This window comes from Schistocerca cancellata, chromosome 2 (genome assembly GCF_023864275.1).
Source record: "Schistocerca cancellata isolate TAMUIC-IGC-003103 chromosome 2, iqSchCanc2.1, whole genome shotgun sequence".
NCBI classification, from domain to species: Eukaryota; Metazoa; Arthropoda; class Insecta; order Orthoptera; family Acrididae; genus Schistocerca; species Schistocerca cancellata.
In genome coordinates this window covers 328,690,004-328,806,411 of record NC_064627.1, presented here as the reverse complement: position 1 = coordinate 328,806,411, position 116,408 = coordinate 328,690,004, and the positions used below count along the sequence as shown (strand labels likewise).

Below are 116,408 nucleotides of genomic sequence, written 5' to 3'. Positions count from 1 at the left end.
TGACTGTTAAGAGACTGATTTTAGCTGCAGTTTATAACCGGAAGGTCATTCGTTCGATATGGACGCGGGCTCTTAGTGAAAGGGACAGTTGGAGTGAATTGAATAGAAAAATAAATTAATAAGTGTTCACATTTCTATCCTCAACAAAGTGTTCCAAACGGGTAACACGAGCTTTTGTGCAGTATTTGTGGCCTCCCACTATGAAAAACCAGCACAATAATTTTTCAAATAGCTTACCTCATTTAGTAGCAAAACTAGACCTGATGTGTAGAAAAAAATTTACAGCAGACTGACATTATGCAGCTTAGGGATACACCCAGTGCAGTTAAGTTTTTACAGGCTTTCTTGACTAATGTACATTGTTCGTCGTACTAGACCACGAAGAGAATTTCTGAAACTTACTGGAATAAGTGAGGACATAATGAGCACAATCGGCTCAACAGTTCTATCAGTGTAATATCTTAATATATGATAAAGACAATTGAAAGGTGTCTTGGGGCTCAATGAACAGAACGCGTTTCAGATAAATAACTTTTTTGAGCTTAATAATGAAATTGTACCGGAAGACATGCTGTGATCGGGTGTAAGATGCCGCTGCGATGGCATTAGCCTTCTGGGAAGAAGATGGAGTCACCGGTTCTGAACCTTGAATGACTTTGTGTTTTGCCGAAGTGCTGGGATAAATAATCTTATTCTACGAGCAAGGTATAAAATTCGGTAACTTAATTTTAAGATTATCTTCAAATATAATTTGAAATTTGTGTACTGTTTGTCATTTTTATCTATATAGCTGTTATTTTTCTTAGAGAATGACTTCACCTTCATGTACGATTCAAAGAGGCCAGCATCTACAAATTCCTTCATAATGTGTATTTGTCTATAAATCGCTACACTATCATTCATTGTGCCTTGGCGTTTCATGGATGTTGTACACCATGTCTGTAAGTGACCAGTAGTTCTGCATCTACTACCGGATTATGTGCATTACTGGCATTCTTTTTTTCTTATTCGTTATTTGACTTTTTCCCACATTACCCCCTGCCCACTTTCGTTTTTATAATCCACTGCTCACTTGACCATAAGTCCTGTTCATCCCGCCACCGAACTTCTCTTATTCTCCTTGTATTTACTTTCAGCTTACTCATTTATCTTTTCAGTCCTGTAATCCGGCGGCTCTCTAAGTTCTTTGGGGACGGAATCCTATTAAAATGCTAAATATTCTCCCAAACCCTGAAATATGCAAAACCTGGTTTTATGTTCGTTTATTAATTCTAATCATTTAATAAAAATCATACAAAACTAGGTACATTATACACTACTGACTTCTACAACAATATAAAAAGGAACAAAGAGACAATAATACAATGTACAAAATAACACTGCACTGTTTCGACGGGAAACTGAGAGAACTGTTTCCATTTAGTGGAATTTTGACCGACTGTTTAATGTCAGGATTAACACAAGAGAGTTTAAGACGCATGTCAGGTTCAGTAGCCAGTCTACTGCGGAATTTTGTCTTTGAAGCTACGGAAGCTGAGAATCCCGTTTCACATAAGTATGTTGTTAGGAACGTTAGAGGAACAATTAGAGCTTGTGTGTCAAGTTATGGATCTTCATCACGAACCCTGCCCCACAAATCATCAGGTGACATTGTTTTGAAATCTAATTACATGCTTGAATCTGACGTCAGTTCTAAAAAGGAATCATTTTCAGTAGTCTGTTCTTCAGGAAATACGTCTCAAAAAATGCGTGCACGTCATGAAGACATTGGAACACTTTTTTAAATATTTCATTCTGCTGTCTCACCAACAAACATATTCAGTGTCAAAAAGCTTTCTAGTTTCTCTTGAAAATCCAAACAATCCAAAACGCTGACTTTTTGAAAACTTTTGTTTTGTTTTTAGTCTCTTTTTTTCTTTTTGTTATTTAGGACTTTTTCTTGTGAAGATAGATTTAATACATTAACTTTCCCAAATATACCTTGTATCTGCAAAATAATCTGATCGGAACAACCAAATTACTTCGCTCAAATGGTCTTTTAATTTAAAAAAAATGTAAATCATAAAAACTTGTAATTCAGCTCTTAGTTCGAATAATCTTGTTAAGGAAGATAACGACCTACCCTCATTGTGCTCCCATAATCTTCATACAATGTTGAAAACAATCGGCGTTTAAGAGGGTGCCATTTAACGTCATTATTTTTATTACTTCGTCAAGAACCAATTTTAGATCTGCCGGCGTCTTCTTCATCGCAAGTGCTTTCCTGTGAGGGATATAATGGCTGGAATTACAATTTGACGCTTTGCGTTTTACTGTAGATACCTTCCTGCTGTTTCACCAATCATTGCCTTTGCCCCATCTGAATAGTACAGTCGTTCCCGTCGAGATGATTTATTCCAAAAAACTGTTAATCGTGTTAAAAAAATTCTTTTCTGACAGTAGTAGTTGGCAGCACAGATATGCAAATCTTTTTACAGTGAATCTTTATATGGATATCACAAAATTAACAGGAAGATAGCCAGTCCAGCAACAACAATCGACTCATCCACTTGCAATTACCCGAGTAGGTTCTACGTCATTAGGCTGCATGTCCTTGCGATATGTAACAGCTGTTGTTTCCACTTACTTCCAGTAGTTCGCAATACCAACACAGCAGGGCCATAATGACTCATGTTGCAATGCCAGAATAGTCAGTAATGCAGACTGTCACTCCTGCAAATATTGCAAATGCTGCTGTGTATTCCGTAAAAATTGATTTCATTAATAAAAAATAGAAAAAAATAAGGTGGTGAAGTGTCAGACTACCTATCCAAAGGTCTGGGATTCAGGCCACTGATAGACATCATGTTATTTTTTCGCTTCGCAATGCTGCATAATTCTACTTGAGGTGTGCAGTCTGATTTAAAAAAAAGAAAGAAAGAAAGAAACCATAGCGACCGCATGTCCTCTGACCTCTCTTCTGTCTCTGTCTCTCTCTCTCTCTCTCTCTCTCTCTCTCTCTCTCTCTCTCTCTCTCTCTCATGTAATGACATTTCCCCGTTTCATCTCAACCACTCCACGCAGATGTAGTACTAACCTGATGCTTCATCTTCAAAAGGTCACTATGTCAAAGGGACGTTGGAGTTCACCATTTCCTTACGCGTATGGCTGTTATCGAGAGATGTAGTAAAAAGAAACAGTAAAGACTACTTGCCACTTACTACTTAAAAATCTCAAGGACCGTGAGTCGAATCGAATGACATAATAAAAAGAGAGCTAAAGATTGGAAATACATCCCCATATAAATGTCAATAAATGCAGTGTTTATGAGCAACAGTTTATCAAAGCATGGGACGTCATTTGTTGAGGGTGCTTAGACTTGCAGGCTTTAAGCAGTTTACCAGTGCCTTCTTGTCCCACTCCTTCGCTCGCTACTGTTAGATGCATTAACGGTCGCTTTTTAGATGGTGGTCTTTAAATTATTAACCACGATTTTTGAGCAATTATCTTATGAAGATCGCCAGTTCACAAAATCCTCGGGTGGGACTATATTTGTTCGTTATATCACAGGAGACAAGCTTTCGATGTAGATGAAAATATCTGATGAAACAGTCTGCACTGGAAGTACATATCAAAACTGAACATCGGTGACTTCAGTTTTTGAACGACGTCCCGCAGATTTTGAGACTTTTTTTTGCGTGTTCCGTGAGAATTTTAGCGATAATGTCTTTTAGGTACCGTGCGACTGTTCAAGAATAGTACATTGCTAGAATGGTTATTTAGTTTCTCACACCACGTGAAAAGCAAGCAGGTACTATTAGTTTACCACTAATATTTGTCATTTAGTGGATCTATGTAACCTTCTCATCAAAACTGTGAACAGCACAGCGTATTTGATTACTATTACAATGATTTAATTTTATTTAAATTGGAATTTTATTGCTGATTTTGGTAAGAACTTATTAGCCAGGGCGCACGTAAATGGTTTTGAAATAAAATTAATCTGAATGCGCAATACAATATAAGTTTATCGGCTGAGTGCATAAGTTCTAGCATTACACAGCATGCAAATGGTTGGGTAAGTAATTCAAAACGATGTCTGAAACGTTACACATTGCTGATAGTTCTAAAATGACAAAACTTAACGTACAAGACAAGTCGCCAAGCCGGCCGGAGTGGCCGTGCGGTTCTGGGCGCTACAGTCTGGAGCCGAGCGACCGCTACGGTCGCAGGTTCGAATCCTGCCTCGGGCATGGATGTGTGTGATGTCCTTAGGTTAGTTAGGTTTAATTAGTTCTAAGTTCTAGGCGACTGATGACCACAGATGTTAAGTCGCATAGTGCTCAGAGCCATTTGAACCATTTGAACAAGTCGCCAAGAAGTACACTGTTCAGCCAGAACATTATGACCACCTACTTAATAGCCGGTATGTTCACCTTTGGCACAGGTAACAGCGAAGACGAGTCGTGGAATGGAAGCAATGAGGCCTTGGTATGCCACTGGAAAGAGCTCGCACCATATCTGCACCCCCAAGCCACCGAATTCCCGTAAATTCCGGGCATGGGGCAATGAGCTCTGACGCCACTTCAAATCACATCCTTGATGCCGTCGATGAGGAACTCTGCACTATGTTCCTCGAACCACTCCATCACACTCCTGGTTCATGAAGCATTATCTTGTCCAAAAGTGTCACTTTCATCGGGAAACGTAATCGTCATGAAGAGGTGCACGTGACCTGCAATCCGTGTACCATACTCCTCGGCCGTCATGGAAGTCTCGGTGAAAGTTCCCCAGAGCATCAGAGCATAATGGAGGGGCTGCCAGCTACTCTCCGTCCCGCCCTACAGTTGTCAAGGCGCTGTTCCCTGGAAGACGACGGATTCACGTCCTCACATCGGCATGATGCAGAAGCTATCAGGATTTGCCAGACCATGCAAAGCTCTGCTACTGCGCCAACGTCCAGTCCCAATGGTCACGTGTCCTTGATGTCGTGATGTTATCAGTGACACATGCTTGGGTCATGGGCTGCAGAGGCCCAACCTTAGGCATGTTTGGTACACTGTGTGCTCAGACGCACTCTGCCCAACATTAAAGTCTGACGTTAGTTCAGCCACAGTTCGCCACCTGTCTTTTTTTACCAGTCTGCCCAGTGTAGGACATCCGACATCTGTAACGAAGGGTGACCGCCCAGCCCCACGACCTCTGGACGTGATTTCACCATGGTTTCGCCACGTGTTCAGCACACTCATAAGCACTCCGAGTCGTCACAATCTATCCTCGGACAAACTCAGATGAAGAACCTTCTTCATTCCACACACAGACAGCACGCTCACCTTGCATGTGTCTGACTAGCGGTCATTCCTCGCCAGTTGACGCTGCTATCGTATGGCCGGGTTTATACGTATCGATAGTAGGTCTTTGGTCATAATGTTCTGACTAATCAGTTTATATTACATTGCATAAAGACATTACTAGAGCGGTTGTAACGAAATTAGACACTACAACGTCACTCCCGTTGTCTACAGTCCGCAGGCGATACACGCTGTGATTCGGCCGGTTCATAACTTTGTTGCCATACTGTTAGCAGTGCACTAGTGTAGCGCCAGCTGAATTCCAGCGCATCCGTGCGATATCATGTTCTCAATTGTGGTTTCAGTCTTCCGTGGAACGCACTGTCGCTTGCTCCAAAAAGTGCCCGCTTACGGTCTATCCGATGACATATGCAGTTGTATAGAAAGTTTTCTAACAGACAGAGAGCAGTATGTCGTCCTGAATGGGGTGACTTCAACAGAAACAAGTGTAGCTTCAGGTGGTGCCACAGGGCAGCGTAATAGGTCGGCTGCTTTTAACGATTTACATAAACGATTTGGTTGATGGAAATGACAGCGGCATTAGACTGTTTGCCGATGATACTGTAGTCTACAGGAAAGTAGTATCACACGAAAGTTGTGAACAAATCAAATGGCTCTGAGCACTATGGGACTCAACTGCTGTGGTCATAAGTCCCCTAGAACTTAGAACTACTTAAACCTAACTAACCTAAGGACATCACACACATCCATGCCCGAGGCAGGATTCGAACCTGCGACCGTAGCGGTCGTGCGGTTCCAGACTGTAGCGCCTTTAACCGCTCGGCCACTCCGGCCGGCTGTGAACAAATTAATGAGGATTTGCAGAAAATAAATGCGTGGTGTAATGACTGGCAGTTATCTCTCAATATTAGTAAGTGTAAGCTACTGCACATAACAAGGAGAAAAACCCCATTGATGTACGAGTACAAAATAAATGCCCAGTCTTTGGAAGCGGTAACATCCGTCAAGTATCTGTGTGTCACTAGTCGAAATGATCTCAAATGGAACGATCAGATTACACAAGTAACGGGCAAGGCGAACTCTAGATTGAAGTTTATCGGTAAAATCCTGAAGCGATACAGTCCTTCAACAAAGGAAATTGCTTACAATAAGTTAGTTCCTCCAATGAGTATTGTTCGTCTGTATGGGGCCCGTAACAGTTGGGTCTGATTCAAGAGATTGAGTAGTTCCAAAGAAGAGTGGCAAGATTCGTGACTAGTACATTTAGCCATCGCGAGAGCGTTACAAATTTCATTGGAATTTTAAAATGGGAAACACTTGCAGACAGACGACGCGCTAAACGGAAGGGGCTGCTCACTAATTTCCGAAATCCGATCTTCGCCCAGGATGTAGAGTATATATTATTACCACCAACTTTCAAATCGCTCAGTGATCACCATTCAAAGATAAGGGAAATTAGAGTTCGTACTGAGGCGTTCAGACAGTGTTTTATCCCTCGCGCGATCCGCGTGTGGAACAGGGGGGGGGGGGGGGGGGAATATGACTTTGGCGCGAATTGTGGTCTCCGCCACCCACCGATTGGTGGCTAGCGGAGTATATATGTAGATGTAGATGCATTGACGCGTGTTGAGAAGTGAGCTAAATGCAGATTCAAGAGCGTCGGTGTGCGCTTAGGGCAAAAAGACATTCGAAAACAATCTAAAATTTTCACATCGAATTACCGACATTTTTTCAATGAGCTGGCTAACAGTGAGGAGACTAGGAATAATACAACATTTGTGCCAAATTCATAAAATGACGATGAAACATTTGGCATTTCGGACTCGACTGCTTTCATATTAACAGTGCAGTAACATCGGCAGAATGTCTAGATGGGAGCAGGTGTTTTGATTGTCCAAGAGTGTGGGATAAACAATAACGGAAATCTACGGAATTAGAAAATTTTGACCAAAAGTTAATAGTTGTAACTATATTTATATACCACGGTAGATGAGAAAATCCGACGGCTAGAATAATACAGGTTGACCTAGGTGGATAGATGAGAAAATCCGACGGCTAGAAAAATACAGGTTGACCTAGGTGGATTATTCTCGCTCAGAGACTTCCATCCTTAGTCTTCTCGGCTCACTTTGCTTTTGATTCAGAGACTGAATGGTGGACGAAAAGTTGTAATAGACTGCGCAGACATTACAGCAGTAAGAATGAAGTTAGAATGAGCTTCTTGCATGCTGAGGTTAATGGTCTTGTAGTACGATAGAACTTGGATTTAAAAAACCATATGCACAAATGCAATGAAGCACTAAAGAAACTGGTAGAAGCATGCGTATTTAAATACAGCAATATGTAAAGAGGCAGAATACGGCGCTGCGGTCGGCAATGCTTATGTAAGACAACAAGTGTCTAACGCAGATGTTAGGTCCGTTACTGCTGCTACAATATCAGTTACCAAGATTTAAGTGAGTTGGAACGTGGTTTTAGAGTCGGCGAACGAGCGATGCGGCACAGCACATCCGAGATAGCGGTGAAGTGGGGATTTTCCCGTACGACCATTTCAAAAGTGTACCGTGAATATCTGGAATCCGGCAAAACATCAAATCTCCGACATCGCTGCAGCCGGAATAAAGTCCTGCAAGAACGACAACTGAAGAGAATCGTTCAACGTGACAGAAGTGCAACGCTTCCGCAAATTTCTGCGGATTTCAATGCCGGGCAGTCAACAAGTGTCAGCGTGCGAATCATTCAACCAAAGATAATCGATATGGGCGTTCTGAGCCGAAGGACCACTCGTGTACCCTTGATGACTGACTGCACGACACGAAGCCTTACGCCTCGCCTGGGCCCGTCAACACCGACGCTGGACTGTTGATGACTGGAAACATGATGCCTGTAGGACGCGTCTAGTTTCAAATTGTGTCGAACGGATGGATGTGTACGGGTATGGAGACAGCCTCTCGAATACATGAAGCCTGCATGTCTGCAGGGGACTGTTCAAGCTGGTGGAGGCTCTGTAATGGTGTGGGGCGTGTGCAGTTGGAATGGTATGTGTAGATACGACTCTGACAGGTAACACGTACGTAAGCATCCTGTCTGATCACCTACAGCCATTGGGCAATTCCAGCAGGACAACGCGACAACCAACACGTCCAGAATTGCTAAAATTGCTAAAGAGTGGCGCCACGGACAGTCTTCTCAGTTTAAACACTTCCGCTGGTCACCAAACTGCCCAGACATGAACATTATTGAGCATATCTGGGATGCCTTGTAACGTGATGTTAAGAAGAGGTCTCCACCCCCTCGTACTCCTACGGATTTATGGACAGACCTGCAGGATTCATGGTGTCTGTTCCCTCCACCCCTACTTCAGACATTAGTCGAATCTACGCTACGTCGTGTTGCGGAAGTTCTGCGTACTCGCGGGGGCCCTACGCGAAATTAGGCAAGTGTACCAATTTCTTTGGCTCTTCGGTGTGTAGTTCCTTAGGCTTCAACAGATTTACTGTTCTGAAAATGTTAAAGTTATTTTTGTAGAGAGTATATCGGTGATTTGGATGATGTATGTAGAGTCTAAGAGTCAGTTAGAACTGCAAATAAAATTTCTCGAGAAGTAGGGAATATTTTCGGCCATATTAAGGCGAGCCGTCAGAACAAATGTCCTGGCAGCGAAACAATTGGCATAAACCTATAACGTACAAAATAAACAAGTTCTGTGTGCGCAGGTCGGGACCGTGCCGTAAATTTTTCGTGAAAACATCGGGCTAAAAATGAGAAAACATATTTGGTATTAATATGTAATTTAATTGTCAATCACTTTAATAAAATGATTACGCAGACTAGTATAATTACCACAGAATAGATAAATCAGAAGTCCGAACTGTAGCTGTTTAGCGCCCGTAAACTTCAAACACACACACATCCGAACTGTATGCCCAATGGGCCAGCTACGTTATCGCTTTGCGCCTTTTTTACATTTCCTTTTTGACGTTGCCGTAGCTCTCGCATTCGTTCGGAACTGGACGGACGATTTAGGGTTTTTGGATTCCTCTGAACGGGAGTTTTCCTCTGATATGCGTTTCCTACAACTCTGATCCCTTTTACAAGTCATATGAGACGAGATGTTTCATTTATTTTGTAATTTTGAATTGAACACCGAGTTTCACTGACATTCCAGCGAATGTTTTTGTTGTCTGACTTCTTGTCCTAGTAGCGCTCCTCAAGCTCATGCGAATGACACCAGAATCAGTGTCCTAGTTAAACGCTCCAACATGCTACACAAGTTTATAACTCTAGGCGGCCCTTAGGCTATGAATAGTAGTGACAATATTTGCCAGATACGTAATAATATTGACCATCAAGGAGTGACATTGAGATTTTGCGCAGTAATATTGAGAACATCATGAACTTTGAAAATAGAATGCACTGCCAGAAAATATTGTGTTTTCTATGGACCGAATTGCCAATATTCCCGACAGTCTCTCGTGTGCTACACGGACCAAGGAGGTTAGGTTGGGTCTGTTGTGTGGATAATGGGTTTAAAACGATATATCGTTATTAATGTTGTGCATAGAAATGTATAAATACAGCTATTGCTGGCACTGTGGGAAATTGGAGCACATGAATACAAATAGAGGAGAATTAATATTTCTGAATCGAATGATTTGTTGCTCAGAAAATCTAGGGAACGGTCGCGAAGGAAACTTATTTTATCTTTTTTTTAACAATTAACGAAAAGTCAATAACGAAAGCATGTAATGGTATATCTTTGTGTATGCATTATTTACCAGTGCACATATTTTTGCTTGACACGTTTCCATAACTACTATACGTCTTAAATACTGGAAGGTGAAGCTGCACTTGTACATATCGAGTCCTCGAAAGAACTACACTCCTGGAATTTGAAATAAGAACACCGTGAATTCATTGTCCCAGGAAGGGGAAACTTTATTGACACATTCCTGGGGTCAGATACATCACATGACCACACTGACAGAACCACAGGCACATAGACACAGGCAAGAGAGCATGCACAATGTCGGCACTAGTACAGTGTATATCCACCTTTCGCAGCAATGCAGGCTGCTATTCTCCCATGGAGACGATCGTAGAGATGCTGGATGTAGTCCTGTGGAACGGCTTGCCATGCCATTTCCACCTGGCGCCTCAGTTGGACCAGCGTTCGTGCTGGACGTGCAGACCGCGTGAGACGACGCTTCATCCAGTCCCAAACATGCTCAATGGGGGACAGATAGGGAGCTCTTGCTGGCCAGGATAGTTGACTTACACCTTCTAGAGCACGTTGGGTGGCACGCGATACATGCGGACGTGCATTGTCCTGTTGGAACAGCAAGTTCCCTTGCCGGTCTAGGAATGGTAGAACGATGGGTTCGATGACGGTTTGGATGTACCGTGCACTATTCAGTGTCCCCTCGACGATCACCAGTGGTGTACGGCCAGTGTAGGAGATCGCTCCCCACACCATGATGCCGGGTGTTGGCCCTGTGTGCCTCGGTCGTATGCAGTCCTGATTGTGGCGCTCACCTGCACGGCGCCAAACACGCATACGACCATCATTGGCACCAAGGCAGAAGCGACTCTCATCGCTGAAGACAACACGTCTCCATTCGTCCCTCCATTCACGCCTGTCGCGACACCACTGGAGGGGGGCTGCACGATGTTGGGGCGTGAGCGGAAGACGACCTAACGGTGTGCGGGACCGTAGCCCAGCTTCATGGAGACGGTTGCGAATGGTCCTCGCCGATACCCCAGGAGCAACAGTGTCCCTAATTTGCTGGGAAGTGGCGGTGCGGTCCCCTACGGCAGTGCGTAGGATCCTACGGTCTCGGCGTGCATCCGTGCGTCGCTGCGGTCCGGTCCCAGGTCGACGGGCACGTGCACCTTCCGCCGACCACTGGCGACAACATCCATGTACTGTGGAGACCTCACGCCCCACGTGTTGAGCAATTCGGCGGTACGTCCACCCGGCCTCCCGCATGCCCACTATACGCCCTCGCTCAAATTCCGTCAACTGCACATACGGTTCACGTCCACGCTGTCGCGGCATGCTACCAGTGTTAAAGACTGCGATGGAGCTCCGTATGCCACGGCAAACTGCAAACTGGCTGACACTGACGGCGGAGGTGCACAAATGCTGCGCAGCTAGCGCCATTCGACGGCCAACACCGCGGTTCCTGGTGTGTCCGCTGTGCCGTTGGTGTGATCATTGCTTGTACAGCCCTCTCGCAGTGTCCGGAGCAAGTATGGTGGGTCTGACACACCGGTGTCAATGTGTTCTTTTTTCCATTTCCAGGAGTGTACAAGTAGTTAGGTATTGCAGCATAACAGGTAGCACTGACTTGATGAAACTGCGTCTCTCGTATTGTGTTGTTTTTTGATGATAGTGAAATATAGGCGTCAGCAGAATTTTGTCAGTGTATGGGGAGAAACATTTCCAGTAGTGTATCAAATCTTTAACCATCAACATACAAAAAGTTGAAACTTCCTGGCAGATTAAAACTGTGTGCCCGACCGAGACTCGAACTCGGGACCTTTGCCTTTCGCGGGCAAGTGCTCTACCAACTGAGCTACCGAAGCACGACTCAAGCCCGGTACTCACAGGTTTACTTCTGCCAGTACCTCGTCTCCTACCTTCCAAACTTTACAGAAGCTCTCCTGCGAACCTTGCAGAACTAGCACTCCTGAAAGAAAGGATATTGCGGAGACATGGCTTAGCCACAGCCTGGGGGATGTTTCCAGAATGAGATTTTCACTCTGCAGCGGAGTGTGCGCGGGCACACAGTTTAATCTGCCAGGAAGTTTCATATCAGCGCACACTCCGCTGCAGAGTGAAAATCTCATTCTGGATACAAAAAGTTCTTCATTTTTTTTTCGTTCATCTCTCAGTCATTTCACCACATTTCGTGAGTGACCTTTCGCGTTCCGTGAAACAATTTTTCTTCCACCTTTTTTTTCTGCCCGCAGTAATTGATAACAGCAGCAGCGCCCAACATTCCGATCCAGAGAATTACCGCACATTATTACTGACAATATTACTCAGCAGTCTTTGGCTAACGTCAGTAATATTGCACCGGGATAGTGTGCCGTATTATTGACCGTCCAGTGGGGCGCTTTATACGAAACTAATTCGTAAACTAAATTGCGGATGCGTCTACGCTGGTACGATGAAGTCACAGTGAAAACGAACACTGCGCAACAAACACGGCTCTAAGCACTACGGGACAACATCTGAGGTCATCAGTCCCCTACCTAGACTTAGAACTACTTAAACCTAACTAACCTAAGGACATCATACACATCGATGCCGGAGGCAGGATTCGAACCTGCGACCGTAGCAGCAGCGTGGTTCCGGACTGAAGCGCCTAGACCCATTCGGCCACAGCGGCCGGCCCTTTATGGGCTTAACCAGTGTTTACACATTAATAGTTAAGTAGCTACTGGCGATTAGAATCTGATGATGTTTTGCCACACAAGAAAGTTGGACCAACGAATGAACAGACGTTCTGATGAAGAAAACCTCCTGAGAGATCCCATTCATTTTTTTCGCTTTATTACGTTCCCCATTTCAGGGCGTTGCGCAACCAACGACTGGGCAGTTGCGCACGTGCTCCTGACCTTGGCCGCGAGTAACGAGACAAGCGTATGACTCGGCAGTCAGAGCGTCCGCGGCGCTGCAGGCGACAGCACGGTGCGTACGTAGCGTCTGCACACAGGTACAGTTCACCGCCATATTGTGTGCTCTTTTAGCTGTAATATCACGTAAGATAATAAAAGTGAAAAAATGAGTGGAGGTACTATTATCATCTGTATGTTTGTTAACGAAAACTGTAAACGAAACTGTTATTTAAGCGCCAGCATGTTGGGTATTTTTAACACAGACGCGTTGCGACTTTTATTTAAATAGCGGTTTGTGGAATCATACTGAAATATTACACACTGTTTCTCGTTTTGACAAACACTCACTGTAGACATAAGACATTAAATAGTTTTCACATCTGTTTTTCCTTCAACATGCCTCAAACGCTTCGCAATATTATCACGTTGGAAGTGCAGGTTCAGCATCTAATTATTATTACAGATTCCCATGTTTCCCGTATGCTTTTCTTGAAACTGATAGTTTTTGTTTCCAAGAACTTAGCCCATGTATAATAACGGCAGAGCTGGTACGAGAACATTTTTCGATACAACTGACTTATCATTTGTCACACCGCCTCTCCTCTTCTATGTCGTACATTTTCATCCATGACAGTTTTCAAAACTTACACGGATGTCTTACGACGTCCGCCCCGAGCAGATACAACGAACCAAAGCGAACAAAATGAGATTTAAAAAGAAAAAAAAAAGTTGGTAGAGCACTTGCCCGCGAAAGGCAAAGGTCCCGAGTTCGAGTCTCGGCCCAGCACACAGTTTTAATCTGCCAGGACGTTTCATATCAGCGCACACTCCGCTGTAGAGTGAAAATTTCATTCTAGAACCTAGAAAGTATTGGAAACAGTTTCAAAAAGATTAAAAGGCGTGGTATTATTTCGTTTTTAAGTTGCTTACACGAGTTTACATGGTGTAGGTGACTGTAATATGGCCCCCATTGGTGCTTGTACTGTGGAACCCGGGGTCCACATGATAAGCAGTCCGTAAAATGTTTTTATTTTTGTTTTCAGATGCCTAGGATTAATCTGGCACCTAAACCAACCCCCAAATTGCAAGTGTGGGATAAAAACAAAATGCGAGAGGCAGTTTCTGCTATTATAGGAAAAACGATGGTAGATAAAAAAACATCGAAACATTTTGCTGTTCCAAAAACAACTCTGCGCCGGTATTTGTGTGAGGCTAATACGTCAAAGATGGCAGATTTTGAAACTAAAAAGCTTGGAAGAAAACCAGCTCTACCAGCAGCTCTAGAAAGTGAACTAGTGGATTACTTACTGCATATGGAGGCCAAATTCTATGGTTTTACTCATATGGATGTTCGAAAAATGGCCTACCAACTTGCATTTAGGAAATGAATTGCAACAAACTTCAGAAATGAAATTACTGGAGAGGCTTGGCGTGACCATTTTCTTCGACGTCATCAAGATAAGCATTCAATTAGAAAGCCAACAGGGACGTCGTATCCTCAAGCAAAAGGCTTTACCCGTGAGAGAGTTGACTCATTCAACGACTTGCTACAAGCTGAATACCAGAAACATAAATATCCAGATGATCGTGTATGGAGCGTCGACGAAACAGGTCTTAGTGTAGTTCAGACTAAGATACCGCAAATAATTGCAAGCAGAGGTAAACGCCAAATTTGTTGTCTGGGTTGTGTGGGTCTCTAGTAACGGTCATCTGTTCGATGAGTGCGGGAGGTCCTTATGTTCCCCCGATGTTCATATTCCCGAGAACGAATATGGCAGACGTTCTTGTGAAAGGTGCTCGCTCCTCCTGGGTCAGAGAGCCCACCCATCTAGTTGGGTTCAAGCAAACCTATTCACGGACAGGTTGAAACATTTTGCTGAAAAAACAAAGCCAACAGAGACTTCACCTATTCTGCTCATCCTTGATGGTCACTTCTTCCATGTAAGGAATATTGATGTGATTGATGTGGCAAGAAAAGACTTCATCACCATTCTGTCACTGCCTTCACATAAAACACACAAACTGCAACCCCTGGATCGTATTTTTATGGGTGCACTTGGACTCACTACAGCGAGAATATTCGTTAGTGGATGCTCCTTGAAAGCAAACCTGTTGGACCCTATGATATAGCGTCTCTCTTTGGCAAGGCCTACCTCCAGTGTACCACCAGCATTAATGCAGTAAATACGTTTCGGGTAAAAGGAATTTATCCCCTAGAAAGAAATATATTTTAAGATGATGAATTCCCGGTTCCTGCGCCTGCTGACCAAGCGAAACAACAGAAACCCTAAAAGAGAGTTCAGACAGAAGAGGATCTTGATGCTATTGAAATTGCATTTAGTGGGTCTCCAAGGGATATCCATCCCATACCTGAGAAGATGAAAGCATCGTCTCGTGGACTAAAACCGTGTGTTGCTAGTCTTGTGACAGGATCTCCATACATCTTCGTGACCGTGGACGTGGACGAGGGAAATTAACAGCTATCAAAAGAAACTTGACTTATATCACAGCCATCTTGTTCTGGAACCCAAACCCAAACCCAAACTCGTAGTAGAGGGCATGGTGCAACTAGTCGCGAAAGTAGTTACAGTAGTCGTCAGTTAAAAAAACTTTGATTAAGCAAGAACAAATGGACAGTGATGACTCAGATTGTGTTGACGATGACGTCGTGGGGATCTCAACTGGTTCTGGTGATTCTCCATGTGACCTTCCGGTTGGTGAACTCCAACCAGATAAAGACGATGCTCCTTGCCTATTATGTGACTGGAAGTTTTCATATTATGTTCGTGGCGAATTATGGATGCAATGCCTAATGTGCTCTTTATGGGCTCACAACGAATGTGCGGGGGCGGAGAAAGAGGACTATGTTTGTGACTTCTGTCGCTAGTACTGTGCTACTTTGTACTTTTATGGTTTTGTCTTTCATAATAAATACGTATTTTAATTAAAAAGCAATTCTTTGATTCTCTTACAGCAAAAAATTCTTAAAATATGCTGAGGGTGCATATTACAAACGCCATGGAGACCATATTAACTGCACATCTTTTATCATCTTTGGGAAAGAAAATAATAAAAGAATGTATTCTGACATTTTAAGGAATTTAATCAATATAAAGCCTTAGTTAACTGTCAGTAGAGTATAACTATATCAATTAAGATACTATTATTCTATTATTGTTTTAGTGTTGAATATTGTAGTGAAAAAGAAACTGGGGGTCCATATTACCACCACTTCTTCTACTGAAAGTACATTCAATATTGACATCAAAAAGAGATTTATTTAAATCAAACATGTTCGTGTGCACAGTGATTATGCATTGGAAAACATCAATAATAAGCATCAAGTACAAGTGAAATCAAGCTTGAATGATTGCAAGATTGACCACCAGCGCTAACTTCTCTCTGTGAGATACTGTACAACTTAGTGTATACCGGTGGCCAATAAAATCAGATGTGAATTATCATACAATGCACCATTGATTGATCACTCCAGAGAGTCTACTATGGAGCTTGCCAAATTTATTCATTTTGCAACCTCGGTAGAGTTGAGTTTACTTCAGAGGGGATATTTCAACAGCCTATTTATTTCCTAAGTGCCAGAGCTGCATACATTACCTTTATTGTTGTCGTTGTTAGTGTGGACGATGGCTGCATTGGGTGGAGTCCGATGCTGCAGTCAGGGCGGCTGCATGCCAGATCGACCAAAGGACCCTGGAACGAATACCACAAAAGAAGCACATCCACGAAATTTCTAAATTTTGCGTTCAGCAGTCCAGAAGAGAACTGCCTCCCTTCCACACGGCAACCACCCAAAACCCATTGCGCTGGGTCCGACAGAAGTCTGTAAGTGCCATTCTTGGCTGAGGGGCAAATTTCGCGCCAATTACACCTCCGAAATTAGTATGCTTAATTCCCACCACACATTAGTTAAACATCGTTTAATGAAATAGCTTCCCGCCAGAGTAAACGGCGCTTTCAATCGTGAGCTGGCGTCATGACTAAGACTCACAGATTTTACACGCAGGAAGCCATAACCATGGGAACATGCACTCACAATACGCAAAGACGGTGAGCTATTTATGGCGTCAGAGGGTTGCGATGCTGGACACACAGTTCTAGGAAGGTCAACAACCCATGCTGGCTCTGCAGGAGACCCCCATCATTTTGCACACATGCACCACACATCCATCAGAATGCGCCAGGGCAGCAAGGTAGACAGAACCCGAAAGCAAGTCACGAGCCCCAAGCCAGCGTACAATATTGACTGCACCGGGCACGGTTACATCAGAGCCCAGTGCCCCAATAAGGTCCATTCCTCTCGCTCTTCCGAGTGTGGTACCACATATCGATATCATCCCATGTGCGTCAAAGTTGGCAACGGAATTACAAGTTTTCTTCAGACGCTAGCCGGCCGCAGTGGCCGAGCGGTTCTAGGCGCTATAGTCTGGCACCGCGCGACCGCTACGGTCGCAGGTTCGAATCCTTCCTCGGGCATGGATGTGTGTGATGTCCTTAGGTTAGTTAGGTTTATGTAGTTCTAAGTTCTAGGGGACTGTTGACCTCAGCAGTTAAGTCCCATAGTCCTCAGAGCCATTTGAACCATTTTTCTTCAGACGCCGATAGCGATCGCGCGGTCTCTGACGGACCCAATGGTGCACGGCCGCTGAACCATGACTCCGGCAGCTCCTTACCGCGAGCGCCCTGTGCTCCACGATGTAGCATGGTTGGTGGCAGCCTCGGGGCCCACTCACACTTGTAGCCCTTCTCTTCACTGTGTTAACTTGTTTGCTAATTATTTCTGCTCCTGTCCAGCTTTTCTACAACAGTTGTCACACCAGTCTGTAACCGACTTCTCATTACCATTGTTTATGTAGTCGTACACAACACCAAGAACGTCCTCGACTCACACCCCTCGGCTGCGTGTGTGTGTGCGTGCCTCGGATGTACCAAGTGGCCACGAAACTGAAGACAAAAAAAAAGGGGAGAAAGAAGAGAGTTCCACAACGTGCTCAGTTACTGTATCTGCATATCGGCCCACACACAATAAATAAACTTCGCCTAAACGACAAAATTGAGGAAGGATGGACGTGAAGGGAGTGGACGTGAAGGGAGTGGACGGCCCAGAAGGACCAGTCTTCAAGGAAGTCGACACGACTAACAAGAGTGGCCTTTTTCTGCCTTCATTTTATCTGCTGTACAGCAGCTTGCTCATTATTATGGAAAGGATAACGACTGACAAATGAATGAAGTCTGCACTCTATAGTCAAATGTCTGGTACTACACCTTCAAAGGGAAGAAGATAATTGCAGCAGTATTTTCTCAATGCGATTAGCCGCACAATGTTGGCTAAACGAGAGGTTTTGCAGAACCAAAGGTAATCACTTGCAGAAGAGTACGAGAATTCTGTAATGAGTAAAACTCTTTATTCCGGATTATAGGAGGACAAGTGCCCATTGACCCCAGTTTCCCCTTCCTTTGTGGACATCTGTGTAACACACTATCAGCTTCACTGAGACCGGTGCGGCGGAAACTAATGTTACGTTGAAGTTTACTACACGTGTACTAATTTAAGTCCCCAGTGACGGCTTGTTCAGTGAGTTCACAAAAAATTACCCTGGTTGGCCATAGAACAGAGGTTATACTGATCAGCTACGTATTTCTTTGTGTGCTGACGAAGCCTCATTTATGCTGGCAAAACATCCTGTCGGTGTGCATCGCGTAGAGCTAATTTATTTCAACATGGTTCTTAATTTTTATCACAGTATGTAATATGCGATAAAAAGTAGGGCTCGCATAAAAAATAATTTAGTCTCGTTCTCATTGAGTGCACCCCACCGTGGATATAGATTTCGCTTCCAACAAGTTCCATATGAAAAATTTTCGTCCTTTGATGTATATTCGTCGAGGTATTCTTCTGAAAATGTTTATATGGGACACAAGTGTGGATCTTATGTCTCAAGATCCATTTTTTTCGATTCCTCGTAATTTGCTTTCATCGCACGAGAAAATGAGTTACGTGTAATTTGGGCTGCTAAGGAAAAGAGGGAACCGTGCCCATAGCGGAAAATCATATAAAAATGTCATTTACTTATGATCTCAAAAAAATTTCACTGAGTTAGATGGTTAAAACTTCGACGCAGTTATCAAATTTGTTGTATTAACTGTAATAATTCAGTCTATAACATCTACATCTACATCCATACTCCGCAAGCCACCTGACGGTGTGTGGCGGAGGGTACCTTCAGTACCTTTATCGGTTCTCCCTTCTATTCCAGTCTCGTATTGTTCGTGGAAAGAAGGATTGTCGGTATGCCTCTGTGTGGGCTCTAATCTCTCTGATTTTATCCTCATGGTCTCTTCTCGAGATATACGTAGGAGGGAGCAATATACTGCTTGACTCTTCGGTGAAGGTATGTTCTCGAAACTTTGACAAAAGCCCGTACCGAGCTACTGAGCGTCTCTCCTGCAGAGTCTTCCACTTGAGTTTATCTATCATCTCCGTAACGCTTTCGCGATTACTAAATGATCCTGTAACGAAGCGCGCTGCTCTCCGTTGGATCTTCTCTATGTCTTGTATCAACCCTATCTGGTACGGATCCCACACTGCTGAGCAGTATTCAAGCAGTGGGCGAACAAGCGTACTGTAACCTACTTCCTTTGTTTTCGGATTGCATTTCCTTAGGATTCTTCCAATGAATCTCAGTCTGGCATCTGCTTTACCGATGATCAACTTTATATGATCATTCCATTTTAAATCACTCCTAATGCGTACTCCCAGATAATTTATGGTATTAACTGCTGCCAGTTGCTGACCTGCTATTTTGTAGCTAAATGATAAAGGATCTATCTTTCTGTGTATTCGCAGCACATTACAATTGTCTACATTGAGATTCAGTTGCCATTCCCTGCACCATGCGTCAATTCGCTGCAGATCCTCCTGCATTTCAGTACAATTTTCCATTGTTACAACCTCTCGATACACCACAGCATCATCTGCAAAAAGCCTCAGTGAACTTCCGATGTCATCCACCAGGTCATTTATGTATATTGTGAATAGCAACGGTCCTATGACACTCCCCTGCGGCACACCCGAAATTACTCTTACTTCGGAAGACTTCTCTCCATTGAGAATAACATGCTGCGTCCTGTTATCTAGGAACTCCTCAATCCAATCACACAATTGGTCTGATAGTCCATATGCTCTTACTTTGTTCAATAAACGACTGTGGGGAACTGTATCGAACGCCTTGCGGAAGTCAAGAAACATGGCATCTACCTGTGAACCCGTGTCTATGGCCCTCTGAGTCTCGTGGACGAATAGCGCGAGCTGGGTTTCACATGAACGTCTTTTTCGAAACCCATGCTGATTCCTACAGAGTAGATTTCTAGTCTCCAGAAAAGTCATTATACTCGAACACAATACGTGTTCCAAAATTCTACAACTGATCGACGTTAGAGATATAGGTCTATAGTTCTGCACATCTGTTTGACGTCCCTTCTTGAAAACGGGGATGACCTGTGCCCTTTTCCAATCCTTTGGAACGCTACGCTCTTCTAGAGACCTACGGTACACCGCTGCAAGAAGGGGGGCAAGTTCCTTCGCGTACTCTGTGTAAAATTGAACTGGTATCCCATCAGGTCCAGAGGCCTTTCCTCTTTTGAGCGATTTTAATTGTTTCTCTATCCCTCTGTCGTCTATTTCGATATCTACTAACAGCACTAAGAACAAAGGTTTTGAGGCAAATGTAATGAGAATACAAATATTTCTCTACAAATCTTTATTCTTTGATAAAGTACGAATTTATGACGGTATTCGCATACAACGTGAAGCATGTACTGCTTCTATTTATCGGTTATTTATATAACTTGTTATAGCTCTCTATGGACTTGATGCATCTTTCTGCCGGATAATTTAAAACTTACAGTTTATTGACTAAGTATAAAGTGATGATGAAATCTTCGTTTTTACGCCAATACCAAGAATCTGTCTTAACTCGCAAGCACACACGCGAATATTTGCGACGTTACTATACGATTGGAGTATTTTTTACCCAAGTTACAAATAAAATATTTTCTCATGAAACTATTCAGAAAATCCCAATATACATGTATACATCACAAAACTATAGTACTTTAACAATGTACTTCATGATTTTTAAGATGTAAACACTAACTTCTTATAATTAAAAAACTTAAATAAAAGACAGTGTATTGTGGCGCATTTTCTTTTTTACCTAACTAGAATTATTTCCGACACATTCTTCGCAAATTTAAAATGTATGTACCTTGCATATTAAAGTGCAGCAAATCTTCCACACAGTTTTGATTTTCCCGTCATTTTTCCGGGAACGCATCTATCATCTCTCAGAAAACAACCTAGCTTCCTTCTGTCTTGGCTCCTCTACACCAGTGATGGACCTCACAGGAGACTTGATAAGTGAGGGAAAGTGATTCTTGGTGGTGCAGAGTTTTTTCACGAAGTGCCATCATGTCCTTCCTAGATTCCTTGAGATATTGCAGCCATATCCTCCGAATGATCTCTGTCTACCTCTTTTTCAGTATCCGTATTACCATCATTCCCATAAATGTGATCATTTTCGCTTTCAGACTCGTTATTTATCTCATACTCGTTTGCACAATGTTCTGCGCAGGATGCTTTGTCTTTATCATGTTCGAATCTGCAGCTCAGTGGCTACGTCAGCACACGTGCTGGATATTTTGACATTGTTGGAAGGTATGTGGAAGGTCACAGTTGTAGAATTTGCCTAACAATGCTGCCAACATATCAAAGCTGCAGAGGGGTTTAATTTGGCCCATGCGTATGCATACAGGTTAAGGAACTCGTCACTCAGGTCAATTCTGGTAAAAATAGTTATTATTATTAAACTGTTAATTCCAAAAATTGATGACTTCTATGATTTCATTGATTCCTAGTTGGACCCGACCAGCTAGCCAAGTGTCTTACAATGCCAGCTCCGGACTCGATCCACCCGGCCGGCAAAAGACGAGGGTCGACGCGCCAGCCAAATCGGATGTAATTTTTAGGCAGTATCCACATTCAACTACTTCGTGTCACTTGTCTCATAGGTCTGTACGTGAAATTTCCACTCCTAAACATCCCTAGGTCCACTGTTTCCGACGTGAAACGTAAAGGGACACTTAACAGCAGAAAAGACTGCAGGCCGACCTCGTCTTTTGACTGACACCGCCGGCAGTTGAGGAGGCTCGTAATATGTAATGGCAGACATCTACCCAGACCATCACACGGGAATTCCAGACTGCATCAGGATCGCCTGCAAGCACTATGACAGTTAGGTAAGAGGTGAGAAAACTTGAATTTCATGGTCGAGAGGCTGCTCATAAGCCACACATCACGCCGGTAAATGCCAAACGACGCCTCGCTTGGTGTAAGGAGCGTAAACGTTGGGCGATTGAACAGTGGAAAAACGTTTTGTGGAGTGACGAATCACGGTATACAATGTGGCGATCCGATGGCAGGGTGTGAGTATGGCGATGACCGGTGAACGTCATCTGCCAGCGTGTGTAGTGCCAACAGTAAAATTCGGAGGTGGTGGTGTTATGGTGTGGTCGTGTTTTTCATGGAGGGGGCTTGCACCCGTTGTTGTTCTGCGTGGCAGTCTCACAGCACAGGCCTACGTTGATGTTTTACGCATCTTCTTCCTTCTCACTGTTGAAGAGCAATTCGTTGATGGCGATTGCATCTTTCAACATGATCATGCACCTGTTCATAATGCACGGCCTGTGGCGGAATCGTTACACGACAATAACATCCCTGTAATGGAATGGTCTTCACTGAGTCCTAACCTGAATCCTATAGAACACCTTTGGTATGTTTTGGATCGGCGACAAGGTTTAGGTTAGGCCAAGACAGTATTGATATTGATTTCCAGCATTACCGATAAAGTGCGCCACGAACTTGTAAGCCATTTTCAGCCAGGTGTCCGGATACTTTTGATCACGTGGTGAATGTCTCGATGTACACACTGACAAGGAAAATACAGATATCACATATTACGTTCTCTTCGTATAGCGATAATTCAAATTCATCTCGAAACACAAACATTTTTTTTAGTAGTAAGAGGCTTTCACTGTCCACCTCACGCTTAGCATAGCCCCTGCAGTACGGAAAGATGCTCCACGAGACCACACTTAACTCTAAAAATTTGTTATAATCCTCCATAGGTTGCGGTCGTCACGAAGTATCTAGTTGACTTTTACTTAACTGAATTCCAGTTAGAATTTAGTTACACTGATTGCGCAGTAAGTGCTTAGAAACTTTTTGAACATTGTTATAATCGCACCTGGGCTCCTAAGCCCATCATTCCCTCAAAAACATTTTCGAGAGTGGATTATGACGTTTGAAAGTGCTTTTACTAGTAAGGTAAATGCAAGTGTAAATATGATAAAAATATTCAATCAAAAAATACGTTCCTTCTGAGAGTTCGCGTATTTGATGCTGCTATGTCAACAAGTAATTGTTTCTGGATTGAAGACGCATTGCATCTTTCAGTAGGAAGACGCAATGAAGGCACTCCAAGACCTTCCTTCCTCGACTGCAGGGATATCCTCCTCTGCACAACCCTGATCTTTCACCGTGTAATCTTCACATCGTTGGCGACCTGAGGAAACAAGTACGTGAACGTCAGTTTGAGTCGGAAGAGGAAGTGAAGAGTGGAAGCGGTTGTGGATATGTCAGCGGCCGACCTCGTTTCATGAAACAGAAACTGGCTGTCTCATATCCCAGCGGGATAAATGTCTTAACACCAGTAGCAGTTTACCGTTTCTTATCTTTAAAATGGTTCTTGATTTCGATAGCTTTTTTGTCACGGATTTTCTCCCAGCATTTCTGAGTAAAATTCCTGTTGTGACTACAAAGTCTTTCGCTACGGTCAAAAAGTTCTCACTTCGATAAAACGTTATCGGTGAACACAAAGAGCCGCTTTCATTCTGCAGTGCAACAACACTGAGTCCGAAACAGGCAAGGAATCAGACTGGTGTTCCACCCACCCAGGAAAATTAAAGAAATGTTACTTCGTGTTTAAGATACCCTCGCCTTGAGAATGCCTGGGATCTACAATATTCCTTGCGAGGGTTGCAGCGGTTATCTAAGCTAAACCATATGAACTGTTGCCGACCGTATGTGGAGCATCAGAGTCACCTGAAGTACAGCAATTTTAAAAGATTAGTGATGGGTGAGCACAGTCTACTAAATAAGCACAACATTATGTTTCGACATATGATAATTCCTGGCCATACTTCGAGCTATTGGGACTCGGTGATTTGGGAAGCAGTGAAAAATAGGCTAAATGATAAAGACTTTTATAGAGACACCCGATATGCACTTAGTAATGCATAGAAGCATGCACTTGATAACAAAAGAACGCAGAGATAAACGTCACTTAGTTAACCGCTTGATACGAGTGATGGCGCTTCTAATTGTAAACTCATTAATAAAGTGCTAAAGTAAAGAGACAGCCTTCACAAGGGAGGAGGGGTGGGGGTGTATAATGTAACAAATCTTATTTGACGAATTCCTATTAATCTGTGCCAATCACGGTGACACACCAAAATCACAATTGTAATCCGTTGTAGTTGTTACATATTTTATTACAATCAAAAGCATTATAAAATCACAATCACAATAATACAGAAGACTGCCTTACAAGGCCAGAACACTTGGGCATATAACAAATAAGTTTCTTTAACCGGAACAAAACCCAAAAAACTGGAAATTTGAATGTGACGAGGTAAATACCCTCAGGTAAGGTTTTACTTAAATAGTACAAATGTCCATACAATCAGAATTCTCATTACTTCCAATTACCTGAGGAACAGATTGAGGGTAAGAACACAGGTCTCTTAAGGTTTGACTAACAAACTATCGTAAACAAAACTATATGCAAATGACTAAAACAATTAAGGAGGTGCTTTAATTTTGGCCAAACCAATCTTCAAATTTACTCTAAAACAATTAAGGAGGTACTTTAATTTCGACCAAACCAATCTTCCAATTCACTTACTCAGATGATTAATCAACAATATTCTTAGAATGGTTACAACTAGAACATGAACATATGACAATACCCCTAAAATGAGGTTGCTTCAATATTGCGTGTGTATTAGCGATAGACGCGAGCAGACCAAGGACTCAAATCAATACGAGAGATCAACGAGACAGGAAATGACATAGAAATGTACTCAACTTTGCACTGCAATTGAACTTCAGATGCTATAATTCTCCACCGGAAAGATGTAATCACGCAACAGTGACAAAATAGCCCAAGATCTAAAGGAGAGGACAGAGCCTTAAATATCTCTCTGCCCCCCTGGTGCTCTGCTCCCGGTATGCTCGCGTCGACCGCTGCCAGTTACCTGTAACACAACACACATCAACGGCAGACAATTTACTGCGACATAAACTACACAATCTCATCTAGAGAACAGGTGATCAGTACAACTAAATAGAAACAAATTAGCCTCTGTGATTTACTTGACCAGCGCCAGCCCTTAAACGTTAATTAATAGGTTCGCTAAAAATCATGCCCTAAAATTAAGATGACAAGAATTATCTCGGGCCACATTTACACGTCAAACTACCAAATGAACTACAAGGTAGAATAGAGGACGTATCTCGGCGAATCTTGAAACGCCAGAGCCGGACTTACTCACTACTCGCTGCACTTCTAGCTTCGTCTTTAACCACGCCTCGTGTTGGTTCGTTGGGTGTAGCCACACTTCCTCAACTGCCATCAAGATTGTCAGTCACGACACCGAGGTAAATGATAAACAACTAAAGCAATTCCAAGGTATTTTTAGTACACTGGCGTATTCATTTAAGCCCTCTCAACCCACCGAAGCAACTCGGCGCTCCAATTCAATCGGCCGGCATAGCTTACAACAGACTCGAAGGAGCTTGTGCTTCCGGCCTCTAGGAAAACCAAATCACCATGGGCGGTGGATCTGCCCTCGTGAGGGCACGCCGCAGCCGCTGGCCCCGCTCCTTCGTTGTCCGACTAGTCCTCTCGCCGTCCTGCCTACGTACACAGTCCCACGTGACTCTCGCTCACCGCCGATCACGACACACCTCACCAGCAGAGCGCACGCGCTGCCGTTAAATCCGCGCCGCCAAAGATAAGCAGACACAAATAAGCATCGAAGTCGACTCAAAGATCACAAATGACGATCGATGGAAACTGGCGCCAGAAACGCACCAGCTCAGTCACTTTCCTATTAATCTGTGCCAATTACGGTGAATACGAACGAAACACTCGTTAGTTTTGCTGAGTGTCCAGTTATTGCCAAGTTCGCGTCTAACATTTTTGTGTTGACCGCCCCCCCCCCCCTACCCGTCTCTGTTTGTGTGTTCAACGAAACTAACTTGTTTTCCGTCATCAGTTTCCTGATCGGTTTGATGCGACCCGGCTATCCTGTGCTAAGGTCTTCAGCTCAGAGCAGCACGTGCTCCCAGTATTCTATATTATTTGTTGGGTATATTCCAACCTTCCTTTTACAGTTCGGGCTATACCTGTGGTCTAGGGGTTTGCAAATAGAAAACGCCAGTGGTAGTGGACAAGAAAGCCCTAGTTGCACCATTTCTTGAAGAATGATTGTTTAGCTGAAGTAGCGCAAGCAATATACAAAGCTGTTTCAGTTTATGCTTTGAATCACATTTTATTGTAACATTCTGTTTTACACAACTTTCAGTTTTGCACATTTAATAATTATGTAATTAAATAAAACATTTAATAGGCGCATGGGGCGTATTGCCTTGGGAGAAGTTTTGGAAATAGTTACGGGCATCGCCATTATTTTATGGTAGGTTTAAAATGGCGGTGGCAATTAGGGGTATATTTGATTTTCGTGTCTGTTATTTCTCTACTCACCGCGCGGGCCCCTGTTCGAAACGCATCACCGCTGAAATTTTGAATAAAAGTAATCATAACAGACAACGTCAGTCAGCCAACAGGCTTGACAAAGAGAGAGGAAGGGCGAACAAAGTTTCAGGCACGAATAATCAGCAACCACCAAAGGGCATGACGATACAGAAGGCATGGAAACCACCATATCAAGACAAAAAATGTATATCCACAAGACATGTGACCTATAGTTAAAAATACGTCATAATGATCTCTTCACATCTATCAACACCTGCTTTCTTTGGGATTGGAATTATTATGTTCTTCTTGAAGTCTAAGGGTATTTCGCCTTTCTCATACATCTTGCTCACCAGATGGTAGAGTTTTGTCAGGACTGGCTCTCCCAAGGCCGTCAGTAGCTCTAATAGAATGTTGTCTACTCCCGGGGCCTTGTTTCGACTCAGGTCTTTCAGTGCTCTGTCAAACTCTTCACGCAGTATCATATCTCCCATTTCATCTTCATCTACATCCTCTTCCATTTCCATAATATTGTCCACAAGTACATCGCCCTTGTATAGACCCTCTATATACTCCTTCCATCTTTCTGCTTTCCCTTCTTTGCTTAGAACTGGGTTTCCATCTGAGCTCTTGATATTCACACAAATGATTCTCTTTTCTCCAAAGGTCTCTTTCACGGCTGCAAAATACTAACGCGAATTCTTTACAGACGAATGGAAAAACTAGTAGAAGCCGACCTTGGGGAAGATCTGTTTTGATTCCATAGAAATATTAGAACATGTGAGGCAATACTGACCCTACAACTTATCTTAGAAGCGAGATTAAGGAAAGGCAAACCTACGTTTTAGGCATTTGTAGACTTAGAGAAAGCTTTTGACAATGTTGACTCCAGTACTCTCTTAAAAATTCTGAAGGTGGCAGGGGTAAAATACAGGGAGTGAAAGGCTAATTACAATTTGTACAGAAACCAGATGGCAGTTATAAGAGTTGAGGGGCATGAAAGGGAAGCAGTGGTTGGGAAGGGAGTGAGACAGGGTTGTAGCCTCTCCCCGATGTTATTCAATCTGTATATTGAGCAGGCAGTGAAGGAAACAGAAGAAAAATTCGGAGTAGGTATTAAAATCCATGGAGAAGAAATAAAAACTTTGAGGTTCGCCGATGACATTGTAATTCTGTCAGAGACAGCAAAGGACTTGGAAGAGCAGTTGAACGGAATGGACAGTGTCTTGAAAGGAGGATATAAGATGAACATCAACAAAAGCAAAACGAGGATAATGGAATGTAGTCGAATTAAGTCCAGTGATGCTGAGGGTATTAGATTAGGAAATGAGACACTTAAAGTAGTAAAGGTGTTTTGCTATTTGTGGAGCAAATTAATGATGATGGTCGAAGTAGAGAGGATATAAAATGTGACTGGCAATGGCAAGGAAAGCGTTTCTGAAGAAGAGAAATTTGTTAACATCGAATAAAGTTTTAAGTGTCAGGAAGTCGTTTCTGAAAGTATTTGTATGGAGTGTAGCCATGTATGGAAGTGAAACATGGACGATAAATAGTTTAGACAAGAAGAGAATAGAAGCATTCGAAATGCGGTGCTACAGAAGAATGCTGAAGATTAGATGGGTAGATCACATAACTAATGAGGAGGTGTTGAATAGGATTGGGGAGAAGAGAAATTTGTGGCACAACTTGACTAGAAGAAGGCATCGGTTGGTAGGACATGTTCTGGGGCATCAAGGGATCACCAATTTAGTATTGGAGGGCAGCGTGGAGGGTAAAAATCGTAGAGGGAGGCCAAGAGATGAATACACCAAGCAGATTCAGAAGGATGTAGGTTGCAGTAGGTACTGGGAGATGAAGAAGCTTGCTCAGGATAGAATAGCATGTAGAGCTGCATCAAACCAGTCTCAGGACTGAAGACCACAACAACAACAACAACAACAATGATGTCTTCTTTAGAAAAAGAGTCCGGGACTAGGCCCCCATTCAGATTGTCGGGAGGGACTGCCAAGAGAGAGGGGACCATGAGATAAACGTAGAATAAGCAACGAAAGGATAACGTACTACGAGCCGGTACGTGGAATGTCAGAAGCTTAAACGTAGTAGGGAAGCTAGAAAATCTGAAAAGGGAAATACTAAGGCTCAATCTACATATAGTGGGGGTCAGTGAAGTGAAATGTAAAGAAGGCTAGGATTTCTGGTCAGGCAAGTGTAGGGTAAAATCAACAGTAGCAGAAAATGATATAACGGGAGTAGGATTCTTTTTGAATAGGAAGGTAGCACCGACAGCTAGTTGCTATGAACAGTTCAGTGACAGGATTGTTCTCCTTAGAATCGACAAAGGTAGACATGCCGAAGATGAAGAGATGAGAAAGTATATGTGAATACTGAACCGGCAATTTAGTACATAATGGGAAATGAAAATCTGATAGTCATGGGGAACTGGAACGCTGCTGTAGGAAAATAAACAGAAGAACAGGTTGTAGGAGAGTGTGGACGTGGTGCTGGGAATGATAGTGGAGAAAGACTAATTTGTTCTTCAATATCTTTGAGCTAGTAGTAGTGAATACTCTCTTCCAGAATGATTGTAGGAGGAGGTATACATGGAAAAGGCCAGGAGACATGGGAGGATTTCATGTAGATTACATCATGATCAGAGATTCCAGCATGAAATAATGGATTATAGTGGGTATCCAGGAGGAAATATTGACACAGATCACAATTTGGTAGCGTTGAAGAATAGGCTGAAGGTTAAGAGACTAGTCATGAAGAATCAATGCGCAAAGATATGGTAGTTTTTGGGACACGGCAACAGAACGGAGCTTTAAGGTCACCTCAGGCTACATTTATTGCGATAAGGATTAGCACAGTAGACAGTTCAGTTGAAGAGGAATAGACATCTCCAAAAAGGACAGTCACAAAACTTGGAGAGAACAACATAGGTATAATAAAGATTACTGCCAAGGAACCATGGATAGCAGAAGAAATTCTTTAATTTCACTATGAAAGAAGGAAGTGCAAGAATCTTCAAGGAAATTCAGAAATACATAAATACAGGTCATTCAGGAGTGAAATGACTAGGAAGTGCAGCGAAGATAGGGCGAAATGGCTCCTTGAAAAATGCGAAGTAGTCGAAAAAGAAATGATTTACGGAAGGACTGACTCAGCCTATAGAAATGACAAGACAATATTTGGTGAAATTAAAAGCAAGGATGGTAACATTAAGAGCGTGATGGGAATTGCAATATCCAAAGCAAAGGAGAGATAAGATAGGTGGAAAGAGTACACGAGTACACTGAAAGCCCCTAAGAGGTGGGAAACGTGTCTGATGACGTGGTAGAAAAAGATACAGGAGTCGATGTAAAAGAAATAGGAGATCCGTATTAGAATCAGAATTTAAAAGAGCTCTGGAAGACTTAAGGTCGAATAAGGCAGAAGGGATAGAGAGCGCTCCATCATAATTTCTAAATTCATTGGGGAAATGGCAACAAAACGTTTATTCGCATTGGTGTGTAGAATTGCGATGTACCATCTGACTTTTGCAAAAACATCATTCACATAGTTCCGAAGACTGCAAAAGCCGACAAGTGCCAGAATTACCGCACAATTAGCTTAACATTTTCCAAAAAATATATATACAGAAGAATGGAAAATAAAATTGAGGGTGCGTTAGATGACGACTAGTTTCACTTTAAAAAAGGTAAAGGCACCAGAAGGCTGTTCTGACGTTGCAGTTGAGAACAAAGCCGAACTAAAGAAGCATCAAGACATGTTCATAGTATTTGTAGATCTGGAAGTAGATGGATACTGCTGGGCCTGCCCCAGGCCTGGGGCTACCGGCATTATCCACCTACTAATGCCAATTCCGTGGTTTCCCTAAATCGCTTCAGATAAATGCCGGGATGGTTCGTTTGAAAGAGCACAGCTGATTTCCTTCCTCATCCTTCCCTAATCCGATGCGACTGCTGACCCAGCTGACCTACCTACTACAGCACCATCTATCACACAGCGAAAAAAGTGGTCCAACTAAAACAATCATATTTCTTTACGTACCACACGAATGTTGTTGTTGTTGCGGTCTTCAGTCCTGAGACTGGTTTGATGCAGCTACTCTGTCCTGTGCAAGCTTCTTCATCTCCCAGTACCTACTGCAACCTACATCCTTCTGAATCTGCTTAGTGTATTCATCTCTTGGTCTCCCGCTACGATTTTTACCCTCCACACGAATATGTAATAAAAAATGTGGGTTCCTATTTAAAAAAAAACGCAGTTGATATCCGTTTGACTTATGGCAGCGCCATCTAGCGGGCCAACCGTAGCGCCATCTCGTTTCCCCCTTCAAGCTTAGCGAGTTTCGTTCTTTGTAGTTTTTTCGTTTGATGCTTATTTCGTGAAATATTTGGCCCGGTCACTATAAACGGACCACCCTGTTACAAAGAAGAACGGACAAGGTTTCTTCGATAGTTTTCTTTTCCGGTTCACCCGCAGACCATGTCTCACTAGCATACACTATGTGATCAAAAGTATCCCAACACACCCAAAAAACATACATTCATCGTATTAGATACAATGTGCTGCCACCTACTGCCAGGTACTCCATATCATCGACCTCAGTAACCATTAGACATCGCGAGAGAGCAGAATGTGGCGATCCGCGGAACTCATGGACTTCGAACGTGGTCAGGTGATTGGGTCTCACTTATGTCATATGTCTGTACGCGAGATTTCCACATTCCTAAACATCCCTACGTCCACTGATTCCGATGTGATAGTGAAGTGGAAACGTGAAGGGAGACGTACAGCACAAAAGCGTACAGGCTGACCTCCTCTGTTGACTGACAAAGACCGCCGTCAGTTGTAGAGGGTCGTAATGTGTAATGGCAGAAATCTATCCATACCATCACACAGGAATTCCAAACTGCATCAGGATACACTACAAGTGCTATGACAGTTAGGCAGGAGGTGAGAACTTGGATTTCATAGTCGAGCGGCTGCTCATAAGCCACAAATCACGCTGGTAAATGCTAAACGACGCCTCGCTTGGTGTAAGGAGCGTAAACGTTGGACGATTGAACAGTAGAAAAACGTTGTGTGGAGTGACGAATCACGGTACACAATGTGACGATCCGATGGCAGGGTGTGAGTATGGCGATGACGGTGAACGTCATCTGCCAGCGTGTGTAGTGCCAACAGTAAAATTCGGAGGTGGTGGTGTTATGGTGTGGTCGTGTTTTTCATGGAGGGGGCTTGCACCCGTTGTTGTTTTGCGTGGCACTCTCTCAGCACAGGCCTACATTGATGTTTTACGCATGTTCTTCCTTCCCACTGTTGAAGAGCAATTCGGTTGATGGCGATTGCATCTTTCAACATGATCGTGCACCTGTTCATAATGCACGGCCTGTGGCGGAATGGTTACACGACAATAACATCCCTGTCATGGACTGACCTGCACAGGGTCTTGACCTGAATCCTATAGAACACTATTGGGATGTTTTGGAACGCCGACTTCGTGCCAGGCGTCACCGACCAACATCGATACCTCTCCTCAGTGCAGCACTCCGTGAAGAATGGGTTGCCATTTCCCAAGAAACCTTCCAGCACCTGACTGAACGTATGTCTCGGAGAGTGGAAGCTGTCATCAAGGCTAAGGGTGGCCCAAAACCATACTGAATTCTAGCGTTACCGTCGGAGGACGCCACGAACTTGCAAGTCATTTGCAGCAAGGTGTCTGGATACTTGTGACCACATAGTGTACGTAGCTGTGCTTCAAACGTACATTGTGAGAACCTTCTTCCCCAAACTAAGGCCTCTGATTGATATTAGATGACTTCTCTTCGCCAGGAATACCCTTTTTGTCAGTGTTAGTCTGCTTTTTAGGTCATGGATTATTTTGCTGCCTACGTAGCTTTGGAATCACCTATCCTCATATTAGTTAACATTATCACTGTTCTCAGTTCTGCTAGTTCTCATTATCTTCGTCTTTCTCGATTTACTCTCAATGCAAACTCTGCAATCATCAGACTGTTCATTCCATTCAAACAATCCTGTAAATAATTTTCACCGTCACTGAGTGCCCTAAAAACCACGAAAGAGTCTGGAATTCAAAAGAATGCCTCCAAACGTAAGCTGTAGCATACTGAAGCACGCACCTATCACAGCAACGTACCTGGCGAGTTTGGACTTTGATCGTAGGTTGAAGATTTTTCGAGTGTATCAAAAATTTTAAATGCATTTTTCCGAAAGTATCAAAGTATTAACTTTAGGTACAATTTTCTCAGACACTAATATATACGTGTCAGTGAAACTTGTGACAAAGATTAATTATATCACTTTCATTGAAACGCACTACAATTATATCAGTCAAATAAAAGGTTTGACAAATATATATATATATATATATATATATATATATATATATATATATATATATAAAGGAAACACCGTTTGTGGAACCACACATGTGACCAAGCTATTGACCAACGAATCAGTGCATGGAAAAAATTTTGTAGCCATAAATCCCAAGAGAATTGGATGAACTTCTTGAAAACACAGAAGCAATCAAGCAAAATCATTCGCAGTGAAAAACGACAGTATGACAAACGGCGACTGACAGAGATCGAATCGGACTTCATGAAGAACAATACAAGAAACTTCTACAGAACGTTCAGAGAAAATATGACTGGATATCAACCACCCAACTTGTGCTTCAGAAGACCGGATGGAACCCTAGAAACCAATACCAAAAACAGTTGTGACATTCTGGCAAAGTACTTTGAAAAACTGCTCAACACGGACCCCCCCATGGAAGAAATGATGACAGAAACGAGCACATACAATCCAGATAGTGAACCTCCAACTCTAGAAGAAGTTAAAGAAATAATAAAGTCACTCAAGAATCGTAGAGCACCAGGAGAAGATGGCATCATCGCGGAAATCTGGAAGTTACAAGACCCAGAACTCACCAAAGACATCCACAGGATCTTGGAAGACATCTGGAAGACCATGAAAAATCCTGACGACTGGAAAACTGCTCTGATACACCCACTACACAAAAAAGGTGACAAGACTGACCCAAACAACTACAGAGGAATATCCCTACTACCGGTCACATACAAGATCCTCTCTAGAGCTTTACTAAACAGACTAGAATGCCAGACCGACCACTTGATTGGGGAATACCAAGCAGGCTTCCGTAAAGGGTGGTCTTGTGCGGAACAAATTTGGAACCTGAAAATGATTTTACAACACATACAGAACCTGATCATTACCTTTGTTGGCTTCAAAAAGGCATACGACTCTATCGACCGGAAAACTCTCTTCAAAATTCTAGCAGAATACAAAGTAGACAACAAAACACGGGCTATCATAGAGCAAACTTTAACCAACACGACCTCCAAAGTAAAGTTCTGTGGGGAGCTATCAGAGCCCTTTGAAATTCGCACAGGTGTCCGACAAGGCGATGGCCTCTCACCTCTCCTTTTCAATCTGGTGTTAGATAAGGTCATAAAAGAATGGGAAACATCCCAACAGGGGAAACCTACAGCTTAAATGCCTGGCTTTTGCAGACAATTTGGCGATTGTCACGAAAGGTATAAAGGAAACAAAAGACGCTATTGAAAAACTGCACGAAATCGCTTCCAAAACTGGACTACAGATCTCTTACGAAAAGACACAGTTTATGAGCACAAAGAAACTCTCATCTCTGAACACAAAGTATGGCACGATTTACAAAACGGCAAACTTCAAATACCTCGGTGAAAAACTACAAATGAGTGGACATAACAGAGACTCAAACGAAGAAAGAAAGACTAAACTGGACAAGGCATACAAAGTAGTGTGGAATCATTACAACAAGAAGTCTATCTCACAAAAAGCCAAATTACGCCATTACAACACGGTGGTGCTCCCCGAGGCACTATATGCAGCAAATACCACACTAATCCTAGGGCATACACGTATCAGACAATTAGAAAAAGTAGAACGGAAAATACTTAGGAAAATATTTGGCGCAACTAACAACAATGGAATATGGATCAAGAAAGCTACAGAGGAACTGTACAAACATACGGAGACAATCACAGAAAAGATTAGAAAACGCAGACTACAATTCTATGGACACGTATACAGAATGCCATCACACAGGCTGACCAAACAGATCTTTGACTGGGTAACCACTAGACACAACAAATGGGTGGCAGAGGTAGAAAACGACCTGAACCAACTCAACATAACAGCAGACACAATAAACGACAGAATAAAGTTCAGAAACATCATTAAGAAAAGTAAACTACATGAGATACAATGTGACAAACGAACAGGCATAAAATGGACCGAAGAACGCAAGCAAGATCACAGCCAGAAGATGAAAGAAATTTGGGCAACCAAAAAGGCAATCAAGATGAAGCCGAAGATACAAAGCCGACAAGAAGCATGGACACAGGACCGGAAACAAAAACACAGCGAGCGAATGAGGGAAGTTTGGGCAGCAAGGAAGGCAGCAAAAGGAACTGGCCATGTAGTTTAGTCCAAATGCGCTCTTTAAGGGCAAAACACCAATTTTATATATATATATATATATATATATATATATAATGACGAACCGATTCCACAGACCGAACGTGAGGAGAAGGGCTAGTGTAATTGGTAAATACAAACCATAAAAAAATGCACGAAAGTATGTTTTTTAACACAAACCTACGTTTTTTTTTTAAATGGAACCACGTTAGTTTTGTTGGCACATCTGAACATATAAACAAATACGTAATCAGTGCCGTTTGTTGCATTGTAAAATGTTAATTACATCCGGAGATATTGTAACCTAAAGTTGACGCTTGAGTACCACTCCTCCGCTGTGTTAAAAACCATACTTCCATGCATTTTTTTTATGGTTTGTATTAACCAATTACACTAGCCCCTCTCCTCACGTTCGGTCTGTGGAATCGATTCGTCAGTATTTGATGAGGTTTACGAAATATATCCAGCGGTAATGTTAGGTGACTCACCCTATATATATATATATATATTACAGCATTTGGGTCACGAATTTTTTGGAATTTCTACTTTAATAACAACGCCACTGTTATGTATTTAATACGCTTGGAAGCAAATATGTCGAGGTAAGCATGTTTCCAATTTGGTTTGATCTGAACGAGTAGATTTATAGAAAAGTGTTCCAACGTTAGTATGGTCAACCATAGAGTATTCGCAGACGATCGGGTCTCCCAAAGTATTCTTCGATGGCACCAGCAGTTCGAAGGCACTGGTTGTTTATTTAAGATGAAGTCCATAGTTCGTGACTGTGTGCTCATTCAACAAATATAACGTAGTCAATAGAATTTTGCTCTTAGCCTACAGAGGTCAACACGTTGTGTCCGTCAAGAGTTAGTCTCTCGTGTCTGTCTGACGTTTGTGTTTCGTACCATTCAAGATACGGTGCTACAAGCATGTTATGATGGTAACAAACAGGAATGTTTATATTTTTGTGAACTGATTTTTTGCGTGAATATGAATGGCAAAAATTTAACTTTAGTGGTCACAGATGAGGCTACAATCCATTAAAGAGAAAAAGTGAACCGCCATGCAGAAATAGGGGTTACACAGCAGCCACATAATGTAGTCTACAAGGAGTAACGTGGCAACCCCTTTACACAGGATGGGAGGATAAGAAGTCGTGAGGGGGCAACCCAGAGTAGTAATGTCATTTGTTGTTTGAATACATTTATCCAAATAACAAAAAATGTTAAACACAGTAATGGTCAGACACTCTCTTAACAAACAACAATCAAAAGAAAAATACGTCAAAATTTATAGAAGAGTTAAACACACATTAAAGAACAGTAGCATTTCTCATTAAGAAAATGGTAAAAACGATGCCTCGAAGCCTATTCTGACATTGAGTCAGCACTCGACCAGACTGTGTTGTTAATCACAAGAAACTGCTACAAATTATAGTACAATCACTGATTTCATAAAAGGCAACATGTTATTTCATATTAACATTAACAGTTCCTTATACCACGAAAAGAAGCGAATATGCTGTTAAAGCAGAATATTCCCCTTTTTTCTAAAAAATTAAAGTAAATAACACTATCTACATCTACATCTACATCTACATCTATACTCCGCGAGCCACCTTACGGTGTGTGGCGGAGGGTACTTATTGTACCACTATCTGATCCCCCCTTCCCTGTTCCATTCACGAATTGTGCGTGGGAAGAACGACTGCTTGTAAGTCTCCGTATTTGCTCTAATTTCTCGGATCTTTTCGTTGTGATCATTACGCGAGATATATGTGGGCGGTAGTAATATGTTGCCCATCTCTTCCCGGAATGTGCTCTCTCGTAATTTCGATAATAAACCTCTCCGTATTGCGTAACGCCTTTCTTGAAGTGTCCGCCACTGGAGCTTGTTCAGCATCTCCGTAACGCTCTCGCGCTGACTAAATGTCCCCATGACGAATCGCGCTGCTTTTCGCTGGATCATGTCTATCTCTTCTATTAATCCAACCTGGTAAGGGTCCCATACTGATGAGCAATACTCAAGAATCGGACGAACAAGCGTTTTGTAAGCTACTTCTTTCGTCGATGAGTCACATTTTCTTAGAATTCTTCCTATGAATCTCAACCTGGCGCCTGCTTTTCCCACTATTTGTTTTATGTGATCATTCCACTTCAGATCGCTCCGGATAGTAACTCCTAAGTATTTTACGGTCGTTACCGCTTCCAATGATTTACCACCTATGGCATAATCGTACTGGAATGGATTTCTGCCCCTATGTATGCGCATTATATTACATTTATCTACGTTTAGGGAAAGCTGCCAGCTGTCGCACCATGCATTAATCCTCTGCAGGTCTTCCTGGAGTACGTACGAGTCTTCTGATGTTGCTACTTTCTTGTAGACAACCGTGTCATCTGCAAATAGCCTCACGGAGCTACCGATGTTGTCAACTAAGTCATTTATGTATATTGTAAACAATAAAGGTCCTATCACGCTTCCTTGCGGTACTCCCGAAATTACCTCTACATCTGCAGATTTTGAACCGTTAAGAATGACATGTTGTGTTCTTTCTTCTAGGAAATCCTGAATCCAATCACAAACTTGGTCCGATATTCCGTAAGCTCGTATTTTTTTCACTAAACGTAAGTGCGGAACCGTATCAAATGCCTTCCTGAAGTCCAGGAATACGGCATCAATCTGCTCGCCAGTGTCTACGGCACTGTGAATTTCTTGGGCAAATAGGGCGAGCTGAGTTTCACATGATCTCTGTTTGCGGAATCCATGTTGGTTATGATGAAGGAGATTTGTATTATCTAAGAACGTCATAATACGAGAACACAAAACATGTTCCATTATTCTACAACAGATTGACGTAAGCGAAATAGGCCTATAATTATTCGCATCTGATTTATGACCCTTCTTGAAAATGGGAACGACCTGCGCTTTCTTCCAGTCGCTAGGTACTTTACGTTCTTCCAGCGATCTACGATAAATTGCTGATAGAAAGGGGGCAAGTTCTTTAGCATAATCACTGTAGAATCTTAAGGGTATCTCGTCTGGTCCGGATGCTTTTCCGCTACTAAGTGATAGCAGTTGTTTTTCAATTCCGATATCGTTTATTTCAATATTTTCCATTTTGGCGTCCGTGCGACGGCTGAAGTCAGGGACCGTGTTACGATTTTCCGCAGTGAAACAGTTTCGGAACACTGAATTCAGTATTTCTGCCTTTCTTCGGTCGTCCTCTGTTTCGGTGCCATCGTGGTCAACGAGTGACTGAATAGGGGATTTAGATCCGCTTACCGATTTTACATATGACCAAAACTTTTTAGGGTTCTTGTTTAGATTGTTTGCCAATGTTTTATGTTCGAATTCGTTGAATGCTTCTCTCATTGCTCTCTTTACGCTCTTTTTCGCTTCGTTCAGCTTTTCCTTATCAGCTATGATTCGACTACTCTTAAACCTATGATGAAGCTTTCTTTGTTTCCGTAGTACCTTTCGTACATGATTGTTATACCACGGTGGATCTTTCCCCTCGCTTTGGACCTTAGTCGGTACGAACTTATCTAAGGCGTACTGGACGATGTTTCTGAATTTTTTCCATTTTTGTTCCACATCCTCTTCCTCAGAAATGAACGTTTGATGGTGGTCACTCAGATATTCTGCGATTTGTGCCCTATCACTCTTGTTAAGCAAATATATTTTCCTTCCTTTCTTGGCATTTCTTATTACACTTGTAGTCATTGATGCAACCACTGACTTATGATCACTGATACCCTCTTCTACATTCACGGAGTCGAAAAGTTCCGGTCTATTTGTTGCTATGAGGTCTAAAACGTTAGCTTCACGAGTTGGTTCTCTAACTATCTGCTCGAAGTAATTCTCGGACAAGGCAGTCAGGATAATGTCACAAGAGTCTCTGTCCCTGGCTCCAGTTCTGATTGTGTGACTATCCCATTCTATACCTGGTAGATTGAAGTCTCCCCCTATTACAATAGTATGATCACGAAACTTCTTCACGACGTTCTGCAGGTTCTCTCTGAGGCGCTCAACTACTACGGTTGCTGATGCAGGTGGTCTATAGAAGCATCCGACTATCATATCTGACCCACCTTTGATACTTAGCTTAACCCAGATTATTTCACATTCGCATTCGCTAATAACTTCACTGGATATTATTGAATTCTTTACTGCTATAAATACTCCTCCACCATTGGCGTTTATCCTATCCTTGCGGTATATATTCCATTCTGTGTCTAGGATTTCGTTACTGTTCACTTCCGGTTTTAACCAACTTTCCGTTCCTAATACTATATGCGCACTATTTCCTTCAATAAGAGATACTAATTCAGGAACCTTGCCCTGGATACTCCTGCAGTTTACCAATATTACGTTAACTTTTCCTGTTTTTGGTCTCTGAGGACGGACGTTCTTTATCAACGATGATAATGTCCTCTCTGGTAAGCCGTCAGGTATTTTATCGTTTCGCCCAAGGGGGGGTCCCTCTAACCTAAAAAACCTCCGTGTGCACGCCACACGTACTCTGCTACCCTAGTAGCTGCTTCCGGTGTGTAGTGCACGCCTGACCTGTCTAGGGGGGCCCTACAGTTCTCCACCCAATAACGGAGGTCGATGAATTTGCAACCATTATAGTCGCAGAGTCGTCTGAGCCTCTGGTTTAGACCCTCCACACGGCTCCAAACCAGAGGACCGCGATCGACTCTGGGCACTATGCTGCAGATATTAAGCTCAGCTTGCACTCCGCGTGCGATGCTGGTTGTCTTCACCAAATCAGCCAGCCGCCGGAAGGAACCAAGGATGGCCTCAGAACCCAAGCGGCAGGCGTCATTCGTTCCGACATGTGCTACTATCTGCAGCCGGTCACACCCAGTGCGTTCAATAGCTGCCGGAAGGGCCTCCTCCACATTACGGACGAGACCCCCCGGCAAGCACACCGAGTGCACACTGGCATTCTTCCCCGACCTACCCGCTATTTTCCTGAGGGGCTCCATAACCCGCCTAACGTTGGAGCTCCCTATAACTAATAGTCCCGCCCTCTGTGACTGTCGGGACCTTGCCGGAGAATCGGCCACTGGCCCAACAGGCGAGGCATCCTGTGGTGGCTCGGAAACGATGCCATAACCACTAGGAAGCACCCCGTACCTGTTGGAAAGGGGTAAGGCAGCTGCCACGCGGCCAGATCCCACCTTCGCCTTTCGGCCAGGCACGCGCGAGCCCACCACTGTCCGCCATTCACCTTGGAGTGATGGCTGACCGGTAAGATGCTCACTGCCGGAAGACGCAGCGACATCAGGGGTTCCATGTGATTCCAAGGCCACCGAAGTAGGCATAGGTCTCACCACAGTTGCCCCAACGCCACTACGAGCCGACGCCTGCGCCTCGAGCTCGATGAGCCTAACAGACTAAGCCTCCACCTGCCCCCGAAGAGTGGCCAATTCTCCTTGCGTCCGCTCACAACAACCACAGTCCCTACACATGACTATGTTTACCCTACCCTATACGGTGACAAATTCCCAAGATAATCTTCTGATGAGCTACTCTGATAATCAAGAAACACTCACTGAAATACGAGACGCGAAAACTACGCTAGGTTTTCCCAGAAAAACTATTTAAAAGCTAAGCGCAGCAAATAAGTACAAAAACGCTTTATACAAACAGTACTCGCTGCTGCTGGTGCTCTCGCTCTGGCTGTCACAAGACAACTGCTGATTCAAGTGACTAGTGGCTAACGGCCGCGAAACAAACAAAGACGGTTTTAGGGCGCTTTCTGTTCTAAACGATCAAGAAAACACTAAGAAATCTAACACGAAAACTACGTAAAGTTTTATCAAGAACTGTTAGTTACTATGCAGAGCAGATAAACACAAATAGAATCCCTTCCTTAGTGGAAGGTCGTAAACAAAATGCAAAATAAACGCTTTATACAAACAGTACTCGCTGCTGCTGGTGCTCTCGCTCTGGCTGTCACAAGACAACTGCTGATTCAAGTGACTAGTGGCTAACGGCCGCGAAACAAACAAAAGGCGGTTTTAGGGCGCTTTCTGTTCTAAACGATCAAGAAAACACTAAGAAATCTAACACGAAAACTACGTAAAGTTTTATCAAGAACTGTTAGTTACTATGCAGAGCAGATAAACACAAATAGAATCCCTTCCTTAGTGGAAGGTCGTAAACAAAATGCAAAATAAACGCTTTATACAAACAGTACTCGCTGCTGCTGGTGCTCTCGCTCTGGCTGTCACAAGACAACTGCTGATTCAAGTGACTAGTGGCTAACGGCCGCGAAACAAACAAAAGGCGGTTTTAGGGCGCTTTCTGTTCTAAACGATCAAGAAAACACTAAGAAATCTAACACGAAAACTACGTAAAGTTTTATCAAGAACTGTTAGTTACTATGCAGAGCAGATAAACAAAAATAGAATCCCTTCCTTAGTGGAAGGTCGTAAACAAAATGCAAAATAAACGCTTTATACAAACAGTACTCGCTGCTGCTGGTGCTCTCGCTCTGGCTGTCACAAGACAACTCACTAAAGTGCCTCCAGAGGATACACGGAGAAAGTACATGGGCAGATGAGGCTAAAGCCAGGTAAAAGAAACACCTTCAAATAAACCATGAATCCCTGATCGTTGAGAGAAATTTGTTACAATACAGCTACTTAAATTAGAACTCTAAACAGGAAGATCTTGTGAGGAAAAGGGTACAGTTTTGAAGAAGAATGCTGGGCGCAAAATACAAAAGAAAAATTAAGTTTGTCGTTGCAACAGACGGCCTGAATTACTGTGCTTCCGCCAGTTTCCCGCACCACGAGACAAGTTAACAAACAACAAGGTGGCCCGTAACATCAACAGGTGCCCGCGCCCATGAGGCGTAGAGAAGTCGGCTGCAAGCTCAAGCAAGTTATTGTTGTTAACAAAAGGCACTAAATAAGTGAGGGCCAAAGAAGCGATTTAACAATTATAAATAGAGCCCTTACAAGAACATACCAAAGAGTAGCAACTTATCTTTAGCTCTCGTTACAAATATCTATATTCAAGAAAAGAGAACATAAGAATTAAAAGCAGCCTCAACCTTTAAACATCTGGCTAGTCACAATTATAATCGGAGGCTCAGCGACAAATGCAGCCGATAAATATCAGGCCCGAAGCCGTTTGTCGGCGTATATTACAATAAGGCAAGAGGGAACGAGCTTACATCTACAGAAACAGATTCTCACCCCTATTAGCTGCTTAAGCAACACTTTAAGCAAGGAAATCTATAAAACATCTCACATAGTATTAGACGTGTTGTTGTGATTTTCAGTCCTAAGACTGTTTTGATGCAGCTCTCAACGCTGCTCTATCCTGTGCAAGCCTCTTCATCTCTGAATAATTGTTGCAACCTACAGCGTTCGGAATCTGCTTACTGTATTCCTCTCTTGGTCTCCCTCTACGATTTTTGCCCCCGCATGCTTCCCTTCAGTACTAGATTGGTGGTTACATGAGGCCATCTTCTAGTCGGGTTGTACCACAAGTTTCTCTTCTCGTCAGTTCTATTCAGTATCTCCTCATTAGTTACATGTTCGACACGTCTAATCTTCAGCCGCGCGGGATTAGCCAAGCGGTATGCCAGCACGGTAGCTCAGCGTCTTCGGTCAGAGGGTTAGCTACCCTCTGTAATAAAAAAAACTGAGTTTATCGATCAATAACGAACTTAAGCGGATGTCTTACGACGTCCGCCCCGAGCAGATGCAACGAACAAAAGCGAACATAATGAGATTAAAAAAAAAAAAAAAAGCGGTCTAGGGGGCTGCAGTCATGGACTGTGCGGCTGGTCCGGCGGAGGTTCGAGTCCTCCCTCGGGCATGGGTGTGTGTGTTTGTCCTAAGAATAATTTTGATTAACTAGTGTGTAAGCATAGGGACTGATGACATTAGCAGTTAAGTCCCATAAGATTTCACACAAATTTTTTTTCTAATCTTCAGCATTCTTCTGTAGTACCACATTTCAGAAGCTTCTATTCTCGTCTTTTCAACACTGTTCATCGTTCATGTTTCACTTCCATACAAGGCTACACTCCATAAAAATACTTTCAGAAAGAAATTCCTGACACATTTATACAAATATCTCTTCTTCAGAAACGCTTTTTTGCCACTGCCAGTATACATTTTATATTTTCCCTACTTCGGCCGTTATCGGTTATTTTGCTGCCCAAATAGCAAAACTCATCAACTACTTAAGTGTCTCGTTTTATAATGTAATTCTCTCAGCATCACCTGGTTTAATTCGATTACATTCCATTACCCTCTTTTTGCTTTTGTTCATGCTGATTCCGTTCAAATGCTGTTCCTAGCCCGTTGCTGTGTGTGACAAAATTACAACGTCATCGGCAAACGTCAAGATTTTTATTACTTCTTCCTGGACTTTATTTCCTACACCAAATTTTTCTTTTGTTTGCTTTACTACTTTCTCGGTGTCCAGACTGAATAACATCGGGCATAGGCTACAACCCTGTCTCACTCTCTTCTCAATCACTGCTTCCCTTTCGTGCCCATCGATTCTTACGACTGCATTCTGGTTTATATTAAAATTGTAAGTAGTCTTTTGCTCCCTGTATTTTACCACGGCCACCTTTAGAATTTGAAAAAGAGTATTTCATTCCACATTCTCAAAAGATTTCTGTAAGTCTACAAATGCTGCAGACATAGGTTTGCCTTTGCTTAATCTATCTTATAAGATGAGTTGTAGGGTCCGTATTGCCTCGCGTGTTCCTACATTTCTCCGGAATCGAAACTGATTTACCCTGAGGTCGGCTTCTACCAGTTTCTCCATTCTTCTGTAAAGGATTCTTGTCAGTATTTTGCAAACTTTACTTATTAAACTGATAGTTTGGTAATTTTCACATCTGCAATCACCTGATTTCTTTGGAACTGGAATTATACTATTCTTCTTGAAGTCCGAGGGTATTATGCCTGTCTCATACATATTGTTTACCAAATGGAAGAGTTTTGTCATCACTGGCTCACCCAAGGCAATCAGTAGTTCCAGTGGAAAATTGCCTACTCCCGGGGCCTTGTTTCGACTTAGTTCTTTCAGTGCTCTGTCAGATTCTTTTCGTAGTATCATATCTCCCATTTCATCTTCATCTACGCCCTCGTCCATTTCCATAATACTGACCTCAAGAAAATCGTCCTTATATAGACCTTGTACATACTCCTTCCACCTTTCTGCTGTCCCTTCTTTGTTTAGGACTGGTTTTCCATCTGAGCTCTTGATATTCATACAGTTAGTTCCCTTTTCTCCAAACGTCTCTAATTTCCCTGTAAACAGTATTTATCTTACCCAAGTGATACATGGTTCTACTTCCTTACATTTTTCCTCTAGCTATTCCTGTTTAGCTACTTTGCACTTTCTGTGATCCCGTTTTTTAGACATTTGTATTCTCTTTCGCCTGCTTCATTTATTGTATTTGTATATTTTCTCCTTTCATCGATTGAATTCCATATCTGTGGTGTTACCCTAGGATTTCTACTAGCCCCCATCTTTCTACCTACTTGATTTTCTGCTGTCTTCACTATTTCATCTCTCAAAGCTACGCATTCTTCTTCTACTATACTCCTTTCCTCTGGTCTTGTCAATCTTTACCTAACGCTTACTCTTAGTCTCTACAACGTCTGGATCCTTCAGTTTATCGAGGTCCCATTTCCTTAAGTTACTGCCTTTTTGCAGTTTCTTCAGTTTTAATTTCTATATTAGACAAACAAAGTTTAAATCCATTCCCTCACAAATAAAAAGCTAAAACGAAGACTGCTACAGTAACCAGCAGCAGAAAATACAACTAGTAAATGTAATTGACTTTCGACTCAGTTGTTCATATGGCTAATTAAACAATTCAGTTCAGTCAGAATTTCACGTAGCCATCTGTAAGAAAACTTTGATCCAGTTACATCATAAATTTTTTTAATGGATACTGACGTACTAAGCTTCAGTTAACAACATTCTTATTATAAAAAAAAGGTGGCCTCCACCATTTAAATAAAGCAGTATAACCTCAAAGTAATCAACAATACAATAAAAGGATAAATATCATTAGTTAAATAACACCTTCGGCCACTGTGACCTGGACTAAGCGACCAAATTGCACATGCCATAAATAACGCAGAAAACTACCCTTAGAGAGACACTGAAAGGCTGAAAGGCACAAATACAAAATTTAAAAAAAAAACAATAAATAAAAAGGGGCTCAATCAGTAATCACATTCAATTCAGTCCTTCAGGAAGCCACCAAGACCAGGCAAAGCCGTCGCCACGGCTCATAGCTGATCTGTGCACACTGGAATGGAAAATGGAAGTCTTTTTTTTTCCTACCACTGGGAAAGCATTTATGGTCAACACCCCCACCCCACTCCACCCCCCCTCTGAAACCTGGGTCAGGATCTCACGATCTTTTAGAAAAGAGAAAAGAGCTGTCTCATAGATCGACCTTAACAAGGATACGGACTTTGCATTGCACCTATATCTTCAGATCTCACGATATGAGTATTTACTTATGGGGGTTGATGAAATACTACGTACCAGTATAGTAGTCCCCCAAAATCTCTGGGTGAACTGTGACACCACATAGCATCATCAGGGAATGTGGTAACTCTGTATGTGGCATCGTGTATTCATAACTCCCATGCGTGCGTTGTGAAGTTCGTAACTAAACTGCAATTATCCGTCTGACGCCGATAGCGGTCTCGCGAGATCTTGTGGACCCGGTGATGGGTGCCACGTCTCCAGCGTCTCGGTACCACGAGTGATCTCTGCCGCTGCACTACTGGACGGCCAGCGGCTGCCAACCAACTCACTTGCTCTTGCACTCGGAGCAAAAAATGGCTCTGAGCACTATGGGACTTAACTTCTAAGGTCATCAGTCCCCTAGAACTTAGAACTACTTAAACCTAACTAACCTAAGTACATCACACACATCCATGCCCGAGGCAGGATTCGAACCTGCGACCGTAGCGGTCACGCGGTTCCAGACTGTAGCGCCTTTAACCGCTTGGCCACACCGGCCGGCCACTCGGAGCCTCGTCACTATTACACCATCGTTCATACACAGTAAATCGAGCCTCATACTAGCTGGTATTGTATAAGCTGGACTAATTCTTGCTGTATTATTTATAATTTAAGTCTTTGTACCAAATTCTGTATCCTCAGGTGATCCCTCCCAGATAAATGATAGTTCAGATAGTTACATCAAATGAATCTAAACAAAACGTATTGTGAGGTATTCTCGGTAAAAAAGTAAAGGCTTAAAGCATTGTTAATCGAGAAACCCCAGGAGGTAGGTCCAACCGCCTAGTTGGAATGTTCGCCATGCACGGTGGTTCTTTTCCTTGCTGATATGAAAAAGGTGTCAGAGGTATCTCATCAGAAGTATCCAGGCACGCTTATGTAATGTGGAATTGACCACTAGATGTCGCGAGAGGCGGAAGGAAATTGTGTTGTCAACAGAGAAGCATTAACAACCGAATGAATTGGAGGGCTCAGTGACCTGGGAGGTCGACAAGTCGCTGGATGTCAGCTGAGCAACAGATTCATCAAGGACATTTCAACCCTTCTAAATCTGAACCATTCGGTTGTTGGTGATGCTATTGCAAAGTGAACACGTGAAGGAACAACCACAGGTAACTACCAACAGACCGGGTATCACAATGACTTTGCGAAGCGAGTTAAAAAGAATGGGGTGTGACAGTCAAGCACCTCCTCAGAAACCACAAATTTCTGTAAATGCTAAGTGACATCTGAGTTGGTGTGCCACTGGACAATCGATGACTGGAAACGAGTGATTCAAATGATGAATCAGTCTCTATCCTATGGCAATACGATGGAACAGTTAACATTAACAGCCGTCAGGATGAGTGTCAACATTGAAGCTCGGAGGAGATGTTGGTACGTTATGGGGGTGATTTTCGTGGATTTTTGCGGTTAGGGAAACGGCAAATGCGGGAGGACGTAATCACGTTTTAAAGCATTGTTGACAGCTTCCCACTAGAGCAACAGTTAGCCGCATGACAACGTACCATGTTATAACGCACCATCTGTGAGACAATGGTCTGTGGCTAGTTTTTATTTCTTTCTTTCTTCCTTTCTATTCTTCTTTTTTCTTTTGAATCAACAGTCTTATGACTGGTTTGAAGCGACGCGTCAGAAATTCCTCTACTGAGCCAACCTTTTCATCTCAGATAAGTAATCGTGCCCTACATCCAAACCTAAGACCTCAATTATTTGGTGGATATATTTCACTCTCTGTCTTCCTCTACAGTTTTTATTCTGTAAAGCTTCCTCTAGTGCTATGGAAGCTATCTCCTGGATACTTAGCAGATGTCCTACCATTTTGTTCCTTCTTATTGACATTGTTTTCCATATGTATCTTTCGTCGTCTATTCTACACAGAGCCTTCTAATTCCTTATTTTATTAGTCCATCTAATTTTCAACGTTCTTCTGCACCACAACATATCAAAGGCTTCGATACTCTTCTGCTCTGATTTTCCCACAGTCAATGTCTCACAACCATATAATGCCATGCTCCAAACATATATTTTCAGAAATTTCTGCCTCAGGTTAAGACCTACCTTTGATGCTAACAGAATTCTCTTGGCCAGGAATGCTCTCCGATTATGCTTTTATCTCCTCCTTTCTCCATCCGCTGTACGTTACTTTCGGCCTAGGTAGCATAATTCCATAACTTTCGTCTTCTTCGAGATCGACAGTTGTAATGTTGGGATTCTCGGAGTTCTCAATTCTGCTACTTCTCATTTCTTTGGTCTTCCTTCGATCTACTCTCAGTCCATATTCTGTACTCGTCAGATTGTTCATTCCTTTCAACTTCACCAGAACTCCTTCTTCACTTTCACTGAGGATAGCTATGTCACTCTTTCACCCTGAATTTTAATCCCACTGTTGACCCTTTCTTCATCCCATACCAGAGCCTCTCTTTTATTTCTTTCCTTGCTTCTTCGTTGTACGGACTGAGCAGTAGGGAAAAAGACTACATCCCTACTTTTTTCAGTCTTCTAACTGGCCACGAATTCCTCTCCTGTGCTAACCTCTTCATCTCAGGGTAGCACTTGCAACCTAAGTCCTCAATTATTTGCTTGACGTATTCCAATCTCTGTCTTCCTCTACAGTTTTTGCCCTCTACAGCTCCCTCTAGTTACATGGAAGTAATTCCCTCATGTCTTAGCAGATGTCCTATCATCCTCTCCCTTCTCCTTATCAGTGTTTTCCACATATTCCTTTCCGCTCCGATTCTGCGTAGAACCTCCTCATTCCTTACCTTATCAGTTCACCTAATTTTCAACATTCGTCTATAGCACCACATCTCAAACGCTTCGATTCTCTTCTGTTCCGGTTTTCCCACAGTCCATGTTTCACTACCATACAATGATGTACTCCAGAAGTACATCCTCAGAAATTTCTTCCTCAAATTAAGGCCGGTATTTGATATTAGTAGACTTCTCTTGGCCAGAAATGCCTTTTTTGCCATAGTGAGTCTGCTTTTGATGTCCTCCTTGCTCCGTCCGTCATTGGTTATTTTACTGCCTAGGTAGCAGATTTCTTTAACTTCATTGACTTCGTGACCATCAATCCTGATGTTAAGTTTCTCGCTGTTCTTATTTCTACTACTTCTCATTACCTTCGTCTTTCTCCGATTTACTCTCAAACCATACTGTGTACTCATTAGACTGTTCATTCCGATCAGCCAATCATTTAATTCTTCTTCACTTTCACTCAGGATAGCAATGTCATCAGCGAATCGTATCATTGATATCCTTTCACCTTGTATTTTAATTCCACTCCTGAACCTTCCTTTTATTTCCATCATTGCTTCCTCGATGTACATATTGAAGAGTAGGGGCGAAAGGCTACAGCCTTGTCTTACACCCTTCTTAATACGAGCACTTCGTTCTTGATCGTCCACTCTTATTATTCCCTCTTGGTTGTTGTACATATTGTATATGACCCGTCTCTCCCTATAGCTTACCCCTACTTTTTTCAGAACCTCAAACAGCTTGCACCATTTTACATTGTCGAACGCTTCTTCCAGGTCGACAAATCCTATGAAAGTGTCTTGATGTTTCTTTAGCCTTGCTTCCATTATTAGCCGTAACGTCAGAATTGCCTCTCTCGTCCCTTTATTTTTCCTAAAGCCAAACTGATCGTCACCTAGCGCATTCTCAATTTTCTTTTCCATTCTTCTGTATATTATTCTTGTAAGCAGCTTCGATGCATGAGCTGTCAAGCTGATTGTGCGATAATTCTCGTTCTTGTCAGCTCTTTCCGTCTTCGGAATTGTGTGGATGATGCTTTTCCGAAAGTCAGATGGTATATCGCCAGACTCATATATTCTACACACCAACGTGAATAGTCGTTTTGTTGCCACTTCCCCCAATGATTTTAGAAATTCTGATGGAATGTTATCTATCCCTTCAGCCTTATTTGACCGTAAGTCCTCCAAAGCTCTTTTAAATTCCTATTCTAATACTGGTTCCCCTATCTCTTCTAAATCGACTCCTTTTTCTTCTTCTATCACATTAGACAAATCTTCACCTTCATAGAGGCTTTCAATGTATTCTTTCCACCTATCAGCTTTCTCCTCTGCATTTAACAGTGGAATTCCCGTTGCACTCTTAATGTTACCACCGTTGCTTTTAATGTCACCAAAGGTTGTTTTGACTTTCCTGTTGCTGAGTCTGTCCTTCTGACAATCATATCTTTTTTGATGTCTTCACATTTTTCCAGCAGCCATTTCGTCTTAGCTTCCCTGCACTTCCTATTTATTTCATTCCTCAGCGACTTGTATTTCTGTATTCCTGATTTTCCCGGAACATGTTTGTACTTCCTCCTCTCATCAATCAACTGAAGTATTTCTTCTGTTACCCATGGTTTCTTCGCAGCTACCTTCTTTGTACCTATGTTTTCCTTCGCAACTTCTGTGATGGCCCTTTTTAGAGATGTCCATTCCTCTTCAACTGTACTGCCGACTGCGCTATTCCTTATTGCTGTATCTATAGCGTTAGAGAACTTCAAACGTATCTCGTCATTCCTTAGTACTTCCGTATCCCACTTCTTTGCGTATTGATTCTTCCTGACTAATGTCTTGAACTGCAGCCTTCTCTTCATCACTACTATATTGTGATCTGAGTCTATATCTGCTCCTGGGTACGCCTTACAATCCAGTATCTGATTTCGGAATATCTGTCTGACCATGATGTAATCTAATAGAAATCTTCCCGTATCTCGCGGCCCTTTCCAAGTATACCTGCTCCTCTTATGATTCTTGAACAGGGTATTCGCTATTACTAGCTGAAACTTGTTACAGAACTTGTAAGTAGGCTGTTTAGGTTTTATTATTGGTAACGCCACGTAGCGCTCTGTATGAAAATCACTGGCTGTGCTGTGTGCAGTCTGTGGCTGGTTGGCATTGTTGTAATACTCGCCATTGTAGTGTTGGGCAGCTGGATGTTAACAGCGCGTAGCGTTGCGCAGTTGGAGGTGAGCCGCCAGCGGTGGTGGATGTGAGGAGAGAGATGGCGGAGTTTTGAAATTTGTAATACTGGATATCATGAACTACTACATACATTATGACTTTTGAAACTATTAAAGTAAATACATTGTTTTTTCTCTATTAACATCTTTCATTTGATAACTATACCTATCAGTAGTTAGTGCTTTCTGTAGTTTGAATCTTTTATTTAGCTGGCAGTAGTGGCGCTCGCTGTATTGCAGTAGCTTGAGTAACGAAGATTTTTGTGAGGTAAGGTACAGGTTAATGTTAGTCAGGGCCATTCCTTTGTAGGGATTTCTGAAAGTCAGATTGCGTTGCGCTAAAAAATATTGTGTGTCAGTTTAAGCACAGTCGTATATAATTTTTCTAAGGAGACGTTTCAAACTCAATTAGTCTTTCTCCTCTTTCATTCCTTGTCCCAAGCCCATATTCTCCTGTAACCTTTTCTTCTACTCCTTCCCCTACAACTGCATTCCAGTCGCCCACGACTATTAGATTTTCGTCCCTCTTTACATACTGCATTACCCTTTCAATATCCTCATACACTTTCTCTATCTGTTCATCTTCTGCTTGCGACGTCGTCATGTATACCTGAACTATCGTTGCCAGTGTTGGTCTGCTGTCGATTCTGATAAGAACAACCCGGTCGCTGACCTGTCCACAGTAACACACCCTCTGCCCTACCTTCCTATTCATAACGAATCCTACACCTGTTATACCATTTTCTGCTGATGTTGATATTACCCGATACTCATCCGACCAAAAATTCTTGTCTTCCTTCCACTTCAGTGACCCCTACAGTATCTAGATTGAGTCTTTGCATTACCCTTTTCAGATTTTCTAGTTTCCCTACCATGTTCAAGCTTCTGACATTCCACGCCCCGACTCGTAGAACGTTATCCTTTCGTTGATTATTCAATCTTTTTCTCATGGTAACCTCCCCCTTGGCAGTCCCCTCCCGGATATCTGAATGGGGGACTATTCCAGAATCTTTTGCCAATGGTGAGATCAACATGACACATCTTCAATTACAGGCCACATGTCCTGTGGATACACTTTACGTGTCTTTAATGCAGTGGTTTCCATTGCCTTCTGCATCCTCATGTCGTTGATCATTGCTGATTCTTCCGCCTTTAGGGGCAATTTCCCACCCCTAGGACAAGAGAGTGCCCTGAACCTCTATCCGCTCCTCCGCACTCCTTGACAAGGCCGTTGGCAGAATGAGGCTGACTTCTTATGCCGGAAGTCTTCGGCCGCCAATGCTGATTATTTATCAAAAATTAGGCAGTGGCGGGGATCGAACCCGGGACCGAAGGCGTTTTGATTATGAATCAAAGACGGTACCCCTAGACCATTATTTTTACTTTTTATTTTATTTTATTTTATTTTTTAGATAAAGAAAATATTAAGCATCAATCAAGATTTTTCTATTTTTTTTTAATGTGGTGGGGGAGGGCGGGGAAGGCAGAGCGATCAGGGGTCGTAACCCGAGGCCTGGTCGCAGTGTCTCCCTCGTCCGTCAAGGAATCAGGGATGGGAAAGGGAAATCTTTTGTGGGAATTATTATTTATTTATTTATTTATTTTTATTTACTGTCTTTAAGACATTCTTAATGTGGTTTTATTTTATATCACAACAAACATATACGTATCTAGCACCGCATCGTGCTCTGAGAAAAAGAAAACATATCTCGGCACGTTCCTACACCGAGGTAATGTATATGGGGAAAACGAAAAAAAAAGGTATTCATACAGGATGCAAAAGGGTGTGTCGCTACTCTCCGTACGCTTCATCATCCAGGTACGTCTTCACGTATATCATGTTGTTCCACCGAGAATCGAACTTAGTCATGTCAGCTCACTCAATGGGTATCTTCTCCTACCTGTCGATGATCCAGCTGCGTGGAGGGTCGCGTAGGGCACTCCCTAAGTAATTAGAAAAATACTGTCTGTATTTTGGGTTCCGTACGATCTTGCAATGACGTTCTTGTAGGTAGTTCCAAAAGTCTAATACACCTTTAGGTCCATCTTGAAATAAGTAGTGTACCGCATGCGCACTGATCCACGTGAAAGAGTTGGCCTTGGCGCGCGGGAAATACTGTTGATCCGGAAATAGTAGAAACCGAGGTGTAATGTGTGCCGGAGTCACTCGTAGAAAATACGACAAAATTTGTCGCACCAAGCGCCATACGTCTTCTGCCGCGCCACATGTGAGACGGTGTTCGTCCGTGTCTGGTATCCCGCAGTCTACGCAGAGAGGCGATTCCGCCATGTTTATCTTGTGGAGACGTGATCGGGTGATCTGTTTACCATTGACTGTGATGTACCATGTGGATCGGACGGCTGTGTCCAGTGGAATCGCGTGAATCGTCTTCCACACCACCTTCCAATTAACCTGAGGGCTTTTGGTCTCCACGATGTTTGGTGGGCGCCTCTGCTGTAGGACATGATATATATCCCGCGCCGACGCCTGTTTCGTCGGTGGTACTGCGATACGGACATAGCTGTGTTCAATGTAAAAGTTCCCGAAGTAGTAGAAGGGTGGAGGTATGTCTTGCGTCGTCAGTGGGGGCATAATGGAGGGCGGAGCTAAGGACTCCAACAGCAAACCTGTCAAACATTCCGGGTGGTGGCGCCACAGCTTGATGTGTGAGCTGACATACAGGGCCACAGCTCTGTCGTGGACATGGACTAGACCAAGACCTCTCCTTTCTGGGGGAAGGGTCAGTGACTCATAACTGACTTTGAAGAGCATGCCTGTACTGACGTAGGCTCCGAATGCCGCTAATAGACGTCGAGCCATCAGTAACGGTATTGGGAGAACACGCGCTATGTGTGGAAGGCGCGATGCGAGGTAAACATTGACGAAGTGTGTCCTTTGGAGAATGTCGAGGGTCCGCAGACGAAGGTTGAAGATCTGGACCCGAATTTGTTGTAATAAGCGGCGGTAGTTAAGAGCCGCGGTGCGCCGTATGTCGTCGTGAAACTCTATTCCGAGACATTTGATAGTGCCACGAAGCTGTAGGGGCTCGACACACGCTGGGGTCAACCCGTCTCCTATGGCCATGGCGACCGATTTGGCGACGTTGAGACAGCTGCCGGAAGCCACACCGTACGTGGTAATCCATTCTAGCGCTCTGTTGACATCGTCGCGATTGCGGAACACGAGATCCAGGTCGTCTGCATATGCTGTACAGCGAAATGTGACGTCACGTAGGGGAAGACCTGTGAGGCGTTGACGGAGACCACAGAGGAGCGGTTCCAGTGCCAGAGCATATAGTAACGTCGATAAGGGGCAGCCTTGACGGACGGAGCGGAAAATCGGGAGAGACTGCGAGAGACGCCCGTTAACGAGCACTGTGGAAGTCGCCCCTCGGAGTAGGCGCATCACGACGTCTGTGAATTGCTGTGGGTACTGCATGTGCTGGAGAACGGACGTTAGGTACGCGTGATCCACTCGATCAAAAGCTTGGCTAAAATCTAGCGATGCCAGCGCTCCCGGGATGCGGCGTGCCCTGGCTAGGGCTATTAAGTCACGGTATCGACACAGTGCGGTGTGGATGTTGTTGATACCCCCTAGGGAAGTCTGATCTGGCGAGATGACGTAAGGTAGGGTCGGTCGTAGACGGTTTGCTAATAGTCTGGTGAACATGTCGCAGTTGACGAGTGTTAGCGGGCGGTAATCTTGTATGCGAGCCCCACCTTTAGGCTTGTGAACCGGTATAATTATTCCTTCTACGAAGGTCGCAGGGAGCGGCACCGCGGGGGACATAGGCTCCCGACAGATGTCTGTTAACTTGGGAGCCAGTAAATACTGGAAAGTTCTATAAAACTCCACAGGGAGCCCGTCGGGGCCAGGAGACTTATTCGCCGCTCCTTTACCGATGGCGTCGATAACTTCGTCTTCCGTAATGTCGTTCAATAAGTCAGTTTGTAAATCCTGTGGGACAATGCCGTAAACCAGTTGTGGGACTGCTGTCACCGTCGTCGGGTCGGAACATTGAGCAGAATAAAGTCGTGCGTAATGGTCGAAGAAGGCTGCAGCAATATCGCGTTGTGTGGTGTGATGATGGCCGTCCTCAGTGGTGATGGCATGTATCAGCGCCCGTCTTCGCAGTGTACGTTCTCGGATGACGTGGTACATGATGGGTCGTTCCGTTGCGAGTCTGTCTTGTGTCCGCGCTCGGACGATCGTCCCTTCGAGGTGTCGGCGCATATGGGCTACGATCTGTGCTTTCGCACGCTGAACTGTCAGCTGTCGTTCCGGTGTGGGTGGCAAGGAGGCGCATTCGCGAAGGACGGTGAAATAAAAATCAAGGGTCTGCCGCCTCCAAGCAGCAATCTCACGACCATACGTAATAAAGGTTCGCCGTAGGGCCGGCTTGGCGCAGGTTAACCACCAACTAATCGACGTAGGATACGTTGGGAGGCGGCGGACGCACAAACTCCACGTGTCTTCGATGGCGCGTCGACAATCCGGAGAAGCGAGATGAGCAAGGTTTAATTTCCAGGGATGTCGGCTGCGCCACACCCGTTGGCGACGAAGGGTGACGGCACAAATATAGGCCTCGTGATCAGAAAAGGCTACTGGCCACACCTCCGCGTCACTCACCGTTGCCGTGAGAGAACGGGAGACGTAAATCCTATCGATGAGACTAGACGAGTGACTCGTGAAATGGGTGTATCCCGGTCTATTTCCTCGGACATGTTCCCATGTATCTACTAGCTGGAGATCGCCGATGAGTGTCCCAAGTTCGGGGCACGGTGAATGGCGTGGCAGCTGATCTTTAGGTGCTTGGGTGCAATTGAAATCGCCCCCTAATATCAAGGCATCGTGCCTGCCCTGAAAAAGCGGTGCTATTCCTTCTGCGAAGAAGAGCGATCGGTCACGACGGCGATTCGTTCCGGAAGGGGCGTACACATTGATAAACCGGACGCCTTGCACCGTTACGGCCATTCCTCTAGCGTCGGGGAGATATCGGACTTCGTCCGCCTCGAGGCCCTCTCTGAGGAGAATGGCGACTCCACTGTTAGTTGGCGATGCGTGGGACACATGAGCCGTATAACCACACATACCCGGGAAATTGGCGACGAAGACTTCTTGGAGAAAGACAATGTCAATGTCTGCTGCATTGAGCATGTCTTGGAGCAGCGACAACTTCGTACGTGTCCGAATGGTGTTAATGTTGATGGTCGTTAAGCGATAGGTTTGTAGATCGTCTCCTGCGGTGGGGGCTGCCGTCAGTGTCGCCGTAAAAGGTGGGGCCTGTGATCTGCTGGCCGCGTCCGCGCCGTCATCTGTTGCTACTCGGGAGGGGCCGAGGTGTGGGAGGAGAGACCCACCACAGCGGCCATAGAATCGTCTTCAATGTCAGCGGTGGCTGCGGTCGAACACTTGTGGGCTGAGTGACTAAGGGTGAATCCGCAGTTGTGTCCGGTTGCGTACCAACGGCGGGCGCTGTGCTGGCCATCCGTTTGTCCGAGGGAGCGGAATCGGGTTTGTCAAAATCAGACAAAGTGACAGGGGAGGGCGATCTCGTGTCATCCATTCCCCTCGGCGTTTCGTCGGCCGTCCGGTCGTCAACTGGAGAAGACGTCCGCTGGAGGCAATCGTCTGAGGGTGTGCGACGTCGCTTTTTATGTTTTCTCGGTGACCTTTGTTTGCGGACGTGGGTTTCTGTGTCCGAAAGAGTTTGTGGTTCCCGTATAGCATCCCCCTCAGGAAGAAAAGCAGAGGTCGGTACAACCCTAGCGTCGAGTTCCATTCTCTCGTCCGAATCTTCATGTGGAGTCGATGGGCGGGGTTCTTCAACCCCTGCATACACCGTAATGGTGTTGGTCAATCCAGGACCGGCGACAGGTGCGCATTCTAACGCTTCCTGTCTTCCGGGGGGGTTGTCGTCTGTCATGACGGTCGATCGTGTCACCTCTGCGTAATTGAGGGGGAGGGCCGTGAGCGTAGGAGGTGGCGTCGTGTCATGCAATGGAAGTTGTGTAACCCGACGTTGAATACACGCCGAGCGCACATGACCCTCCTGGCCGCAACCAGAACAAGTACGAGGTTGGCCGTCGTACATTATTATTGCTCGACAGCCACCTATGACTAAGTAGGACGGCACATGTTTCTTTAATTCAATTTTCACTTGTCGGACGCCGTTGAGGACTTGGTACGTCTCGAAGGTGTTCCATTTTTCGGCCACGTGGCTAATTACCGTCCCATAAGGGCGGAAAGCTGAGGTAACGACGTCCGGTGGTACTTCGAAAGGGAGTTCGAAGACTCTTAGTGTGCGTAATCCTAGTCCAGCATGGTCAACAGTAACCACTCCGATGTGACCATCGGAGTGTTTGAACTTGAGAGTGTTCGCGCATCTGTTCACAACTGCGTGACATAACTCGTCATCGACCATCTTGACGTAAACGACGCTGCTGGTGATGGATAGGTGGATACCGATGATGTGCTGTGTTGGTATGGATACCGATGATGTGCTGTGTTGGTATTTGAACTTCGTCACGGATGAATCGTTCGACTTCAAAGGCTCGTGGTCGGGCGTAGTCGGGCTGGAAGCTGATCTTGATGGTAGCTTTTCTGTACGAATGAGCCATGGCGACTCAGTGTTAACGGACGCGAGTATTAGCTGCGGCGAGGAAGTAAACAAACTACGCGCGCTCGCGACTCTGCGGACGGGACCGCGACTCTGCGGACGGGACGTAAACAAGACGTCCTCGCCGCTCACCGGCCGAAAGCAGGCTATTTTATAAAACCTTTATTATAAACAATAATGTTACACATTCCAAATACATACTAGTTATACATACATGAAGTTATTTAAACAAAACTGTTTAGACCATGGGTACACCTAAGCCACGGTTACTCCTCTATTATTTGTTATTGGATGTATTCCAGTCTCTGTCTTCCTCTACAGTTTTTGCCCTCTACAGCTCCCTATCATACGATGGAAGTCATTCCATCATATCTTAACAGATGTCCTATCATCATATTCCTTCTGCTTATCAGTGTTTCCACATGTTCCTTTCCTCTCCGATTCTGCGCAGAACCTCTTCATTCCTTACCTTATCAGTCCACCAAATTTTCAACATTCGTCGTAGCACTTCGTCGTAACTTTATCGTGCTCTCATTTCTACTGTTTCTCATTACTTTCGTCTTTCTTCGATTTACTCTCAAATCATGCTCTGTAGTCATTAGACTGTCCATTCCATTAAGCAGATCATGTAATTCTTCTTCACTTTCAATCAGTATAGCAATGTCATCAGCGAATCGTATCATTGATATCCTTTCACCTTGAATTTTAATTCCACTCCTGAACCTTTCTTTTATTTCCATCATTGCTTCCTCGATGTACAGATTGAAGAGTAGGGGCGAAAGGCTACAGCCTTGTCTTACACCCTTCTTGCCTCTCTTGTGCCTTTACTTTTCCTAAAGCCAAACCGATCGTCACCTAGCGCATTCTCAATTTTCTTTTCCATTCTTCTGTATATTATTCTTGTAAGCAGCTTCGATGCATGAGCTGTTAAGCTGATTGTGCGATAATTCTCGCACTTGTCAGCTCTTGCCGTCGTCGGAATTGTGTGGATGATGCTTCTCCGAAGTTCAAATGGTATATCGCCAGACTCATACAATCTACACACCAACGTGAATAGTCGTTTTGTTACCGCTTCCCCCAATTATTTTAGAAATTCTGATGGAATGTTTTCCATTCCTTCTGCCTTATTTGATCTTAAGTCCTCCACAGCTTTTTTAAATTCTGATTCTAATACTGGATACCATATATCTTCTTGTTCGACTCCTGTTTCTTCTTCTACCACATCAGACAAATCTTCCCACTCATAGAGGCTTTCAATATATTCTTTCCACCTATCCCCTGTCTCCTCTGCATTTAACAGTGGAATTCCCGTACCACTCTTAATGTTGTCATACTTGCTTCTAATGTCACCGAAGTTTGTTTTAACTTTCCTATATGCTGAGTCTGTCTTTCCGACAGTCATTTCTTTTTCGACATCTTCATATATTTCCTGCTGCCTTTTCGTCTTAGCTTCCCTGCACATACTATTTATTTCATTCCTCATCGACTTGTATTTCTGTATTTCTCAGTTTCCCGGAACATTTTTGTACTTCCTTCTTTCATTGATCAGTTGAATTATTTCTTCTGTTACCCATGGTTTCTTCGCAGTTACCTTCTTTGTACCTACGTTTTCCTTCCCAACTTCTGTGATGGCCCTTTTTAGAGATGTCCATTCCTCTTCAACTGTACTGCTTACTGAGCTATTCCTCTCTTATTTGCGTATTGATTCTTCCTGACTAGTGTCTTAAACTTCAGCCTACTCTTCACCATTACTGTACTGTGATTTGAATCTATATCTGCTCATGGGCACGCCTTACAATCCAGTATCTGATTTCGGAATCTCTTCTGCCTATGATGTAATCTAACTGAAATTTCCCAGTATTACACGGCCTTTTCCAAGTACCACCTCTTATACTTCTTGAACAAAGTATTCGCTATTTCTAGCTGAAACTTGTTACAGGACTCAATAAGTCTTTCTCCTCTCCCATTCCTTGTCCCAAGCCCATAGTCACCTGTAATCTTTTCTTCTACTCCTTCCCTTACAACTGCACTCCAGTCCCCCATGACTATTTGATTTTCATCTCCCTTTACGTACTGTATTACCCTCGCAATGTCCTCATACACTTTCTCAATCGCTTGATCTTCAGCTTGCGCCGTCGGTGTGTACACCTGAACTATTGTTGTCGGTGTTGGGTTGCTGTCGATTCTGATAAGAACAACCCTGTCACTGAACTGTTTACAGTAGCGTACTCTCTGCCTTACCTTCCTATTCATAATGAATCCTTCTCCCGTGATATCAATTACTGCTGCTGCCCACTTCAATATAGGGCTTGAGTCTTTGCATTTCACTTTTCAGATTTTCTAATTTCCCTACCACGTCAAGCTTCTGACATTCCACGCCACGACTCGTAGAATGTTATTATTTCAATTGATTATGCAATCTTTTCTTCATGGTAACCTCCCCCTTGGCAGTCCCCTCCCGGAGATCCGAATGGGGGCCTATTCCGGAATCTTTTGCCTATGGAGAGATCATTATGATACTTCTTCAATTACAGGCCACATGCCCTGTGGATACACGTTACGTGTCTTTAATGCAGTGGTTTCCATTGCCTTCTGAATCGTCATCCCGTTGATCATTGCTGATTCTTCCGCCTTTCGGTGCAGTTTCCCACCCCTAGGACAAGAGAGTTCCCTGAACATCCGTCCGCTCCTCCACCGTCTTTGACAAGGCCGTTGGCAGAATGAGGGTGACTTATTATGCCGGAAGTCTTCGGCCACCAATGCTGATTATTAATCAAAATTTAAACAGCAACGGAATGCGAACCCGGGACCGAAGACGTTTTGATTATGAATCAATGAATATATCCCTAGACCGAGGTTGCAAACTCGTGTCCTATACACTCTTTGGTCCGAGCACTTGTTTTTCGTCTTCCAGTCCTTTGTTCCCTCTCGGTTCTAGTGCATATTTTATATCGTCCAGATATCTTATAGCTTACCACTATTTTTCTAAAAATTTCGAATATCCTCCACTATTTTACATTGTCAAGCGCTTTTCCAAGTCTACATATCCCATGAACTTTTCTTGATTTTTCTTCTGTATTGCTTCGATTATCAGTCGCAACGTCAGAACTGCCTCTCTGGTCCTTTACCTTTTCTAAAGCCAACTGATGGTCATCTAATACATCCTCAATTTTTTCTTCCATTCTTCTTTACATTATTCTTGTCAGCAATATGGATGCATGAACTTTTAAGCTGATTATGAGATAATTCTAGAATTTGGCAGCTTTTGCTATTTCCGGAATTGTGTGCACGACGTTTCCTGACGGTAGTTCGCTTAGTCTCACATATTCTACACACCAACGTTAACAGTCATTGTATTGCAACGTCCCCCAAAGATTTTAGAAATTCCCACCGAATATTAGGTATCCCTTCTGCCGTACTTGATTTAATGTCTTCCTAATCTCTTTTAAAATCCCAACTCTAATACTGGATCCCCTATCTCTTCTATATTGACTCCTGTTTCTTCTCCTGTTATATAATCAGAGAAGTGTTCCCTCTTATTGAGGACTTCAGTGTACTCTTTCTACCTGTCTGCTCTCTGCTCTTCATTTAACTGTGAAATTCCCATTGCACTCTAAATGCTACCACCCTTGTTTTTAATATTTTTGTACTTCCTTTCTTCATCGATCAGATGAAGTATTTCAGCTATTATCTACAGTTTCTTCGCAGTTGCGCTATTCATTATTGCAGTGTCTGTAACCTCAGAAAACTTCAACTTGTCTCTTCATTTCTTCGTAGTTTCGTGTCCCACTTCTTTGTTCACTGTGTCTTCCTGACTAGTGTCTTAGATTTCAGCCTACTCTTTATCATTACTAAATTCGGATCTGAGTATATACATGGTGGTCCATTGATAGTGACCGGGGCAAATATCTCACGAAATAAGCATCAAATGAAAAAAAAAACTACAAAGAACGAAACTCGTCTAGCTTGAAGGGGGAAACCAGATGGCACTACGGTTGGCCGCTAGATGGCGCTGCCATAGGTCAAACGCCGGCCGCGGTGGTCGTGCGGTTCTGGCGCTGCAGTCCGGAACCGCGAGACTGCTACGGTCGCAGGTTCGAATCGTGCCTCGGGCATGGGTGTGTGTGATGTCCTTAGGTTAGTTAGGTTTAAGTAGTTCTACGTTCTAGGGGACTTATGACCTAAGATGTTGAGTCCCATAGTGCTCAGAGCCATTTGAACCATTTTTTGAACCATAGGTCAAACGGATATCAACTGCGTTTTTTTAAAAAATAGAAACCTCCATTTTTATTACATATTCGTGTAGTACGTAAAGAAATATAAATGTTTAAGTTGGACCACTTTTTTTGCTTTGTGATAGATGGCGCTGTAATACTCACAAACGTATAAGTACGTGGTATCATGTAAAATTCCGCCTGTGCGGACGGTATTTGTTTCGTGATACATTACCCGTGTAAAAATGGAAAAGATCGATATCATGTTGATATGTGGCTATTGTGATCAGAATGCCCAACGGGGGTGTGCTATGTATGCTGTTCTGTACCCTTGACGACATCATCCAAGTGCCCGGACCGTTCGCCAAAACGTTACGTTATTTAAGGAAACAGGAAGTGTTCAGCCACATGTGAAACGACAACCACGACCAGCAACAAATGATGATGCCCAAGTAGGTGTTTTAGCTGCTGTCGCGGCTAATCCGCACATCAGTAGCAGACAATTTGCGTGAGAATTGGGAATCTCAAAAACGTTGATGCTGAGAACACTACATCAACATCGATTGCACCTGTACCATATATCTATGCACCAGGAATTGCATGGCGACGACTTTGAACGTTGTGTACAGTTCTTTCACTGGGCGCAAGAGAAATTACGGGACGATGACAGATTTTTTGCACGCGTTCTATTTAGCGACGAAGCGTGATTCACCAACAGCCGTAACGTAAACCGGCATAATATGCACTTGGGCAACGGAAAATCCACGATGGCTGCGACAAGTGGAACATCAGCGACCTTGACGGGTTAATGTATGGTGCGACATTATGGGAGGAAGGATAATTGGCCTCCATTTTATCGATGGCAATCTAAATGGTGCAATGTATGCTGATTTCCTACGTAATGTTCTACCAATGTTACTACAAGATGTTTCGCGACATGACTGAATGGCGATGTACTTCCAACACGATGGATTAGCCGCGCAGGAATAGCCGAGCGGTCTCAGTCGCTGCAGTCATGGACTGTGCGGCTGGTCCGGGTGGAGGTTCGAGTCCTCCCTCGGGCATGGGTGTGTGTGTTTGTCCTTAGGATAATTTAGATTAAGTAGTGTGTAAGCTTAGGGACTGATGACCTTAGCAGTTAAGTTCCATAAGATTTAACACTCATTTGAACATTTTGAACACGATGGATGTCCGTCACATAGCCCGCGTGCGGTTGAAGCGGTATTGAATAGCACATTTCATGACAGGTGGATTGGTCGTCGAAGCACCGTATCATGGCCCGCACGTTCACCGGATCTGACGTACCCGGATTTCTTTCTGTGGGGAAAGTTGAAGGATATTTGCTATCGTGATCCACCGACAACGCCTGACAACATGCGTCAGCGCATTGTCAATGCATATGCGAACATTACGAAGGCGAACCTCTCGCTGTTGAGAGGGTAATATCGTTACACGTATTACCAAATGCAATGAGGTTGACGGACATCATTACGAGCATTTATTGCATTAATGTGGTATTTACAGGTAATCACGTTGTAACAGCATGCGTTGTCAGAAATGATAAGTTCACAAAGGTACATGCATCATATGGGAACAACCGAAATAAAATGTTGAAATGTACCTACGCTCTGTATTTTAATTTAAAAAACCTACCTGTTACCAACTGTTCGTCTAAAATTGTGAGCCATATGTTTGTGACTATTACAGCGCAATCTATCATAAAGCGAAAAAAGTGGTCCAACTTTTTTACTTTCTTTACGTACTACACGAATACGTAATAAAAAATGGGGGTTCCTATTTAAAAAAATCGCAGTTGATATCCGTTTGACCTATGGCAGCGCCATCTAGCGGGCCAACCATAGTGCCATCTGGTTCCCCCCTTCAAGTTAGACAAGTTTCGTTCTTTGTAGGTTTTTCGTTTGACGCTTATTTCGTGAGATATTTGGCCCGGTCATGATCAATGGACCACCCTGTATATGCTCCTGGTTACGCCTTACAATCCAGTATCTGATTTGGGAATCTCTGTCAGACAATGATGTAATCTAACAGAAATCTTCCTATATGTCGCAGCCTTTTCCAAGTATACTTCCTGCTCTTGTGATTCTTGAACAGAGTATTCGCTATAACTTGTATTTGTTGCAGAACTCAATTAGTCTTCCTCCTGACTCATTTCTGCTATCAGGCCCACTTTCTCCTGTTGCCTTATCTTCTACTTTTTCCCTGCGACGTCATTCCAATCCCCCATAATTATTAGATTTTCATGTTCCTTTACGTACTGAATTACCGTTCAATTTGCTCACATACTTCCTCTGTCTCTTCATCTTCGGCTTGCGACGTCGGTACGTGCACCTGAACTATCTGGCTTGCAGTCGATTCTGATGAGAATAACCCTATCACTGAATTGTGCCCAATAGCTCGCTCTTTGCTCTGCCTTCCTATTCATAAGGAAACCTATTCCTATTATACCGCTTTCTGCTGATATAGCCCTACAGTTGTCTGACCAGAAATTCTTGTCTTCTTTCAACTTCATTTCATTGACCCCTACTACATCTAGATTGAGCCTTTGCATTTCCCTTTTCAGATTTTCTAGCTTCCTCGCCTCGTTCAAACTTCTGACATTCCACGCCTCGACTCTTAGTATGTTATCGTTTCGTTGTTTATTCTGTCCTTTTCTCATGGTCACCGCTTCTTGGAAGTCCCCTAGCGGAGGTCCGAATGTAGGACATTCCGGAATCTTTTGTCAATGTTAATACACCATCGTGACAATTTTTCAGTAACTGAAAACCATCCGACAATCCTGTGGATACGAATTATATGTCTTTAATGCAGTGATCTGCATTGCCTTGCCGGCCGGAGTGGCCGAGCGGTTCTAGGTGCTATAGTCTGAAACCGCGCGATCGCTACGGTCGCAGGTTCGAAACCTGCCTCGGGCATGGATGTGGTTGATGTCCTTAGGTTAGTTAGGTTTAAGTGGTTCTAAGTTCTAGGGGACTGATGACCTCAGCAGTTAAGTCCCATAGTGCTCAGAGCCATTAGAACCATTTTTTTTTTCATTGCCTTGTGCATCTTTATGCAATTTGATCGTTCCTGATGCTTTGCCTTTAGGGGCAGTTTCCCCACCCCAATGGCAAAAGAGTGCCATGAACCTCTATGTACTTTTCCGCCATCTTTGACAAGTCCGTTGGCTGGATGAGGGTGACTTGTTAAGCCTAAAGTCGTCGGCCGCCATTGATGGTGATTTTCACTCAAAATTTAAGCCGTGACGAATTGATTACTAACCAAAGACGATACTCCTAGACTTCGTGTGCATCTGTGGATAACAACATTCCTTAAATAGATGGCCCGCACCTATCCGTGACCTGAAACCAACGGAGATAAAATAACAGCTCAATCCACAGACATTCTTACGCCTCATTGCAAGTGTCTCCAACGGAGTCCAAGAGGCAATGTTGTATGGCGATGAGTGAACGGAGGTGATGGAACCCAGTGCGGACACACAGTTTACTCCTCAGGAAAAGCACCAAGGTCTCCATCCTACAGATGGACCACTATCAGAAGCGTCACATGCCTTCACTTTATGAGACACTGCGGAGAGGCTTATAATTTAATCCAGGACACTGGCAATCAGCTACATTACACAATCATCTCTCCTACCGCTGCCGGCGAAATACGTGCAGTGAAACTTTCATTCCTCGCAACAATTCTAACGGGGTTATATCCGAGTCTACCCATTGCACAAGCGGGCTTTCCTCGAAATTGGATACGGAGATAGGTTGTATTTGGCTAATCTGGTCGTAATGGACTAATGAGCAGCTTAATGAACAGCTTAACGAGCAGCGCGCAAGTTTCCGAAGACTGGTGGGTCATCCACGTGATGAAATGCTCGTGTCGGTTTGGCTGACGTGGTTGTGTCGCAGCCAAGAACAGTGTTTACGTCATTACACTTCTTCCTAGATATATGTTGGTTCGCTATATCACGCTTCAGGGGGCACTATATAAATAGTAAGGCAAAGTAAATTTGTACGGAATGATTGACTGGGAGGCCCTCGAGAAGAATGTTCAATCGTCTATTTGCAAGCACTTTCAACTGGACACCAGTTCGTGACTCGTGAGTGCTTAAGTTACCGGGGAAAGGAGAACCCACTGTTTAACACGGAATCCGAAACACGTTTCATTCTTGGCTTCAGTGAGAGACGGATGCTAGCGTAAAGGCAGACCGAAAATATCTGTTTTTCTACAGGTATTCGATCCCGCGACCACTCGGTTTTCGGTCACGCTTGGTATCACTAGACGACCAGGCCGGATATGCAAACAACTGCAGTACAATTACATACAAACCATCACAGTAATTTCTGTTCTCCCTTGAAACTAAACATAATAAATGCAAAACGTGAAATGAGTGATGGCTCCTCTTAAAAGGTCTCCCTAAGTATCTGTTATATTTTGCAGAAGACAACAATGGCACCACTGATCTTGTACAACCACGATGCCAGCCCTCCGTGCTGCCTTGTACGCATCGTCGCTGATGAGATTGGAGTAGACCTCGAGAAAGTTCTTGTGGTCGATATCGAAAAGGAAATGGGCACTCCAGAGAGGCTGCAGGTATGTTAACTACAGACCGCTATCACTTCATATTAATGTCCCTGAAAGCCCCAAAAATAATAAGCAATCAGTATAAAACTATGTTTACGTAAAATATATAGTCTTATTATTGAACATTACCACAAAAAAACGAGAGGACTTTGTAATACAACATAATTTTTTTCACTACTGATACGCTTAAATTTAAAAATGTGTAAAATTCACATAAATTCTTAATAACTTATAGCTTTATTGTGTTACAGGACAGTCATGCAGAAAACTAAATACGTTAATTATAGCTTATAATGTTATTGCAGTTGCGGATACAGTCAAATTTCGATATAATGAGACCTTGGTTTCACTGATTTCCGGAAATTCTAAAGATGCACGATTCTCAGTATTTCACTAACGAACCATATTCTGTTGCAGATAAATCCACAGCGAACGATTCCGGCACTTGTCGACAATGGTTTGAATATTGCAGAAAGGTTGGTATGAGTGGACAAGTACGACAAGAGCGAATAACTGAGACATGTTAGAGCTGAATGAAACTTGGAGATAAGTTGAAACTATGTTCCAGACAGGGATTCGAACAAGACGCACTCGATTCAAACTGTTAATTTGCTCCAGTTCTACTCCAAACCTTTGAAATTTCCCGAACAACATAAAATTTTAGATTTTGCAAACTCACCAAATCATATCTTCAGCAATAGAGCAATTTTGTTATTAATTAAAATACATCCTATATAGTGCATATCCTGTTCACTGTGATGAAGAATAAAGTCCAGTAGTTCATACTTCCCTCTGAGAAAAAAACCAAGAGGGAGAAAAATAAATAGGTACTTTGTCTCAGCTTCGTAGGCTCTTAGTCAACCTGATTTTCCCACAGAATAATGACGAAGTACTAACTTATAACTAACTTCTGCAACAGATCCAGAAATATGAAACTGATCTAAACGTTTCTAGCTGTTAATGTCTTTTAAATATATAACGAGAACATTTATCATACTGCTATTAAATATGTTTGATTTGCAGATTATAATCGGAGCATTGTGACTTAATTTTCTTTGCAAACTGTTCGTTAGGGATTGTATAAACAAATGCCAGGTCAAAGCATTTTCTCGTCGCCTGTAATGTCTACCTCTAGCAATTTGGGATTAATTATCAATATTTCATCCTTTCATTTTTATCGTGTGCCATGTTTTACGGGTCGATAGAATCTTTTTGATAATTACTGACGGTACAATAATCTGTTCACTATTTGTACAGTTCCAAATGCAAATGAGTTGTTTGCAAAGTAGTTGGAGTTGTGATGTTTCGTAGCTTGGCCTGCAAAATACACATATTCAGTAGCTGCATAGTGACACTTTTTCTCTTATTGCATCGGTATCAGGCGCAGCTAATTCCGTTTAAAAGTCGGAAGAATATTGTTTATAATGAACTTTTCTTCAGTGAAATTTATTCTTATTTCTTTTTCAGCCGAGCGATTGTAACATACCTTGTATCAAAATATGCAAAGGACGATTCTCTGTATCCAAAAGATCTAGAGAAACGTGTCCTCGTAGACCAGAGGCTGTATTTTGATCAAGATTTCTACAATGCAGTTATGAAAGTTATTGTAAGTATGGCATTCTACATTATTTATGAGCCTCAGAATTACAAAAGTAGCTGACATCAGGGTATCGATATATTCGTGTAAAAGTAGATGTACATAATAAAATTTTGGAGTGCTCATGAGCCTGCAGAATACGTGAAAATATTTGCTGAATTTTATTTTGTAGTTTTTCTGAGTTCTCGACCCAAAGTGTGAAAGGATGTTTCAATATCGTCTTCTCATCGTCTATCAATAACTCAGAAATTTTTCACGAAGCAGCTATGGTAGTATAACAGCTTGCCATTAATAACCAGATAGATTCTAATTAGAAATAGAGCGATACGTCAATCAGCGTCAAAGTAAACATTAAAAGAGAGGAGACTGTGGCTGAAACGGGAGGTTGGATTCCCTCAGATTCAGCTGTTCAGTCTGATAAATATGAGATACTATATTGAACAGTGAATTACTTTGAACTACATTGAAAACGGGAGGGTAGTACAGATTTCTACCCTCCGCCCGGAAAGCACTAACTCTGGAACGGAGGTAACTTCGATGCACTCAGCAGGTGATTACTGGAAAATATTAGCTTAGGCTTGGATGTAAACGTGAGGAAAATGGCGACAGTCGAATAATGGAATAAATAACGTGAATTACTAACACTGTGACTACGACCAGAAAACGAAGTTGACAAAAGACAGTACAACATTAGATCGAGAATATTTTTCATTTGTTTGTTTATTATAATCCATGCTCACAGATTTACTTGTAAGTTATATAAAGCATCAACTCACTTTTTAGAATGATCAGCTAATTTGGCTCTATTTCCATTTAGTCCTTCAGTTTGGAACGGAACAACTTCATACTCAACGTGGTAAGACTAAGTCTACAAACCGAATGCTGCAGCACAGCTTAACGTAATGGATGAGACTGATGTCCTTATGCGCTTCAAGTGCAAACTACCACAAGCATCGCTCGACAATGACCATAGAAATATCAAGCGTATGAGCAGCTGTTCGACCACTGTAGCCCATTCAACTCCCTACGCATATTCATTGTGCTACCTGGACTGCTGGTAAGCACCTCGAAACTCACGAATAATTCCTTCTTCAGATTTCATGCATTGTTTCAGAGACACCCTCTGCGTTGATCAGTGGTCCTTGTCCGGCTGGTTTTGGTTTAGCTGTGAATGTCTCTTCGTGCCTCCACTCACAGTCCTAGCACAACAGTCGTGCGTATCTGGAAAGGTTGAAATGTCCCAGATGGATTTGCTACTCAGGTGACATCCAATGATTGGTCCATATTCGAAATGACTGAGCTCTTCTGGATATCCCATTCTGCAGTGACAGCTGAAAATATTCCCCGCCTCTTTTTACATGGGCAGGACATCTAGTGATCAGTTACCCTGCCTGGATATTTTACATGAGTTTAGGTATTGTAAACGTATCGGGTTTGCCATGTCACCTCTGGTTTAACCATGTCGCGGTATCGCACCAGAGTGTAGCATGTGGGGCAGCAGCAGTAGAGTGCTATAGCTGGAGTCACGAACGACGGCGGTCAAATTTAGGCTTGTTCTGCGCATTTATGTCACGCATTCTCTGTGAGCGTTCAGTAGTGTTCTAAGCGCTCTGCTGTGAACATCGCAGACAGTAGCGAATTAGTCAAATTTTATTCCATTTGTTACTAGTTGTCCTGGGTGGTAATTGTGGTGAGCGAAAAATTCTATGTAAGCAAGCGAGAGATGTAATTAGGAAGAGCCGGTCGTTGTGGCGGAGCGGTTCTAGGCGCTTCAGCCCGGAACCGCGCTGCTGCTACCGTCGCAGGTTCGGATCAAATGGTTCAAATGGCTCTGAGCACAATGGGACTTAACTTCTGAAGTTAGAAATACTAGAACTTAGAACTACTTAAACCCAACTATCCTAAGGACCACACACACACATCCATGCCCGAGGCAGGATTCGAACCTGCGACCGTAGCAGTCGCGCGGTGCCAGACTGTGGCGCCTAGAACCGCTCGGGCACTCGTGTCGGCAGGTTCGGATCCTGCCGCGGGCATGGAAGTGTGTGATATCCTTAGGTTAGTTAAAGTACTTCTAAGTCTAGGTAACTGCTGACCTCCGATGTTAAGTCCTATTGTGCTTAGAGCCATTTGAACCCTTTTTAATTAGGAAGATACACGCTTTCCCTAAGCACAAAGCACATCTATGGGCGTGCCATAACTGTGAGCTGGAACCGGCAACACTACAATCGCAAGTTCATGCCTCTACCATACCATTGTTCGTTAGTCGGACTATAATCAGGTAGGCCGCCTCTGTCCGAGAACAGCAAGTGCAGGTACTGTGGGTTCCGTTGTACCAACACCATGGCAAGTGCACAGTCAGGAAAGATCATTCATCTTCACCCTTCTTTATTCTGCATGACTTCCATGTAAGAGGTAGGCGTCCCCTTCCAGGAGGCTGATACGGTCATTGAGGTAGCGGCATAATACCCCCCCCCCCCAAAAAAAAAAAATTCTCCTGCAGTATGCGGCGACGTCTGCGTCTCCAGGGTACGTGGGTGCTGCCGCCGCGAAATATCAGCTGCCAGCGACGCCGACTTTGCTGACACGATGACAGCATAAGACCGGCAGCGTGCAAGCTTGGGATGCGCACAAGCGGGCTACCTGCGCTGGGGGGTGGGGGGGGGGGGGGGGCAGCTCCAGGTGGCTTCATCCAGCGCGGGAAATTTCTCCCGTTATCCAATGAGGCAGCACACAGTGCCGATCAGGAATGAGCGAAATATTCTTTGCCCGCTTTCGGTGCGCCGGTAGGCGACGCATCGTGGTGACAAAAGCGAGGCGCAAACCCTGCAGTCTTTCTCACACGAATTTACGTAAACTAGCCGTCAGAAACAAAAATTCAGGTCACTTTTAGTTTTACACGTCAGCTTCATGGGGAAGTGGCGAAAATTTCGATAATGGTAATACTTAACGCGATATTCGCATCTAAGTACGACGCTGCGCGGAATTCGAAAAAGTTTACAGTGAAAAATATGGGTCGCTATGATTTTGCGTTTCGTGCATATTACACCATGTGGTTCTGCAAATCAGATTTAGCTAAGATATTGAATTTTTCTTTATACTTGAGAGGAGGTCTCTATCAATTTCGGGAAAATGGAATTTATGTAGCACGATTGCTTCCGACCGCACGTGCACGGGACTGAAATATTCATAACATAATTCATATCTCCTAAACTGTTCGAGCTATCGATACGAGATTTCGGCAGGTGATGACATGCAAAGAGCAGTGTTCTCGCGTAACCACAAGCGGCGGAACGAAGACGAAGAACGGAAAACCAGAGAAGGCAGCGAGGAAACGTCAGCCAATAGCCCGCTGACAGGGTCGGACATTAGTGCTCAGATCAGCTCCGTGTACGGATATAAGTGGACGGTTGTAGGAAGGCACTCGCAGAACAAATTGTAGTGATCAGTATCAAGTGCTTACTTGGACTTTGTCTATAGCGACGAACATTACTGTTTGCATGTTACTTGCGACACCGACGTAACTCCAAAGTTAAGTATTGTCAATTACTTTGTAGAAATAAAACTACTAATGTTATTTGCTCGAACTGTTGTATAGCATTCCGAGAACGCTGCATCCCTTATGCACCCTGTAAGTGACGAGTAGTCCAGATCCAACAAGCAGAGTATTTTGCTACATGGACAATATAGGGAACTTACTAATCTACGGCGATATAGCGGAAGCTGTGGTTTGTATTTTATTTTTGCAGTCCAGTACTGTAATTTTCTTAAGAGTCTTAGACAACTACTGAAAAGAGAATTGGCTATTATGAAACTAAACGTGTAATTTCTTATCTTACTTTACAGCAAACCGACACAATGAGGTTTTCCTTAAGTTACCACTATTTCCCTGGTCACCTATTGCTTGTTTAATAACACATTGTCACAGTAGGCACTGCAAAGTACTTTTGTGCAAATTATACCGTATTTTTAACGAAAAAAGAAAAAGTAAACCCGTCAGCATGAGAAATCTAGCCGTTCGTCATGACTGATGATGTTTCTACAAATGAAATGTAGTTAACACAAAGTAAGACAAAAATAAATCATCAATTTTGTAGCAATTTTGGCGGAATCCTGTAACCCATCGTATTTTAATACTGCACGACTGGAATGGAACCTTACAAAAGGATTTTATCCCAATTTTCCATCGGAGGAATATGAAAATAATTCGCAACAAGTAGGATACTATATTTCTGTTCATATCCCAATTCAGAGTGAAGTGGTAAACTTCTCTATCATAATTATATTCTAATGTGTAAAAGATAGATTACATATATTTAAAGATAGGTTATACATATTTATAATCTATTTTCGTATTCGTGAGTAGTACAAACAGTTCATAAAGAATGACTATCACGTTTTTGTAATATTGTTATCCACAGACACACAGAAACCTAATTTGTTATTTCTAAGAGAACAATATTGCATTGTCGATGCAGACTAGAACTGACCCAGTAAAACTCTGTCATAACTCTGAAGCTGTGAACGCACTAACGACTTTTAGAACCTTACTAACTATTTGTTAAAGTCAGTAACACTTATGAACTGAAATATATTCCTAGTAGAAAGAATCACTCCCTCACTATGAACGGGCATAGGAACGGAAACATGGTACACTATTTGCTGTACCTTTTCATATTTCAAATCTAACTGAGGTGAAGAAAGAAAATTCTATAGTAAGTTTCAGTCCCAGACGCTCATTATTAAGGAGACACAACGTTACAGGATTCCCCTGAAATTGTAACAGAATTGGCGATCTATTTTCATCGAGTTGGTAAACTTTTTCAGAAAAAAATTGCCACTAATTACGCTTTTCGGAAAGAGAGAAGGTTAACAAGTCAGGCCAAAATAACTCATGCCTTTTGTTGCAAATTCTGAGTAATCTTATAACCCAGTGTCTTTTATATAAGGAAAAGCGGGTACTGAAACTTAGTAAATAATACCCTTTTTTGCATCTTTAACTTCCAAGAAATAGTAGTTTATTAAATGAGGAACTGAGGACAAATACATTGTTAAGCAGTACATCATCTATATGAAAATAAATGTGTAATTACTTTACTTATGTTTTACAAAAACCTACAGCAAACTTCGATTCACCATTGATGATCCTAGAAAGTTACATTGTTTCGTTACTTTATGAACCGCTCGAAACTACTTATTAAGGCTAAAATAAAGTATAAATCTATCTTTGACAGATTAAAAGATAAACATACTGGAAAAGCTCACCACTTCACTCTGAATCGGGATAGGAACACAAATATAGTACACTAATTTGCTGCGAATCACTTCCATATTTCCCTGACGAAAAATTGGGAGAAAATCGTTTTGTAAGCTTCCATTCCAGCCTTACAGTATTAAAAATATGATGTGTTATAGAATTCTGCCAAAATTGTAACACAATTGGAGTTTCATTTTGGTCTGAATTGTTAACTATTTCGAGTTTGGAGAAATGTCACCAGTAATGAGGAACGGCTACATTTCTCTTATTGACAGATTTAACTTAGCTTTTTTTGTTAAAATACGGTATAAATTGCCCAAATATACATTTCAATACCTACTGCGACAGTATCGTGAAGCAGAGTATCTCATTAAAATGCAATAGGCGACTAGAGTAGTCAACAGCTTATGGAAAACCTCATTGTGACGGTTTGTTGTTAAATAAGATAAGAAATTTCACATTTAGTTTCATATTAGCAAATTCTCTATTCAACAGGTGTCTAAGACTCTTTAGAATTACAGTGTTGGACTGAAGAAATAAAGTAGAAACTACTGCTTCCCCTTTATTGCCGTAGATAAGAAAAAAAAAATGGTTCAAATGGCTCTGAGCACTATGGGACTCAACTGCTGTGGTCATAAGTCCCCTAGAACTTAGAACTACTTAAACCTAACTAACCTAAGGACAGCACACAACACCCAGCCATCACGAGGCAGAGAAAATCCCTGACCCCGCCAGGAATCGAACCCGGGAACCCGGGCGTGGGAACCGAAAACGCTACCGCACGACCACGAGATGCGGGCTAGATAAGAAAGTTTCCTATGTTAATCATATAGAAACGTACTCTCCTCCTTGCATGCTAGAACTTGCCAAAATGTCGTATCGACATCTCTAACATTTTAGGTGATATGAGGTACGCTATGAATATTTAATTCCCGTGCACGTGCAGTCGGAAGTGAACGTGCTGCATAAATTCCATTTTCTCGAGACTGGATTAAGATATAGACGTCTTCTCAGGTCTAAGGAAAAGTTCAATATCATAGCTAAATTTCACTCGCAGCAACAAGTGATGCAATATGCACAAAACGCAAAATCATAACGACTCATATTTTTTATTACAAACTTTTTAGGATTCCGCGCAGTGTCGAACTTAAATGAGTATATGGCGTTTAGTATTGCCATTATTGAAATATGGGACACTTCACCATGGAGCTGACATACACTCCTGGAAATTGAAATAAGAACACCGTGAATTCATTGTCCCAGGAAGGGGAAACTTTATTGACACATTCCTGTTGTCAGATACATCACATGATCACACTGACAGAACCACAGGCACATAGACACAGGCAACAGAGCATGCACAATGTCGGCACTAGTACAGTGTATATCCACCTTTCGCAGCAATGCAGGCTGCTATTCTCCCATGGAGACGATCGTAGAGATGCTGGATGTAGTCCTGTGGAACGACTTGCCATGCCATTTCCACCTGGCGCCTCAGTTGGACCAGCGTTCGTGCTGGACGTGCAGACCGCGTGAGACGACGCTTCATCCAGTCCCAAACATGCTCAATGGGGGACAGATCCGGAGATCTTGCTGGCCAGGGTAGTTGACTTACACCTTCTAGAGCACGTTGGGTGGCACGGGATACATGCGGAAGTGCATTGTCCTGTTGGAACAGCAAGTTCCCTTGCCGGTCTAGGAATGGTAGAACGATGGGTTCGATGACGGTTTGGATGTACCGTGCACTATTCAGTGTCCCCTCGACGATCACCAGTGGTGTACGGCCAGTGTAGGAGATCGCTCCCCACACCATGATGCCGGGTGTTGGACCTGTGTGCCTCGGTCGTATGCAGTCCTGATTGTGGCGCTCACCTGCACGGCGCCAAACACGCATACGACCATCATTGGCACCAAGGCAGAAGCGACTCTCATCGCTGAAGACGACACGTCTCCATTCGTCCCTCCATTCACGCCTGTCGCGACACCACTGGAGGCGGGCTGCACGATGTTGGGGCGTGAGCGGAAGACGGCCTAACGGTGTGCGGGACCGTAGCCCAGCTTCATGGAGACGGTTGCGAATGGTCCTCGCCGATACCCCAGGAGCAACAGTGTCCCTAATTTGCTGGGAAGTGGCGGTGCGGTCCCCTACGGCACTGCGTAGGATCCTACGGTCTTGGCGTGCATCCGTGCGTCGCTGCGGTCCGGTCCCAGGTCGACGGGCACGTGCACGTGCACCTTCCGCCGACCACTGGCGACAACATCGATGTACTGTGGAGACCTCACGCCCCACGTGTTGAGCAATTCGGCGGTACGTCCACCCGGCCTCCCGCATGCCCACTATACGCCCTCGCTCAAAATCCGTCAACTGCACATACGGTTCACGTCCACGCTGTCGCGGCATGCTACCAGTGTTAAAGACTGCGATGGAGCTCCGTATGCCACGGCAAACTGGCTGACACTGACGGCGGCGGTGCACAAATGCTGCGCAGCTAGCGCCATTCGACGGCCAACACCGCGGTTCCTGGTGTGTCCGCTGTGCCGTGCGTGTGATCATTGCTTGTACAGCCCTCTCGCAGTGTCCGGAGCAAGTATGGTGGGTCTGACACACCGGTGTCAATGTGTTCTTTTTTCCATTTCCAGGAGTGTATAAGGCTATAAGTAACCTGAAAAATAATTTTTTTTTGCCGATTACTTTACGTAACATCGAGTGAGAGTGACTACCGAGCCAACGGAACGAACGTAACGTACTACGCGTAATGGCACTGCTGGATCTTGACTAGCAGGATAACCAGTGCAACAGTAGGCGCGTTTAGCTGCGCTGTTTAGCGCGGCGAGTCGGCCCACAGAGTACCGGCTTTCTTTCTGTTCTCACACTTCACGGTGGACTGCAGCCAGCGCCAAACAGTCGTCCAGGCGCGCAGACGCTGTACACCGCACACAGGGCTCTTGGAGAAGGCTGGGATGTCAGACGATGACACCCTGGTAGTGGCTTCCATTCAGCGGCAGCGTCTCGAGACCTACGACAACCGTGCTGCTAGATGACGTTGAAGTTGCGCTCGACCCCACACTGAACGCTCTGCTGGCGTGGATGCTTTCTGGCTGTTAAGGGTCAGTCGGGGTCGGACGTCCAGGATCAAGTGCTGCTTGGCTGAGCTGTGAGAATTCACAGTAGCTATGGCCCGCTAAATTTGAAATGAGCCCGCCTATTGTCACGTAGATGGCTATGGAAGAGCAACGTTGTGCCATGGCATCTGGAAACTCTATGGCCGACTGCTGCATTGCACAATGTACGGCAGCATTATTTTAGCACCCAGTCCCAGATATTAGCAGCGGCTTGCCTGCACGCTGTCCACTTGCTTCCTATGTCTAATATGGCGGTTGATGGCGCACAGTTTCCTCCCTCTATAAGTTTCACGCTACTGCAGAACCTGTGGACTACCGAAAAATGGTACTATAGAGTCTACATGTTTCCCTTGCACCGACGAAGCATCCTTCCCTGCATCAGTTATTACACATTTTTATATTGTCTGTCCTTCTTCCCTACACCCTTCATTAAATGATGTATGTTGACAGGCACACCACACTAAACCTTGTTATAGACCGAGTGGGGTGGGTGGTAGTGAACTGGAAGTTTGGATTGGAGAGGAGGTATCTGGTGATGAGGGACAGAGGAGATGGTTACTGAGGGTGAAATTTTCGTTACCGTGACGTGGTGGTAGTACCTGCTGCTGTACGCTTGAAAACGCTTTAACATCCGTTCTGTACTTATGCGTCCTATTCATGTAGGTTAACTTTCATGCTGGCAATATTTCGGAAGGATTATCGGGTAAATACAGAATAGGATATGTTAAGTCCAAGGCCGTAGTCTTTGATACTGCTGCTGTAATCTGAAGTGTTGGATCCACGGTGTTGTGGTGCACTAATTGGTGCTCGCCATGGTTGTCGGGAATGCAGATTCGCATCATGAAATCGTGTCCTAATCTTGATGAGATACAAGACGTTCTGTCGTCTCTTCAAACGCCGGATTCGGATCTAGAGCCCTCAGTCCTTTGATTGTTCAAAAATGTTCAAATGTGTGTAAAATCTTATGGGACTTATCTTCTAACGTCATCAGTCCCTAAGCTTACACACTACTTAACCTAAATTATCCTAAGGACAAACACACACACACCCATTCCTGAGGGAGGACTCGAACCTCCGCCGGAACCAGCCGCACAGGCCCTTTGATTCAAATATCGTACATATCGAACATCCTGTGCACTGTCCAACGTGGACAGTCTGGGTGGTGCACCTGTCAACTGGAATTGATTCCATGTCCCTATCACATCTGTCTCCAAGCACGCATGCGGCAAAGTCCGTGTTTGACAAACCTTCGCCGCGCAACGTTATGATACAGACCCAATCACTAATCGCGACTGTACTCAGTGGGGTAATAGATGTTCCATCTACTGTTCCGCAGACGTATCTAATGTGAATCAGGTGGTGCGTCACTTTCAACTGAAATACTGCAGTCCGTTCTAGTGTGGCGCTGTACCCTTATTCATTGCTCGTGGTAACTATCTTTACAAACAACAGCAGTAGTGGTTTTCTGGTCGGTACAGGAAAAATTAAATATCAACGCACTTGAACGACATATCGTGATGATGCGACACTTTTATTCATGAGTGTACGGGCAGTAATGAAGAAGATTGCTAATCGACTGTCAAGTAGCGGTGGGAGACTGTATATAAAGAAATGTTAACCGAGCAGCGTCCTCAAAATCGTTTGGTACTTAGCTACCCTGTGAGCGTCAGATATACATGCACAGTGCAGGGGCGTGGCTGCGTGGAGGCACGGCACAGGGACCGTGCTGCACCGCTGCAAAACCGCTGCGTCACCGTTGCTGTAAACCGCGTCAGTGTGCGTATCTCCATTACAAGCCACGTGTCTCAAACTTCAGGTGTGCCGCGGTGGCCGCCGAGAGATTTCTGCCATGTCATTGTGGGAAGTGCTTGCTCATTGTTAAGCAACGGACTTTTGTGTTACTTATTAATTTAATTTTGATACAGGTAAACAGTCTAAGCCACTTCCGTTACTGGACTGTTATTGATCTGTCTTCCACAGGGTCCAACCTTCTCCGCAATACCATTATCCCAGAGTGATGTTGACAAGGTGAACAATGGACTGGAGATACTGAACAGAATGCTTGAGGGAAAGCAATGGCTCGCAGGGGACAACATAACAGTAGCGGATTATGCCACAGTGGTGTCCTTGGCGTCACTTGAGGTAACATTGCCTTACGAAGACTTTCATTACTTCTTTTAAGGTGAGCGTTGTTAGTAGAGAAACTAAATTCTTTGTCGACATCATGGTCTATAGCATGTCGCACACGTTAATGATTTATATTTGAATATCTACACTCTCATAAGTGGACTATGGAGAAAGGAGGAGATTCCGAATCAGTGGAAGTCAGCTACCATTATCCCACTGCATAAGAGACCAATAAAAGGAACTGTAGCAGTTATAGAAGTATTTCTCTTCTCAGTATACCACACAAAGGATTATCATCAATAATTCATGAATAGCTGAAGTCTTTTGCTGAAGATATTGTTGGAGAGTACCATGCAGGGCTTCGGGTAGGAAGGTAAACATCGATCAAATTTTCACCATGTGGTGACAGAGGAGAAGTGCCGTGATTTCAAAGATCGGTTCCTGAAAACATTTGTAGATTTATCGAAGGTGTATGATAGTATACACAGGTTAATTACGTACAACATCCTGAGGAAGCTTGCCATGCCAAGGAATTTAATTAACTTGGTGAAGGTGTGTGCAGCAGAGGCAAGAACCAAGGTGAAATACGAGGGGGAGAGATCCAGGGAACTTGGCATCAGAAAAGAAGTCAGATAATGTGATCCCATTTCACCATTGCTTTTTACTGTAGTTCTGGAGAAAGTAATTCGGGAATTGAACAGAGAAGGTAAAGGAAGATAAGCTGAATGGAAGAATACAGCTCTTGGGATATGCAGATGACAGTGCAGCCATGGCGGAGTCGGAGGAAGAAATGGCAGAAACCTTAGAGAACGTAGAAAAGACTGGTATCAGGATTAATATGGAGAAGACTGAAGTGAAATATGTATCCAGAGAAGCCCATATTAATGTCCCATTACAGGTTAGAATATGGAATACAACAAGAGTGGAAGGTTTGAAATACCTCGCACCTAGTTCATCAGGCATAATAATCTAAAACAATTCATCAATGTATTGCTAATGGGTCTGAAACCTTCTTTCAGTCTTAAGTGGATAATTTCATGAAAACATTTTTCAGTTGAGAGCAAACTTAAAGCCTATAATACGGTGATAGTACCGGTGTTGTTGTATGGCACACGTTAAGCACCACAAAAGAAAAGGGAGGAGAACCTGCTGATCTTTGAACGGAAAATATCTTTGCACCAGTCTGAAGAGAACAGTGTGGAGACGTAAAAAGAAGCAGCAATTGAATGACCTAATGAAACAATCTAAATCGCGCAGAAAATGGAAGTGTGGAAATAAGCCTGGGCAGCACGCACGGCCAGAGGCCAGAAACATGCCGGATTAAAGCTGTGTTTGCGGAAAAACCTGATGAAACTCGTCCTATTGGGAGATGGAGTAAACGATGGGAGGATGAACTGTAGAAGGACCTTCAGCAGTGAGGTATCTTTGAGAACTGGATCCAAAGTGCACAAATTGCTATCTGTCGAGAAACACTGTAAGATCGGCGTATGATATTCAGGGTCCGTGATCACCGATATGTATGTGTGCACTGCAATGTCGACAGGGTGCCATAAATTTTGTCAGTGCTTTGTGTGTGTGTGTGTGTGTTTCTTCCTTTTCACATACCAAGTTTAACAAAAAAGATATTATAGCAATGACTTTTACACTTTTTATACTATATTTTTATAAATTTTCTTTCACAGTTTTCTTCACTCACTTACGAGGTTGCGAAAACAATGGAGTGTTAAAGCAACTCTGTATTCCGTAGGTCAATTTGCTTAGGCAAACAATTTTTCTTCACAAGAAATTACTAACTTTGAATTCTTGATGAATTTATGCCTTAATTCAACGCTATAAGAAACAGACTCTAGAATTTCTTTTATCTATAGAACGCTGGCATAGAAAGTATTAAGAATATCTTTTTCATTTTTCTTTTCAGTTCAATACAAAATGTGGAATAAACCCTGCTAAACATGCAAACATTGCTCAGTGGATTTCTCGGGTTGAAGGCTCAAGTGCCAAAGTTAAAGAGAACATGAAAATATTCCGTGAGGCAATAAAAATGTACATAGAATATCTTAAGAACCAAATGTCGCAAAAATAAAATGAATTTTATGTAAGTCATTGCCTATTAGAGTATGCAATAAAAACGTACAATTCACTACGTGTACATTGAAACTGATAATAAATGTGCCTTTGACTGCCAAAAGTATGTTCAGTTTCTTGTTATTACCTTACCATCGACTTTTGGACTGCCTTTTTCCCTTACTGAGATGTACCTGCTCATACTAATTTCTTAAAAAATTACATTACACCAGTACATACACACTATAACAGCGTTAGTTATTGACTACGCGTTGCATATTCCTTGATGTCTTATGACCATAAGACCATTTAATGTCCTTACGCTAAATTCCAGCTGTACATAAAGTTACAATTGGACATAGTCATAGGAAAATCCAATGGAACTAATGCATGTTAAGTATTGCCAAAAATGTTGGCAACCAATGAACACCTGAGTTCACAAACTTCTACTATGAGTACACGGATGTCACATTTCACAGTCATGGCACATTTTTGGCGCCAAGGACAAAGTCAAAACATTATAACATGGCCACGTGCTGGTTTTTGTTATTTTGGCTCAGAGCATGCGGTACCTATACAAGAGATTTTTTAACCTTCCCAATTGCATATAAATGTCGCGCTATGGTAGAATAAGCACAGTTCATCACAATTGCCAGTTCTTGACTACGGTGACGTGGACCATTGTGGATTAATGCGTGTAAACGATGTTCATCAAACCTAGAAAGTCTTCGACAACATGCAGAGTCACTAATGTCAAATGGATCCTGCTTAAAATCAGAAGCCGGCCGCGATAGCCGAGCGGTTGTAGGCGCTTCAGTCCGGAACCGCGCGACTGCTACGGTCGCAGGTTCGAATCCTGGCTCGGGCATGGTTGTGTGTGATGTAGTTAGGTTTAAGTAGTTCCAAGTTCTAGGGGACTGATGACCTCAGATGTTAAGTCCCATAGTTCTCAGAGCCATCTGAACCATTTTTAAAATCGGAAAACCATTTTCCTGCCGTACTCTATCCAACAGATTTATTCCCAAACACGGCGCAAAAGTTTGTAGCTGCCTCCGCTAATGTCACCCGTCTATTGGACTCAAACAGAAGAGTACGTCGGAAATGTACCGATTTCTCCACTGGCCATTCCATTTTCTAGCGTCCACAATTCCAAATGGCAAAACGACAATAAATAGCAACATTGAAATACAAATAATAAAATGACCGGAATACCAACGTGCAAAACAAACACTGGACGATGTTATACACCAATCTACGAGAATGGTCGTTCATGGTAAGTGCTGTATGCTGACAGTAATGCCACAACGAAATCCTCTGGAGTGTTTCTACTCAATTTGTACACCGACTTGTCACCGCGAGTAAAATGCAATCCACCATTTCACTTCAAAAACGTGACACTTACTAAGGCCATGGGCAGGGGTGGTCATACATCTCGTAAGGCAGTTTCATGTACCTAGAAGAATATGACTCGTGTCATTATGGGATGCAGAATTGATACATGGCACTTCGTAAATAGTATGACAGGCAAACTTGTTGCCTGCAAAGTACCTGAGATCCCAGAGCAATGCATCTAGATAAGAACGTATTTCGACACTGGAAAGAACAGGCATTTGAAGTAAGAATGATTGGAACACCAACCCCGTTTAACTAATATGACACCTTATGACTTTCACTTGTCCCAAAGCGCAAGAAATTTTCTGTTGTTAAAGTTTCGTAACCAAAGAAGCTTTTACGACGTTCATAGGCATTTGGAATTTTATAGAACACCACTTCAGGAAACAAATTTACTCGTCGGAGAACGCTGGATAAAGTACACCGAGTAACAGGCGACTATTTTGAAAAGTGTGCGAATTTTATAGCTGATAAGCTGATAAATTTTGTCTTTCCCCTCGTACCGCGACATGATGATTCGTATTGTACAGGGTGTTTCAAAAAGGACTTAACAATTTTGAAAATTCATGTAAATTAATTCACAGTACCTACAGAGGTGATAGTAGTCCCATCGTAAGGAGCGGTAGTGGAAGTTGCGTTAAAGGTTGCTGCCTTCACTGGACCCGAGCGTGCTAACTGTGTGTTATGTTTGAAGAATCGAAGTAGACGACAAGAGTTCAGCGCAATATCCGTACCAATTACGCTAAAGATCATCCTAGTAGGCCTACAGATTATGAGTGGCATAAATGTTGTGTAGAAACAGTGTGGTCGGTGTGGTGGGAAATCATCAGGTCGTCCAAATACATCTGACGGCTCAATGAAATAGACCCGGGGTGCATCCTGCGAACTGCAAATCCCAGATACGAGTGTTTAGCGTGTGTTGAAAAACCCGTTTGCATATGAAACTGTACAGACTGATGATCGTACAAGCAATAGAAGACACTGATAAAATTGCTTGCAAGAACTATGTGCGGATATGTTAAATCGGTTACGTGAGGATGATCAGCCGCGCGGGATTAGCCGAGCGGTCTCGGGCGCTGTAGTCATTGACTGTGTGGTTGGTCCTGGCGGAGGTTTGAGTCCTCCCTCGGGCATTCGTGTGTGTGTTTGTCCTTAGGAAAATTTAGGTCAAGTAAGCTTAGGGACTGATGACCTTAGCAGTTAAGTCCCATAAGATTTCACACACTTTTTTTTTGATGATGATCAATCATTTCTTGGACAAAACCATCTTTTCTGACGAGTCGACTTTTCACTTAAGTGGGAAGGTCAACAAACATAACTGTATGATTTGGGGCAGTGGAAATCCACATCAAACATTGCAATATTTTCGTGATAGCCCTAAACTGAACTTTTTTGTGCTTGGAGAAAGAACAAAGAGTACGCCCTGCTCCCCTTTTTTTCTTTTTTTGAGAGAGAGAGAGAACCATCAACGAGATAGTGTACCTGGATATGTTGCAACAATTTTTGATATCCCAAATCGATGAGGACGACCAAGAACGAAATTTTTGCTTCATGCAAAATGGTGCACCACTCCATTACCTGGGATTTTCTCACTGACCGCATTCCAGGTCAATGGATTGGTATGATATTCCGAAATCATATATTGGATTGAAAGGTGAAATCAGGAGCAGATATAGACTCAGATCACAACATAGTAGTGAGGAAGAGTAGGCTGAAGTTCAAGACATTAGTCAGGAAGAATCAGTATTCCAACATGCAAAGAAGTGAGATACCGAAGTACTAAGAAATGACGAAGATACGCTTGAAGATCTCTAACGCTACAGATACTGCAAAATGAAATATCTGCGTTGGCAGTACAGTTGAAGAGGAATGGAAATCCCTGAAAATGGGGATAACAGAAGGTGGTAAGGAAAACATAGGTACGAAGAGGGTAACTGCGAAGAAACTATGGGTAACAGAAGAAATACTTCAATTGATCGATAAGAGACGGAAGTACAAAATTGTTCTGGGAGACTCAGAAATACAAAAATGCAAGTCACTACGGAATGAAATAAATAAGAAGCTAAGACGAAATGGCTGCATGGAAAATGTGAAGAAATCGAAAAATAAATGATTGTCGGTAAGACCGACTCAGCATACAGGAAAGTCAAAACAACCTTCGGTGACATTAAAAGCAGGGGTGATAACATTAAGAGTGCAACGGGAATTACAATGTTAAATGTAGACGAGAGAACGCATAGGTGGAAAGAATACATCGAGAGCATCTGTGAGGGGGAAAATTTGTCTCATGTGATAGAAGAAGAAACAGAAGTCGATTTAGAAGAAATAGGAGACCCGGTATTAGAATCCGAATTCAAAAGAGCTATGGAGGACTTAATTTCAAGTAAGGCAGAAGGGATATAGAACATTCCATCGGAATTTTTAAAATCGTTGGGGGAAGTGGCAGCAAAACGACTATTCACGTTGGTGGTGTAAGACGTATGCTTTGCCGGCGATGGGCGAGGCATGACAGAATCTCTGACCAGAGAGTAGTTTATCGTTAGTTGCTGCTTGTCGCTAGTCTGCGCTCGTCTGCGCGAGTGGAAAGTAGTCTGTTGTAGTCAGTAGTAGTCGGAGGGAGTCGGCATGCGTCAGCTGTGTGCTCTGCTCGCGACTCTGGTCAGGACTCTGGAGGACGAGTATTGTTGTAGAAGGTAAAGAAGCAGCCTTGTGCATATTTAATAATGTATGTTAATTGTAATTTAATTTGTTCCAAAAAATGCCCCAATAATAATTTTTATAATATAAAGTAATTCTTTTAAAGAAAAGCATTCATTTCAATTTAAAGAATATTTCCAATGCATGATCATTCCTTCCAAGAATCAAAAAAAATATACGCCAGCATTGCACGAAGCTGTGTCGAAAAATATCTTCTTAAAAGCAGATATATTTGCAGTTTTTATTAAGGTAAGAATTTTTGCTTTTGTTATTCAGAATACAGGGCCGAAGGGCAGCGCTGCTGTCCTCATAAAATTTATCAGGTTACTAAACTTTTTTATTATTTTTGGTGTTTAGGAATTTTTCTGTTTCAAACTTGACATTAAATGAGAAAAGAATTTTGTGGGAACATTAAATGTGAATGCATTTCTGCGCACAGACTATAAATGGGAGCCAATATTGTTCAGAGGTTACAATATTAAAAATTCATTTAATTACTATTTTGTGGGGAGTTTACTCATGGTTCATATTTTAAATATAAACAATTCTTTGGGGAGGTTACACTTGTCTCATTTTCAATTTTAATAATATTTTGTGGGAGGTTACACTTGGCGACCTCCGGCCAGGATCGTATTTCTTTGTGAATCTTCTGAGAAGTGGTCATATATCTGCTCTTATTTACTTAAATGTAGTTTGCATCTGGCGCAACGCATTTACTAATTTGTCACTCTTTCTTTCACAGATCATCGGCAATTTGTTGCTCTTTGTTATAATTGTGTTTGTTGCATTTTTGAATTGTCGTTGTTTCATTTGTGCTTAATTTTGATTTATGAAAATTGCCGCGAAAAACTGTTAACAGTACATCGCGATGTGTAATGAGTGAGATAGCTGACTCGAATAATTTGACCGATAGTATTTGCGACACTCAGTGTAATGATGATAATCACCTAATTGTAGACAATCAGTGCGTACCGACCGCTAGTAACGATTTTTATCCTAATGATGAACAAATAAATTCAATTGTGTCCTCTGTTAATTTAACGACAATTGATGACGCAGGATGTTCTGTTACAATGAACGCTGCCCAGCTTGATACACCCGGTTTGCAAAATTTACTTAATGAACAGACAAATTTTTCTAACGAAAATGAACAGTGTACTCAAAGTACGACAGATTTATTTGATTCCGGTGTAGTGACCAACAGTGCACATCCGATTAGCAAACATTTTAAAGAATCACAGAATATCCAAATGGATACACAAAACGTGACAATTGCAGATACACCATCACACAGCACAGAGAATAGAGTTGCTAATGTTAGCTTGGATAAAATTATGGCAGTATTGCTACAGTTTAAGAAAGAATATGACAACAATCACAAACAAATCAATGAAAAACAGAAAAACCATTTCAAACAACTTAGTGAACTAATTAATGAAAGTTTCAAACAGCAGAAGGAAATACTAGATAACCAATTCAAACAGCTTAATGAAAAACTAGACAGCAATTATAAACAACCTAATGAAAGTTTCAAACTGTCGAATGAAAAACACGACAATCTTAACGAACAGAATAAACAACTTAGTGAACAGATTACAGCTGTTACCGTGTAACGTCATTATACTAAAGAACAATTACGTGAGGATACGAAGACTTGTACTACGAACAGTAGTGAAGAAACTAGATCTGTTGCACAAGAATTAAATAATACACATGTAGCCACAACAGAATCTCTTAGAGATGAAATTAGTGCAGTCACTGAACAATGTTCAGAAAACGCAATAGAGATACGCGACGAGTTTAAAGTCACCAGAACTTTCACACACTCTGGATACGGAAGTCGATAAGAAATTTGAACAACAATCAGCCAAATTGACGAACGTATTAAAGTAACAGAAATGAAAAATGTTTTAGCCTCTAACACGGCACAGCATACGCCACATTCCGAACATTTGACACACTCACACAGCCAGTATAACTTAAGTAAGTTACAGAGACTACGCGACTTAGAATCCGAAGTGACACAGACAAACAGATTCTCAGGCAATCCTGAACCTGTTCACACATTCAGAGACGATAACGTTGATTGCAAGCAATTTTTATCCGTAAAAAAATCTAAGGTATTTAAAAATGACAGAACACTAATACATCCTTTGGACTGGATACGACAATTTGCTTTTGTATTTTTACCAGTATTACCTGTAATGCAGAAACTAGACTTAGCATGGATACAGCAATTTGCTTCTGAATTTTTAGAGCCATTGCCTGTAACGCAAAAGCTAAAGTTTATTTGCAGCACGTAATCGACCTCAGGGGATTCATTACGCTTTAATGAATATATGCCGTAGCGAGCACAGGGCCCCGAGCCGTAGTAGTGCTGTTTCATCTTTAGTTTTCAGCACTGCTGTCTTCTCTTCTACTATCCTTTATATCTATCAAAACAGCTCTTTAACTATCGATCTATCTAGAATTAAGAATGAGTAAAGAAAATCCGATATGACAAATTTTACTGAAAGTGACAGTTCTCTTTAGACACTCCCGAAATGACAACTATCGCCGTAATTTTAATAACAGATAAAATTGTAATCATCAGTATGTATAGCATTTTCAGCAATCGTCAAAATTATCAGCAACAGCGAACGCATTTTGGTTACAATAGACATTTTCACCGCAACAGCATGAAAGCGAGCCGGTTAGCATACCTAACCAACAATGTAATGTACAAGGTCAACCGAGCTTTAATTTTCGCCGCGTGCACGTATAGCATCAGCTCCAACAAATAGTAACGCACAGCAACAAGGGAATCAGTACGTACAGAAAACACACTATTTAAATTCCTATCGCAATGCACCGTATAGAAATGACTATCACGACAGACGTAAAAATAATGAGCATAATTTTCAGCGTACATTTAATAACAGTCGATCTTATAGGCAGCAAGAACATCAGCAACAACATATTATCATGACTGAACCAGACAGTAGGTATCATCCAGAACGTAATACGTCAGGAAGAAATAACAGAACAGTACAAATAGTGGAAATGCCACAGCATCATCCCGAAAATAATGACACGTCAGATGGAATTTGACTAGATACAGTACAGGTTGCATATTCCAGTAACGCAAGTAATAATTTTGACACGCAGAATCTTGTTCACGAGAATGTTATTTGAAACATGCTTTGTTGAATGCTCCACTTTTAGCGCACCCAGATCTTACCAGAAATTTTTCCATTCTCACCGACAGTTCTAACACCGCTTTAGGCGTACATATTTTTCAGGAAATTGAAGAAGATGGTTGTACAGTAATTAAAAAGATCGCTTTTGCAAGTGGCATTCTGTCACCTGCTGAACGAAATTATTCTGTTACAGAACTTGAAACATTATGTGTTGTATGGGCTTTTACCAGATTTAGGCATTTTTTTTATGGAAGATACACTACCGTTTACACAGATCATAGAGCGATACAATTTTTCTTTCGGCTAAATTTACACACGACAGATTAAGTAGATGGAAACTTTATTTGTAGGAATTTAATTTTACAATTGTTCACATTCCCGGCACACAAAATATTGTAGCAGACGCGCTATCCCGTTCTCTTAACAACAATCAGCAAGACATCGCAACCAACTTCTGCAAAGCAAATTTCAGCGTCATGTACATTCAACAAGTTGCATTTGAAAATTTCATTTCGTCGTCATTACAAGACATAGCACAAGAGCAGAGTAAAGACAACGTGTGGAAAGAAATTAAACACCTTTGGCAAGATAGGAATAATGTTACCATTAGAAACCATTACACTGTACGCAATAACATTCTGTTTCGCCGCTCTTATCCTGACAGCAACAATTGGTTATTATGCATTCCTGACGAACTTGTTAACAAATTAATCTGGTATACTCATTTAAATTACGCACATTACGGAGCCAGAAAATGTTTTCTTATACTGAGACAGAACTGTTATTTTACCAACATGGAGAAACGTATACGACGAGTTTTAGCGTCATGTAAAATCTGCCAGATAGCTAAATCAGACACGACTTCACATGTTCCTCCATTACATCCCATTGTACCTGTTAAATTGAGACATATGGCCGCTGTAGACATTTTTGGTCCGATTCCCAGAACTAATAGAGGTTTTTGCTACATCTTTGTCGCTGTTGAACTCACTTCAAAATTTGTTACCTTCACTCCGTTACGCAAAGCTACTGCTAAAACTGTTTCGAAAGCATTTGTAAAACATTTTCTATTTCATGTAGGGCATGTGTTGAAAGTAATTTCCGACAATGGATCACAGTTTCGATCTGCTATGTGAACACGTATGTTACGAGCTAGAAACATTTCTCCGATCTATATATCCAGGTACCACGCTTCTTCGAACCCTTGTGACCGATTAATGAAAGAAACTGGTAAACTGTGTAGAATATACTGCCATAAAAACATATTGATTGGGACACATACATACTCTCATTCCAGGATGTAATTAATTCCATACCAAATGAATCTACTATGCTATCTCCGTCTGTTATACTGAAAAATGTTGAACCACCTAACAAAATTACAGAATTAGTAACCTTTCCTACATCTCGTCGACTACGACACCATGAAATAATTGACATTGCGCTGAACAACATCAAACGTGACGCAGAGCGCCGGAGAAAACAGCAAAAACAGGTTTGTACACGCCGTGACTTTCACAATGGACAGAAGATATTAGTACGTACACACTAATTATCCAACAGAGGAAAGAGTAGATGCAGTAAATTTGAGCTTCTATACGCAGGTCCATATCGGATTCGCAGCATTCCTCACCCCAATGTAGTACACGTCGAAACTTTGAGAACCAGAAAAACCAAAGGAAACCACCACATCTCCAACATTAAACCTTTTATTGAATGAACATACTTTATGATTTATCACACTGTAATGCCATTTCCAAATTTTTTATGACCACTCTTGCAATTATATTCACATGAACACTTACTGATGATTGTCGTATTTTTTCTTGGCAAGTGCCCGGCAAGGTAAGGTTAGCAGGTCGCTTTTCTTGTCGTTACACATCAGACCGTGCACATTTTTCCAGATAAACTTACGTATCTTATGAATAATTTTGAAATTTTCTCTAGTGACATATTAATTTTATTAAATTCTCTCTCCATTAAAGTCTTCAAGTCTCGCCTCTATTAACTACACAACATACAAGCTGAACACAAAGAAGGTCACATTTCTTGTCATCATATATCAGACCGTGCATATTTTCCATTTTTCATGTACGTATGATTGTTTTCCTGTTTTGTTTGTATGCACTATGAAATATTTAAGATATAACAAACACCAGTTGACTTTAACATTTTGCCTTATGATATCTCAACATCGTGACTACTTTAATTTTTTTTTTTTTTTTTTTTTTTTTGCTTCTACATTCTGATACACTGTGTACATTTTTGCCTCTGAACACAGTCTATGTTTTTGACATATTACGTTTTCTGTCATGCTATGCTGTATGCTCAATTATGTTACTATAAACCAGTTTTTATTTAATGGGTATATGAATTAAATGTAAGACATTAATCTTTGTTCATCATTTTCAGAAAGAAATAACGTGTAAAAGAAATAAATTAAACAGAAATGGGAATTTCACCTTCGGAATGAACGAAAAGAAGATGCAATACCTCGTGACGAAGAGTAAATGGATCAGAATTAACAAGCATTAACGAGAATATACTATATACATCGTATGATAGCAGTCTTAACTAATTTTTTCTTTCAGAATACGAGGCGATTGATGCAGGCTGTCAGACAGAACTACACATCTTAGTTTTAGTGATGAAATATGCTAGAAATAAGGAATAGTTGTATAATGAATAATGAAGTGACTTTTTTGCAGATGATAGTGAATGGTTATGAATAATGATGAAGAATATGCCACTATGGATAATGAAGTTTTTCTTTACAGGTGATGATAATAATGGAGTTATGGTAATATGAATAATGAAGTTTTTCTTTACAGATGAGGATAATGATGAAGTTTATATATTTACTGTTAGTTAAGAAATGCTATGTAGTTATTTAAGTATTTTGTTGCAGTTCGTTTTGACAGTATGGCTTATGTCACATGGTATGATGACTGAAGGTTTTGGAAAGGACAGCTAGAGAACATATATATTTTTTATACTCATTTCACTACCAGTTAATTCGAAGTTCACTACATTTCAGCATAATATGCGTTTCTTCTTTCAGTTTAATAATCCATTTTGTATTTCTTTGCAGGAGAAATTATTCATGAAATTAATGTGCAATTAGCAGTTGTTCATTAAACCTATGTCATTTATGAATGTGATCACATATACTCTACTTGTTTCATAACCTTGCTACAGCTGACTCATGACGAATGACGTTACACACCTTCTTTTGCAGCAATAACTCAAAAGCAAATATTGTTATGCCCCAGTAATTAATTATCGATCCCAAAGCTATGCATTGCTAGCACAAAAAAATGTATTACCAATCCCAAATAATGCTACCAGTTTAAGAGAGTTCTGAGTAATACTGAGCAGCTCTGAATAGTAATATGTCATTTGAATGATGAATTCTGAGTAATTCTGAATAATGTTTTCTAGTCACAGACCTTGAATAATAGTTATAGTATGTTACATCTTCAATATGTCCTATGTCACTGGAGTGATCAGTTCTGAGTAATACTGAATGATGCTTTGTAATAATGCATAAATACTATGCACATAATTTCTGTAAATAATATTTTTGTTATACTCTATAAATGATATGGCAATAATTAACTCATTTTGAATGATGACTTCTGAATAATGCATAAAAAAATGCTTTGTAACTGGCCTATGAATGCCACTGATTACTGTGATAAGATGACCTATGATGCCAATGATTACTATAATTAGATGAATTATGTATAAATGCTATGCCAATAATTAACTCATTTTAAATGATCACTTCTGAATAATGCACAAAACAATGCTTTGTATCTGGCCAATGAGTGCCATTAATTACTATATTCAGATAATTTATGAACATTATTCTTAATATTACATACATGGTACAGAAATGTTCAGTAACTGGGCGATGAGTGCCACCAATTACTCAGATCAGTTGTTAGACTAGTGTAATTCTCAATGAAGACTAGTATGTGACTTAATGTCCTTCACCTTCTGACCTAATTACCGGAAATTACTACAATATCCGTTTGTCCTGTCTATCCTCATGATCATGGAGCACTATATTTGGTTTTTGCACTAATTCTATGTTGGTGTACTTTACAAGAACGTGGTGTTGACACGACATGCTGTCCACCACCTTGAGCGAAGGAAATGTTATTATGGTCCCACTGTTTGGTGTACCTAGTGTACTACCAAAATGATAGCATGGAATATTATTACGACATTTCAGTGTCTTGGCTACACTGATTAATACTTCAAGGAAAAGAACTTCAGATTGTCTCACTTGGTGTTGTGCTTCTATAGAAAGATATGGACTTTCAGTGCAGATGCGTGCAACCTAAAGTGCTAAAACCATGACGCAATCCTTCCCATTCCTTTCCTAGATCTTGTAAAATGGTAAACACTTATACAATGCGTTTAAATTCTTGTAAAATGATAAAGACTTATACAGTGCGTGTGCACTTTATTTCACTCCATGATATGTTATGTAAAAATGCTAAAGACTTCTACAGTGCGTGTGCACTTTATTTCACTCCTTGATATGTTTATTTGTTGTAAAAATGCTAAAGAGTTTTACAGTGCGTGTGCACTTTATGCCATTTGTACTCATTACGTATACATTTTGTGATTCCCAGATATGTTCTGTACGACAGTGCGTGTGCACTTTCGTCATTTTGTTAACATGATTTGTATTCATTGGATATACATTTTTGTGATTTGCTGATATGTTCTGAACCACAGTGCGCGTGCACTTTTGTCATTTGTCAATATGATTTGTACTCATTATGTTTATTTGTTATAAAATGCTAAAGAGTTTTACAGTGCGTGTGCACTTTTGCCATTTGTTAATATGTTTTGTACTCATTGTGTATACATTTTGTCATTGCCTGATATGTTCTGTACTCAGTGCATGTGCACTAGATTTTATTTCATGATCTGCACCTATATATATATATGTATATATTCTGTGATTGTAAAGTTGGTTACTTAAGAAAAATTTGTTGCTCATGGCAAGTCCAATTGACTCACCATCGCTTCCAAATTTTTGCCCCCCCCCCAGTGGAGGGTTATGTAAGACGTATGCTTTGCCGGCGATGGGCGAGGCATGACAGAATCTCTGACCAGGGAGTAGTTTATCGTTAGTTGTTGCTTGTCGCTAGTCTGCGCTTGCCTGCGCGAGTGGAAAGTAGTCTGGTGTAGTCAGTAGTAGTCGGAGGGAGTCGGCATGCGTCGGCTGTCTGCTCTGCTCGCGACTCTGGTCAGGACTCTGGAGGACGAGTATTGTTGTAGAAGGTAAAGAAGCAGCCTTGTGCATATTTAATAATGTATGTTAATTGTAATTTAATTTGTTCCAAAAAATGCCCCAATAATAATTTTTATAATATAAAGTAATTCTTTTAAAGAAAAGCATTCATTTCAATTTAAAGAATATTTCCAATGCATGATCATTCCTTCCAAGAATCAAAAAAAATATACGCCAGCATTGCACGAAGCTGTGTCGAAAAATATCTTCTTAAGAGCAGATATATTTACAGTTTTTATTAAGGTAAGAATTTTTGCTTTTTTTATTCAGAATACAGGGCCGAAGGGCAGCGCTGCTGTCCTCATAAAATTTATCAGGTTACTAAACTTTTTTATTATTTTTGGTGCTTAGGAATTTTTCTGTTTCAAACTTGACATTAAATGAGAAAAGAATTTTGTGGGAACATTAAATGTGAATGCATTTCTGCGCACAGACTATAAATGGGAGCCAATATTGTTCAGAGGTTACAATATTAAAAATTCATTTAATTATTATTTTGTGGCGAGTTTACGCATGGTTCATATTTTAAATATAAGCAATTCTGTGGGGAGGTTAGAGTGTGTAGAATGTATGAGTCTCACGACATACTATCTCACTTTCGGATAAACATTATCCACACAATTCCGAAGACGGCAAGAGCTGACAAGTGCGAGAATTATCGCACAATCAGCTTAACAACTCATGCATTCAAGTTGCTGACAGGAATAATATACAGAAGAATGGATAAAAAAATTAAGGATGCGCTAGATGACGATCAGAGAGGCAATTCTAACGTTGCGGTTAATAATGGAAGCAAGACTAACGGAAAATCAAGAGCGTTCGGAGAATTTGTCGACCTGGAAAAAGTTTTCGACAATGTAAAATTGTGCAAGATGTTCGAACTTCTGAGAAAAGTAGGAATAAGCTATAGGGAGAGACGGGTCGTATACAATATGTACAACAGCCAAGGGGGAATAATAAGAGTGGACGACCAAGAACGAAGTGCTCATATTAAAAAGGGTGTAAGACAAAGATGTATTCTTTCGCCCCTTCTGTTCAATCTGTACATCGAGGTATGATGGAAATAAAAGAAATGTCAAAAAGTGGAATTAAAATTCGAGGTGAAAGGATATCAATGATACTAGTGGCTGATGAGATCCTGAGTGAAAGTGAAGAAGAATTACATGATCTGCTGTACAGAATGAACAGTCTAATGAGTACAAAGTATGGATTGAGAGTAAATCGAAGAAAGAAGAAGGCACTGAGAAGTAGTGGAAATGAGAGCAGCGAGAAACTTAATATCAGGATCGATGGTCACGAAATAGATGAAGTTAAGGAATTCTGCTACCTAGGCAGTAAAATAACGAGTGACGGACGGAGCAAGGAGGAAATCAAAAGCAGACTAGCAATGGCAAAAAGGGCTTTCCTGGCCAATAGAAGTCTACTAATATCAAATATCGGCCTTAATTTGAGGAAGAAATTTCTGAGAATGTACGTTTGGAGTACAGCATTGTATGGTAGAGAAACATGGACTGTGGGAAAACCGGAAGAGGAGGCAATCGAAGCATTTGAGATGTGGTGCTACAGACGAATGTTGAAAATTAGATGGACTCATAAAGTAGGGAATGAGGAGGTTCTGTGCAGAATCGGAGAGGAAAGGAATATGTGGAAAACACTGATAAGGAGAAGGGATGGGATGATAGGACATCTTTTTAGACATGAGGGAATGACTTCCATGGTACTAGAGGGAGCTGTAGAAGGCAAAAACTGTAGAGGAAGACAGATACTGGAATACATCTAGCAAATAATAGAGGACGTAGGTTGAAAGTGCTACCGTGAGATGAAGAGGTTAGCACAGGAGAGTAATTTGTGGCGGGCCGCATCGAGCCAGTCTTAATACTGATGACCCAAAAGAAAATCACGAATACAAGCAGTAGAAACTCCCGCCGTGTGTGAGCAGGCATTACCTTACTAAAATGTAAGCCCAGGATGACTTGCCTTGAGGTGCAGCAAAACGGGGCGTAGAATGTAGTCAACGAACCGCTGTGCTGTAAGGGTACCTCGGATGACTACCAGAGGGGTCCTGCTATAAAAAATGGCACGCGGAACCATCAGTTCTGGTTGACCATCCATACAGCTGACGACAGTCAGGTTGACATCCCACCGCTGTCCAGGGCGTCTACAGACACGTCTTCGGCTTCTATCTCATTGCCTGGGGTAGAATTGGCTTCAGCGACGACCCGCTTAGAAGCGAGCCCCTATGACCAGCAAAGACGTGTATGGAGATGCTCCGGACAGCAGTTGGATAGCGATCTGAATATCGGCCGCCATATGGCCCGTCAACCAGGAACGATGGCCTGAGGTGCCGTTTCTTTTCATAGCAGGACCTCTCTGCTTATCAACCGCGTTACTCATAGCACGGCGGTACATCGATGATACGCTACACCCCGTTTTGCTGCTCTTCATGGCAAGTCATCTTGGGCTTGCATGTCTTTTATTGCCCTTCATGGAAGGCCATCCTGGGCTTACATTTCATCACGATGTAGGCGACTTGCCTACAACAAATAATTGCATAGCCGTCCGGTATAATGAGTTAACGAAAAACTATTTATTCGTGAAAATTCACAATGAGAAGAAAAAAAAACAACAAAGAAGTAACAAAAACTAGGAGATTCTATAGTCTTATGGCAAAGATAAAAAACAACACATGACAAAAAAAGAAAAAGAACGCTCGCGCACTTTTGATATCACTTTGCACCAGACATGAAAAATATCACTGCCACACAGCCCCCCCTCTCCCCCCCCCCTCTCCCTTAAAGTGCGGAGTTCCAGGGATATCTTGATACTTGAATTTTATTCGACGTCCAGCTCTGGTGTGCGTCGGGTGTCCCGGGGGCGGTGACGTTGTTGTTCGTGGTGGTGATTCACCTGTCTCGGACGACGATGTACTGAGCGGTGTTTCGGTATGCTCTGCGTCCATCATGTGTTGATGCACAGGCGTGGTGTCAGAGGTCGGAGAGGGTAAAACCCATGCTGGCTTGACACGTTCAGTCGATACCTTTGTCGGAACACCATTGTACATTATGTCCACGGTATGCTTATTTCTACTCAGCGACTTTTCTCAAGGCAGGCCAAGACCATTCATTTCAGAAATTCATCGGCTTCAGAATGAGATAGAAACTTTACAGTTGCATATTTCGAAAGATATGAACTTAAAGCATATACCGGACCAAAGGAATGACGTTGGTTCAACAACCATGGCAGCACAACCACAGCAAGTAACAGCAATGGAAGTACCCGCTGGTTTCAACGCTTCACCAACTCAACGGTTGCAATTACGGGCGCCCCCATTCATGCCTTCTCAGCCACACACATGGTTCGCGGTAATGGAAAATATATTTCTACAACAAAGAATAGTCAGTGATCACGTCGGGGTCACTAATTATGTAGGCGACTTGCCTACAGCAAATAATTGCATAGCCGTCCGGTATAATGAGTTAACGAAAAAATATTTATTCGTGAAAACTCACAATGAGAAGAAACTAAAAAAAAAAAAAAACAACAACAGAGAAGTAACAAAAACTAGGAGATTCTATAGTCTTACGGCAAAGATAAAAAACGACACATGACCAAAAGAAAAACTCTCGCGCACTTTTGATATCACTTTGCACCAGACATGAAAAATATCACTGCCACAAAGATAATGCCCGCTCGCTAACGACGGGAATTCCTACTGCTTGGCTTTGTAACTGAGAAACCCTTCCTTCGCCAGCAAGATCTCTCCCCAGTTGAGTTTAGAGCATTTTCGTCAGGGTTCTCGTATTGACTCAGGATTTCGACGATCTAATGCGACAATTGGTCACAATGTGGCACGATATCGCTAATAATGCGGATACGCTGCGTTCCCAGAAACGAGTTTGTCTCCAAAGTGATACTTACTTCATCTCAAAGTTGATGTAATTTTCTCCTCCCCTCTTCCTTCAGTTGCTACGTATATGCAAACAATCTCTTCTCGATATATTAAAATTTTCGGATTTAGAGCTATCGTAATCAAGTTTATTTAACGCTTATCTGTTTGTTTAGTCGTATCAACTTTGTTTCAAACATATGTGTTTGTTCAATTAACAACTTCAGAAACTATTAAGTTGTTTATTTTTTTTAATTTTTTTTTTTTTTTTTTTGTACTGACAGAAAATTGTGTCACTGGTCTTTGGAGTTCCTAAAATGTCTCTCTGTCCGATGACAAATTTCTGAATTGCCCTTCTGCCATATTCTATTGATCGACTCTAATGCAACAAGATATACTTAGGCCAGAATAAACAATGTATCTATGGTTAGGAGTTATGAATTTTTAATGCTGTATTGGTCGTGTCCCTAAGAGGCTGCAGTTTATCCCTGATATCCTCAGGTGCGAGTGAATCTGCCTCGACCAGTTCAGCATGAGCCGAAATAGAACTGATTTACATTCGATATCGTTCTGGATGTTACAGTAGGAGAAAAAGTAATGCTACATTTATTACTGTATTAGAACCATTAAAAAAAGCAAATTACTTCTAAAAAAAGGAAGATAGTTAAGTGATTATAGCATCAAGAAATTGTTTAAGAGGTGCAGGAATACAAATGTCTTTCACAAAATTTTGTCTGGCGTCCTACATCATTTAACATGAATCTGTTGCGCTTTGATATCATTCTCATACTCATTATGTAATTGTGACGACTTAGCCTCTGTGAAATAATTATTGTCCAAGTACAATTGGAGTGAATTCAGCCTTTTGGTAATGTTCCCCGCAAAATATTTTCCGCTTGCAGCAATTACGCATTTTGCCAGAAAAAATAATTTGTTCCAACAAAATAACGAATAATTTATTGATGCAAAACTGAAAAAAAACACCACTGCTATCAATCCATGAAATTAAACACTCGGCCAAATATAAATTAATGAAGTTTAACGAATTCCCCACGCGCCGCTGATATTTTAGCGAAGTGTCAATCGAGTAAAAACTCCCCCACCTCCCAGGGAGCAAACAAAGGCCCACTGAGATTACGTAGCCAGGCGTCCTGCAACAAAAATTAGTTTTTGCAGAACAGTCGTGGAATTCCAGCCGGAATGTGATCTATTGTATGGCTGGAGATAACAAAGCTCTTTTGAGACTTGTTCGCTAAATGTACGGAAAGAAGCAAGGTTAATGATGGCTGCATATGTTAAAAGGGCTGCATGTCTGTTTTTGTCTGTGTGCGTGTGGGAGTTTGATGTGTGGTAGAAGGAAACCGACCTTGGTCTTTTCAAAAGACCGAAACCATTATTAATCTAGGAGGTTGTCGCACGTGGGTTTAAGCCACATTCCTCTCAATCAAAGGCTACTGTCTTAACCACTATGATTTCTGGAAAAAAAGTCCTCCTCAGCTGACATTATTATCTTCAGTGAACGTGAAAAGTTACACGATCTGTTGAATGAAATGAACTGTCTGATGAGTACAGAATATAGATTGTGAGTAAATCAGGAACGACGAAAGTAACGACAAGTAACAAAAATGAGAACAGCGAGAAACTTAACCTCCGGTTTAGTAAGCAATAAGAAGACGAAGTTAAGGAGTTCTGATACCTGGACAACAAAGATAACCCATCGTGGACAGAGCAAGGACGACATAAAAAGCATATTAGCACAGTAAAAGAGATCATTTCTGGTCAGGAGAGCACATAATTGTATGGCAGTGAAACATGGGCTGTGAAAAAACCAGAAAAAAATGTCTCTGAGCACTATGGAACTCAACTGCTGAGGTCATTAGTCCCCTAGAACTTAGAACTAGTTAAACCGAACTAACCTAAGGACATCACAAACATCCATGCCCGAGGCAGGATTCGAACCTGCGACCGTAGCGGTCTTGCGGTTCCAGACTGCAGCGCCTTTAACCGCACGGCCACTTCGGCCGGCAAAACCAGAAAAGAAGAAGCGTTTGAGATAAGGTGCTACAGAAGAATTTTAAAAATTCGGTGGAATGGTAACGTAAGGAATGAAGAGATTCTCCACGGAATCGGCGAGGAAAGGAATACATGGAAAACACTGACAAAACTGAGGGACAGGATGACAGGACATCCGTTAAGACAACAGGGAATAACTTCCATGCTACTATAACTAGAGGGAGTTGTAGGGGGTAAAAATTGCAAAGGAAGAGAGAGACAGGAATACATCCAGCAAGTAATTGAGGACGTAAGCTGCAAATGCTACTTTGAAACGAAAAGTTGGTATAGGAAAGGAATTCTCGGCAAGCCGCATCAAACCAGTCAGAAGACAGTGTAATATGCTCGACTACCTTTTGCACGCAACGGTGCAGAGATTTAACTACACGTCAAGAAAATGTAGTAAGGGTAATTTTACGGCTGCCAAATTGTCTTACCAAACACATTACCTTACAGTAATGAAGACATTTCAGCCCTATGCTGCTGTCGTTAGCACAGCAACTCAACAACCACGGAAAATGCAACGTGAGATCTTAAGAAAGTACCCTGAATCTTTGTTGGAGGAATGAGTAAAACCTGAGGCCATTAGAAGTGGCACAACTGGATTAGGATGGTGATTTGCCGTGGATTTGTCAAAGAATGTATTCCTGTGGTTACGTTAGCCACCAAAATGCTTGACGAAGATTGTCAGATTGAAATTCGAGCCAAGTTCCTTAATGACACTGTTTTACTGCCTTAGGGACTGCTGCACCACAGTGCGCTAAGTTTCTTGGAATCGTCGTGAGATAGATAAATTCATCACTGGGAAAGTATATGATAAAGGTTCAAAAATGGGTCTGAGCACTATGGGACTTAACATCTGAGGTCATCAGTCCCCTAGAACTTAGAACTACTTAAACCTAACTAACCTAAGGACATCAAACACATCCATGCCCGAGGCAGGATTCGAACCTGCGACCGTAGCGGTCACGCGGTTCCACACTGAAGCGCCTATAACCGCACGGCCACACCGGCCGGCATATGATAAAGGAAAACAAAGGTTATCAACAGAAAAAAAATCAGCTGCTCAACAAAAATTTCTTTTCAGATGTACGGCGGAAAAGGTTTATTTCTTTAGTTCGTCAGTTGTAAACATCACCTGTAGACAGTGGTAAGAGAGAGTCGGTAGGAAACAGCGTTACTGCATACAAAACACTGTACGTGATTCGTTTTGGTCATATTAGTTGATACTTCCACGCAGACCGAGGAACGGCAGCTCTATCTCTAATTTCAGATTCTCACTAATGATAATTTGGCCAGTGTTTGTGCATGTAAACAATGATAAGCGCGAAAAATGACTGCTAGTAGTAGTAATGTGTACAGTGCTCGTGCCAGAAAAATGCTTTTCAGGGACGATTTGTACACCCGAGGATGATGTGGATAACTACGACTCAGACAAAGATTCTGAACATGTTACTGAACGCAAATGCGCTTCAAAAGTTGCTTCTAATCACGCAAATGTTAACTGTTATATTTAATGAAGAAAACAAGTTGTGAACCTTACCAATATTTACGAGATGGCAGAAAAATTAAGGGACAGCCGTAGTTTAGTAGATTACTTTTGAGACTGTTAAATTTCAAAATGGTTCAAACGGCTCTGAGCACTATGGGACTTAACTTCTGAGGTCATCAGTTCCATAGAACTTAGAACTACTTAAACCTAACTAGCGTAAAGGACATCACACACGTCCATGCCTGAGGCAGGATTCGAACATGCGACCGTAGCGGTCGCGCGGTTCCAGACTGTAGCGCCTAGAACCACTCGGCCACCCCGGCTATTGTTATAGTTAATTATTTCAAAACTTAGGAATGCAAATCTTACTATCATAAAATGAAACACTTTGGACTTTCTAGACCTGCATTTTTGAGTGGTGTCTCAGTACTGTTCGTTAATTGACCCAGCAAGTACGCTGTGGTAAGTCAATGGTAATGCATGTTAAGTGCTCTCATTCTGCAACTATACAATGTTAAATACCCACTGACGTATTTTTAGGAACAAAATTTTGGATCGAACTTACGGTTTAATAAAAAAATTCTCTACTCTTGAACTATTTGAAACAATGTCTTAGTTGATAAAAATCGCATTGAAGGTAACTGAAGTGAGATTTTATTGAAACTTTACAGTGTAGTTTCTCAAAACAACCAACTTGCCTCTTACCGTTGTTCACAGCCAAGGTCTTCAGTTTATCTTTCCACTTAAGCCACTATGACCGTAAATCGACTGCTTAAAAAATAAAAATAAAAAATAAAAAGAACAGGCGGTTGCGACAGCTTGTCATCATCTCTATTCCTTTGGGACGGTCTGCCAGGTCCATTGTTTACAGGTATTCGTAATTTGTAACTGTCAGAGAGAATGTTAAAATATAACAAGAAACAAATGGTGAAAAACAATGAGGAGAGGAAATCTGTAGTTTTATAAGAATGGAATGAGGAAATCAAGTAGTTTACTAAGTGAACATTTCGATGTTTCGTGTCTCTCGTTGTTTAGTAGTCAGTACTTTTAAACAGGATGGTGAAAGATTGAACAGAAGTTCTTAACAACTTCATTAAGTTTTCTTTGTATCTCCAAAGTAAATGGGACGTATTTAAAAAAATTATATGTGCTAATTACGAAAACAAATATATAACGAACAAACTAAACTGAGGACTTTTAACATTGCAGTGCGTCAGCAATCGTGAATAATTTATTGTTTATGAAGAATCCACCTCAAAATGACCTCTGTCGGTCATTAGATATTAAGGGCGATGAAGGCGACGTTGTACGTCCTTTCATGCAATTACATTAAGCCTGTCATAGTAATTTGACCCTTTTCTGGTCAATAGCGCTTAGAATTTAATACGGTAACTTTACACGCTTATCCAAGCGTAGTCATCAAATACTATCACCGACCTCAAGTAACTGAAAAATGGGTTATTCATCCCCCATATTTTAAGCCTGCTTGTAGCTGATGGAAATGTGTCTGTCCTGCGTGCATGCATTTTCACCATCCGTGGAATTTGCTATCCCATATATGTAGTTTCAACCTATCCACGCTCTATAGTTCTATTAAATTGTCCTCGAGCTGCGTCTTTGACCCGGTCATCGGATCACTTTCGTAACGCATTTTATGCCAGTCACATGGAAGAAGACGATTTCTCAATTTGCGCATGCGTGTTCCTTTCTGACATTCTCACGGCCTAGCTGCCGGGGCCACCTGAGTTTACCTGAGAGCCCGAGGCCCACCGAACGTTGGCTGGGGGTGAGGAAGCACGCTTCTGGCGTTTGAGCTAAGTACAACTATTGACATGGTACACACGTACCGTTTATTTTACATTTAATGCGAGTCTTTTGCCCTTTTGGGCGTTCTGTATTAATGTTGGACCATGCCTTTTGAGGCAGTTTGTAGTTTCAGTGTGCTCCGAAGAAGGCGTGGTTATCCGCGCCGAAACCTAGGTCAACATCCGGTTTCTATTTGCAATCGAGGCGGTTTCTTTATAATCATTAAAACTAAACTGAAGCCATTAAAATGGAAGGGCAAGTAGAAGAAATTACCTGCTATCTTTCCTTGCGTAATCCAGAGACAAGCACCGAGATACACTCTCTTATCAGAAGCGTCGATACACTCATACGTAATGCGGAACTGACCGCTAGAGGCGAACTGGTCAGCATAGAAAGAGGTGAGGATGTTGCTTTGCCTGTAAAGAAATAATAATAGCAGCTTAGTATCGTCAGAAGAGCTAACTGGCTTCAAACGTGGACTAGTCATCGAATGTCAGCTGAGTAATAAACCCATCAGTGACATTCCAAACCTTCTAAAGATGTCCAAGACGTTGGTTAGTGTTTTGGTTGTTAGGTGGGAACGCGAAACAACACCCACAGTTAAACCAAGACCAGATAGACCTCATGTACTGACGGAAAGGAAACAGAGCATTGCGGAGGGAGATAATAAAAAACTGTATGAGGTCAGCGGAAGGAATCATTCGTCAGTTGCAAAGTGCCACCAGCAGTCTGACTAGAGCAATGGCTTTCCGCAACTAGGTAAAACAATGAGGTACAGTGTCTAACCATTGATCATAAGCCACATGCTAAAGGATGCTTGAGGCGGTGTAAATAGCTATGCCAATGGCCAGTGGGTGACGGCAAAAGAATAATTTGGAGTGTCGAATGTCTTCATTCCTTGAGGCCATCCGAGAGAACAATTCTGATGTGGCGAGTACCTGGAGAACGTACCCTGCCATCACTTGCAGTACCATCAGTGAAGGAGGCAGGATGTTGTGTTAAGTTATGGGTGTGTTTTCTGTGGTTAGGGTGTGGTCCCCATTTCGAGCTTGAAAAAACGATGAATGCAGAACGATACGGACACATAAGCAGCGTCTATGAGGCAAAGGCTTATGAGCAATACCTTTCCAGAAATGAAGTTGTCTGCCCAGAGTTTCGATCGGAACCCAATGAAACACATTTGGTGTGTGTCGACTTATGTTGGTCAAGACCTCAGCATCCAACATCACTACCTTTTCCGGTTTCAGCTATTGAGGACCAATGAGTTGCCTTTACTACAAAAAAAATTCAAACACCTCACTGAAAGTATTGCAAACAAAGGCCAAGCCGTCATAATGCCGAAGGATGGACACTAATAGGTTTCTGAGACATTTGATCAGATAATTATTGTGTGTTAAGCATCCCATATAATGTAATGGCTTAAAGTACTAATCTTATGCTGTTTGTAACGATTTGACAGCAAACTACTTGCGACAGTATCAATAAAGTGACAGTTTTAACAGAAGTATGATTTCGGAGAAACCATCTCATCCCCTCATAAAAATGACCGGGCAGGATGTAAAATGGAATCGTATCATTACCTCATTTGCACCATGGGAAGATCGTGATACCGCATTTCGATTCCCTGATTTGTATCAGCAATGAAAGGTTTCGTACCATGCGATCTGTAGGACCTACAATAAGTAGAATCCTCTGACAGTATACCATTTTCGCTTTTTCTCTTGGAAAATTCTTTTTGGATCTCAGTTACTCCGAGTTTAATATAAGATACTCAAAAACGCATCCTGGCGAACAACATTTTACGTAGTAGACTTAAGAAGTATCGGGGAAACAGCCTCATTGGATGCCCGTGTCAGGGTAATATATTAGGTCTGATCAATTGCCTTCAGCCCTTATACCTTTGAGAAATAAATTCCATCCACCGTTGCCGGAAGAAATATCGTTCTATGTCTATAACAAAGAGGTCGTATTGGCATTACACGAGACATGGCAGCATCTTATATTACTGTCAGCTTTAGTTTAATACAATTCTTTCGCCTTGCTTGGAAGGAACAACTAACTAGTCTGTAAATGCTCGACATGTTGTCCACAGGAAAAACCCACAATAACTGAAGTTTAGAAATGTCACTCATTGCAGTATAGAGTCTCACTGGTTTTGTTTAGGTAATGAACATTGTATTCTAAGCCAGACTAGGGACTAGAGCCGTCAGGGGCTGTGTCATGAATGAATGAAGCACACGTGACGTCAAGCAGACATTACTCACAGGGCACCTTAATCAGGCTTCGTCTGAAGATTGTGTAGAGATGCATGGAGAACGCTGCTAAGAGAAAATATAGAGGGACCATTGAGTTACGGAAAGGAACAGTTTTGTGTCCATCTCGTGGTCACGATGGCCACATGGAAAGAGACATTCACGCAATAACAAAAGCGTTTCGATGACTAAGCTGACAAAAGGAACTAGGATATTTTGCATATACCGGAGTAAACACAACTTTCCATAACGAAGGAATGCTTTCGTAGAAAAACATTCTTGCCGATTGTATGGGTCTCAAGATGAAGAAAGAGGGCGTTATGAAACGGCGGTGAAGGTTTTTGTAAAACAATCCAACTCGCTAGAAGACGATTCAGTTGGCCAATGAGGCATGGACACAGTCACTGACAACTCTAACAACTCCATAGGACGCACCTGTGGGATTGGCGTAGCCTCTTTGATTCATATTCAAAAAGTTTTCGGTCCCGGGTTCGAATCCCGCCGCTGCTCAAATTTTAAAAAATAATCAGCAATAGTGGCCGAAGACTTCCGGCGTAAGAAGTCACTCTCATTTTGCCAACGGCCTAGGGTGGAGGAGCGGACAGAGGTTCAGGGCAGACTCTTGTCCTAGAGGTGGGAAACTGTCCCTGAAGGCGGAAGAATCAAGGAAGATCAACGGTATGAGGATGCAGGAGGCCATTAAAGACACATAACGTGTATCCACAGGACATGTGGCCTGTAACTGAAGAAGTGTCATGACGCTCTCTCCTTTAGCAAAAGATTGCGGAATAGTGCTCCATTCGGATCTCCGGGAGGGGTCAGCCAAGCAGGACGTTACCATGAGAAAAAGATTGAATAATCAACGAAATAATAACATTGTACGAGTCGGACGTGGCATGTCAGATGGTTAAACGAGGCAGGGAAACTTGAAAATCTGAAAAGGGAAACGTAACGCCTCAATATAGACAGAGTAGGGGACAGTGCAGTGAAGTAGAAAGAAGACAAGGACTTCTGGTCAGATGAGTAAAGGGTAATAACACCAGAAAATGGTTTTACGCGAGTAGTATTCGTTATGAACAGGAAGGTAGGGCAGAGAGTGTGTTATTGTGAACAGTTCAGTGATATGGTTATTCTTATTAGAATTGACAGCAAACCAACATCGACAACGGTAGTTCAAGTATAGATGCCGACGTCTCAAGCTGAAGATGAAGAGATAGAGGAAGTGTATGATGATATTGAAAAGGTAATACAGTATGTAAAGGGAGATGAAAATCTAACAGTCATGGGGGGACTGGAATGCAGTTGTAGGGAAGGAGCAGAAGAAATGGTTACTGGACGTCATGGGCTTGTGACCAGAAATGAGAGAGGAGAAATATTAATTGACTTCTGTAATAAACTTCAGCTAGCAATAGCGAACACACTGTTAAGGAATCACAAGAGGAGGAGGTACACTTGGAAAAGGCCGGGTGATACGGGAAGATTTCAGTTGGATTATATCATGGTGAGACAGATATTCCGAAATGAGATACTGGATTTAAGGTGTAACTAGGAGCAGATATAGACTCAGATCATAACATAGTAGTGATAAAGAGTAGGCTGAAGCTTAAGACATTAGCCAGGAAGAATCAAAACACAAAGAAGTGGGATACGGAAGCACTAAGGAATGACGAGATACGCTTGAAGGTCTCTAAGGCTATAGATGCTGTAATAAGGAATAGCTCAGTAGGCAGTATAGTAGAAGAGGAAAGGACATCCCTAAAAAAGGGCGATAACAGAAGTTGGGAAGGAAAACATCGGTACATAGAAGGTATCTGGAAAGAAACCATGGGTAATAGAGAGATGAAAGGTGGAAGTACAAAAATGTTCCGGGAGATTCAGGAATACATAAATGCAAGTCACAAAGGAATAAAACAATTAGGAAGTGCAGGGAAGCTAAGATGAAATGGCTGGATGAGAAATGAGAAAAAATCGACAAAGAAATGATCGTCGGAGGACTGAGTCAGCGTATAGGAAAGTCAAAACAACCTTCGGTGACCTGAAAAAGAAGGGTGATAACATTAAGAGTGCAACAGGAATTCCACTGCTAAATGCAGAGGAGAGAGTGGATAGGTGGAAAGAACACATCCAAAGCCTCTATGAGGGGGAAGATTTGTCTGATGTGATAGAAGAAGAAACACAAGTCGATTTAGAAGAGATAGGGGACCTGGTATTAGAATCAGAATTTAAAAGAGCTTTTGAGGACTTAAGTTCAAGTAAGACAGAAGGAATAGACAGCATTCCATCAGAATTTTTAAAATCGTTGGAGGAAGTGGCATCAAGAAGACTATTCACGTTGGTGTGTAGAATGTATGAGTCTGGCAACATACCATCTGACTTTCGGAAAAACATCATCCACACAATTCCGAAGGCGGCAAGAGCTGACAAGTGCGAGAATTATCGCACAATCATTAACAGCTCATACATCCAAGTTACTTACAAGATTAATACACAGAAGAATCGAAAAAAATAGGATGCGCTAGATGACAATCAGTTTGGCTTCAGGAGAGGTAAAGGCACGAGAGAGGCGATTCTAACGTTGCGGTTAATAATGGAAGCAAGACTAAAGAGAAATCAAGACACGTTCGTAGAATTTTTCGACCTGGAAAAAGGTTTCGACTATGTGAAATGGTTCAAGATGTTCAAAATTCTGAGAAAAATAGGAGCAAGCTATAGGGAGAGACGGGTTATATACAATATGTACAACAGGCAAGAGGGAATATTAAGATTGGACGACCAAGTACGAAGTAATCGTATTAAAAAGAGTGTAAGAAACGAATGTAGTCTTTCGCCTCACTGTTCAATCTGTACATCGAGAAAGCAGTGGTGGAAACGAAATAAAGGTTCAGGAGTGAAATTGAAATTCAAGGTGAAAGGATATCAATGATACTATTCGCAGATGACATTGCTATCCTGAGTGAAAGTGAAGAAGAATTATAGGATCCGAATGGGTAATGAGACGTAGTAGAAATGAGAACAGCGAGAAATTTAATATAAGGATCGATGGTCACTAAGTAGATGAAATTAAGGAATTCTGCTACCTAGGCAGTAAAATGACCATTGACGGTCGGATCAAGGAGGGCATCTGAAGCAGATTAGCAATGCCAAAAAGGGTATTCCTGGCCAAGAGAAATCTACTAATATCAAATATCGGCCTTAATGTGAGGAAGAAATTTCTGAGAATGTACGTTTGGAGTACTGCACTGTATGGTAGTGAAACATGGACTGTGGAAAACCGGAAAAAGAAGAGAATCGAAGCATTTGTGATGTGGTGCTATAGACGAATGTTGAGAATTAGGCGGACTGACAAGGTAGGGAATGGGGAGGTTCTGTGCAGAATCGGAGAGGAAAGGAATATGTGGAAAACACTGATTAGGAGAAGGGACAGGATGATAGGACATCTGCTAAGACATGAGAGAATGACTCCCGAGGGAGGTCCGTTTTAGCCAAGGAGGTAAACACGCCACCTCTCCCGCCAGTCTCTCACAGCGTCCGCCGGCGATGCTAGCTGGTGACTCCCACTCACAATCAAACGACCGTGCAATTGACAAGCCAATCGCCGTCCACCTCTCCCGCCAGTCTCTCACAGCGTCCGCCAGCGACGCTAGCTGGTGACTCCCACTCACAAACAAACGACCGTGCAATTGACAAGCCAATCGCCGTCCACCTCTCCCGCCAGTCTCTCACAGCGTCCGCCGGCGACGCTAGCTGGTGACTCCCACTCACAATCAAACGACCGTGCAATTGACAAGCCAATCGCCGTCCACCTCTCCCGCCAGTCTCTCACAGCGTCCGCTGGCGACGCTAGCTGGTGACTCCCACTCACAATCAAACGACCGTGCAATTGACAAGCCAATCGCCGTCCCGTAAATGACATGCATTACAGCACTTCCATAAGATTCCTAATTATTGTTTCGTAATGTGTACACAAAGAAGAGGAGTACTTCGAGACTACCACCAAAAATTTAAAATACGAGTTTCGTTAACTGTCGTTCAATTTTGTTCACAACATACTTTTGAATGATATACAGACGTATCAGAAGGATCGTGAACGTGAATATATCAATACAGCTTGGGAAACGAACGTGAGAGAAATTCGTTCATGTAAAAACCATATCATTATTTTCTTACTTCTATAGTCATATGGGAACACAACTGTTTTGTAAAGAATAACTCAGAAACTGGAATTTCTTTAGCTCTTGTCCAAACACAAGGTTTTCCGAAATTATATTGCTGTAATGTAGTTCATTTAGGTATATGCGGCTGGCATATAATCCTCTCTTTGTCATTAATTTTGAAAATGCTGCACCGAAGTGAAGTTATTAATAATTAAAAAGTGTTCCTTGGCCAGAATCACCACTTTATGTCTTTCACCCAATGACGGTGTTGAGTAGTAATATGAATCACTCATTAACTTTCGCAACACCAAGAGGAGGGAGAGCGGGTGTACTTCATGCCCAACTTTTTAAAATATTGTAATCTAGTCGTGTACTCTACATTTTAAAATTTAGAAAAAAGGTGATTATGATTTTTAATGATTGCTTTTACGATATTCCGTAACTGTTCTGAATTTTTCAGTATCCGAAGTCATTAGTCTTAGTAGTGAATGCGACTTTTCGCATCAAATGTCATATTCATCTTTTCAAGTTTAGGATCTTTCTGACGCATCTATATATCATTAAAATATATTTTAAAATATTTTGTAAATAAAACTGAACGAAAATTAACGAAACTCGTATTTTTAAACTTTTCTGTACTAGTCCTAAAGTTCCCTCTTCTTTGTGTACACATAACGAAAAATGCGTTGGTATTGCTAAGATTCTACTAAGAGATATTTTCAGGTTCTAGACCCTTCTTCCACATCAGAATGTATTAAAAATAAAAAGATTTTGTCAGTAAAAACTAACTTCAGCAAACTAAATTTGTATTTATTTAATTTTTATGGTAGTAGGCGTTGCGGGAAATGCGTTGGTACTACAAAGGTTAAGTTGCAGGACCGATTGATTCGAACATGCAGAATGGAGATGCTGATAGGGCGAATTAGTTTCTACGCCATGCAAGTGCCACAAGGCGTGTGCACCTGTGCGAGCGCTTGTCGTCACTAGAACAAAACCAACCGAGTGATTAATTTTGTTCATTTCGTTACAGCGACAGTAATTAAACTCTACCCAACAATTTTATATAGCAGTAGTAGAGCTCATGTTTAACACTTAATCGTTGCTGATGTACACAAATTTACTCTAAACTCGCATTTTTTAGACCTACGTAATGACTACCTTCCTGGAACCCTTACCATAAAAGCGATCTAACCGAACACCTTCTCCTCAGTCTCAAACCCGCTTTTAACAACAGAAGTGCGCCTTATAATACGGGAATATTTGGGAATATTTATTTCTTCTTCTAAGATCTATGATCTAGCAGTAGTGGAGTAGTGGCTTTGACTACTAATGAAAATGTCGTTGCTGCCGAGTTTGAACCCAGCCACAGTTTAAATTTCGTATAAAAAACATTAGCAGTGGCTGTCGAAGATAACCACTATAAGCATTCACCACTGTCACCATTGTTTTTCTAAGAGACTTGTCAAAGTGGCTACAGGAGCAGACAGAATTTCAAGGGTAGTCTCTTGTGCTAGGGTGGAAAACTGCTCCGAAAAGGCGGAAGAATCAGCGATGCTCAATGTATGAGGATGCAGAGGGTGTGGGAAACTGTTGCATTCAAGATGCATAACGCATCTCCACAGGACATGTGGATTTTATCTGAAAAAAGTTTGGTGATGATCTCTTCATTGGCAAAAGATTCCTCATTAGCCCCCATTCTCATCTACTGGAGGGGCTACCGAAGAGAAGGTAACCAACAAATCAAGAGAAAAAGACAGAATAACCGATGAAAGAGTATGTTTCATGAGTCGGAATGTAATGTCAGTTGTTAGAACGTGGCTTTCAAGTTAATAAATTGCAAAAACATAAGCAAAGGCCTTATCTATATAGAGAAATGCAAAGAAGATAACGATTTCTAGTCAGATGAACATACAGTAATATTAAAAGCGTTACAGAATTAACAGAAGCGGGATTGGTTATGAGAAGAAATGTAGGACAGAAAGTGAATTACTGTGAACAGTTCAGTGACAGGGTGTTTTACATCACAATCGGCAGATAATACCGAACCATAGTTTGGATATACATGCCAACGTCACAAGCAGAAGATGAACAGCTAGGGAAAATATGAAGATAGTGAGTAGGTAATTCAGTATGTAAACGGAAATACTAATATAATAATCATGGACGTAGGAACCGGGGTAGTAAGGGAAGGAATAGAGAAGTTACAAGAAAGTATGGGCTCTGTAGTATGAATGAGAGATGAGAAAGACAGATGGAGTTCTGCAATAAATTTCAGTTAGTAGTAGCAAACACATTGTTCAAAAACCACAAGAGGAGAAGAAATACTTGGGAAAGAACCAAACGCAGGGAGATCCCAGCTTGCTTGGCTTATGGTCAGACGGATATATCACAATCGATCTTGCATTATAAGGATTACCCAAGAGCAAATATGGACCCGGATCACAACTTAATACTGATGAAGACTAGACTGGAGTTTGTGAGAGTAGTGCAGAAGGATCAATGTGTGAAAAAGTGTAAAGCTGACGTATTGGCGAACGATGAGGTGCATTTGAAATTTTCTAGGGCTGTAGATACTGTGGTAATGAATACCACAGTAGGCGTCTGTAGAGAGGGCAATCATCACAGTTGTATCAAAGTTGTAAAGACAAGCATTGGTATAAGGAAGGTAACTGCAAAGAAGCGCTGGCTAACATCTAATGGGGGAAAGAAGGAAGTACAAAAACGTATAGGGAAGTAGAGGAATAAAGTAATACAGTTATCACTTACGAGTGAGGTAAATAGGAAGTGCAAGGAAGCCAAGGCGAAATGTCTGCTAGAACAAAGTGAGGAAATAGAAAAAGAAAGGCGTGAACATTAGAGTGAAATCGGGACTCCACTGTCAAACGTAGGGGTTATAGCAGATAGGTGGAAAGGATACACTGAAGCCCTCTACGAGACGGAGGAATTTAGTGACGACGTGATAGAAGAAGAAATTGCTGTACAACAGAGCTTTGAGGCACCAGCGGTGAAATGAGGCAAAGAGATAGATAACATCCATTTGGAATTTCTAAAATTATTGGAAGATGTGACAACCAAATGACTGTTCCGGTTGATGTATGGAAACTGCGATACTGGAGGCAAACAGCCAAACTTTCCGAAAAATGTCATGCGCACAATCCCGAAGACAGCAGAGGCTGATAACTCCAAGAATTATCGGACAATCAGCTTACCGTCTCTTGCGTCCTAGTCGTTGACAAGAATAATATGCTGAAGAATAGAGAAAAAACTGATGATCCGTAAAATTTGCGGCCCTGTCCAAAGCGTTTGAGAATGTAAAGTGGTGTAAGATGATTGAAATTTCTGTAACACACTAAGAAGGTATAGAGACAGGACAATAAGCGTAATATACAGTACATTCAAAAACCAAAAGGAAACAATAACAGTGGAAGACCAAGAAGGAAGTGCCCAGACTAAAAAGAGTACTTAGGGATACAATCTGTCGCCTCTACCGTTCTACTTACACATTGTTGAGGCAATTTCGGAATTATAAGAAAGATTCATGATTGGGGTTAAAGTTTAGGGTGAAAGGATAACTTAAAACTGGTGACCACGATCCAGAAAAAGCTATGGAATTTTGTTACCTTGGGAACAGAATAACCCGTGTGGGACGAAGCAAAGAGGACATTAAAGGCAGTCTAGCGCAGGCAAATAGGGCATTCCTGGTGAATACAAGACTACTGTAACCAAACATAGTACTGTAATCAAACATAGTAATTCGAGGAAGAAATTTCCGAGAGTGTACGTGTTGAAGCACAGCATTGTATGGTGGGGAAACATAGACTGAGGGTAAACCGGAACAGAAGAGTGTCGAAGTATTTGAGAAGTGATGCTACAGACGAGCGTTGAAAATTCCTTGAAATGACAAGATCAGAAACTAAAGAGTTCTCCACAGAATCGGCGAAGAAATAATCATATGGAAAACACAGATTAGAAGATGGGACAAAAGACGTGTGCTAAGACATCAGGGAATAACTTTTGCGTTACTAGCGGGGTCCTTAGAGGATGAAAACATTCAGCAAGTAATTGAGGGCGCAGGTTGCAAGTGCTGCCGTGAAATTAAGAGGTCTGTACAAGGGCGGAATTCGCGGTTGACCGCATAAAATATAATTGCTCTGTCAGAATACGTGGTGAAATGGATGACGATTTTACACGTAGAATTTTCTTAAAATTATAAGTAATTAAGTATTAGTGTGTACATGATTTTCTGTAATGAGTAGTAGATATCGTAGACTGTGTGAAAGGCCTCTTACAAAACTTCCGAAATTTAAGTCAAAAAAGTAACATAATTTCTTTAGCTATTTTCGGGATCATTATTTGAGAAGTATTTTGGTATGCAAGTCAGGGAAAGTACAAGTTTATATAAGGGCAGCAGTAAAGCTCAATGGGTGTCATTTATGTCAGCCAATGAGAAAAGACCGCGGTCCCTTGTCCTGTAGACGGTAAACTGACTTTCTCGAAAAGTCGGAATTCAGCTGTCTTATTCTAAAGCTGTCATATAGTAAAGTGATGATCAGTGTGAAGTGGACATAGCCATTGATAACCGGTTTGCATGCTTTTTCTTGGAACATTTGTATGCTAAATTGAAAACTCCCCTGTGTTCCGTTAAATTGAAAATTCCCTGTGTTCCCAAAACTCGTAAAATACCACGTGGCTTATTACACGGCCTTTGCTTAGAGACAGTAGGTCTATGGAAGTTAGCCATTGTATAATATTTTGGCGATTAAATTTGATCACTGAATACCATGTGATGCTTTTGATTGTAAAGAGAATCATTTTAGTTGCAGTTGATAACCGGAAATTCATTCATTTCATATGGACGCTGGCTCTTAGTGAAGGGGACAATCTGAATGAACTGAATAGAAAAATAAATTAATGAGCGTACACGTTTGTATCCTGAGCAACGTCTTTGAAAGGAGTAACACGAACATAGGTGCAGTTTTTGTGACTTTCCAATATGAAAAGACATTGCAATAATTTTTCAATTAGTAGCGAAACTAGACCCGATGCTTAGAACAAATTTACTGTACAGTTTAGGGACAGTTAGCTTTTTACAGACTTTCTTGACTAATGTGCATTGCTCGTCGCACTAGAGCACGAAGCAGATTTGTGGAGCTTATTGGAATAAGTGAGCACAGGAGAGAACATAATGACCATAACCGCCACAATCGGCTTAACAGTTCTGCCATTGTAACATCTTAACATATAACAAAAATAAATGGAAATGTCAAAATGGTTCAAATGGCTCTGAGAACTATGGGACTAAACTTCTGAGTTCATCAGTCCCCTAGAACTTAGAGCTACTTAAACCTAACTAACCTAAGGACATCACAATCCATGCCCGAGGCAGGATTCGAACCTGCGACCGTTGCAGTCGCGCGGTTCCAGACTGTAGCGTCTAAAACCGCTCGGCCACTCCGGCCGGCAAATGGACGGTGTCCCGGGTTTCAATGAACAGAACGAGTTTCAGATAAATAATGTTTTTAAGCTTCAAAATAAAACTATACAGGAAGATGTTCTGTAATCGGATATATGACGCCGATGTAATGGCAATAACCTTCTGAGAAGAAGACTGGGTCACCGGTTCTGAACCTAGAAAGACTTTGCTTTTGGCGAAGTGCTACGATAAATAATCGCATTCTACGAGCAAAATATAACGTTTGATAATGTAACATCAAGATTATTTTCAAATTTAATTTGAAATTTGTGTACTGTTGGTCGTTTTTACTTATGTAGCTATTATGATTCAAAGAAAATGACTTCATCATCTTTATGTACGATTCATAAAGGCCAACATCTCCAAAATCCTTCATGATGTCTATTTGTCTATAAATCGTGCCACTTTCATTCAGTGTGCTTTACTGATTCATGGATGCTATACACCACGTATGTAAGTGACTAGTGTAAGTGGGCAGCTTCTACATTGGTAGCGCTGTGTAGCACTTTGCATTGGATCTCTGACTGCACTTTCTTTGTAAGAGACTCTGTGGCTGGTCGGACTCGTTGTTGGAAGTTAATCGCCAGTACTGTTGGGCAGTTGGAAGCTAGTCGCCAGCAGTGATGGAAGTAATGTTGGGCAGTTGGAGGTGAACAGCCAGCAGTGATGGATGTTAAGTGTGAGAAGTTAGCATTAATGGAGAGTAGAGGTCTGAAGTGTTAGCGTAGGCTAGCAATCTGGAAGTATCCGACTTGGAGATTGAAAGTTATTCATGATTATGTACCTTTGCATTGGATGTCATGACGATTTAGTTTCGTGTTTGAACTGTATGTCACATTATTAAGGTACAAAATACATTATTTGATTTGCAACAAAATCTTTTCTTTGCTAACCACATGCCTACTAGTACTTAGTGGCTGTAGTAGTTATAATCTTTTATTTAGCTGGCAGTATTGACGCTCGCTGTATTGCAATAGTTCGCGTAATCAAGATTTTTGTAAGTGCTTAATGAAATGTGTAGGTTATTGTTAAGATTTCTTTTTAGTCAGGGCCATTCTTTTGAATTAATTATTTGATCTCAGGTTGAAATTTTTTTTGAGCAGTCAGATTGCGTTGCGCTAGAATATTGAGGGTCAGTGTTGACATGAAAAAAAAAGTAAAGAGAAAGTAGGCTCAGTACGTTCAGTTTTACTCAGCTCTTTCACAATCAAATAACGTAGAAGTTTCATCTTCTCAGTCATTCTGCAATTTAAGTACAGACACACTCATTAAAATAAAGAAGTTTCACTAGTAGTTCTGCATCTACTACTGTATTATGTGCATTAATTTTATTCTTATTTTCTTATTCATTATTAGATTTTTCCCACATTACACCCTACCGACTTTCGTTTTCATAATCTTCTACTCATTTTACCATAAGTCCTGTTTATCCCGCCACAAAACGTCTCTTATTCTCCTTATATTTAGTTTCAACTTGCTCTGTCCTATAATTCCGCAGCTCTCTTTCTTTGGCAACTGAACCCTAATGAAATGCTAAATATTTTAGGGAGCCCTAAAATAAGCAAAGCCTGGTTTTATCTTCGTTCTTTAATCATTTAATGAAAATCATAGAAAACTAGGTACATTACACACTAATGATTTCTACAACAACATAAATACGAACATAGGCACAATAATACGATGCACATAATAACACTGCACGCATTCCTCAGTAAACTGATAAAATTAATTCCATTTAATGAAATTTTGACCAACTGTGTAATAGAAGCGAGTTGAAGACGCATGTCAGGTCCGGTACCCACCTACTGTGGAAGTTTGTCTTTGTAGCTGCATAAGCTGACAATGCCATTTCACGAAAGTACGTTATTGGGAACGTGAGAACAACAACCAGAGCTTGTGTGTCAAGTTGTGAATCTTCATCACGTACGCTGCCCCAAAAATCATCAAGTGACATTGTTCTGAAAATTGATTGCATGCTTGAATCTGGTGTCATTTCTTAAAAGGAGTCACAGGTTTCTTTTGATATATTTGCTGGCTTCTGCAAATTCGATGAAAAAGGATTTCAAACCCAGGAATCCATTGTCAGTATTCTGTTATTCAGGAAAATACTTCTCAAAAGATGCGTCCAAGTCATGAAGACATTGGAACAGTTTTTTAAATATTTCATTCTGCTGTCTCACATAGGAAAATCTTCCTTGTTCTCTCTTGCCATTACAAAAAATCCAAAATTCTAACTTTCTTGAAGTCGTTTATTTTGTTATTAGTCTCTTTTCTTT

At 42.1% G+C, this 116,408-nt stretch overlaps 1 protein-coding gene across 1 annotated transcript; it reads left to right on the top strand.

Annotated features, from left to right (window-relative positions):
- The first annotated feature begins 12,890 nt into the window (after window positions 1–12,890).
- LOC126161705 (glutathione S-transferase 1-1-like) lies at window positions 12,891–80,511 on the top strand. Its single transcript, XM_049917730.1, has 6 exons — window positions 12,891–13,015; window positions 66,124–66,276; window positions 66,685–66,743; window positions 67,735–67,873; window positions 78,225–78,386; window positions 80,290–80,511. The coding sequence occupies exons 2-6, from the start codon at window positions 66,133–66,135 to the stop codon at window positions 80,452–80,454; spliced, it is 669 nt and encodes a 222-aa protein (XP_049773687.1). The 5' UTR covers window positions 12,891–13,015; window positions 66,124–66,132; the 3' UTR covers window positions 80,455–80,511.
- The last annotated feature ends 35,897 nt before the right edge of the window (window positions 80,512–116,408 follow it).

Excerpts from the sequence above, each read along its gene's own strand:
- LOC126161705 (XM_049917730.1), top strand. The coding sequence starts at position 66,133 with ATGGCACCACTGATCTTGTACAACCACGATGCCAGCCCTCCGTGCTGC. Across the intron at positions 66,277-66,684 it reads GCACTCCAGAGAGGCTGCAG|ATAAATCCACAGCGAACGAT; the intron begins GTATGTTAACTA and ends ATTCTGTTGCAG. Across the intron at positions 67,874-78,224 it reads ATGCAGTTATGAAAGTTATT|GGTCCAACCTTCTCCGCAAT; the intron begins GTAAGTATGGCA and ends TGTCTTCCACAG.